This window comes from Leopardus geoffroyi, chromosome B1, assembly GCF_018350155.1.
Source record: "Leopardus geoffroyi isolate Oge1 chromosome B1, O.geoffroyi_Oge1_pat1.0, whole genome shotgun sequence".
NCBI lineage: Eukaryota > Metazoa > Chordata > Mammalia > Carnivora > Felidae > Leopardus > Leopardus geoffroyi.
The window spans coordinates 6,199,602-6,343,780 of record NC_059327.1 but is presented as its reverse complement, the minus strand read 5'-3'; the positions used below and the strand labels follow the sequence as shown (position 1 = coordinate 6,343,780).

Below are 144,179 nucleotides of genomic sequence, written 5' to 3'. Positions count from 1 at the left end.
CACATGGAGGTGGACAGGAGCCTTATAACTCCCAAAACTTGGATGCAATCAAGATACCCGTTAGTAGGTGATGGATAAATAAACAGGTCCATCCAGACAACGAAAGAGCATTAACTACTGAAAAGAAACGAGCTCCCAAAGCATGAAAACACGGAGGAAACTTAAAGACGTGTTACTAAGTGAAAGAAGCCAATGTGAAAAGGCTACGCACTGTGTCATTCCAACTATCTGACATTCTAGAAAGGGCAAAACTATGGAGACAGTAAGAAGATTTGCAGCTGGGGGAAGGGAGGCATAGACGAGCACAGAGGGCTTTTTAGGGCAGTGAAAAGACTGTGTGATATCACAATGGTGTATACGTGTCGTTAGGCACTTGTGCAAACCCACAGAATGCACAACACCCAGAATGAATGCTGAGGGCGCCTGGGTGGCGCAGTCGGTTAAGCGTCCGACTTCAGCCAGGTCACGATCTCGCGGTCCGTGAGTTCGAGCCCCGCGTCGGGCTCTGGGCTGATGGCTCAGAGCCCCGAGCCTGCTTACGATTCTGTGTTTCCCTCTCTCTCTGACCCTCCCCCGTTCATGCTCTGTCTCTCTCTGTCTCAAAAATAAATAAAAACGTTAAAAAAAAATTAAAAAAAAAAAAAGAATGAATGCTGATATGGACTACGGATTCTGGGTGATGATGACACGCCAATCAATGGAAGTTCATCAATCACAACAACTGTACCACTGTGGTTCAGGATGTGGATATTGGGGGAGGCCGAGTGAGGGGGACAGGGGCTAAGTGGGAAATCTCTCCACCTTCCATTCAATTTTGCTATGATTGAATGGAATCAAGCAATGTCTCATTGCTGTAAAAAAAAATGAACTCCATTAAAAAAAGTAAAACAAACAAAAATGTCCCGATGGCTCAGGAGCAGGGCACTTTGAAGCAGGGTTGCACCATACGAAGAAACATAAAAACAAATCAAAATGACAATGATATGGAGGTCATGTCCTACGGGGTAATAAAGAGAGCGGGTAATACAATGGAAAACAGCAGGGAGACTTCCTGGTGGAGGAGGCCCCGAGGGGCAGGAGGGTGTGTCGGACTGAGGGCCAGGCACGGAGGCAAAGGGAGTGCCCGGACCAGAGCCTCTCACTCCGCCTGTGGTCCTTGCCTTGAGGGTTTTGCCTCTAGATTCTTCTCCCTCCCCTCCCCCGGCCTCATTTTATGACAGTTGTTAACAAATTGGTTTGCTCCACCTCCGGGAAAGCCGTGTTTGGCGAAGGACCAAGGAAAACACCCACCGAATAGAAACCGGTGTCTCACCGAGGGCGCCCAGGAAAGTGCCACGGGCGACCATTTGTCTTCAGCTAGCGCCCACAGAAGCAGACTCCTCGGGCCCTCCCAGGGGTCGGAGGCCCCGGGGACATTGTGCTGCAGGTGGCCCGCAGAGGCGGGGCGGTAAGAAGGACTAACAGGTCTTGGCTGGGCCTGCTTCCCTTTCGCCGAGTTTGGGACCCGGGACGTTTTCAGCGTCACACAGGCACACCGAGGGAAGTCTTCCAGCCCCGGGAGAAACGTCAGCCCCGGGAGGAGCTCCAGGGGGCACACCCCCCAGATTAGAGGCAGTCCAGGGCGGGCGCTGCAGGGGGGCCAGCGGGCAGCGTGGTGTATCCCCGGGGCCCTGACTGCTGCCCCAGCCTCCTCCACATCCTCACCCCCAGCCGGGCAGACCGCTGCTCCGGCCGAGACCTGGACGCTCGCGTTACACCTCAGATCCAGACAGGCTCCCCACGGGGACCCTCACTGCAGAGGGCCCCCCACGGGCCCCGTTACCACGTGCACTGGGAAGGTGACCCCATTTCCACGGATTCCTGCTTTCAGCCAACTGTCCTGTTGGGGGCTGCCCTGGTGAGGGCTGCGGGCGCATTCTTTCTGCCTAGAGAGAGTTCTGGAACATTTGAAAAGGCTCTGGCTCAACAAGCGGCAAAAGGTTACAGGGGTTGAGCACTGGTCTTGCAGTGTCTTCAGCAACAGGTGCTGACTCAGCATAGGATGGCTGGTTTCTCCCACACAGCAATGACCCCACCCATCTCTGCCCTTTCCATCCAGAAGGCTGAGCTGAAGGCAGGACGCCGGTCAAAGCCACTGCACGGACCCATTCGGATCACACAGAAAGCAGCTTCCTCACTGAGCGGGGGCAGAAACACTGGCCAGAGGCCAGCCGGTGATGACACGCTCCCGACTGAAAATTAAGCGAACTTCTTAAATGCGTTTCTGCTCCGCGAGGGACGAGGGACCCCTGTTGCGCACTTCGAGGAGCGGGTTCCGGAAGCATCCACAGGGGAACCCGGGCGGCTCAGTCGGTTAGGCATCCGACTCTTGATTTTGGCTCAGGTCATGATCTCAAGGTCTGTGAGATGAGCCCTCGTCGGGCTCTGCACTGACAGCACCCGCTTCTAATCCCGAGGGCTTAGAACCATGCCCGGAATACCCTAGGTGCTCAATACGTTTCCTAAACAGATTGACTTTTTTAGCGCCTTCGACTCTGCAGTGAAATGGTGATGAGACCTAGGCTATTCCTCTTTTTCATGATGAACCCAAAATGAGGGAGGCCTCCAGACCCCGGGGAGAAAGCCCCTGACACTGACTGGAGGTCCCCGTGGCTCGAGGGAGTGGGCACCAGGCCCCTCCCTCCTCATCCGGCCATCACAGCCCGCTGACACTGACTGGGAAGTGCAGGACAGGGAATGGCAACTGTGAACCTTATCCTGGAGCCCTAGGAACCATTCTCTAGGCTCCTGGAGAAAAGCAGCAGAGCAGGCAACCAACTTCACTATAAATTCACCCTCTTGATTCCAAGTGAGGATCTTTGTGCTTTCTTGAAAATGCTGGACTCCCCGCCCCTCCGTCCCTGTGACACTGGCCACGCCATTTACCCAAACACCTTCCTCTGGAGGGAACACAGAACGTGTCCGTGTGAGGAACCCCCTTGAGTCCCAGGTCTTCCCACTATAAAGGGTTTGAATTGTCCCGCCTCCTTACAAAAACCCATCTCCCCCTCTGGTGCTTCCCCCCTTCCTGCTTCCTCCTGCCCTTCCTCCACAAGTGACCCTGCTTCTCCCTCTCTAGATGCCTCCCCTAAGATCCCAAGCGCATCTGAGTGTTCTCCACTAAGAAGGACTGCCCTACACCCTTCTCTCGCCCCACTCCCTCCTTGACTCCCCCCTTCTCCACCCTCATGCCTCACCCCCTGGGGCTCAACCCCAGCCTCTGCGTCCATTGCCAGCGCTCTCCCAGACTGTGGCGGCCGCCACCAGCACGCGGGCTGTGTCTGATCTAGACGAGATCTCAGCTCTCCTTGCTAGGCTGAAGGGTGAGTACAGGTGACACTCTCCTCCCAGAGTCACAGGAGTGAAGGCGGGCCTGGATCAGAGCCCTGAACTACTTTCCCATTCAGAGCTCCCCTCTCCCACGCCCCTCCCCACCCCAGGACCACCTAACAACGCGCTCTCTCCCTCACCCACAGCTCGGCTGGTCCCCCTCCTTCCGCTCCCACTTGGGCTGGTTTTCTGCACCGGCCCCAGGGCTGCCCTGCGAGCCCTTCTTCACTCCCCACAAGCCGCCCTGGGTCAGTGCCTCCCGCCCCTACACTTCATCCCTGGACATGACGCCCTGGCCCCTTCTCTTCCACAATGCAATGAAGGGCACAGGCTCCCTGCTTCCACTTTGGGGGCTTGCTTTTGAAATGGGGAGTCCTTCCTGCGGGAATCGTGAAAGCAGTGCACACAGACCTCCCCAGTGTGTCTCCAACAGTGCGGAACAGGGCTGAGGCAAAAGACATTTTGAAATTACTTAGCATCCAATCATTGGTTTGTTCATATTCATAGCGTTCTTTAAACAGCATACAGTTTTCCTTCGGGAGGGCCCGGTCAGTAAGCCTATCAATTCCATCGTTCTGGCTCCCTTCTAACGTTAAAGAGGCCCTATAGGTTTGTCCTGTAGAAAAGGTAACAGATGCACTAGAATCCAGTTGACAGTTAGGGTCAAGATTCCTCCAGAAGCAGGGCGCCTGGGCGGCTGGGTCGGTTAAGCGTCAGACTCTTGACTTCAGCTCAGGTCACGATCTTGCAATTTGTGAGTTCAAGCCCTGTACTGGGCTCTGCACAAGCAGTGTGGAACCTGCTTGGGATTCTCCCTCCCTCTCTTTTTTTCCCCACCCCTTTAAAATAAATAAATAAACTTTTAAAAAAGAAAAAAAAAAAAAAAAGATTCTTCCAGAAGCAATTACTCTGGTCCTTACCACCTTTTCTTTCATTCACTCATTCACTCTTCATTTTTCCTTTAGTTATTTAACCAATTCTCTTTCAGTGAGGTTGATTTCTGTCTGGATGCAGCACAGACACCCATGCAGACACCTTGGATAGCCTCTGTCTGGAGAGCTAGTCAGAGAAGTCCTTTCTTCCTTTCCTTTCCCACCCATCTCCGGGTCAGTCCTTAGGCAGTAAAAGGAAACGCCAATTCTAGGACATGTTTACAGCATCCTAATAAGAGAAACCACAACACTTTGTGCCACACCGTATAATGAGGCTGTTTGCAATACTGTCTCTGGGACACTTAGCAATTTTCAAGATACATACTTTCTTTGTGCTTTTCCCATCCCACAGAAAGATGCTATTTTTATTTGAAAATTGATGTAATGTCTACTACAAAGGTGGGGAGGAAAATAAAATACATCATTGATCGGGAGGCCTCCACGTGGGGGTGGGGAGGAGCAGACAAATGCAAAGCAAAGTTCTTAGCTCTCGACTCAAGCCATCCTGCTGATGGCTGTGGCCAGGTCACCGACCTGGGGCCTCAGTCTCCTCATCTGTCGAGTGGGTCTAACCTAAGAGCTGCTGTGCAGGGACATCATGGAAGTAAAGTGCCTACCGTGGTGTTTGGCATTTTAGACTCATAATAAATGCCAGTGACAAAAACAAAACAAAACAACGCAAAGAACAAAAGAAAGAAACTTGGTTGAACTACTGTGGCAGTGAACCTCGTGCTGCACATCAGCTTCTCCCCTTCCACGGCCCCCTGCCCCCACAGCACGGCGGGCTCCAGTTCCAAACACCACCAGCCCTCATGCCCCCCTCCTACAGGTCAAGAAAGGGCTTCCCGATCTGGGTTGGGTTGGACTCCCTCTTTCCCAGACGCCTGCTGCAAAATACCACTCACACAGCCGTGCCCGGTGACCCTCCCACCACAGCCCCGCTTTGTCACACACAAGACCGGTGTCCATGCCTCCTCTGTGCCCTCGATGGATCTGGATACTCAGTTCTCCCATCAACCGATCTCACTCTGGGCAGGTGGAGCCCCATTTTCCTCCACGCCCCAGTTTAAAAGCCCCTGTGGGGCCCGGAACCTCAGCCAGACATCCACACACATGCACCTTGGACTCCTTCTCACAAAATCCAAGGCAGACATGCCCCTGGCAGAGGCGTGGGCTTCCGCTGGAACAGGCTGGCTGGGAGGGAGCACCTCAGGAAGAACGCTATCAGCCGGGAGCCCTGGAGGAGAGGCTGTCGAGGAGCCCGCCCAAAGCAGGTGGCGGGAGCCGCCAGGAAGCAATTACTCTGAGCTCCACGGACTCAGGAGGCATCTCAAGTAAGTGTTAGTGCAGGTGTGGACCCTTTCCCCGCGCCTTTCCAACAGCCCCTCAATGTGCATCCTGCCCTGTGGCCACCAAAGCTCTTAGGTGCAGTGCTGTGTGGCCGCTCTTTTTGCAGTGTCTTGGGAGTTCTTGTCAATTCGTCTTGGCCCGGAAAATGGAAAGCTGGAGCAGTGGAACCCCATCACATGGCCCCTGGTGGGGCACGGGGCTGGTGTACAAGGAAAAACTTCGCATGGCCAAGATGGGGGTGGTTCTTGGCTTGAACTCAAGGGGAGCGTTCATGAATCTCCCTGGGGGACGGGAAGAGGAGACTGGAGCAATCAGAACTTCTCCCTCAGTTATGGGGTCTTTTGGGAGGCGGTGGGGGTGTGGCAGAGGGCTACCTTATACAGGCTACAGGGACTAGAACCACCTAGAATCAGGTCGTGGCTGTCTGTGACATTAAATCATAATCGCAGCTATAGTTTACTGACCCAAGCACTGTGCTAAGCACATACATGCCTCGTCTCAATTTACTTCAGTTCGTCATAGTGTCCTCATTTTCTAGATAATGAAACTGCTGTTTAGGGAAAACAAGGGATTCATCCAATGTCCTAAGCTGGTAGTTGTCAGAGTCACAAACAGAACCTAGCTCTGTCTGACCATTTGCCCCTCTTTCCTCACCAACCCCACGCACCTCCTCATGGCCCCCTGTCACCCATTTTCCCCAGACACACGCACGGCCCTCTGCAAAGCCTCATCACCCACTGACGATGCACACATTCACTTCCCTGCACAAGGTCCCAGATGGCCTGCACCTCCTCTTGGCTTTACTTATCATGCCGTACTGATTCTTTAAAACACTCTGAGGGATCCTGCCAGCCCCGGCTGAAGCTGCCTGGTGCCCACAAATGGACCAGCTCACCTGCAAGCATTGGCTTCCGATGATGCTGCTTACACTGGGAAAGAGCGTTAGACCCAGCCTGTCACAAGGCTATGCTTCAAACAAAGGCTGTATTAGATGTGTAAATATTTGGGAAATTGGAAAGTTGAGATTTTAGACAAAGATTCGGTTATCTGCATCCCAAAAAAATGCTCATATACAAAGTGGTTTTAATGCAATCTATTCTCCTTATGATAGTCATTAGGGCTTTGTACAAATGTTCTGGTTCTCCTCTCCTTTCGGTCACGTGGAACTATGTCCCTTTTGACGTAAAGCATGGCCATGTACATGCTCTGCCCCGTGAAATGCGAAAGCATCTGATGTGTGTCACTTCTAGGTGGGAGTTTCAAGTTGCCGTGTCTCCATCTACTTTCCCTTTCCTGGTGCAGCGATCATGGGAACACGTGTTCCAATGGGGCCCCCGTAAGTCTAGACCCCTAAGGAATTTCCAAAAGCAGGGACACCTGCCAGTCCGGCCAGACAGACAGACTGAGCAAGAAAAAACTTTTAGTCCTAAGTTCTGAGAGTTTTTGTCTTTCGTTGTTTGTCTATTACCATAATAACCTAGCCCGCCTGACTAATACCATCCTATCAGCACTTTTCATAAAAGAAGGAGCCAGGAAGTGGGATGGCAGAGAGGAGGAGGAAAGAGGGGGGACAGGAGGTAGAGAGGGCACCTTGAGAGGGAGGAGGGCACTCCTGACATCACATGTCATGTCCTCTGTTGTAAATGATTCAGTAAAACAGAAGAGTTACTTGGGGTATTAAAACAAAGGATCCAGGGGCACCTGGGTGGCTCAGTTGTTTAAGTGTCCAACTCTTGATTTCTGCTCAGTTCATGATCTCAGGGTTCGTGAGTTCAATCCCTACATTGGGCTCTGTGCTAACAACATGGAGCCTGCTTGGGATTCTCTCTCTCCCTCTCTCTGCTCCTCCCCAGCTCCCACACACCCTCTCTCTCAAAATAAATAAATAAACTTAAAAAACATAAAAAGTAAAATAACATTAAAGATCCATGTCATTTGGTCCGTAATGACACCTCAATGCAGCACTGGGCAGCAGAGCTTTGCAGAGGTTATTTCTTGATCAAATTTATGTCAGTTAAGAAACTTAAGCTGTACAGATTTTCAATTCTGGATGATGAAAAACTTCCGGAGAAGGCTATCAAGCCATGGGAAGACCTCGGGGAATCTTAAATGCATATCACCAAGGGAAAGAAGTCAATCTGGGAAGACTACATACTGAATGATTCCAACTATATAACATTCTGGAAAAAGCAAAACTATGGACAGAGTGAGAAGGTCAGAGGTTTCCAGGGGTAGAAGGAGGAATGAACAGGTGCAACACAGGGGAGTTTTAGACCAGTAAAAACACCCTGTATGATATTATAATGATGGATACATATCATTATGCCTTTGTCCAAACCCATAAAGTGTGCAACGGCCAGAGTGAACTCTAACGTAAACTGTGGACTCGCCGTGATTGGGACATGTCACTGTAGGTCCATCAGTTGTAGCCAATACCCCACTCTGGTGGGGGGTGATGGTAATGGGGGAGGCAGTGCATGTGGCAGGGCAGAGGGTACATGGGAATTTAGTGCCCTCCACTCAATTTTGCTGTGAACCTAAAACTTCTCTAAAACGTCTTTTTAAAAGGGGAAAACAAGTTCTATTTAAAAGGGGAAAATAGTGATGTTGACACAGAATGTATTTAATGCCGCTGAACTACATGGTTAGACGTGGTCTAAAGGGAACTCATACAACTCAATAGCAAAGAAAAAATCTGATTTAAACATGGGCAGGGGCACCTGGGCAGCTCAGTCGGTTAAGCGCCTGACTCTTGATTTTGGCTCAGGTCATGATCTCACAGTGTGTAAGACCAAGCCCCATGTCAGGCTCATGCTGTCAGCACAGAGACTGCTTGTGATTCTCTCTCTCCCTCTCTCTCTCTCTCTGCCCCTCCTGTGTGTGCACTGTCTCTCTTTCAAAATAAATAAACTTTAAAAAGTTAAACAAAAATGGGCAGAGATCTGAATACACATTTTTTCCAAAGAAGACATATAGATGGCCAACAAGCACGTGAAAAGACGCTCAACAGCCCTCATCATCAGGGAAACGCAAATCCAAACCATATGAGTTACCACACCACAGCAGTCAGAACGGCTAGGATCAAAAAGACAAGAAATCACAAGTATTGGTGAGGGTGTGGAGAAAAGAGAACGCGTGTGCCCTGCTGGTGGGAATGCAAACTGGTGTAGCCACCCTGGAACACAGTCTGGAGGTTCCTCAAAACATTAAAAATAGAACTACCCTATGATCCAGTAATCCACTTCTGGGTATTTATCCAAATATTAATCAGCCATACAACAAAAGAGATCCTGCCGTTTGCAACAACAAGGACATAATGCTAAATACATAAATACAAATGATCAGCCAAGAGAACCGTATCCTACACTCTACACACATAATACATGGTTAAGATTTAAAGAAAGGCGCACACCTAAGTATTCATTGACATCACCTGTCTCTGCATCAAACCTCCATCTGGTTTCCCAGTGTCATATTTATTACGCATCTCAGTGGGGACGGAGGGGAGCCATTTGAATGTACTGACAGCACGTTCAGAGGACACAACACAACAAGAAAAGAGATCTGGGCCGCCTCCAGGGCACATTTGAGGAGTATGACCAAGACCTCGAGGAGGACAGTCACCATACAATGCAGTTTCCTGCAGCCAAGTGCAAGGTGCGTTGACTCAGGACCTTGACTTTGCCAAGAGGGACAAAGCAGAGTGTGACAGGGGAGCTGGAGATGCCTGGGAGGCAGCCACGCAGTGATCCATGGTGCATCTCTGCTGGGTGGTGGGGAGGAAAGCGAGGAAAGGCACTCCAGGAAAGGACTGCAGGTCCCCAGGTCCCCAGCGTCAGGAGACGGCAGGAATGGGGGCACTGGAGGAAGCAAGCCCCAGAGCAAGAACGTGACGGCTGAAATGTGCAGTAGTGGGCGTTGAGATTCTGGAGGGATGGCTCTGAGGGTGTGACCGGCATGAATGTCTGAGCTGGAAGGCAGACACCATTGAGAAGAAAGAGGTGAGGGGCCGGGAGTTCTCCTTGAGGAGCACTCACTACAGTGGGTAACAATGTAGTCATTCATCTGTGGACTCCGACTCCTATACTCGTGTATAACTAGACTGTTAGCCCCTCCAGGGCGGAGAAAGGCTGTCTGACTGGTAGTAAACTAGGTCGGCTTCTGAGATGTAGGAGGAGTTGGCTAAGTTGTCGACTGAGCTCAGTTAAACAAAAAGCCAGATGGCGGGCAGGCACTGGCTTCTCATGGTTGTTCCAGAGCGAACTACCCCTGCGTAGTGCTTCTCCCATTGCAGAGCCATAAGAATAGTTATTTCATGCTGGGGGTGAGTTAAGACATCGGGAGGAAGGCTGCCTTTAGAAATCTGTCTGTTGGACAAGATGGCTCCCAGCTGGCTGGGCCACACCACTCTTCTCCCTGGCTTTCCGCGGCCTGGTCAGGGGCAGGTGAACAGACAGAAACACAGAGGGAAGTGCGTGTCACGGAGGGAGAGAGCAGGGAAGCGCAGACCCCTGTGGGGTGTAAGTGTGAGCTGGTGTGAGAGAGGGAGCTCGTGTGAGTGCGCATGGATGTGTTCAGGTGTGAGTGCGTGTGTTTGAGTGTTAGATGTGTGCTGGGACATGTGTGTTCAAGCGTGAACACGTGTGTTCGGGTGTGAACACGTGTTTGAGTCGTTAGGATTGTGAGCGTGCTCAGTGGTAAGCGCGTGTGTTTGAGTGCGAGTGTGTTCGGGTGCGAGCGCGCGCGTTTGCCTGTGTTGGTTGTGTGTTGGGGGTGTGAATGTGTTTGGGCGTGAGCGTGTGTTTGCTGGTTGTGTCGGTACGAGTGTGTTCGGGGGTGCGAGCGCACACGTGTGAGTGTGTGTTGTGGTGTGAGCGTGCGCCGCAGGGATGGGTCAAAGGGCAGTGGTGGTGAGGGAGGAGGGACTGATGGAGGAAGAAAGGCAGGGCCAGCCCAAGTGCGGAATGTCACTAGAGCGGACGGACAAGAGGGAAGGGAATGCCCTCACGGCCCACAAACATCCAAGAGGCATCAACAGCAGGAAAGGAACTGACTTTGCCAGCAGATGGAGAGGGAAGCGCGAGTAGGGGGTGTGATTAGGAAGAGGAAACGGCAGTGGCCTGTCGGGAAGACTTCCCGGTGGCATCACACTGTGGACTCGGGGCACCGCAGCTGATCTAGAGCTGCCCTCCTGGGGCCCCGCGAGGTGGGAAGGGCCAGAGCCTGGGGGGGGGGGGGGAAGGGACATGGTGGGCACGTCCCAGATGCCGGAGTGGGGGCAACGCCAGGCAGGTGCTCAGGGAGGTGGTCACCTGCCAGTGCGCGGACAGAGGGTGACCCTGGGGTCCCCGCCTGCGGGCTGCACCCTGAACCTGGAAGGGGAGTCCCCGTGGCCCGCCCTGCTCACCTCCCGCCTGCCAGCGAGCACTGGGTGGGTGGCTCTTGACCTCTTGAAAAAAAACAGGGTCATTTCCTGAAACAAAACCAGGTGAACTGAGCCAAGTCAGCCGGTAATTCCTACCCCTTGCAGCTGGCCTCAGCACCAATGTGGAAAACTACCAGGCGGCAGAAAACTTTCCCGTAGTGAGGCTTTCAGACTTGATATATAAAACTGGACAGGGGATGCCAGAGAGGCTGGTCACCCCACGCACCTGCACCCAGCTGCCATCTCCCGGACAGAGAACTCTGCTTATGACGGCCATGGTGATCCTGCCTGTGTTTTTTGTCCTTTTTCGGTCCCATGAGCCAAAGTAAGTTTTAGGGGAAAAGGCATGATTTATAAATGGCGACTCTAGAGTAGTAACCACACATGATGATGAATGACAAGGAGGAAGTGCCCTAGGGCACGCGGGAGTGGGGAAGAGCGAGGTCTTAGGGCAGATAAAGACAGCCAAGAGGTAGAAACCATCAAGGCGGTGCGGGGGAATGTGGTGCGGCCATACCCTATACCAGGGATGGGATCCTGACACCGCCAACAGCACAGATGAGTCCTGGGGACGTTATGCGAGGTCAAACGAGCCAGTCACTTAAGGGTAAAAGCTGCGTGACCTGACCGCACTCACGTGAGGCCCCTAGAGGAGCCAAACTGATAGAGACAGAAAATAGAGCGGAGGCTTCCAGGGCCTGGGGAGTTAGGATTTCACGGGGACAGAGTTTCAGTCTGGGAAGACGAGAAAGTTCTGGAGGCTGGATGGCTGAATAACAATGGGAATGCACTTAATGCCACTGAACTGTACCCTTAAAAATGGTTAGGATGGTAAATTTGTGTATTTTTTACCATAATTTTGACAAGTCAACAAGGAAAGAAAGAGAGGTAGGCTGTTGTTAGCAGCTTTTTGGGGAGGCCAACATTCCCAGAGCATTTACGATGGGGAGCAGGCCTGTGCCAGGCTCAACGTGGGGTCCACCGCCCAGGTTCAACATGCCCCACTCCCTGGATGGCCTCCTCCAGGGGTGTGCAGACCATATGGTCCTCGGCTCAAAACCCCCCAACCCAGGTAACGGAGCAAAGGGGAGGGCACCGGAAGCTTTATTATTATTATTAACTATATATTATATTATATATTACTTATAATTTATTAGTAGTAGTAGTCTTTTTTATTAGTAGTATTATTAGTATCAGCAAGAGGCACCTGGGTGGCTGTTAGCTAAGGGTCTGACTTCAGCTCAGGTCATGATCTCACAGTTCACAAATTTGGGCCCCACATCAGGCTCTGTGCCGACAGCTCAGTCTGGAGCCTGCTTCGGATTCTGTGTCTCCCTCTCCCTCTGCCCCTCCCCTGCTCACACTCTGTCTCTCTCTCTCTCTCCAAAATAAATAAACATTAAAAAAAAAAAGAGTATCAGCAAGATGTTGACTGGCAGTCATTTTAATAAAAGCCACTGACATTGACGGCCTACTCTGCGTCAGGTGCTTTATACACATGTTTAGTATTCAAAGCAAGCCAGTGAAGTAGGTATTCTTAGCTCCCATATTAGGTTATAGGCTGAACCGTTTCCCTGAAATACGTATGTCAAAGTGCAACATCTAGTCCCTCAGAATGTGACCTGATTTGGCGATAGAGTCTTCAAAGAGGTGATCAAGTTACAATGAGGTCATTGGAGCAGGCCCTGATTGATACGACCGGTTAAACTGCTTCCTAGGACTGCCGTACCAAAATACCACGGTGAAGCCTGGGGGCTTAAACGACGAAAACGTATTCCTCACAGTTCTGGAAGCTGCAAGTGCAAAATCAAGGTTCTGGCTGATTCAGTTTCTAGTAAGGCTGTCTTCCTGACTTGCAGAGAGCTGCCTTCTTGCTGTGTGCTCACACGGCCTTTCTCTGCGTGGGTGCGTGCGTGCATGCGTGTTTGTGTGTGGAGAGGCAGAGAGAAAGAGAAAGTGTGCTCTCTGGTGTCCCTTCTGACAAGGACACTACTCCTACTTGTTTTCTGAGACCAGGGAGCACAGTCAGACGCATGCAGAAGTGGTGCAGAGATTCCCCACAATCCGGAATACAGCCTAAGTCAAGTGCACCTGCTTCTCAGGGTTCACCCTCATGTTATAGGAATCCACAAAGAGGATTCGATGGGGTTGTTTGCTCCCATTCAACATGGCGGACCCGTATCAGGTGGAAACTCACACCAAGCCCAATGGAACTCAATTGGTCTTCTTCTAGGTTTGTGCCATGGTGTGGTTGTCACTGACCTAGTCCCTTAGTCCCTTACCCCTGGTGTCCCTGTGGGTCTTCTGTTACTCCCAACACACACAGCACAATCCGCAACAGCTTTGTAGGGGGAAACCTAGCGCCATCACCATTCTTAAAAAGCAACCGGCATGTAAGGTTTTTTGAGACTTTTCCAGAAGTCTTTAGGAAACAGACTAATTCCTCCTGTACCCACACCGATGTATTTGCCGGATCTCTCCTTCAGATAAGTGGGAGCATTTGACATATATTCACCAACATACTGAAAGTTTTTTCTCACAGTTTCCACAAACCTTTTGCAATCCTAATCTTACCAACATATCAGCCCTTCCCCTACTACATATTCATACATACATGAGTGAATATGTAAATACTATTCACTTAGTGTTTACACATCCAGCATTGTAACAAACCTTCATATTCCGGGGTTTTATTCCTCACACGCTAACCCTGTTAGCTTCTATTGCCTCATTTTACAGATGAATACCCAGAAACTGGAAAGGAAGAATATCTCAAGACCATCCAGTTGGTAAATACCCTTGAGGGCAGCCTGGTGTCCGTGCAAAGGCTAATTCCTACTCATCCTCTGAGCAGGGGCCCTGGCACGAACGAGGAACACCCACACTACCAGTGCGTTCCAACTTGAGTCGAATGGCTGTGGTCGGGGAAAATTCTAGTCATGTCAGACGGACTTTCACGTTTAAAACAGGGTCAGTGCTCCTGGTGGTCAGACTCTAGGGAAATGGACTAGGAAATGCTTCTGACGTCATGAGACGCAAAGGACTCCGGGACTCTGATCTCTCCCAGTAGATGCAGTTTTTCCATGTGGAAAGAAAGCAGTCACCTCAGATTGGTCAGTGGCCAGTGGGAACCATCCCCAGAGCACGGTAGACGTCACACATGGAAAATCGGCCTGCATCGTTTTGTCCAGTCGCGGGAAGGGCATCCTTGAATGACTCCGCGGGCCAGGGGTATGGAGCAATGGGCTTCTACCCGGTCCCAAGGGGGGGCCTTGCAATTCAATGACAACCCACAGTTGTAAATTTCCTTTAGTTCATTTGCTTGTTTACGTTTAGGAAGAATTTTTTTTGACGGAAAACCCAGCCAAAAAGGAAAATACAACTTGGGGTTTTTTTGTTTGGTTTTAGCCTAAAGACGATGGTTTTCCATTCACAGGAAAACATACTAGCTTAACATTTGCACTGATTTCTTTGGACTTCTTTCAACGAGTTATACTGTTTTCAGGGAGCAAATATTTATCAAGCACTTGTTACATGTGTCAGACATAATGCAGTGTTTCACCTGATCCCTCCAACAACCCAGCAGGGAGGGAACTGTTTACCTCTTCCCCATGCTGCTGATGAGGCCAGCAAAACTTGGAGACACTCTTGCCCAGAGCCGGAGGTCCACGCTTACGTCACCACAGGACACGGGAGCGAAACTCCACACCTCATAACTTTCCTGTCTATGCCAGCTTCATTCAACCTGGAAATAAGCACATTTTAATAGCAACCCTAAGAATTATGATCTGTTGCAGATTATATGTGGGCCCCTAACCCTGTTTTAGTTATATTCCATAATGCTTTTCTTCCCAAGACCTTCTTCAGACCTCACCGTGTGCTTTCTGGGGCATGATTCTCCACTGTTCTGTGAAAACAAAGGCATGACTGCACGGGGGATGGCTGAGGCTTGTCTCCTCCGAGTCCCCTGCCTCTGAAAACCCCATCCATCACAGGACTCAAAGGCCAGGCTCTCTGTGATTCTCCTCTTTGCAGCTGTCTGAAACTGTCCCTTTGCTTTATATTTCCAGTGAATATCTTACCCCTGGTGTCCAAAGAGAAAGCAGAAATACCTATTTCTAGGTATCTTGTACAGTCCACCACATGTCAACAGGACCCAAACCGGTTGTCCTTGCAACAACCAGTCTCCTCCTGAGAGATGAAAGCCTGTGCCACCCCAAGGCGGCCACTGTATCCTCAGAGGAAGAGCTGGCCCAGGTCACTGGTGCGCGAGATTATGAATGTGGGTGGCTGTGGCAGAAAATGTGGGGTGGCCACACACAGGCCAACTCCTGCTTACCACTGGGAGCCATTGCCCCTTGTCCACACAGCCTGGCTCAGATTCACCTGGCAGGTGTTCAAGGCAGAGAGTTTCTGGGATCCTCTCAGACCTACTGACCCCGCTTCTGGAGGATGGACCTAGGTGATTTAGTGACCAGACCATCAGGGACGCTAACCTCATCGTCTCCCCGCAGTGTGCAGGGCTCTGCGCAGAGCTAGGCCGATGGAAAACGCTGGCTCTGTTCTGGCAGCAGCTGGGAGGCAGGAGGGAACCCGGAGGGATGCGGGATGCGGGCAGACACAAATCCCCGCAGGTCAAGCCCGGGCCTTGCATCCACAGCTTCTCTGTAAAGTAGGTCCCAAGGCAGAACCGAAGACCCGGGCCCACTGGGTCTACAGTGCTGTCCCCACCCAAGTGGGGGGCTGAGGCAGGACCGGTTTGCGTTAACACAGACACCTGCCCGTAACTTCGATTTGCTCTGTGCATCTTTGGATTTGAACTCCTGGCTGAGGGACGTGGATAAACGTCTACTTTATCTAATTCCCAGCTCATATGCAGCCTCAAGCGGCCGATAGCCACAGGGACGCCTCTCTGCGCCGCACCAGCTGGGGCCCGACCCGGGGGAGTGTGTGACCGCCCCCCCCCCCGCCCCTTCCCGGGAGGGCCGCGGGAGAGAAGCCAGAAGGGCCGTCAAATCTAGAAAAGATTTGCAGAAAACGCGCCAAATACAAACGCACCGAATCTGGAGGCCGGTCTGGGAAACAATATGGCGCCGAAATAATGCGTGGGGCACCGGAAGTGGAATGTTCTCGGTGAAAATCAGCACAGCCCCACCCCACCCTGCAAAGTGCACGAGAACCCGGGCGCCCCGAGCGGGGCCCGTGAGACCCGCAGCTTTCTGTCCCAGGGCGGCATCGGAAGTCGCTACTGGGTCTTGTTTTGCACCCGGGCATTTCGGGCCGCAGCGCCCCCCGCAGGAAGCCCCGGGCTGCTTGTGCCTCTGGGGTCCCTGGAGGGCTCGGGCGCGGTGTTTACGAGGCTAGCTGTAAATCCCTCAGAGCCGGAGCCTGCCCGGGGTCGCCACCTTCCTCGTGCAAACCGTGCAAACCGTGCAGACCTTGCAGACCGTCCTTCCGGGCGCGCTGCTGTGACTTTCCACCGGGGCCGCGCTGAGCAGGCGGCGGGGCTCCAGCGGGCTGTGCCCCTAACAAGCTCCGCCCACCGGGGAAACCAGCAAGGCCTGGAGACCACGATCAAGAAAGCACGGTTCAGCTGCTCTGCACTTCACTTTGATCGCCTTTTGATAGTGGTTTTCTTATCACATAAAGGAAGAGGCTTTTCCTCGCCCCCTAAAATACCACCGGTTTGTTCTGGGCTGCCTCCGGAGTAGAACGTTCCGAAACCATCACACCCTAAGGTTGTGCTTGGGGCCTGCGGGGTGGTTGGATCCCTGATGTGGCAGCTCATTCATTCGCCTCCTCGTTGGGGGGCATCCTCCTATGCGCAGACCTGTGCCCAGATGCTTCCAGAGAGCGGCGCCAAAGCCCCGCTCCCCTCCAGGGGTCCCCACCCCACCTGGAAGCCACACAGACCGTGTCTCCGTCCGCCCGCTCTGCTGCTGTAACAAAATGCTTCAGACTGGAGGCCTGAACAGCAGACGTGTTTCTCAGCTGTGGAGGCTGCAAGTCTGAGGTCAAGGTGCCAGCGGGTCAGGTGTCTGGGGATGTCCTGCAGCCTGGTTCACAGGCAGTGTCTTCTTGCTGTGTCCTCACATTATGGAGAAAGCCAGCTCTGGTCTCTTCCTCTGTTTACCAGTTGCCAATTCCATCCCTTGACCCCATCCTCGTGACTTCTTCTAACCTAATCACCTTTCAAGGGGACCACCTCCAAATGCCATCACATTGGGGGTTAGGGTGTTAACATATTAAATTTAGGGGGGACACATTCAGTCCATAGCAAACTGGTCATGGGGTTTAACAAGGAGTGATAGTGTTAAAGAGGGGCTAGTCAGCTCAGCTTGGGGAAGACAAACCCCTGAGTTGGGTTTTGAGAGATGTGTAGGAGTTTGTCAAGGATGAAGTAAGTAGCAGACCAAGGGAAAGGGAATCCCAGCCAAGGATTTAGGCGGTAGCAATTTTTCTTAATTGTTCAAAGAGTAAAACAATGGACAAATCCATCCAATAAATCACTCCTCCACAAAGCATTTAACTCACTCAAAGGGGTGCCCCTCGTGAACAGCATTGAGAAGTGAGTCCGTATAGAATCTCCAGAGCGACCATTCCACTGTAATGGACCTTAAGAGATCTCCAGACGGATGGACAAGTATTGAGTTACTTTCAGAACGTCAACAATAAGAGGTATTTAGATCTCAGTGATTTGGGATGGCAGGGAGATATAAAAGCTTCAGTCAAGGCCATCTCAACTTGCCTCTGTCTGGTGCAGGTTCACTGTATACGGGATGTGCCTGGAGAGCTATCCTGAACTGGTAATTAAAGACAGGTGTGGAGGGGGACACCGAGAGGCAGGCCAGTCAGACGGAAAGCATGCTGCTTTTCTTTTCTCTTCTTCTTCTTTTTTTTTTTTAATGTTTTTATTTACTATTGAGAGAGAAAGAGAGAGAGAATGTGAGCAGGGGAGAGGCAGACAGAGGGGGGAGAGAGCTGACAGCACAGAGGCCGAGGTGGGGCTTGAACTCATGAACTGTGAGATCATGACCTGAGCTGAAGACAGTTGCTTAACCCACTGAGCCACCCAGGTGCCCTAATGTTCCTTTTCTGCTACAACACAAACATTGTAGGTGTGAGCGCCACCTGTAGACAGTGAGGCCTCCGAGGTGGAGAGGATCTCTCGTTGAACTCTGTATCAGTCAGCTCCGGCTGCCGTAACAAAGACCACTGACTGGGGGCTTAACCAACAGGAACTTACTTACAGTCCTGAAAGCTGGTGTGTAGATGCCATCTTCTTGCTGTGTCCTCACATGGTCCCCCCTCTGTGCACACACACATCCCTGGGCTCTCTTTCAATTCTTTTTTAAAAAAATTTTTTTAAATGTTTATTTTTGAGAGAGAAAGCCAGAGCATGAGTGGGGGAGGGGCAGAAAGAGAGGGAGACACAGAATCTGAAGCAGCTCCAGGCTCTGAGCTGTCAGCAGAGAGCCCGACTCGGGGGGCTCGAACCCACAAACCGTGAGATCATGACCTGAGCCGAAGTCGGACGCTTAACAGACTGAGCCACCCAGGCGCCCCTCTTTTTCAATTCTTATAAGGACCCCGGTCAGATTTGATTAAGGCCCAATCCGAACGACCTCATTTTACCTCCCTCATCTCTTTCAAGACCGCATCTGCAAACACAGTCACACTCTGAGGTCCTGGGGTCAAGACTTTGACGGCTTTGGGAGGACACAGTTCAGTCCATAACAGCTCCATGATTCCAGACCCACCTGGCACATTGCAGAGGGGAGTGTTGACACCTATTCATTCACTCAACCCAACGTCCTTTTGCGTCCACGGCACTGCCGTCGGCCCTAGAAAAATGGGCTAACTTGTCAACAGTGGATTTACATGGACTAAACATCAGCAGGCACTTCGGGGGCAGAAAAGGATCCATGAACTGGGCTGGGCATTTGAGCGTGTCCGAGTGCTCCGGAAGGAGGTGGTCAGGAGCTCCTCTGTGCACAGCTCCCTCCTGGGGAAATGCCTGTCTGGTGTCCCGCCTGCCGCTCATCCCCTGGGTTTCACCCTGACCGTCCGCACCGAATAACACCGCCCTGCGGACAGACGCCCCAGCCAGAGTGGATAGGGACAGACTCGCTGTCTCCCCCGGCCATCGCCACCGATCAATCTTAGCTCTGGTGCCACCGGTGGCACAGACAGACAGAGCCAACTGCTCGCTCACTGACCACGCTTGCTTTCTTCGTCGCCCATGCAACACCCCCACCGCAGGAGCCTGCCTGAAGGGACCGAAGCCATGAAAAGCAGAGAGGCACCGAAAGGCAGTGTGGACGGCACAGCCCATCCTTTCTGGTTGAGTTGGGACAGCGAGGTCGTGCCTGTCCAAGCCACAACTCCCCCGAAGGAAGATGTTGTGCAAGCAGAAGGACAAGTAGAAAGCAGGAAGAGCCGGCACCGGGAAGCATCAGCTGTTCTCTGGGGCCAAGTTCAGTCCCGCCCGGCAGGTGCATTCTGCGGGCAGGAGAAGGTGGGCCCGTGTTTCTCCGCCAGCTGCATACGAGTTATAATGCAGATCGCCTCGCCCGCGCCCGCTCTGCGGGCAGAGTACAAACCCACATGTCCAAACAGCTTCTCAGTTAGCTGTCGGTAGTTCCGTAGCTGAGAGCGAGCTTGTGGATTAACTGTACTTTTGCACAGACACGGGAAATGACCCAGCGCAGCAGATGCCTTGCCCGGCTGCATGAAGATGGGGGCAGGCCTGCCTCTCCTCACTTCCAGGCAGTGGTGTTTCTTGAGGCCTCCTCTGAGGCCCTGGGGAGTGTGGGGAAAGCCCTGGTTGTGGGGTCCGGGCCCAGCCGCTCGCTCTTCCAGTAACTTTGGATGCATTATGTAGCCTGTGGCTTCGTTCCCCTCAGCGGTGGAAGCGGGATGAACTTCTGTGTCCTAAGGGTTTTGTGAGGAGCGAGCGGGATGAGACCCCCAAATGCCAGCCCAGGGCTGGCAGGTGTGGGCGTGGTCTGGTGTGGAGTCATCTCCTTATGTTTTCTCTGTCCCGTTCTCCAGGCGGCCCTCCCCTCCCCACGCCCCTGCTGGTGTTATTGTCCCGTGCATGTTCTGTCCATCCACAGATGCCAAGCCTTTCCTCACGTATTCTGCTTGCCTGAACCCCCCCCCCCCCCACAGTTATCTGCCCTCTAAGGCTCGTGGGGTCAAGTGTAGGCAGCTCTTTGTGACAGTTCTGTGGCGAAGGGCATGTCTCCTCCCAGCTCCGAGGCCTCCTTGGCTGTGAGCTCCCACTGTGAGGAGGCAGAAAACGTGTAAACACCTACCGTGCAGGGGCGCCTGGGTGGCTCAGTTGGTAAAGCGCCTGCCTCTTGGTTTTGGCTCAGGTCACCATCTCAAAGTTTCACGAGTTCGAGCCCCGCGTCGGGCTCTGCGCTGAGAGCGGGGAGCCTCCTTGGGATTCTCTCTCCCCCCTCTCCCTGCCCCTCCTCCACCCATGCTGTCTCTCTCAAATCATAAAAATAAATAAACTTAAAAATAAAACACCTGTGCAGTGGGCCCCCGAGATACGATAACTGACATTTGGTGGTGTTACTACTCAAGTGCAGCTCAGGGTCCATCTGTTCCACGAACCCTGATTTCCCCCTGGAAATTAGAAGCCATTAGACGCACTTGGACTCTTAGCAGGTGTCCGGTCATTTCCTGGGCTCGTCACGGCCCCCCCCCCCCCGGGCTGTGCTCTAGGTGCAGAGACGGTGCCCAGCCGGTACAGGTGGCCGCACTTTGGAAACAGAGGACACTGCTCCTCTGGGTCACGGCAGGCAGGATTCATGACAGCGCTCGGTGGCTGGGCTGTCACTTGTCACGGCAGCCAGAGTGGCGCCCGATGAAGCGTCGCTACCCTTTCCAGCGGCTTACAATCTGGTGAGGACGCATCGGCGCTGTTCGTCCTGTGACTCGGGAAGATGCCAGACACTCACCTTCAAACTGGCAGGAGTCTGGCTGAGGTTGTCCCTCGGGGAGGGACAGGGACAAGGCCCAAAGCTCCAGATGTCAAAGATTAAGCATAACATGGTAATGTCCCTGTGCCCACGAGGCCTGGGGCCTGCACAGACCGGTGCCCTCTGCAGCCCGTCTTCTGGAACATTCCTGCCGGCACTCAGCTGCTGGGAGCCCTCTAGCTCCAAGCTAGAGTCCGAGCTTTGGTCGCCAAGGTCAGGGTCCCCGCTGCTCCGGGGATGGCAGACACCCTGTCATGTGGGACTAACAGTCAGGGGACCCTGGCCCCGTCCCCTCAGCGGAGGTGACTCTCCACTCTGGCCTCAGCCTCCTCATTTGAATGTCACTGCCCAGCTCTCAGATGTGGGGCTCCGGCCTCTGGAGCAGGGTCTGCCTGTCGTGTGGGCACGGCCGGGTGGCGGGCAGGGAAGAACGGGTTTTCCAGGCCCGCAGGAACGCCCAGAGGCCTGTCTGCCTTGCGTGTGTTCAACGGCCTGGGGTGGTGGCCTCAACCAAGTGGGGGACTGAGAGCCCATCTGACCAAGGCACCGATCCAGAGCCCCTCTTGCCGGTTCGCTGACCCGTCGGAGCCACTTAGCACATTGTAGATGCTGTTCCCAAGGGCTCCGAGGGTCCCCGGGCCTCGTGACCTTGAAGAGAACGCAGCCCGAGAGGGGGAGACGGGCCAGACAAGAGTGGGCGGACCCGGCGCTGGGTAGACGCTGTGGGTTTGCACTTGGCCTGCAGGACAGCACAGCCTGTCCCGTGGGCTCCTTTTCTGGCACGCGTGGCTGTGGAAGAGGCTGAGATGAGGTCCTTCAGGTTGGGAGCAGGGAGAGAAGATGCCAGCGACACTCCCTGTGGCTTCCCCTGTCTTTGGGCGGTGCAGGATGTGAGGCTGTCCACCTGGCGAGCGTGACTTCTCCCCAGAGGTCTTTGTCCCCTTCCTGAAGCACTTTGCTACCATTAAGTGGCCACCAGGGGGTGGCAGACAATTGTGGCAAAGACTTGGATACAAAGAGATTCAGCTCGGCTCAGTGCCCTGTTCCCACACCTGACTTGAGTCCCAGGTCCGTGAATGCACAGCAGCCACACCACTCCCCACGCGGCCGGTCGAGAGAGGCTTTGAAGTGTGAAAACCCACAGTGTGTTTGATCCCGTCTATTAACCAGGCGTCCTCGGTGTTTGTGTGTTCATAGCGTCAAAGGTTTATGGTTTATGGTTTCTGTGGCAGCTTTCTCTTTAAAGTTCTACGGGGGAGACCTTGTCCCGTCCCCGGCCTCAGCAGACATGTGTTGTGTTCTAGAGCAAATGTCAGGCATCTCTTAGGACTCAGCTCTGCTTTGGGATGGTATTTTTATTTACTTATTTTTTTAAGTTTGTTTATATTTATTTTTTTTGAGAGAGAGAGGGAGAGAGAAAATCCCAAGCAGGCTTCACACTGTCAGCACAGAGCCCAATGTGGGGCCTGAACTCACAAACCGTGAGCTCATGACCTGAGCCAAAACCGAGAATCAGATGCTTAACCCACTGAGCCACCCAGGTGCCCCGGGATGATAGTTTTAAAACGAAACAGGTAAGTCCCTGCAGGACACTTGGGGACCCTTCTCTATGTCACAAGGTTATCAAGGAAAAGAATATGTGAAGCGGTTTGCACCCTGCCCATTAGATGGTAAGTGATCCAGGATGGCTATTCTGTTACGATGGACCATCCGTCTGAATTTGGGTGTGGCTGATACTTTGAGAATCTGTCAACTGCAAAGCTTGACATTATTCAGTGGGGACAGATGCACATGGCACGATTATGCATATAAAGGTAATCCGTTCTAGAAAGTGAAGATTTCCACCAGGTGCTAAGAGACATGGTCATTGGGCATGTTCCTTAGTGGACACTAAGGAACACATGGATAAGTCACTTATGTCTAAGTCAGCTGTCTGCAAACTGACTGAGGCTTCCAGGCGGAGATGGGCTAAAGCCTTCCTGTGCCCTTGAACAGCAAGCTGCTTGCTCACCTACGAAGCACGGAGGGACTCTTCCAAGGTCGCCTACACCCTGAATTAAACATCAAAAATGAAAAGACAGGCGAATCAGCAGCCTGGAAAATCCTTATCATCGGTGGGAAATGTGTTCCATACATATGTGTGTGTGTGTGTATATACACACACACACATATGTATTTCGTATATTTGAAAGTAGGTTTACATATCATATATGTTCTTTTGTACGTATTATATTCCTTATCATAAAGTCACATCAAAACTTGGTGATTACGGTTCAAACAGGCGAAGGCCAGGAAGACCAGGCTCTCATTCCATCTCTACCACTCGCTCCCTCTGCCTGGGAGATCTTAATCAGGTCCCCGCATTCCCTTGTGTCCGGACGGTCGGTTCTGTATCCGGAAAGTGAGACAGTGGGCTTGATTCCTCCTCTACGTTTGCTCCCACAACTCTCAGGTTTCCCAACGCCATCACTGCATTGAGCTATTTAGAAATCGATCTTATAGGTAACCATCAGCCTTAACCTCCAGTGCCCCCATTATTTACTAGATAAAAAGAACATTCTTTCAGCAATGCAAGCGGAATCCTCTGGTTTCCTACACACCTCTCAGGGTTATTAGCTGCTGCCTTGTGAAAACTCATTCTTCTGCTGTTGCCATTTTTAATGTGTCTTCTGAGGCCACTGCAGACACTGGTTTTCAACACAATTCATGCCAACTAAGTTCCTGTGGGAAGAATAAAAGAAATAGACAGAAGTAACAAGATTTTAGTTCTTTATTATAAGCAGATGCACCAGTAAAGAAATACTTCCATTAATTACTTGGCATCGTAGTACCAGGTACCGTTAACTGATTACATTCATTTAGACACATTTAGACTCTTCACTTACTGGCAGATGATGAGAGTTTACTGATGCCCTGCACACTTGGACTAGTGATCAAGGAAAAGTGGTGACTTCTTTAACTAGTGATGACGATATGATATGCAACATCCTCACATAACACAGCTTAAACAAAATAACCTATGTGCCTCTATTTAACATTTTTAAAATTTGGTAACATTTAAAGATAGAAAAAAAACCCCACAAAGAATAGGATGATACAGTACCCACTGTAAGCCCAAGAATGACACAGTTCCGTGTTGCCATATTTCTTCAGACTTTGTTTCTTGGTTGTGCTTTATTATCCCAAACGCCGAGAATTCCTTGCTGATCCTTCCAAATCGTAACTTCTGTATCACTTATGAAGTATTTGTTGAGTGTGCCGCTTACTTTTAAAAGCAACCTGTTGGCCTCAGACTGTAGAAACATGACTGCTTTAGAAAAGCTTCAACTTCTCGTCATCTGATAACGCAATTGATCGGATCGCAAAACGTCTGGCCTCAGATTTCTATCTACTGAATAGACAAACCGTGCTCAGTGCCTAATAAAAGCTGACAATTGTGGTAGACTCTCAGGATGGAAAAGTCTAGCAAGGCATCCAATGTCAGACATACACACAATTCCTAATTTTCCAGTAGCCACATTTAAAAACAACGGGTGAAATTTCAACGGATTTTACTGAACACAATATATCCAATGTTATTACAATATGTAATCAATATCAATACTACTGAACTTCATTTTTTTTTTAACTAATTACAAGCAATCTAATTATAAGCAAGTGCATTCTACATTTACAGCACATCTCGCACACTTTGGGGCTCTGTGGCACAAGGGATGAGGGTCACCACCCGGGCAAGTGCAGGTGTGGCTCCCGCATTCTGAGAGGGAAGTTGGGAAACCGTACTGGCCAGGGGGTTTGCTGGGTAAGGGGCTGTGGAGGGTTGGGGGGTGAGGGAAGGGGAAGCCGCTGGAAGCAGAAGAAACCATCCAGTAGATTTGCCTGAGGACACAGGTGGGAGGTGCCCCGGCGTGGGGCCCGTGGGCCGGGAGGCCACTTGTGCAGGAGGGAATGACAGATGGGAAGGTCAAAGTCTCCAGCAACGAGACTCCGTCCGTGTCACAGAACACGCGGCGGCCCAGATGGACGTGACCCACCGCAGACGAACATTTCTGTGCACTGCACCACCTTGAAGCCAACCTCAGTTTGGGCCTTTGCTGCTTTATGTTTTATTGGAGCTTGGGGTCAGTAATACAATAGCGACACGATAGGGCAGGTTAGAAAGCCGGCAGACGACCAGGAATTAGAGCCTGGTGAAGACAACCAGAGCCAGGAACTACCAGAGAGCAAGGCACGTGGCGGGATGCTCTGTAGTGGATTTATTTCTCACCCCAAATGCACCTCCCCTCCTTTTTGTTTTAAATCTCAACTTCTAGAAACAGAGAGAGGGGAGGAAATACAGAGACAAAACAAAGACATTAGCACACGAGAACAGAGGATACCTTGTTTGGGCTGTTTTTAATATACTTTAGTTCACGTCACAAGGTCAAGTCTGTGTTTGTCACACGCCGAAGCGGACCAACGTATCGATAACCTAAAAGGAGAATGTTGCGAGTCTAGTATATGGCAGAACCCACTTGCAGACGGACGTAAATGTGGGCAGAGTATTTGAGGGGGTTTCAGCAAAAGGCACAAAGATAACAGAATTTGCAGTTCACTACCCAGCACTGGGACGTCGGGCAGGGGGGTTGGTGCCATCACTGGGACACAGAGCTGGCCGAGAACCAGTGCTATCCAGAGGATGCGACAGAAACGAATGCAGGTACTTACGGAGGTGACGGCATTTAGTCCTCACGCCCGCCTAGGGGGCAGGTCCCACCATCAGAGTCTCTAGCTTACAATGAAGGCATCAGAGACCGGGAAGGCGATCAAGTTCCCACAGCGAGCGAGCGAGGGGCAGGTCTGGGATTCAAGCCCCGGTGTCCTGGCCCCGGAACCCGTGCTCCCCCGCCACTCCTCCCCCAATCTCCTTCACAAAGAGACATTAAAAGATAAAATGAATTCTAAAGACCCTTATTTCCACCACGTGAACAGAAAGCCACGATTTTGAGACGCACAAATGTGTAACCGACGGCGGGGTCCAGGTTGACTCGGGGGTGCCCTCGCCCTCCGGCTCACCTGGAGCACAGCAGCACCCTCCCTGGGTTGAGGGGAGCCCCCTCCTAGGAAGGAGGACCCCCGCGGACAGCCCGCTGATGGTCACACCGCAGGGAGGGCCGAGTCCAGCGTGCGGAGCGACTGGGCCTTCCTGTCGCCCCCTGACCTGGCTCTGACTCTGCCGAACCGGCCAGTCCGCGGATTCGGCTGGAGAGCAGCGCCCCGGTTGGACCGGGGTCTGCGAACCACGACGCTGGTGCGGTGACAACACTGTGGGGACAGGAGGGGGCACAACACGTAGCCGCATGCCGCTCTGGCTTGGTGGGGGGAGGGAGGATGGGGGGAGACGAGGGCTGTGATGCTCACAGTTCTGCCCGGCTTTCTCCGCAAAGGCCAAACTTCAACTCCCACCACTTGGAATAAAATCAAACCAGCCGAAGCAAGCACGCACCCCCCTGACAGGTGTTCTCCAGGCGGACACGCTCTCCTCTCCCGCGGCCCTACGCCCCGACTCCCCATGTCCTCCTCGGTTCCAAGTCTGTTCCATGCACACTTTGTTCCAAGCGCTCTTCCTTCCAAACCACCTTCTCGCTCCACCCTTGTCTCCACTGCACGGACGAGAACTCACCTCCCACGGCGGCCGCAACAAAACCACTGGGACGGGGCGTCCACGGGGAGAACAGATCTCTGTCATCTCCCCTCCACACCCTTCCAGGGCCTTACACAAGGAGGGCACTGGGGAGGGAGAAGACCCAGGGGTCACGAGCAATGAACTGTCCGTACATTGTAAAGAGGGGCGCCTGGGTGGCTCAGTCGGTTAAGCGTCCGACTTCGGCTCAGGTCGTGATCTCACAGTTCGTGGGTTCAAGCCCCATGTCAGACTCTGTGCTGACAGCTCAGAGCCCGGAGCCAGCTTCGGATTCTGTGTCTCCCTGTCCCTCTGCCCCTCCTCTGCTTGTGCTCTGTCTCTCTCAAAAATAAACATTAAAAAAATAAAAAGAAATTATAAAGAAACTGACCTGACCCAAATAGACAATAACTCAAGTGTGCATGGACAGACCACTGATTGACTGAAAACATTTCAAAATAACAAGTGCTAACGATCATGTGTTTGAATTCCAAAATGCATCAGAGAAGAATGGACTTATTCACACACTGTAGAAAGTAAAGCCGAAATGATTTAGGAAAAATTATAGTAACGTCTCACATTTATGTTGAACTTTATATAAAAATGCATTTTTACTATTATCTCCTTTGACTCGTAGTAAACTCTAGGAGGCAAATAAGCAATCCCCTTATTTTATTGATAGAGCCCGGAGCCTGCTTGGGATTCTGGGCCTCCCTCTCTCTCTGCCCCTCCCCCATTCACACTTTGTCTCTCTCTCTCTCTCAAAAAAAAAAAAAAAAAAAAAACAAACCAAAAAAAAAACCCCCCAAAAAAACCAAGGGCTCAAACAGGGAAGGTAGTTTGTTTAAGGTATATACACGTAGTGATGCAACACAGACCATTTTGTAGTTTGGGATTTCCCATAGTGAGTGACCTTCAGGGGAACAATTGCAAATATTACTGTTCTCTGTGCCACTATCAGGAAAGATCTTTGAATCTATTTGCCATTTCATATCATCTTTTGCCATCGTGAGGGCTGTGCTACCAACACAGGGGACAGGCAACAACCCCCCCACCCCCACCCCAGCCCTCAAGCCCAACATGGAGTTGGTTTGGAGACCATGAAATTTTCTCATGAAAGATAGAGAATCTTTCCTTTTGTAATCTCTGTATTGTTTGATTTAGACTTTAAGCAAAATATCTTTAAGTGACTAAGATTACAGTTATGACCATCTACTTTTTAAATTTTATTTTTAGAGAGAGAGGGAGAGCACAAGCAGGGGAGAGAGAGACACAGAGAGAGAGAATCTTAAGCAGGCTCCGTGCTCAGCACAGACCCTGACGCGGGGCTTGATCCCATGACTCTGGAACCATGACCTGAGCCAAAATTAAGAGTTGGGACACTCAACCGACTGAGCCACCCAGGTGTCCCATGACTATCTACTTCTAAAGGCATTTAAGTGGTATGAAATACATCTTTGTTAAGCAGGAAAGAGTGGGCAGACATTTTTCTACTAGAAATATTAGTGTGACTTTGGGTATTTTATTCAAACTCCAAGTCTCTGTTTTCTCAGCTGTAAAACTGGGAGCAAGAGAAGTTGAAGGACAAGATTTAATTAGCACCTGCCACATTTCATGCCCTACCTACATCCAGACGTTTGGTAACTTACTGCATCATCAGCAACCCTTTGAGGTAAATATATTAATTATTATCACTATTTGACAGAAGAGAAAATTGGGAAACTTTCAACAGAAACATGAAGTGGAAACCGAAACATTAACCTGTCCGAGGTTGAATCCCGAGTGGTCGAAGCAGGACCCAAAACTGGTCTTCGGCCTGGGGGCCACGTGTGGAGGGAGAGAGCCTCAGAGGAGGCTAGCGCCCTGCCCGGCAGACGGCGAGCACTCAACACATCTTGGCAAGTATCAAAACAAAGTAACATCTTAAAATAATGTATTCTGTAGCTATTGTTTGCAGTAAAACATATATGTATATAAAACATACATATTATCACATATACGTGAAATGACTATCGTGAAATAGATGTATTATGTATCACCAAGTAACTTCTGAGATTTATATTTTCCTTTTTCTTTTCTGGATTAATGAAGCACCAATAAACTCGAGAACAGAAATCACAATTTATTCCGAACACATCATAAGGAGCCAAGACTGTTAGTCAAATATTCCCTCCTGCTGAACACACAGAGAGTATCAGTAGCATTTGTTGTTTTTTTTTTTTTTTTAGGACATAATGATTTATAAAAATAAAATTGCAGAACAGGTCTTTCTTACATATTCACATACAAAATCACGAGCCATTACTAATTTGGATGGAGTAACGGACCATCAAAAAACATTCACTGCGAGTTTGTATCACCTACAGGATCCTACTTTCCTTTAACAACAGAAGTAACTCAAGCTTTCCATCTGGAGTGGCTTTCTGAAAAATAACTTTGTGTTTTTTTCCTGCTCAGGATAAGGTATTTGTCTCTTCGACCTCATGCACGACCACACCAAGAATGACTCCCCGGTTGCTAAAAGTTATGGATTTACTTCATTGCCACAAATTGGAAAATGTGTCAAATGAAATCCTGGGGATAATGTTGCGCCATAACTACTCTCAACTAAGTCAGTAACTGTAGACCTACCACTTACAGATATCTGAAGGAAATTTTAAATTTGATTACACGGTTATTTTACCTATATAATGTCAAATATCTGAACGTTTCCAAATTAACAATTTGCATAATGCCAAGCATACTAACTGATAAGGCAACATTCTAAGTCAGCCAGTCTTTAATCTGAAGGTATGTGTAACACAATAAAAACTGGTCTAACCCCTCCCCCTGCCCCCCAAAACCTACTTATAAAGATACATAACTTACTACACGGTGGTATCTGGAGTGCTGGCCATCTTGTCTTTCATCTACTACGTCAAGAACAGATACTACTATGGTTAAAATCTATTTGTACTATACATTTACAATTGTGCACACGAAATAGCACCGTGACAGACATTTCTTGAGCTTCTTAAATGAGTCAGATATGTCTCTGGCAGTCCCTTTGTATCTATTCCTGATGGCACATTTTGGGAGAGGACACATTTCATATAGACTGTATTTTTATAATGGCCCATCTATTTAAAAGATCACTTTACTGACAAAGATTCATTCAGTGAATGTAAAAACAAACCACAGAGCATTACAAAAGAAAAATAAAGCTTACATAATCTGGATATAAAGGAAAGTTGGTATGACTATAAATGAAAAAAAATCCCACAGAAATGAAATAAATGGAAGAAGTCATCAGTATGTACGATGTAAGGACCAGTCAGATGGCCGTTTCCCTACCAACCTGGAAGAAGGCAGCAGTATGTGTGATGTAAGGACCAGTCAGATGGTTACTCTCCCTACCAACCCGGCTAAATTTAGGCATTGGACAAGTCTCAGTGAGATACCCTAATGATTACAGAATTCTCAAGCAATTAGTACTTGCTATATTCATTGTATAAAATATGAGTTTATATAACAAAACTAATATATTGCTTCACAATTTTGAGTACTGTATTTTTTATACTTGTTCAACATTTAAGAAAAAATATTATAATTTTATAAATTCAGAATGCAAGACCAGCCACGAAGCCTAGTCAACGTAACAGAAGACCAAGGGGGAATTTCTGGGTCGCAAAATGTTAAATAGCACAGACATTAGAGACAGTGAAAGATTTTATTTTTTCTTTTACTTTCATCCAAACACACCCTTTTCTGGAAAACATAAAAGCATGCACATTGATGGCATTCTTATAAAGAAAAACTAAGTAATAACTAAGCTGCAAATGAACAATAATAACAGACACACAGGCTTAAAAGATATGTGAAAAGATTTACAGGGAGATACAGGGCTCCTAATTTTAGAAAGTAAGAATTCAAGTCATATCAACACATGTTAAAAAGAAGCTTCTAATTTCCAAATATTTCAATACAAAATTTTTAAACTAACAAATATATCTTACAGAACTCTTGTGAGAATATAAGTATGGTCATAAGAGACATGATGTTCAAAGGGTTCTTATGCAGTTCACTGTAACTTCTTATGATCAGTTATAATCAACATAATTCCAAAGATATTTCTTCTTAAAGTTTAAATTTAGAGCATATCCATGATATTCAAAGTAAGTTACGCAACTTACATTTACTTTGAATAAATTAGAAATCGGTTCAATCTTTAGGACTGTTTAAAAAAAGTATTAACAAAGACGGTGAGACTGATTTAAATCTCACTTTACAGGTAAGAGAAAATCACAATTTGGCATGGGAACACTTTTCAGAAGTTTTACCTACACCCCCATGCATAAGGAGACCAACCATATCCTGCGGGCACATGTCCACACACACACACACACACACACACACACACCAGTTCAGACTACCCAGAGCTTCAAAGGTACTGTCTCACACGGCCTGCTCTCTGGGTCTGGAGAGTCAGTCACACAAAATTTCCCTTACTTATTATTTTCATTTTGCTCATCATGGTTCAGTTGGTGTGTTTCATCTGGGGGCACTGGCATGAGTTTACAACAAAAATCCATTAGGCAGAAATGTTACCTTAAGGGACTAGTAGGCAACAATCCAGTTTAAGTCAGCCACAGGCCATAGTTATTACTTCCTGACCGAAAACGGCTCTTGTTCTGAGGGGGCACGGATGAACTGTGTGGGGACTCCCCACTAAAACTAGTGGGGACTCCACGAGTTCATCCGGGCCTCGCGGGCTGAGCCTGTGGTTCACTGGCTTGAGGAGGGAGACAGACGAGCGTCTTAGCCGCAGCCACTGGGGCGGGCTCAAGAGAGCCTCACCGACCAAGTTCAACCTGCAGCAGGACCGAGGCCGGCTCCATGCTTCTCCCCTGCGCCCGTCCTATGCCAGGCACCGAGCAGCACGCTGCCAGGAATCCAGAGGAAAAGAATTCAAACACAGTGGAAATCGACCATGATGACAGGAAAAGAAAAGGCTTCCGCCGAACCCAAGGGTAATAATAGGCAAAAGGCACATGCTCGGAAATCCAGGCGGACGTTTGAAGGCTCCCATCACCTCAAGCATCTGTGGACTCAGGTCCCACCAAGGTTCACACTGATTGTTTTGATGTAAAAATAACAGGAAGCCTGAAGGCTTTTAAGCAATTCTGGCACAGACACTGGGACGTACTGAGGGCTCCGCTTTGCTCTTCAGAACGCTGGGCAGCGTCAAGTGCCGCGACAGCGGGCCGGGGTCACGCCTCCAACCGAAACTCAACGCTCACATTTGACACATTATCCTTTTGTGTACAATGCAGGGCGTGCAAATTAAGCTGCTTCAATAAATATTAGACATGTTAATTACTCTGCAAAGAGAAAATAAAATCAGCTAATAATACACTACAATCAAAGCATTCGCAAACCACAGCTTCTTCCCCGCAGACATTTCTTGACCTTTTCCTTGCATCCTTCTTGGTACATAAATACAATTTCCTTCATCCACTTGGAGACATTAAGCAAAAGGCAAAATAGTACACAGCTGCAAGATACCAAATACTTCGGTGATGAGAGTTGGGCCTAGTCAGGTTGTAAAAAACTAAAAATAACGAATACGGTGAAATACGCTGCAAATTAACGTTCATGAATGCAGCTATCTGAGTCACGAACCGATACCAAAGCATACAATCCTAACCATCTTCTGAAGATGACACTAGATCACGGAAACACCAAGGATGGCACAGAGGTTAGCTTTCCCCTTCCAGCAGCTTGTTCTAAAGTTGCAAAACCACGTATGTTTGCCCAAGACCATCTGCAGGTCGGCTTTAGTCAGAAATTCTATTTTATCCAATGTTCAATCAACAAGGCTTTATTTACACTTCTTATTAAATTCAGGCAACAATCTGATGTCCCGTGTGGCTGCCAACAGTAAACTGCGTAGCACATTCCACTGCCTGGACATGGCTACTTGTCTACGCTTTAATACTAACCCACAAGCAGCCGATTAAGGTTCCATAAACCCACGTTTTCACATAGAGTTTCCTTCCAGCCTCGGTCATAAGCATACCAGCAGTCAAGCCACTTAGGATCAGTAATGATGGTAAAGTCTTCTTGAGACTTAATTTAGAATTAACACTTTCCCCGGGAAACTTGTTTCTTCTTTCTGGATCCAGTGAATCATAAAATTCTATAAGCAACCTAGGGTTAGAATGGAAAAAAAGAAATGTAAAGTTTCAGGTTTAGTCATTTAAGATTTTAATTTAACAGATAGCTACTAGATGATAATTACATGCTGGAGAAGTTACAGGTCCTTGGGAACTAAAGATGAATAAGGAAAATACCCAGGGACTTGATTTAATTGGAGTTTCCAGACCTGAAAAATATATTTAATATGCTCATGATTAGTGTAGATGAATTATATGTACATTTTTTAAAAGATGGCTTTAAGTAAATTTATGGGGATGATTTTGGTCTTTTAACTTTAAGTTTTTAATAATTTTTCACACATGGTAATAACCCATCTCGCTTCCCGAATCCTTCCTCCTTCCTCCTAAGCCTCCCATTCTACCAGAAAGTCAAGGACAAGATCAGCAGTTCTGATAACATGTATGGAGTTTCCCCCCAAACACCTTATTTGCATGGAATTAGAAAAACAGCATAGTTAATTCATGTTCCTATCTTACTTAAAAAATATAAACTTACAGCAGAACAGACTCAGCCTAAAACTCTCAAACACAAATAAAAAAACGGAAAGTGCTTCTTTTACCAGAACACATTCCCTAAAGTAACCGCTGTTTCAAAATGTCCAGACTCAGTCTAAGTACACATAAGCACCGATACCACAAAATACACTGGATCCTAAACATATTGTTCAGGCTTTTTATCGGAGAACTGATTTTCATGTCAAAACACTTGTGTTTCACTTTTCGAAATTTCTTCCACAACCAAACTGTGGGTGGCACCGGTGGTTGGCTAAATCAATTCTGTCACATGCAAGTGACAGTCAACGGAACACAGGAATCCAGCTACTTGTCTATAAGCTTCACGAAGTTTCATTTTCAATGCAGCACACTTTCAGTAATTTTCACTTCTTCGAGTTAACATGGAAGGACTAATGAGGAGATAATTTTACTGTAAAACAACAAGACAGGGGGCACGAAGCAATCTGCTGAGAAGAGTGTCAGGAGAAGGAAATAGGTCAAGTTTCTCAACATAATTTTGAGAGTCTGTAAGAACTCCACACGTCTCAATGTGGTTTTAGTAAATGATGCATCCCGTAACTAGTGGACCCATTTTTTTCAAAAGGAGGATAAAAAATAGAGATGTTTAAAACAAACCTTTCAAAAAACAGGGAATGTATCAGAAAGGATAAAAACTTCCACTGACAGCAAACAGACAGTAAATAAATAATATATCCTAAAATTTTCCAAGAAAACTCAATTTTTAAGTATTAAATAAAAACCGAGATGCACTTTTTATCTTCCTAAAAACAGAAGAAAATTCTAAAATTTTTTCCTTTAGAAATCTGTATGAGGGGCGCCTGGGTGGCTCAGTCGGTTAAGAGTCCGACTTTGCTCAGGTTATGATCTCGAGCCCCGCGCCGGGCTCTGTGCTGACAGCTCGGAGCCTGGAGCCTCCTTCGGATTTGTGTCTCCCCCCCTCTCTCAAAAATAAATAAACATTAAAAAAAAAAAGAAATGTATATTGAATCAAAAGGGCTCTGATATACTCTATTCCCGGGGGCACCTGTTTCTTCCAGGCACGTCACATCCCCTCCCTCAGCCTGACGCTAAGCTGTGCCTCACCCAACAGGTATCTAAACACACCTGTACTTTACTTACAGGTAACGCTCAGCAAGGGTCAACACTGTTTGCTCCAAGTGATGTTATTAGCATGGACAAACACAAGGTCAAGCCTGAAACCATTTAGGCCCCAAATACTAACAGCAAAAAGACATTTTGGTCAGAAACATGTCACCTGCCCCTTCCTCTTCCAACCAGTACACCCACGTCATTTCCACACGTACATCAGACTAACGCCTCTATCCCACAGCCTCGCTTCCCGGGAATGTGGGCAGTCCAGCTAGCCCTCAACCACCGTATCGCCTCGTCTGACCTGGGACTGCAGGGGTGTGTGTGTGTGTGTGTGTGTGTGTGTGTGTGTGTGTGTGTTTGTGTGTGTGAGAGAGAGACAGAGAGACAGAGAGAGAGAGATCTAATCTCATATCCCCCCACAGAACAGTGTCTAGGAAATACCATGAATGGAAACAGAGGCCTCCTGTAATAAGTTCTTTCATGGGACTTTGTAACAGTGAGGCTTAAAACATGGACAGATTGGACTTGAGTTTATAAAAAAGCATTCTTGGGGCACCTGGGTGGCGCAGTCGGTTAAGTGTCCGACTTCAGCCAGGTCACGATCTCGCGGTCCGTGAGTTCAAGCCCCGCGTCGGGCTCTGTGCTGACAGCTCAGAGCCTGGAGCCTGTTTCCGATTCTGTGTCTCCCTCTCTCTCTGCCCCTCCCCCGTTCATGCTCTCTCTCTGTCCCAAAAATAAATAAACGTTGAAAAAAAAAAATTAAAAAAAAAAAAGCATTCTTAAGATAAAAAGACTGTATTATAGTGAAATTTAGCCGAACCCAAGGTTTTCAAGCGCAAGAACTGGTGTTACTCACTTATCTTTTATTTCAAAGCGCTCGTGAAGCCACCTTCTCATACGTGCTTGTTCTTCCGGAACATCTTTTCTGTCTATACGGTCAATGTGAATGTGAATTTTCGGACATTCTTTGCAGAGAAATTCTAACAAGAAACAAAAATATTTCATTTTTTATTGTTTTAGAACTCATGGTTGTAGAAAACAATTGAAAAATGAGGTAAGAAAATTTAAATGATGAAAAACCAGATTCTTTCTTTAGCAAAAAAAAAGTTAAAAGTAAGAATTACAGACTGATGGTTTTAGGTTTCAAGCTAAAGTAGAAGAACCTGTTATAATTTCTGAGTCTACCGCAATTACCTGAAGTCATTAAGTTACATCAATAGTACCAAATGTTACCTTCCAAAAAAAATTTTTTTAATGTTTCTTATCAAGAGACAGAGACAGAGCATGAGCATGGGAGGGGCAGAGAGAGGGGGAGACATAGAATCTGAAGCAGGCTCCAGGCTCTGGGCTGTCAGCACAGAGCCCGACGTAGACTCACAAACTGCAAGATCATGGCCTAAGACGAAGTCGGACTCTTAACGGACTGAGCCACCCAAGCGCCCCCCAAATGTTACTTTTCATACAATAACCTCTAGTTCTACAGATGGCCTAGGAATAGGAAGCTGGACTCAGCTAGAAGTTCGTACCCACCCTCTGAAGGGACCCCTAAATGTCAACCACCTCCAGACTCACTAATCTGCAGGAAACCACCAGTCTGCTGTTCCCAAGCTTCTCGCGCACCACACATGGTCACTGCTGCTCCCGCTAGACTGAGACCCAGAAGGACGGAAATAGGTCTGTCAGGTTCACTCTGCCAAAGCATTGGGGGCATGGAGGCACGGAAGCCTGTCCTCACCATGGCACTCCCACTACAGACATGGTAGAGAGATCTCTGTCCCTCTGTGACTTGCTATTGGTTTCTATTCACTGGTACTCACTGCTCTCCTTGCCTTTGCCGTATTTTCACATATCATATTCGGCTTAGGAACCAACATTCTTTTTGTGGAATAGCTATGAGCTCTTAACTACAATTCCTAAAACACGCTCCTTTGAACACAGCGGACAGCCTTTTTTCAGGCCTGGTTGCACAAGGGAGGAGGCCAGAATTTATTTAAAGACAAAGTAGAACTCTAAGCTGGGAAATTCCCTTTTTGGTAGGTGGCTTTTGGTGAAGAGGTGAGATGATTAACATATTTAAATTCCTTGGAGAACAAGGAAACATTCCTAAGAGATCCAAGAGAAGGCTACGTTGCCTCATTCCCTCGGTGGGTATGCAAGAAGGGGGCGGAGACCCTGTTATCTCAAGTTAAGTATGTTCAAAGACCATGTTCTAAAAGGTGATTCGTATATTCTACAGTCTGAAGAAGACTTTAAGCTTAAAGAAGTCTCTATTCTTTTGACTCCACACACATCTCTGTTTTGTTAAGTATTCTCTACAGTTGTTTTTTGTTTGTTTGTTTGTTTTGTTACCACTGCTATCCTTAATAACACGCATTTCTGCCATCAAAATTATCTCATGGTTATATACGTTAGGAGTGAACTGGCTTTGATGATAAATGTGCACAAAGCACTGCTATGGGGAAGATTTTACTGTTCAATATTTTTGTCTTCATTTTCCTCAAGTTCCATTTTCATGTATATCATCCAAGAACTGCTTAAGAGGTATTTTAGAGCAGACCTGTGCAGTGGTTAAGGGCACGACCAGGGAGGCAGGCAGCCAGGGTTTCGATCCCTGGTCAGCCCTGAACACATGTGTTAGCTCTCTGGGCCTGTTCCCCAGTCTGCAAAACAGAGACCCCGGGACAGCAGCTGCCTGACAGAATCACGGTGAGGAGAGCTGGGGCCTGGGAAGCAGTGCCTAGCGCCCGGGATGCTCGATGTGTTTGTGACAAGGACTTCTCAGCCAGCCTTCTTATTTGCATTTCTGGTACATAAAAATGCAGACCCTGACACCAATTTTCCTACCTCCATTTAATGATCCACTCCCCCCCCCCCCATATCTCCATAATTAAATAGCAGTGCAAGGGACCTGGATTTCTCCTTCACACTGCACACACTGGGGCAGAGCCACAGAGCCACAGGCCGTAAGGAAAAAGTGAGCGTACCTCCCAAGTCAGAAATGGATGCTTGTAACCACAGTGCCTGGGAAGTGATGTCTTTCATGAGACATCAGCTGAGAAGGGAAAAGGCATCGCCTCCCACATTCATACGGGTGCTTTTAGGGTCCCCCTCCCCTAAAATTTACATGGTACTTTCATGTGCCTGATTTCATCTGACGTCCACGAGGCTTCACAGGCAAGTACTATTACCCCTGTAGGGCCAAGAGAGGATAAGGCCCCGAGCGACAGCAGTGGAGCCCGATCAGTCCAGGGTCTGTCGTGAGGACCCAAACATAGACCACGAGACAATCATCAGATAAACACTAAATGACTTTCAGCAGACAAGGAAGTGGCAAAGATCTTTTCCTCAATGTCTAATAAAGCTCATGTATCTATACTTGTAATATCTATTTCAGTTGGAGCTTATTTCATATCGCATGAGCAAAAATTGCCCCATAATATTTAGGATATGTAGGGAAAAAGTATTAGGATATGTAGGGAAAAGTATTTAGGATATGTAGGGAAAACGTATTAGAACTTTCCTAGTAGAGCCTGGAGTGTATTGATCTGCTAGAGTGATACAAAAGTCTTCCAAGTATTCACACAGGTCACAGGGTCTGGTCTCGGGAGAAACTGAGTCCCTTGCGCATTGGGCCTGGGGAGCCAGGCAAGGCGGAGACAGAAGAGAAAAGCAGACCTCAGGGAGCAGGGCAGAAAATGCCCATGTGGCCCTGGACCCCAACTGGCCCCCACACCGCTGGCTCACTGGCTTATTACCTGCCCCCATTCCCTCTGGGGGAAAAAAAGGACCCAAATCCAAGAGTAGCAAACTGGGTAGATGAACTGTGGCATAGTCACATCAATGTCCACATCAATGGACATTATGTAGCATTTTTAAAAAATTACAGAAGTACATAAACTGACATGTAAAGATGTTTATGACACCCTATTAAGCAAATAAAAGCAGGATGTAAAGAAAACAATATACACAAATGATCTCATTTAAAAAAATATCCAGAGGCACAAACATACTCCAACATATGGACACCATGAAAAGGAAGATTTTGAGGAAAACATCCAAACTGTTAACTGGGGTTCCATCTGCACAGGTGAGCCTGTGGAGTTTTTTTCCTTCTTCTTCTGGGTTACCTGTAAGTTTTATTTTCATATAAGAAAATATTAATAGAAAAAAGTTACCTAGAGCCATATTAAATGGTTAAACAGAGCATCAAATGTTATCCTTAACTTCATTAATTCATTACAGTATACTACCCACTTGTAGAAACAGGATTTTAAATAAGCCCATTATACTCAGACGGCCCGGCTCACCTCTGGCCAATGACGCCGTCCAGGGAAGACTGACTCTGACTCTGACAAGACCAGATGAATCACAAGTGCAAGCCCACTCACCTTGTAATGAAACACACCACACAATGGGTATGTTTAACTAAAATATTCCACTCATTTAAAATTCTATTTTTTCTTGTCATGTCTGACAGGACACATAGACAGTAGCTAAAAGGTCTTTAAAACCTAGCACAGGTTTGAAAAACGGAGCCACATTTAACTGTTTTTCTTCTTGCCAATGATACTGAGTTTCCTAAGTATTCTATAAAAGTACATACAAAGATGAATGCTAACCATCGATGCACACCTCCGGGTGGCTAGCTTAGCATTCTCCTCCTCATTCCCCACTTTGATTTATGCAGTCTTGCATTTTTATGTGTGAAACTTTGGGTAGAAAGAGGCTGAGTTAGTGATAACGGGCCAGTCCAAAGGACTCCTATGGCAACCAGGAGATACCAAACTTAGCAGGACTCATGAAATTCAAACTGTTACGGATTAATAAAAAGTACTTGAAAAACACATCAAGTATATCCTCGGAAAATATATCGAGTAAATGTTACAAAGCACATTTACTTACCCGTTAAAAAGAATAACGACACATTCACAAACATAGGACTCCACTGAAAATGTAAACTCACCAGCCATGGACGGTGCTTCTTTCCGCTGCCCTTTATCGTCAATAGTCCCTTCGAAAGCCACTGTCACATCATAAATTGCATCTAAATAATTCTTCAAAGAATCAAAAGCAACATGAGTTGCCTTTATCCTTGGTGTCAGCACATGTTTTAATACTGCAAGGCCTAAAAAAGAAGTTGATTCAGTGTGGCCATAAGTTAGTTACAAAACACCTCAGGAGTAGAATATCCAAATTGTTTTCACATTTCCAGGAATAGACAGACCAGAATATGTTAAAGCCATATTCTCATTCATAGGTACAGGGCTTGCCGTTTTAGAAAGTACTCTCATGACTTGATCTCTTTAAATCAAACATTCATTTAATATGTATTTATGAAACATCTACATGTATGAGATACTTTGGAAAGCTGTCAGAAAACCAGAAACCCTTCAATCTGGTAAACGCTGACAAGGGTAGGTATTACCATCCTCGTTTCTGGCAATAGAATTAAAGGTGAGAACATCCATGGTTACTTAAGATTCAGGAATACAGTTCATACTTTCTAACTCCTAGTCCATGATTTAATTTTATTTCTATTCAAATAGGGATGTGGGAGTGCGGAATCACCCAAACGAGCCCTGCTGCATGATACCCAAAGTGATATATATTATGTGGAAAACCAGGCTTGATACTTGGAATGCTTTATTATTATTATTAAATTGTGGTATAATTTGCATGCCATAAAATTCATCATTTTAAATTGTGCAGTTCAGTGGTGTTCAGAATATTCGCAAAGCTGGGCAACCATCATCACTGTCAAACTCCAGACCACTTTCCTCTTTCCACAAAGACACCCTGTGCCTTTTGCAGACACTGCACATTCGGGATTTGCCCACGACGGGCATTTCGCACAAAAGGAATCACACCTTGGGGACTTTTGTGTGCCGGACTGCTTTTACCCAGCATTCTGTTTTCGAGGCTTCTCCATGTTGAGGTAAGTATCAGGGCTCCGTTACTTTTTATGGCTGAATAATACTCCACTGTATGGATATACCACATTTTATCGACAATCAGTTGATGGACACTTGGGTTGTTTTCAACCTCTGGCTGTTATAAATAATCCTGCCATGAACATTGATATAAACTGAATGCTAAGTAAGTTTCTGTATAGACACAGGATTTCAGTGCTCTCGGGTACATTCGCATTATATACGTACACACACATTTATGTATATGAAGTTTCTGTAACGGAGAAAACACTGCAGTTCCTATAGAAGAATTCATCATATCTGTGAGTGCTCTACCAGTATTACGAATTTGTTCTTTCCCCTTCCTATATCCCACTGCCCCCCTTTTTCTTAATGAGAATATGTACTGACCATTTAACAGAAAATAGTGGCTCTCTGAAGTGACACGAACCTAGACTAGACAAAATTTGATTTGGAAATTCTCCCGACTCTCCAGAGAAAACAGGCAGCATAAAGACGAACAGCTATAGTATGTTGGGATCTTCCTGCAGAAGAATTTTTAAAATGCAAAGCAGTGTGGGAAAGAAAGAGATTCCCACAACCACATATCTGACTTAAGTCCCTAGGGCAGAAGCGGCTTAATTTATTCATGAACTTATAACGAAAATCTGAATAGTATACCAGGCTGGGAAACATCTATTTGTCAATTAAATTAGTTAATACTTCCTTCTTCACTACTGGAGCTCATCCAATATTAAGTCCAAAGTTCCAGAGAATCACCCTGTGGTATTTATTCAGTGAGAACAATTACAAAACTCCAGTAAGTCAGTAAGAAGATAGGAAGACAGAAAAATAGTATTTCAAAAAAAAAAAAAAAAGTTATAGGAAGGCCTGAAAATATCAGCTTTGTGACAGATGAGTAAGAAATGCCCATTACTACTGTGTGTAAAAAAAAAAAAAAAAGAAAAAGAAAAAAAAAGACTAAGGAAAATAACCTTCTTACTGAGGAATGCACTAGACACATTTTCTAGTCCAGTCTACATCCTGAATATTTCAGCTTTTATCTTCCAGCTTAAGACAGAACAGCCCACGAGGAAGGAGAGGAAGGAGAACAAGGAGACTGAGCTGACACAGGGGCCCTGAGAAGAGAACATCTCCAGAAGGCCACTGAGACATCTGGAATGGAGAAGGGGCTGTGTGGCCAAACAAAGGCTATGTGTTATGGGGCTAGCACTTTCCATGGAGCGGCAGGAACAGAAGCTCCAAGAGCGGGTGAAGTGAGGTAAGGACACAGCAGCTGCCAATTCTCCCACACGGACTTACTAACACACAGTTGACGGACTTTCTAAGGCTTAGAATTACACGGACGCCCTTACCACGACAACAAATAGACAGCGGCCCTTCTCTGAAGACCAGAAGTCCCTTCACAATCCTAAGTCTGAGCCCATGACCCTCTCCGGTCCACGCAGGGAATGGTCTACAACCTCTAGATGATATATATCTCACCATCTGACTTGACTCCCGGAAATTAATTTAACTAAGGCTCAGAGAGGCAAAGTGACTTGCTCAAAGTCACATAGCTAGCTAACAAGACCTTATACTGTCCCGTTTAGTACTTAGCTTCTATTTCGTGTCTATTACCAAGATACTAATCTAATACTCTAAGCATGTAGGTTAAAGATTAATGAGCCAATAAAATAAACATAAGTAGCTATAACGTGGTAGAATGTCCTAGAAGAGATACAAAATATTCCCAGAATACAAAAATGTTCCTCATACTAAAGATTTTTTTCCATCAGTCATATCTGACTGGTGAAAGTTTCAGGCTAAAGAGGAGCCTGGAGAGAGGCCAAGAGGGAGGCATGGGGCATACGAAGCGGGGAGAGGCAGACCTATGAACAAGGTAAGCGGTCAGGGTCCGGAAGGCCTGGGGAGCACAGGTACCCAGCGTGTGAGCGGCAGGACTGAGGGGGGCACTGGCATCCCATGAGAAGAGCTGCACAGTGACAGGCTGGTACTGTGGGACTCCACGGATCTTAGGCCAAAGGAGAGATGTAATCTAGGTGCCAAGAGAACCATTAGGTTTCCGAAATACTTTAGGGCATAAGTCACAGGCAACAAGGTACTGAGTTAGGACCGAACCTAAACTGGACAGGGAAAATGCAGTCAAGTGATGTTACAAGAACCAAACACACATTGATCCAGCAGCTTATCAAACATGGTAAAAAAGGAAAAGGAGTAAAACATAACCAGACTTCTGCCCCTGAAGACACGAAGCTGTACCATAAACACACGGAGCGTGGCCAGGCAGGAGAGCTGGGGGTGTGTGTGTGCACACGCACGCACACGTGTGCGGACGCCCATCGTCTGAGAGCACAGGTGAGGGCGGGAGGCAGCTAAAGAAAGAAAACGTGTGTTCAACTTAGGCACTGTTGGCTGGAGCACTCCAGAAGTGGTGAGAACCAGGGTCTGTAAAGTGGCAACCAGCAGCCACAAACACTTGGGATCACCTGAACAGACAGGACGGCTGAGGTACTGGCCGTACTGGCTGCCCTGAGAAAGTCAGACGGTGGGGGATGAGGCAGCCCAGGCACTGCCAGAAGCCCCGACAGACAGGAGGACCGATAAAAGGAAGCTTCTCTGGCGAGTGGGGTCACTAACAGGTCACCAGTAAGCTGGCAGTGGGATACGCTTCTGGAGACTGGACAGAGTCAGCCGGGAGAAGGCGAGGGGCCCAAACTCCTCCGTTAGCGGGAAGAGAGCGGGAGAAGAACACAGCAAAGCCACAGGGGGGCCATATGGGGCCATATGAACACACAGATTCCTTTGTATGAGAACCAGACTGTGCTCGTAAACCGGGGGAAACCCAGCAGACAGGAGCGTGGCGGTGAGGTACGCAAAAGGAAATTATTGGAGCAATCACATAAAACGTTTGAAGTAAAGAAGGGAAGGCGTGACTGCCTGATGCAGAAGTCAGAGAAAACTTCTCCAATTCAGGCAGAGGCACTCTGAGATGCAAGGAGAAGAAGTCCGAAAACCAGAAGACATGGTCCACAAGGAAAAAGAGAAGCGCCAAACAACACTAGCGGGCTCTGAGACCAGACGGTACAGACTGGCGATCGACACACACTTTCACTTCCCCAGCCGGAAAGAAGGGAGCACACAAAGCAGGTTCCCCGTGGCTGAGAACCGCTGAGAATGGGGAAGGCCGCAACACACACACACACACACACACACACACACAGACACGCGCGCGCGCATGCGCGCTGAGTGTGAACCGCAGGGTGGGGCCACGGGGCAGGGGGCAGACCAGGACCACTCCAGGCCTGGAAAGCCTGGGGGCCAGGGAAAAAGAGGTCAGAATTAAGCTAAAAGCCAGGCTCAGGGGAAGAAAGAGCGAGGAAGAGGTCAAAGCAGAACCGTCGTGGACGTCATGTGCACAACCCAGGGCAAGCAATCTTAAGACCGTGAAAGCAGAGCACTCAACGAAGCACGGGATCCTGGGCAAGAGAACGGGTTCTCCCTACCTCCAAAAGTAGCACAGCCCTCCCCACACACGACTTCAGCCCCGTGAGACCCGTGTCAGACCTCGCGCCTCCTGAAGTGTGAAAGAACACATCTGCATTGTCTTAAGACACCACGTCTCTTAACGGGCTGCAGCCATGGGGAGCAAACGTGCCATCGTGGCTCCCGCATGAAGGAGAAGTGCGTCTGTTCCACAAAAGCTGGGCCAACACAGGACAGTAACTTCCTTTTTTAATGTTTGCCAGGTTCATGTGCGTGAGTCAGCCATACCTCTTGAATTTCCCATTCATGTGCTTTTCCCAGTTTTCTAGTTCATGTCTTTTTCTTAACCAGCAAGAGATTTTTATATGAAGTTTATTAATAAGCCATCTATTACAATTATCATTAGCTTGTCATTTGCCACCTAAATTTGTTAATATGGCATCACAGATATAACAATAATTTTAATTAAGTCTACAAAGGAGAAAAAACCTTTTGTTTTTATATTTTAAAAGGACAATTAAGCCTACATAATAGCCAGTGTTATTCACATAGTAAAAGCCAAATTCCATAAATTCTGAAGAGTTTTAAAACTACAAGGATCTTTTTACTTGCTCAATAATATGAAGATTTGAGGTATTTGGTTTGCCATTACAGATGTGCTGCTAAATTCCTCTCTTCTATTACGAGGACAATTAAGTCTAAACATATAATTTGCTAGCTGCTATAGTAAAAGAAAGCCACCATGGGGCTCATGTTAATAGGTTCAGGAAGAAGATTAAGATACATCAGCTTCCAAATCCCTCAGTAACCAATGAAAAGCAAAATATCTAAAATGACTCTAAGGAAACTTAGTTGAAATGAAAGACTTCACGTAAGTGAGAGGGGTGTAAGTTATTCCACCAGTGCCTGGATGTTTACGTGGAGCCTCCCTGCCCGCCTCCAAGTCCCCTACACTGGGTGGGTAACTGCTACCAAACTTCCCTGTCTCTGAATGAAACCTAAGTACAAAATGAAGGCTCACCAATAAATATCAGATCTGCATGTTCTGGAAAACACAAAAGTCTGACCCCACTAACCGGCGGAGCACATGACTAATCTCACTGAAACGAGCGGTTCTCAAACTTTAGGGTGCGTGAGAATCGCGCGGAAGGCAGAACTCTATCCTGGAACAGCTGATGGAGGGGGTCTGAGTGGTACGGACAAGCTGCGTGACAGGCAACCTTCAGGGCTGCGCTGCGGCCGCTGGTTCAGGCACCGCTTCCTGCACCACTGACTCAGAACTGAGACTGCGGCTTGAGCAGATCAACGGGCCGCTGAAGCAGTGGAAAGGCTGGAGGAATAAGGGGTAATATTTGTTTTGGTAAAAAATTGTAAGTCAATGGTATGGAAGTGGCCTCAAAGAGGTAAAACCGAACTCTCCAAGCCACTGGAACGTTCGCGATGTCCCAAGTCACACCTGAGAGCGTTATGGTGGTGACTTGGTCCCCCCTCAGAACACGCGGGGTTACCGGCAACGCTCCCTGCTGCTGTCACCCCTAAGGCTGTGACCTGACCCGGGCGCCAGTTGGAACCATGCTATAGAAACAGGGAAGGAGAGTAGGGCCAAAGGCTAAGAATGAAATACAGTTGCAATTCAGACCCTGAAGGAGAAGCTGTTACACAAAGTGAAATCTGTTGATGGGGAAGTTGATATGCAAAGGGAAACCTGCTGATTCATTTTGAGGATCACTATAAATTTGAAAGCTTCCTCACTCCCTTTACTCATCCCTACTCTTTTTCAAAAATGCCTAGCATCTAAGAATAAATAATTCTACACTGGGAATGCAAGTCCCAGTGTGGTCTTCTTGAGTGTGGTTTTCCAATGTGCTTCTTTTCTGTTTTTTATCTCCTGAGCCATCTATGATCCTTCATTCAATAGTAATCGAGGCCCCTGACATTCATTTTGTGGCTCTTCTGGGAGCAGGCAGCATTCTGCACCCACAAATCACCACAAAGATGAACGAATGGAGAGCCGACCACACAACACAGCGATAAGAGCTGAAACCTGCCGTGGAAATGAGCTGGCTGGGGAGGTCAGAGGAAGAGGTCACTCCGTGACCAATTTGTTGGACTTACATTCATCTAATCACTTAGCAAAACATCTTACTAACATACAGGATGATCATTTTTACCTATCATACCATTTCACTTACATTTATAATACAATTACATAATACTGTCTTATTGACATGTTGAAGCTTTTCTTACTAAATGTTTCACCACTGATTTGTTAAATGACAAGTTCCATGTTAGCCATTCTGAAAATAAAATTCTCTTTTTCCCTAACTTACTGTTACAAAATTGAGCAGCCCTCAATATATACCTCACTTACTTGACGTTTAGTAGTTGCTTGGAGACTCTACCTATATTTCAGACCTCTCCAGATCTCAATTTTTGTCTTGGAGAGACTGTAACTAAAAACAAAATCTTGGCTAATTTATTTAAAAATATGACTAAGTCTGCTTTAAAGAAATAACTAACATTCAGTTTTCAGTGAGAAATTTAGAAAGCATTATCATGACAAACCGTGAAGTAAACATGAAGAATTCATGACATTGTAACACAGACATCATCTTCAGTAACATACCCTGATATCGAATGGACAGAGTGTGTGGCAAACACATTTTTGAAGGGAAACACTTCTAGGAAATAGCAATAACCAGAACCTTCAAATATTTAGAGTTAAGACAGACAGACAAACCATACCCATCACCCATACTTTTTAGGCCAGTCAATGTAACTGCTGACAGAAAACTGAAGAGGAAAATAAGGTATAATTATTTAAACACGTTTAAAAGTCCAAATTAAAAAGGTTGGCTTTGGGTTTTCTATTTATTTTTTGTCATGTTCAAAGGAAGTTACTTTCAGAATAATAATAATGTTTTAAATATTATACACTGACAAGTGCTACTAAGATTCATCTTTCTTGAAGAAAAATTAGCTTAACAGATAAACAAGTTGTTTCATTTTCTAAAAATTAATTAGGGGCGCCTGGGTGGCTCAGTCGGTTGGGCGGCCAACTTCAGCTCAGGTCATGCTCTCACGGTCCGTGAGTTCGAGCCCCGCGTCGGGCTCTGTGCTGACAGCTCAGAGCCTGGAGCCTGTTTCAGATTCTGTGTCTCCCTCTCTCTGCCCCTCCCCTGTTCAGGCTCTGTCTCTCTCTGTCTCAAAAATAAATAAACGTTAAAAAAAAAATTAAAAAAAAATTAATTAATTTATTGAGAGCACGAACAGGGAAGGGCAGAGAGAGAGGGAAAGACAGAATCCCAAGCAGACTCTGTGCTATCAGCACGTAGTGTGGAGTGGGGCTTGAACCCGCGAACTGTGAGATCACGACCTGAGCCAAAATCAAGAGCTAGATGCTCAACCTACCGAGCCACCCAGGCGCCCGTCATTTTTATTTTTAAGTAATCTCAATTAGTTGTGACCTAAGAGGAAAGAAAACAGGAAGTGGTTTCCTCTTCTCTTTCCTTTAGATATACAGTTCACAAATCAATTTCTTTTGTATACGGTGGGAAATAATTACCTTTACAGTCACAAGAAAATATAGTTCTGATAGATACCGAGTTGTCCCAGTTGAAGAATTTAAAGTAAGAACAGTCAGCAATGAAAAATTATTACCTACAGGACAAATTATTCATTTCCCCCCTTTTGGTAACTTTGAGAAAGATCTACAACTCAGGGAAAAGTGACAGACCAACAATTGATCGATTATAGGTGAGTGGGGGTGTTATCAGATTAACGAGTGTATGTCATTATTATGCCATTTTGAGAATTACTTAAAAACACTTGATCTGGCATTACAAAATCAGTGTGGATTTTTAAGAGATAAGTAACTTCTGGGAGCTATATTAAACAGTCATCTCAGTAAGATTGTAAGACATAAGGTAAATATTCATCTTAACTTGTTTTAAAAATACTAAGAAACATTAGTATTAAATGTAATTCCACAGAGAAAGATAAGTGAAGACCCTGTGTGTGTCTCAGCCACTCCCCGCCCCCAATGTGACTGTAGTTGGACACGGGGCCGTAAGGAGGTAATTAAGGTGAAATGAGGTCCTAAGCGTGGGGCCCTGATCCGACAGGACCAGTCTCCTCACAGAAAGAGACCTCTGTGTGTGAGCGCACGGAAAGCAGGCCACGTGAAGGCACGGCCAGAAGGAGACCAAGCTATGAGGTAGGAAGGGAAGTCTCACCGAAACCAACCCTGTGGGCACCTTGATCTTGAACTTTCCGGCTTCAGGGCTGTGAGAAAATCAGTGTCTGTTTAAGCCCCCAGCGTGCTGTCTCGTCACGGCGGCCAAGGGGATTAGCACAGGCCCAAAAACCCGGACTGAGATTACAACTCTGAACGATTATTACACAGCAAATAAATCTATTTCCACATAAACATTTGTTTTGCCCAACTGAAAGCAGTATGGCAATATTCAAACAGGAACACACACACACACACACACACACACACTCAGGTAAATTTTACAGAAGAAGTCAGAAGTCCTCGAATACTAAAACACACAAGAATTCTACATTACTTTTCACACAAACACAGTAATCCCGGATTGTACCCATTCTGTCATGCAAACTTATCATACCTCAACAAATGGCGATCTGCCCAGCGACAAGATATAATAAAATGTCTGTGTTAACATATTTAAAATCAATGAAGCGGTGCATCACACACTCCAAGAGGCAAAACTGCTGGAAAACGGCACGCTGCGGTTTTCGGAAAGTGGATCACCGCTCCATCAGCTGGACTTCTCCTGCAGAGTCCGGGGCAGGACCTCCCACGTAACCAAGAATACTCCAGCTTCTCGCTCGTCTGCCCTCTCCCCGTACTCACTGCTCTTTCAAGAGGACGGCTCTCATGGTTCCCCTTCTCCGCCTCTCACCCATTCCTTCCCACGGAAACGCAGCCCTTCCTCACCTCCACCTGCTGAAATTCTTCCCAGCCCAGCCCAAGTGTTTCCCCCTCCACACAGCCCTGCTGAGCCCACATCTGCAGGTAATCTAACCTAAAGCATACTCTGCTTATCCCTACCTTATTCTAGTTTGATGTAACTGCGTAGAAATCTGATTTCAACATCACCGAGGTAGGCAGCCTCTAAACTGGTCCCCCACTACCCCCACGTCTTAGTATTCACACTCCCATGTAATCTGCCCTTGAGCGTGGCTGGACCTAGTGATGTGCTTCTAACACATAAAATATGGCGAAATGATGAGACGTCACTTCCAGAATCAGGTTACAGGAAGACCGTGACTTCTGTCTTGCTCACCCTACTCTATGCTCTCACCGTTCCACTACGTCCTCCACGGTCCCTCCCCACCCCTCTCTGCTCTGGTGATCGAGGGGAGTGAGTGGTCATGTCCTGAAGAGCTCAGTGGAGAGACCCGAGTGGCAAGAAACGGCCAGTGAGGACCTGAGGCCTGTCGACAGCCATGTGAGAGGGCGTTTACCAGATCCTCCCTGGGGGGGGGCCCTGAAATGACTGCAGCCAGTGACAGTCCCGGAGCAAGAAGCCGCCAGCTAAACCACACTGGGACTCCTGGCCCACATCAACTGGGAGATAACACATGTTTACTGTTTGAGGCCACGCAAGGGCTTGGGATAATTTGTTACACATCAACAGATGATGAATACAACTCTGTTTCATTTCTGCTATTTAATTATAACCTCCTAGAAAACATCAGAGTTAGTTTTACATATTCAAAATTTAATAAAGATTTGTTAATATTTAAAGGTAGAATACTGTACTGTTTTAAAAACAAAATCAGCAGACTCTGAGCATCTAATGCACTCCAGGAAACTTCTCTCAAGGCCAACTCTGTTCAACTCATAAAAAACACAAGTGTTTCAAGATGAAATCGATCATACAGTAACAACGAAATGTGTCAAATTTTACAATACACGTGAAAAGCAGCAAGAAAAAAAATTCCCCACATGTTTATTATTTCCCTTTCACCTTATCTAATCCAAAACTATAATTCTGGAACAGAATTAACATGGCTACACGAGACGACACATAAGAGTAGTTGAAAATTTATATAGTGTAAGGTCTATATTCAAGTTTATCAAGAATCCCCCCTCCCCACCCCACACACAAAAAGAATCCCACAACTGACTCATCTATAAGCTATTTTAAGTTTCAGAGTAAAATATACATTTTGTTGAAGTCAGAACTCAGCCATCTAGAATCTTTAGAGAAGGAATAATCTTAGAGACAGGATTTTCTGCAACTCTAAACATTTACCCCACAAAAGTTCCAAATTTTAGTTAATTTTAGATCACTGTTTCCTTTCTAAAATATGAAAATTAGAGAGCAGCTCAATAGGGACACCTGGGTGGTTCAGTCGGTTGTTTGTCCGACTTCAGCTCAGGTCATGATCTGGTGGTTCGTAGGTTCGAGCCCCGCATCAGGCTCTGTGCTGACCGCTCAGCCTGCTTTGGATTCTGGGTCTTCCTCTCTCTGCCCCTCCACCACTCATGCTCACTCACGCTCTCTTTCTCAAAAATAAACAAACATTAAAAAAACCCCAGCTCAATACACAAAATCAGACATCTTTACAATAGCACTTTTCTGAGACTAATACATAAATGTGAACTGAACCTCCCCAAGGGAAGGATAGAAAATGCAACATTCTCTAACACTTTTGGACACAAAACCCTTTTTTAAAAAAGCCATGTATCTATGACTTCTGTTGTAAGATATGCTTTTATTATTTTTTTGATTTTTAACTTTTAGTTCTCCCTTGAGATAGGTTATTTTTAGGCTTTTATTTTAATTTCAGTAGGTTAACACGCAGTGTTATATTAGTTTCAGGTGTATATTATAGTGATTCTACATTTCCACACCTCACCTGGTGCTCATTATGATAAGCGTACTCCGTTATCTCCATCATCTCTTTAACCCACCCCCCTGCCCACCCCCCTCTGCACCATCAATTTGTTCTCTATAGCTAAGAGTCTGTTTCTTGGTTTGTCTCTCTTTTTCCCCCACCATGTTCATTTGTTTTGTTTCTTAAATTCCACATATAAGTGAAACCACATGATGCAGGTCTTTCTCTGACTGACTGATTGTGCTTAGCATTATACTCTCTGGCTCTACCCATATCATTGAAAAAGGCAAGATTTCATTCTTTTTGATGGCCGAGTGTGTATTTATTTATGTATTTATATGCACACATATACCACATCTTTATCCAATCATCAGTCAATGGACATTTGGGCTCTTTCCATACTTTGGCTGTTGTTGATAGTGCTGCTATGAACATTGGGGTGCGTGTGTCCCTCTGAGTCAGTATTTTTGTATCCTTTGGGTAAATACCTAGTAGTGCAATTGCTGGACCACAGGGTAGTTCTAGTTCTATTTTTAACTCTTTGAGGAACCTCCACACCGTTCTCCAGAGCGGCTGCACCAACCTGCATTCCCACCAGCAGTGCACGAGGGTTCCCCCTTCTCCACATCCTCACCAAAGACATCCTGCTGTTTCCCGTGTTGTTGACTTTAGCCATTCTGACAGTTGTGAGGTGATGTTTCCTTGTGGTTTTGGTTTGTGTTTCCCTGACAAGTGATGCTGAGCATCACTGGCCTTTGGGCTGGTTGAGGGAGGGTGTCTGCTGGGCAACCAAACCTCTAGGTCTAAAGTCAGAGGTATGGATGGGAGAAAGGTTTTTGTGAGTCATCAGCAACCAAATCAATGGAGGCCAACGCTATGGATGTGGATGAAGCCCACAGGGAAACACGAAAATGCAATGAATGGGAGACCAGCCAACAACAGACACAACATATGAAACGGGAGAGAATGAAGCAGAAGAGGAGGCTGGAAAGGAGACTGAGCAGGAATCACCCAACAGGGAGAAGGAAATGGAGACAAGCCCTACAGAAGTCTAGGGAAAGAATTTCAATAAGGACAGGTATCAAGAATTGTTTCAGATCACAATGAATTAATTAAAATTAACAAAGTTAGTTGGAATGAGCACTGGGTGTTGTATGGAAACCAATTTGACAATAAATTTCATATTAAAAAAAATTTTAACAAAATTAAAACTTCATTTCCCCTGATACACCACCTCATGTGGGCAGGAGCTACCACGCTGGGGAGAGCAGACAGAGAAAACACTACCATTGCTGCAGCCAATCCTTCCAGACAGCACCGCACAGACCCTGGCAGAACACCGTCAACAAGACATCTGCTCAGTGAGTGTCTGGTGATCCATGTACGGAGATCGTACGCTAACTCAATCTTCAAGGACAACTTTGAAAACACGGCATGGCCACTGTTTTCTGTTGACGTCCCAGTTTGGTTAAAGTGAACAGCTTATAGGTGTATTAGTTGTCCGACATTCTAAAATAAGGACACTGGAAACATTCCTGTCTTGGGGGACATTAATAATTTCCAAGTACTATGTGTAACATGCTCCAACAGGAACTTCACATATCTTCTAGCTTCATTCTTACACCCAGTTAGGTATACCTATGAGGTATGTGTTTCTTAAGAGACGAGAAAACAAGGTCTGTAACATGAGGCAACTTGCAGCCACACAGCTAGCAGACGTCAGAATCTGGATTCCAACCCAGGTCTGTGAGCCCACAGAACACAAATCCTTTCCACCACACAGAAGCCACAACGAAGAAAAAGCCTCCATCTATCTGCACAGTCAGGTACCTAGACAGATTTTAAATAAACCCATGGCACTGAAATACGTATTTAGCAAGCACTTGAATTTAATCTTTCAGACATATATAATAACACGCATACGAATTAATTGAGAAACTTCATTTCCTAAGAGGTAATTAATATATGCACTCACCAAAGAAATGAATCAGTGAATTCATTTCCATTGTTGTAAAACATAAATAAATATCTTCTCCAGGAAGAAAAACTGCAAAGGTATCTTTAAAAATTATTTTTTCAAATACTGTCAAAGTTTTACTTACCTTCTTTAGCAGCAAATGTTTGACTAGCTGAAATAACTTTTGTTAGTTCTGGATTATACCTTGTTCCTTCTGGAAAAATCACAAGATACATCTGTGAAGCAGAAAGAAATATGGTTTGTTTCACGTGAGCTTTTTTTGTGGCTCTTGTTAACTTAATGCCAATGCGAAGGGAGTCGATTCTATGGTGGGAAAAATGTATATTCATTTTACACATGATTCATTTCCAGCAGAGCAACCGAAATGCAAAAAAAATGCAATTAAGTTTTAAAACGGATTGTATTTAAAATGCAGGCCTACATACACTGGTAGGTCAATCATTAAGAATCTAACAATGTTTCTAATTACACACTAATATTCCTTAATTAAAAATTTGCCCATGAAATGCTGACTCATAAAGAGCTTTTCTGCCCTAAGATTCTGAAAAACGACTTTTTTAAAAGTTGCAAATGTCACACATCAGTGTCCCTAAGTATCGATAAAAAACGCACATCTCATTTGAGGCAATATCTAAATTTCCACAGTATAAAATATACTTAAGTATTCACATTGTAAAAGATTCCCACAGTGTTCTTATTTTACGGAGCTCCCTTACTGCATTTTAAATAATTCAATTTATTAGCAGTTTCATAAACTGAAATAATGCATGTATACGTAAAAAAGGAAGGTGAATGTTTACTAAGTAATCAATTCATCTGAGCTTTTACTTCTATCTGCCTGGAAAAATACAGACAGAAACCATAAAAATATACAATCAGAAACTCCTAACTTGATTTTTTCTTTCTTTTCAAAATTTTAAAAAAAATTCTAATTAGTTAACATACAACATTGGGAGAAACTCCTAACTTTAGAACTGAGTTACCAAAACTACACCAACATGGTTAAGTGACAGCCACAAGACAAAAGTAAGGCATTCATATCAAATCTTTTCCAGTACAAACAGAATACAGGAGACAAAAGGATAGTGGGAGAGAAGGAAAGAAAATTCTGTTCATTTAACCCACCCTCATCAGATCGTAGGTAATGCTGTCTGTCTAGACGTCTAGTACAGAAGCATTCCCTTATCTGAATGATTTCTGATTGTAAAAGTCCTACCTAATGAACCTTTGTGACAGTTCAAATTTTTTCATTAGACAAGCTTATGATTACTCTCTTTCAATCTTCTAGGTGAAAAACTTGAATTAATGGTGGCTCTACAATTCTGCATTTTCAGCTCCCCTGAAAATAGACTAACTTTTTATTTATCTATATAAATTGTCTTTGGAGCCCACTATTTTTGCCAAAGATAGAAATGAATAGATTTCTATGTACCTTAATATTGGATAATAAAGATTAACCAGAGCTACCAAGAAAATGTAGAAAAATGGGTAAAATTAAGAAAAAAAGTTAAGAATTCCTTATTATATTCCAGTAAGTAGAAGGAAAAACAGGAAAAAAAAAATTAAAATTAGTTCCAGAAACCACAAATTCACTATCAGGAGAATACATTTTAAATAAGTGAAGTTTGTATTCAACGCCATGAAAGCAATTACTGATGGATTTTAGCTTTCAGTTCAAGCATTCAAAAATAAAATGATTCAGGGCACCTGGGTGGCTCAGTTGGTAAAGCATCTGACTTCCGCTCAGGTCATAATCTTGCGGTTTGTGAGTTCGAGCCCCGTGTTGGGGCTCAGAGCCTGGAGCCTGCTTCAGATTCTGTGTCTCCCCCTCTCTCTGCCCCTCCCATGCTCATGCTCTGTCTCTCTCTGTCTCTCAATAATAAATAAAGGTTAAAAAATTTTTTTTTAATAAAAATGATTCATGATTTGAATGATTAATAATTCAAGTGGTTATTATTTTCTCTCTCTTTACATGTTTAATTAAAAAGAGAACTGATGGTCAGCAAGAAGGCAAGAATGAACAATTCATCCAGAATTCATTCAAGAAATATTTCTTGTACACCTATTATTATGTGCCAGGTACTATAGAGGGTAATGAAATAGATATGGTTTTGGAGACAAGTGAGAAAAAAGTACATTAAACAAATAAGTTTTAAAAATATAATTACACAGGAGTGCCTGAGTGGCTCAGTTGGTTAAGTTCTGACACTTGGTTTCGGCTCAGGTCATGATCTCAGTTCGTGAGTTTGAGCCCCACGTCAGGCTCTGTGCTGGCAGCGCGGAGCCTGCTTGGCTTTCTCTTTCTCCCTCTCTGTCTGCCCCTCCCCAACTTGCACTGTCTCTGTCTCACTGGAAATAAACAAACTTAAACGAAATACAAATAAAAATGTAACACGCTTCTATGACCGTGTAGAAAAAGAGCAAGATGTTATGAAGGAGAGTAACAAGAGGGTGACTGAATGCATGGTGGGTCTAAGACCTAAGGAATGGGGAAAGAATGAGTGCTTTTGCCACAGATGCAGACCAAGGCAAGAACGCCCACTCTCACCAGTTCTGGTCAAAGCTAGACTAGAGGTTCTGGCCAGGGCACTCCAGGCAAGACAAAAAAAAAAAACAAACAAAAAAAAACAAAAAAAAACAAAAAAAAACAAAAGGCACCCAGATTAAAAGAAAGAAATAAAACTGTACTTATACACAAATGACATGACTCTCCATGTGGGAAATCCTAAGAAACGTTACTATTTTTAGATGTTACTAGATAATAAATAAGTTTAGCAAGGTTACAGAAGAAAATAGCAGTATACAAAAATCAACCGTATGTTTACATGCTATCAGCATGTAATAAAATTTTTAAAAATGCCATCTACAATAGCGTCAAAAAACAGGAAACTAAGAATTTATTTTGGCAAATGTGGTTAACTTTTGCAAAATGTGTGTAAATTTGTATGCTCTGAAACCATGAAACACTGCTGAGAGACATTGAAGAAGACCTAAATACTGCGCTTTTGGATCCAAACATTCAATATCGTCGTGATAGCACTTCTTCCCAGATGGATCTATAGATTCAACGCAATTGAAGTAAAAAAACCAGCAAGCTTTTACGCAGAAATTGACAACGGATTTCAGAATTTATATGGAAATGCAAAGGACCGAACACAGCCAAGCACCTTTGAAAAAGAACAAGTTTAGAAGACTTAACTACACCAGATTTCAAAACTTACTGTAATGCAAGGGTAATCAAGATAGTGTAGTGCGGGCATGGGGATACACGTATAGATCAGTGCCAACAGAATCAATGGTTCACAAACAGATCTGTATATATGAAATCAGTTTATTTCAAACAACGGGGAAAAGAACAACCTTGTCAATAAGTGGTGGTCGATATCCGTATTTAGACACAGGAGCCTTGGCCTTACACCAGATATAAAAGTTAACTTGAAACGGGCCAGAGACCTAAATGCATGCTGAAACGATAAACCTTCTAAAAGAAAACAAAGGAGAAAATCTTAGTATCACTGAGTTTGGCAAAGCCTTCTAAAATAGGGCAGAAAAGGCAAAAATTTTAGGAGAGAAAAATCAATAAACTGCACTTAGGCAAAAATCTGAAAACTTTTTTGAAGACTCTGTTGGGATATGAAAGGGCAAGCCACTGATGCAAATTCTTAGCAGTTACATTTTAACACCCAAACCCGCCCGTTACTCCACAAAGCGGGCGATCTTCCATAGCAAATCATATCTACAAAGACCGTAACCAAAGCACACAGAACACAACAGTCTGGATGCTCGGTTTCACATCCCAGACTCCACTCGCAGGCCCCGATCCCCAGGATGACCTCCTCATCCCCTCTGTGCCTTAAGCTGCTCTGTCTACAAGATGAAATGACAGTTTACATACTGTGATGACAAAAGGTGATAACTTGTGTAATCTACGTTAACACGGTGCTTGGCACAAAATAACAGTGCGATTTGCTGTTGTTAAAAGTAAAACACATCTGCTTTAGAAACGGGAGATGGCAGGGAGAGGACGTATGTGGTTCGAAGAAAGGCACATGACAGGGGCAGCTGGGAGCGCGACCCCAGATGCAGCTCAGCGCCTCTCTCATTCTCGAGAACAACTGCCCCTAGAGGCTGTGCGACCAAGGCAGGTCTGGCTCTCTCCAGCACCAGCGGACTGTGGCACACAGCAGACGTAGAGTCAAGACCGCCAAGTCAAACTTCCTTCCTCCTTCCGCGGTTCGCATCTGATGACCTCCTCAGCACTGCGTTCACACTGCTAACAAAAAAGGCAGCTGTCTTCTTTAGTTCCCATGGAAACGGAGAAGGTGGCAACAGAGGACAGGAAGGACTAAACATGGAGCCTCAGGGCAAGAAAAAACTACCACAAAGCAGTGTGACATTTCTGGACCCACTTCTCAGGTAAGGAAAATTCCCGCTCAAGGACAGGGAAGCCCCAGGAATGACAGAGAACTGACAGTTCCAAACAAACCAAATCATGTAGATTACTGCTATTGTGCACAGAAATCTTTTCTTCTGCTAAAGTTTCATTTGGAAGGAACCAGAGATTCTGTTTCCTTTAACAGGGACTGACTTTGCAGAGAAGATCTATATTCAAGATGCGATGAACCATTCTAAGCACAGATGCTTCAGCGTCTAATGGAAACCAGTGAGCAATTCCATATTAAAATTCCATTCAAAAAGAAAAGAGCTACTTAAGAGTTTAAAATATACTCATATTCAACCAGTTATGGAACTGATGACTTTCAATTAAAAATAGCCTTTCCTCCATGCATTGGATAAGTTAATTTACTTTTAATTGAGTTTCAGTTTCATTCCCAAATGAAGACTCAGGATAGCTGTGAGATAAAAGGAAACACGTGAGAATTTAAAAAAATTTTTTTTAATGTTTATTTATTTTTGAGAGAGACAGAGACAGAATGAGAGTGGGTTGGGGCAGAGAGAGAGGGAGGCGCAGAATCCGAAGCAGGCTGCAGGCTCCGAGCTGTCAGCACAGAGCCTGACGCGGGGCTCGAACTCACGGACCGCGAGATCGTGACCTGAGCCGAAGTCAGACACTCAACCGACTGAGCCACCCAGGCGCCCCTACACGTGAGAATATTAAGCACCACGTGGCAGGCTCTTTATATTGTTTCCTTCCCCTCTGGTTTTTAAAATTCTATCTAGTTCACTAAGTATTTTCAAAGCAGACATATTTATATGGAAATAGTATCTCAGAACTTAACAAACTTTGATTAGGTAGACATCTTTTAGTTACTTCTCTCTCTTTAAATGAAAAGCCATTTCGGATTGAGATGTGCAGAATATAAACAAGATGGTTCATCTCTGCTTTCCTCCCCCAAAATTAATGCAGTCTGGCAAACCACAACTTTTAAAAAAGGTTTTTCTAAAATAACGACCAGACACATCCAACTCATTACATTTACAGAAAAAAAAAAAACGCAAAAAAGCAGCAGGACACAAAGTAACAATCTCTCAAAGAGCTTATAACTTAAGCATGAAAGTGCTACATGTATGATTAGAAAAAAAACTACAAAGTCATGTAAATGCATACATGCATGTGGCGGGCAGAATAATGTCCCCTCCCCAAAACGTCCACATCCTCACCCTCAGAATCTGCAGACATTATGGAACGTGGCAGGGGTCTTAGAGCTGCTGACTGTGGACTGCACAACAATGAGGTTAGCCTAGAATGTCCCGGTGTGCCCCGTGTTAACAATGAGCATTCTTAAACAGGAAAGAAGGAGACCACAGAGTCAGAACCAGAATGCTGGCAAAAAAAGACCAGCCCGGCCACTGTTGGCGCTGAAGACAGAAGAAGTCATGAGGTAAGGAATGAGGGCAAACTCTAGAATCCAAAAAAGGCAAGAATATGGATTCTCCCTTAGAGTCTCCAGAGGACCTCAGCCCCAAAGACACTGCGATTCTGTCCAGTGAGACCCAGTTTGCACTGCTCATCTCTGGAATGGTGAAGATAATGTTGTCACTTTTTCTAGCTTTTTTCTGGGGTATGACTGACAATAAAAATTGTATACATTTAAGGTGCACAATGTGATGTTTTAATGCACATAGACACTGTGAAATGATTACCACAAAGTAATTAAGATATCCACCACGTGGCATAGTTACCATATTTTTTGTGTGTGCTTAAAATCTGCTCTGTTAACAAATTTCAAGTATACAATACGGCATTACTAACTATGGTCACCATGCTGTACCTTACGTGCCCAGAACTTACTCCTCTTAAAATCGAAAGTTTGTACCCTTTGACTAACATATTCCCCATTTCCCCGAACCCCAACCCCCAAGCCACCGTTCTATGAATTCAACTTTTTAAAACCCCACCTATAGTGAGACCATGCAGTATTTGTCGCTCTGTGTCCAGTTTATTTCGCTTAGTGTAATGCCCTCACGGTTCATCTCTGCTGTCGTAAGTGACAGGACCTCCTTCTTTTTAACACTGAAAGATGTTCCGTTGTGTATACATACTATATACTATTTATTCACTCATTTGTTGATACACATTTAGGTTGTTTCCATACCTTGGCTACTGTGAATAATGCTGCAGTGAACAAGAGAGCAGGAAATACGGTTTCCTCTGGATATATACCCAGAAGTTGATTGCTACATATGGTATTTCTATTTTTAAACTTCTCAGGAAACCCCATTCCGTTTTTCAGAACGGCTGTTCTAATATATAGCCCCACCAGAAACATCTAACGGTTCTCTTTTTTCTCAATCCCTTCCAACCCTGATCTTCTGACCTTAGCGGACAGTCATGCCAACAGGTGTTAGGTGTTAACGCCCGTGTGCTGGGACTGGCATTGCCCTGACAGTGAGTGAGGTGGAACACCTTTTCATACACCTGTCGGCCATTTGTAGGCCTTCTTTGGATGAACATCTATTCAAGTTCTTCGCCCATTTTTTTCATTGGGTTATTGGCTTTTTTGCTAGTGAATTACAGGTTAACTTTGGAAACTAACAACAGATACGCAGTTTGCAAGTATTTTCTCCCATTCTGTAGGTTTTTTCCTTTTGTGAATTACTTCCTTTGTTGCACAGAAACTTCTTAGTCTGGTGTGGTGTGGTCCTACTTGTGTAGTCTTGCTCCTGCTGCCACAGCCAAAATTTGTGTGACTTAAGCCAGTGAGCTTGTGGTCATTTGTTATACCTGCAATAGTAAACTAATACGATAAGCATCGTTTTCAAACATGTTACTTAATCCCAGCTACCAAATTAAGTAATTATGAATAGATGGAACATATAAGGAAAACAAGCTTAGAAAAGTTAAGTGACTTGTGCAACGTACCAAAGTTTAAATGGCAGATCTGAGAGTCAACAAATGTGATTTCGAAGCCAACACTCCTATCCCTGAGGCTGCCTCCATTTTAAGAAGGAACCTGAGTAAAAGTTGGAAAACCAGGGGCTCAGTCAGTTGAGCATCCGACTCTTGATCTCAGCTCAGGTCATGATCTCACAGTTTGTGGGTTCAAGCCCTGTGTCAGGCTCTGCGCTGACAGTGTGGAGCCTGCTTGGGATTCTCTCTCTCCCTCTGTCTCTGCCCCTCCCCCATTGCGCTGTCTCTCAAAATAAATAAATTTTAAAATTTGAAAAACAACAATAAAGTGTAAGACTCTAATATTCGTGCCATGAATTGTACTAGCTCAAATGTTGACTCTACGACTTCTAGAGATGAAGTAGTGATTTTTACAAATGTTTCATTTGCACCCACAACTGGTAAGTACCATATGAAAATATTGTCCCAGCTGTAATTACTGAGTAGATACATTTCTTAGTAATTTATGATGCAGATATATTTTTTTGGAAACAAAATTCTGCAGTCTCTCAAATAATACTAATACTGAATGATAAAAGCTGATTTAATCGGGAAATAGATTCCTATGAGGATATTTAGCCCTATGAAAGTGGACTTATTTCATACATTCTACCATGTCAGTTACTTGAATTAACTTCCAGAAACAACAGATTAAATAACAAAGAAAGTCTGTTTCATGGTGCTTAAATATGAAAAGCTGACGCAATTGTACAGATTCTAAGAATCCACACCTTAGACCACAGTGGCCTCAAAGCGACAACCACTCACGGCACTGCCAGTCTATTGTTCAACACTGTTGCATGAACATCAAAAAGCTAGTCTTTTGCCCTTGAAAAACAGACAGGTTCCCAAAGTAAAAAACTAGGTTATGTGAACAGGACTTCCCACTGAAAATTTAAAAAGCTGGATGTAACATCATTTTAAAACTATCAAAGAGCTGACAAGATAATAAGACCAAAATTAACACAAACACAGTAAAGCAGAAGTAAGCATACCACACAACTTTTGCTTTAACAGACTGAAAAGTGAGGGGAATAAAAATCAAAGCCCAAGGACCTTCTATCAAGAGGGAAAAGAAGTGAAGGGAACATCAGAGGCTACACTCTCGGGGCAAAAGTAAACCAGACATCAAAATCAGTCTCACGTGGATTTGCAATCTTGGTCCAGTTAACCTCCAGTTCACAATCTAGTTTGGATGGGCTCAGACTAGAGAAGCCTTAAGGGGGCCAGCTGAAACAAATGCAAATATTCTCTGGAGGAAGGCACTTTCTGAGCTTTGAGCTGACTTCCACAAATAATTTTCCAAATACAATCAGCAGCAAATAAAGGTAACCAAGCACACAGGGAAAGAAAGTACCATGAGCAGGAACTGGGAGAAAATAACAAGACTTCACATACTGAGATCACTAAACACATATTTACTCCATACATCTCTTAAATGATGCCTTCAACATTTAAAGAAACAAAGTTTGGGGGCGCCTGGGTGGCGCAGTCGGTTAAGCATCCGACTTCAGCCAGGTCACGATCTCGCGGTCCGTGAGTTCGAGCCCCGCGTCGGGCTCTGGGCTGATGGCTCAGAGCCTGGAGGCTGTTTACGATTCTGTGTCTCCCTCTCTCTCTGCCCCTCCCCCGTTCATGCTCTGTCTCTCTCTGTCCCAAAAATAAATAAATGTTGAAAAAAAAAAAATTAAAAAAAAAAAAAAAAAAGAAACAAAGTTTGACGATTAAAACAAAAATGGCAGATTTGATAGTAACTGCATAGTACAGCACACCATGAAAAGTACAGTCAACTTAAAGCATAGGTGTTAAACGGATCTGGGGTACAGTGGACTCATCTTGGAACAAAAGAAAGGACTAACCAGTGGAAAGAATGGAGAAACTGAATAGTTCAATTAACAGGATGACACCAACGTTTCTTAGTTTTGACAAATGTACCATGGTTAGGAAAGATTTTAATATTAAACGTTAACATTAAAACTGGGCGAAGGATAAATGGGAACTCTGTACTATCTATGCAACACTTCTGTATATCTGAGATTATTCCAAGTTTTAGAACACATTAACAAAAAAGAGGAGGCTTAGGACAAAGACTATTAAAAGGAGAACAACAAAACACTGGACAATCTGCAAAGTGAACCCTCCGGAGAGTTGACGTTGCACAGCGACCAACCCCTCTGGAGATCTAAGGGAAGAAGCAATTCGAAAGAGAGACGAGATCATGCGTTCGCTGACTTGGGCAAATGCCAACAGATGCCAATAAAAAGATTCGATTAACATTCTAACAAATTGCAAAAGGCTGAATGTGAGCTAGTTCTCCAGAAGAACCCCTGGGGGCTGTAGACACAGGAGGATTTACCACAACTCACAGGTCTACTCCACAGACCACACACACATACACACACACACACACACACACACCCCAAAAAAGAAAAGAAAGAGAAAGAAAACCTGGGTCAGGGCAACATCTGGCAACATCACCCTGAATGAAGATGATGAGGCAGGCTTGAGGGGACCCGAAGCAGCAGCCGGGGCTCAGGAAGCACACAGCCCGGCACCCAGCACGGAGCCCTCGCCTCTCTCTCTCCCGTGGGACGACATTCTTAAATTCTCAAAGTGCTGAAAATCCACTGCAGCTGGGGGAAATGAACAGAAAGGAAAAACTCTCTACAGAGGATGGGGCAGGAACCCATCCTGGGCACAGACTTAGAGCTGGGAGCAAGGCAGGATCGGAGAAGGCTCCACCCCTAAGACCCTCTCCCCCTCGCCCTCCACCCCTGCCAAACTAGGAAGATTTCTGTTGGGGCAGACGCAGAAAGGAGGCCAACTCTACGTGTAGTGCAAAAAAGCGAAGGAAAAATCTCCAGCAAAACACCTCCCACCCTAAACACGGAGTAACGAATGCTACAGTCATTGAAGTCTGTGAAAAACATTACTGCAATAGTGAAACCCAAATCCAGGAAAACTGACTAAATGGACTCCAGCCCTCCATGAAGTCCTAGCAAAAAAGAAAAGTGTACCCATTCTCGGGTACCAAAACTACTTCTATCTTGACTGTCCTACTCAAGAGGTCCCACTTTCCACAAAATCGCAGGAGGTATAAAAAAGCAAAGGCAAGGTAATGCACAGTCTGAAGAAACCGAGCAATCAAAAATTTCAGATTCAGGGAGAGTCAAGATGCTGTAATTACCAGAAGGGGGATTTAAAGTACCTACTAACGACACGACCAAGGGCCCAGTAGATGGGGTGGGCGAGCCTCATGGTCAGATGGATACTTTAGCACAGACCCAGACATGGTGACACAGCAGCAAAGGGAAACACTGGGAATGAGAAGCAGGAACAGACGTGAAGAATGCCTTGCACTGGCTCATCAGCAGACGGGGCCAAGCCAAGGGGACAGTCCATGAACATGACAACAGGTCAACAGAGATGACCTAAGCTGGAACACAACAGGGAAAAAGAGTGTGAAGAAAAACAGACCAAACAACAAACAAACACACAGCACGCAAGGACTGTGGAACAGAGGGCCCAAAGCACGTGTAACTGGAGAAGATAGAATAGGGCAGGAGTAACATTTAATGAACTAAGATAAGAACCCGTAATGTTCCAAAATTAGTGACAGTCCCCCAGCCACAAATGCCAGTTCAGAGAGGACGAACCGGGACATACGGTCGAAACAACCAGACACGTCCAAGGGCAAAAACTGTGAATGTCAGGGCCTCCGTCAGCTGACTGTGGAAACTCGTCTTTAAATACGAGCTCTGGCCTGCCACCCACAAGCCCTGCCGAGGAAGGAAGGCGGAGAGAACACGAGATCTGACGGGGGACACGTGCTAGGCTCCCAAGCGCCGGGGACTACAGGTCAAGGTGTCACCGGGCCGCAAGTAGCATTCTTCGAGGAGAATATGGAGATTCCTTTTTTAGGGAGCAAAGGTTTCCCAAATTGCACTTACACTGAATGATTCTTCACTTGCAGCTCCTCACACCCTTTGCCTTTTCAAGTAACTCATTAGGCACAAGCAATCACTGTTTACGCGCACGCACAGGAAAGCTGCTTCCTCCGCGACCACACGCAATACTGACGACAAGGAGTGAGCAGCCCAAGGGCAAGGTCCCGCGTGCGGCCCGGGCTTCCGCTCACGGCCCAGACACCCGCGTTCCCGCCGCGCCTCGGAGCCGGGACCCACGGCCTCCCGCAAGCACGGACTCGTCTGCCGCCTCTTCGCCTCGGCCCGCCAAGATCTCACCTGTATCCCGAGGCTTCCTACTGCCCAAACAAAGCTCAGTGGTTTATGACCCGCGGACTAAACAATTCTTAACTCGTAATGTAGTTCTTAAATTAAACACGGGACTTGAAAAGGAAAAGAGAAACGAGTGTAATCTTACTGGAGTCTCTGCGTTCATGTACCTCCGCAGCTTCTTTCTCATCTCCGTTTCGTTAAACTTGGCACTGCGCTTTACGTAGATCCCTCCATGCTGCCACGTGGAAAAAAACGGGGGTATTCACTATTAAAATATCCAGCGGCCAGCCATCCAAAAGGTAACTTGACTCCCCAAAAGTAAAGAATAAAATGACATCCTAGGAATTGAGCTGTTCCTAATACACTGAAATATTACCATCTAACGAACATTGAGCTGAAATTGCCCCTAGGTTTCAACATAATTGAAATAAAAACTGTGTGCTACACAGTCCCAGAAAATACAGGAACATACAGTTTTGTTGACAGTTAAAACAAAAATACTTTCTTTCTCAAAAATATATTTTTAAAATAAAAAACTCGATCAGTAACATAATTCGTAGCTTTCAATTTTTCCAATGATGCAGAATCACTCAAAGTGTCCATAAAATGTCAATTCATGATCTTTAGGGATTTTTTAATAAATGTTCATTTATCTTTGAGAGGCAGAGAGAGAGAGACAGAGGGACAGAGAGAGAGAAAGACAGAGCATGAGCAGGGGAGGGGCAGACAGAGAGGGAGACACAGAATCTGAAGCAGGCTCCAGGCTCTGAGCTGTCAGCATAGAGCCTGACGCGGGGCTCAAACTAGCAAACCACGAGATCATGCCCTGAGCCAAAGTCGACTGAGCCGCCCAGGCACCCGGATCTTTAGGGATTTTTAAAACCGACCCAGCTACAGATGTTTACGTAACACTGTTATGAACGCAAATTGTGTTCCTCCAAAACTTGTATGTTGAAGCCCTGACCCCCAAAGTGATGGTCTATGGAGATGGGGCATTGAAGAAGGTTAAATGAGGTCCTAAGGGTAGGCCCCAATCCAGTAGGGCTGTGGCTCATAGGGAGAGATTAGGACAACAACAGGTACGTGCGCAGGGAGGACACAGAGCAGCCAACTGCAAGCAAAGAAGAGACACGGAGGAAAAAGTGATCCTGATGACACATGCATCTGGAACCCCCAGCCTCTCGAACTGTGGGGCGATAAATGTCTGTCATTTGAGGCAGTCTGTGGTACTTTGTCAGGGCAGCCCTGGCTGACGGACACAGGCACTTTCATGCACATGAAGGCACCCTTATTTAAACTTGGTGAGCGTACTTCATCAAAACTTTGCATCAGGTCACCATATTATCCGTACCTGCTTGTGCCAATTCGAACTCGCCTGTAAACTAAACCAGCTGGCTGAATTTGACTTTGTCTTAAGCAAAAATAAGAGGAAACACACAAAGAAGCAAGAAGGGGGTGATCTCAAGACGGGCGGAGGTGGAGTGGCCTTCCAGCTTGCTTGGGGTTCCCTCCAGAGAGAAACTGGCTTGCCTGGGTGCACAGGAAAAACCCCAGGTGCGCTACACAACGCATGTCACTATTCACCCAGCGAGGACTGCGAAGAAGAAACTCCTTCTTCACCAACTCGTTAGAATTAAAAGCCACGGGATGCATAGACCGCGAGGAAAATTTCTCCGAGTTGGGAGAGACTTTATGTCTATTCTTTACATACTATTTCTCTCCTGTTGTTTAACTTGCTTATTACAGTCTATTTTATTTCAAAAACATCTGGGTTCTTTCCCAGGTATATGGAAGCTACAAAAGTGAAAAACAGGTATATTTCCTTAAGGAACTTAAAAAATTATTGGTGCAGTAAAATACATATGCAAGAATGATAACGGGAGAATCTGAGGAGCGTAATAATAAAGACAGCCTAAGATAAAAGCAGGGAGGAGGAAACTTCCAGGCGCAGGAAAGGTTTCGTAATAGCATCTAAACTGGGCCTTGGAGGCAGAGGAGAGCCTATTACCTTGAACTAAAGGGACAGCCTGAAGAAGGATAGGGAGGGAGAAACCAATTCAGACTCGAAAAAGGAAAGTGGGTTCCAGGGAGATAGGTCACGGTGGACCGTGAATGCCTGCATAGCAACTAGGACCTAATGCAGCTGAGAAACACACATTTTTGAGCAGACAAGTGGCTTGACCAAATGTATGGCTTGAGAAGCAAATAAAAGGCATTTTGGAAAATTTCATTTATTAAATATTAATCATGTGTCTGACACTCATGCTAAGCACTTCGCATATACAACTCCCTGTTTTTTAGTGTGTTACTGATCATGATTAATTTTTACTATTAGCTTCTTAAGGTAATCGTCCTTCAAATTCTATGCCTTTAATTTTTCCTAGTTGTTTGATTTTTGTACATTTGTATTGATGCTATGTACCCACCTAGGTGATCAGATATGTATATAGATACCCACCATTAAAAATGCCAAATGAAATGACTTCCATTTGGAGTAAGTTATTGAACCTAAAAAATAAACAAAACAACCTATACATTTAAGTGCATGTTAGCTTTCTAAATCTAAAATTTTTATAAGGTACAGATATATGAAAAAGTATGGAAAAAGTTACCTGAGAAAAATAACACCCATACAGTGGAAGCCACTTTAACCCATCTTTCAGCACATAACGTACGTGTCCAAGAGCATTCTGCCTGATGGCCAAAATATCCGCAATAATCCAGTCCACTGCAAAGACACAAATTAATGCGTGAACGATCCATATGTAAACTCCAGCGTTCCCTTCACAGAGACAGAAAAAGCCTCTTCCCAAGATTATACTAGGAATGTACTTGGAAAGTATGATTAGAATTTTAAAGTTACTTTGTAACAAATGCAGACTTTTAAAAAATTACAAATTCCATTTTTTAATTTTTTTTTTGTTGGTGTTTTTTTTCCCCCACGTTACTTAAAAGGCTTTTTATTTCACAGATAAAATGCAAAAAAGTCACAAACCACTACGAGTGACACAAAAGTGGCGTGAACAAGGAATAAAGCTCCTCTAATTCTTAGTCTAAAAAACAGGACAAAATTATCAGCAAAAAGTGGTTCAGTGAAACGGTGAGGTGCAACTAAATATTGTGTATGTACTAACATGCACGACAAAAGGCAAGGACACTGTCGTGACTGAAGAATTTCGGGACACGATCCTAGGCTGCAGTGTCAGAATGAACACCCGCTCACAGTTCACGGCTGTGCTGGGCAGGTGAGTGGTCCTTACAGAACCACAGGACACGGACCCAGGCTGCTAGTAAGTGTCATTACACAGGTAACTTACTACTAAGGGGTCACAAAAATAAAAATAAGAAGACATGAGTGTGTTAATAATAACACAACTTCTAGGAAGAGAGAAGAAATTCCCAGTAGAAGGACCAGCCCTGGCCGAAGCAAAGAATCGGAACCGGGCAAGCGTGTGCAGAAGGTGGTAAACTGAGGACACGGTGCAAAGAATCAGAGGAAATGACACGAAGGGGGCAAACAGTAGGAAGTCTTGATGCCCAGAGATTCTGCTTGGAAAGCCAAGGGCTACGAACTACCCCATCTCTTCAAGAAGAATGAAAACTGAAGCAGAGAATGGGCTATGTGGAAAAACAAATCGGTGAGAATCTCTCAAAAATATACAGTCCTACTACCACAGGCGTATCCGGGGCCTGAGAAGCCGGAACAAAAGGACTGAATTAGAGAAAAAACGTTAAAATCTGGGGCAAATAAAAGCCTGGAAATTAAAGGAGTGTTAGTTTAAACCAAAAGGACAGCAGAGTCACGGCTGTGCGAATCCTTTGGGCAACACATCATACCAGGGAGAATACCCTGAAGACTTAGCCACTGGAACTCCAAAAATTATTCTTGTGGAAAAACATTCCATCATTACAAATCTCTTTTTAATCTTTTTTCTCATTCACAAGTTCTTTCTCAAGGATCTAAGTTAAAATTACACGCATGAATTCTATTAAGGCTCTCCTTGGACAGAGAGAGTGATGCAGACGCTCCCCTCCGAGCAGGGACCCTAGGAGCCACGTCGGCTGGACGTCCCTATGCTAAAGAACCATCAACTATCACCTTACTCTCCAGCACGTAACTTCCTATGGAGGCCAACGGCTAACCCCCTTCATTCCAATTAAAATCACCTAAACAATACTGATAAACACCTCTCTTTCTGATTATGTCCCAGAAACCAAATGAACCAGCTTGTTATAATGGTACCTAATGCAAATAAATTCTGAGAACTAAATGCATGGTTCCAAGGCTGTAATACATCCTGGGATATATTTGGGATTCTAAATCAAAGGCTAAAAACAAGACAGGGTATCTTTTCCTGGAACAATTTTTTAAAGTTTGGAGGGGTTTTCGTGACACATTTTTATATTGAAATAAGCATGGTATACAGGGCCAAGAAAGCATCTCCCGAGGACTCTGAAGACGAAGCGTGAAATCCGTCATGTCGGTATTAACTCTCCTAGGCTAGGACTTTAAACTTTTGCAAATTTTAGTGGAAAAGCTTTAGTAGTCGAAACAGACACACTTTGTGCCATCAATTTTTGCTACTCGATGACCTTTACTTCTCCTGACTGTTCTCAACTAGGTTTCTGATAGGGTTTCTAGACTACAGCGGAGTTACTGAAAGCAGAGATGGTAATAGGTACCTTTACAGTAACTATTCACCATTTATTTTCCGGCAAGAATATGCTAATGAAGAGATCAAGAAATGTAGCTACATAAAAATTCCTCAACAGCAATCCAGCCAAGGCAGTGTCATCATTCCCATCAACTTGTTAAAAGAGAGGGCAGTGAGGAGGGATAGCAAGAAAAGCCAGGCTTTTCTCACCTACGTTATTATGTAACAAGAGGCCCAAAGTCAGACACACCAGGCAGGACGCACTTGCGTAGGGTGTACTCAGCACTGCACTGCTCCTCAGCCGTCACCACCACCACCACCACCACCATCATCATCACCACCATCATCATCATCATCATCACCACCCCCCGCCCGCCCGCCCGCGAAATGTCCCCAATAAGCCAGGCAGGCTGAGAATCCAGGAGCTAGCCTATGGAAATTGCCCCAAAACCCTGAGCAGTAGACATCACTCACTGCCTACAGGGAAGGCTGAGAAGCTAGATAATCTGCCCACTGTCACACAGCCTGTTGCGGAACAGCTTATGAACGAGGGTCTGACTGCAAAGCCCGTGTCTTTTTATGATCATCTACTCACCACATATGCGGTCAGTCAAGACAAATGTCACTTAAACCAAGAAAAGGATGCATTTCATGAGATTGAGGCAAACAGTGTCAAAAGCAGATCTTTAAACAGGCTGAGCGGAAGAAGAATGGCCCCTATATCCTCACTGCAGAGAAGTTACAAGAGACTAAGAAGGACACATCAAGTGAAAACAACAGAGAAGAGAAACTAATTAAAATGTCAGTTGTCTGGAAGGTCAGGCCGAGAAGAGACTCAGATTCTGGCAGGCCTTGTAGATGGTGCTCTAGAAAGTCTAAGGTGTACAGGGAAATATTCTTTCTGCTAGTTACGTTTTTAGATACTCATTTGCGGTTAATAATCTCAGAGGGGTTTTAAAAAGGGCACCCAGACACCACCGGCCAATGACCCGTGGACATGCATAAGCCTTGGGGGCCTCTGAACCGGGAACTACACACAAATTTGTATGTGCTCATTTTTCTGGGCATATTCCTTCATATTCTGACTAAAACCGGCAATTCTAACGTAATTTAAAATCACTATCTAGTTACGTTCCCAAGCTGTGGGTTTTTAAACAGGCATTCAGAAAAGCGCCTTTCTCCAATCCTGAAGGCTGACTGTTCTGAGGAAGTCTGAGGCCCTCGGGGGTCAGGTTAAGGGGACGAGGGCATGGCTCTCCAACCTGGGAAGTGAGACCTTTCTTCAGGCCAGTTGTGGGCTGACTGTGGAGCTCATACTTCCCATATTGCTTTCTAGCTCCAAACACAAGCAGGAAACAAAACAAAACCACTCTCTTCCAAAAGCCCTCCCTCTGAAGTAACGTATATAAAGGCCAGCGCGTAGGATGCACCCACATTGGCATGACAGTAGCGGTTCTTATCTTATTGTTACTATTTGTCCCACCGCCTCCAGGAATGTGTTCACGCTAGCTCCACGGTGCCATTCATCAACTATTTCCACACCGAAACCTGGAAAACGGGGGGCGGGCAGGGAACCTGAACAAGGAATCTGAAGACAGAATCCTCTTAGGCCAAAAAAAAAACTTTAATGAAATTAACCAGTGGGTCAATGCAAAGGAAATCTGGGCTAGCATGAGCCGCTCCCTACCCTGGACCCCTGAGTCCTTCACATTCAGAGATTGGAAGCCCGGGAGAAATGGGTCATCGGCAGCAGACAGCAGGAGCAGGACGCTGGTGGTAGGGAAGCCCGGCACAACCGGAGAAACACTGAAATCCCTGGCCTGCCCTACAGGCCAGCGTTAGAAGCAGACACTGTCATCTTGTGGCTCGGCTGCCTCAAAACTCCTATCAACCCTTGTCCCATAAAATCAACTCTTGTCCCATAAAGCAGAGCATAATCACCAATGAGCAAAACTGAGAAAAATGCATTTCAACCTCTGCCTCCTTCCTCTACCTTACCTAGGGCACAGGCAGTGATAAAAGCAACCAAATCATAATCGTGAAGGTACACCGTTGACAGGAGGAAGATAAACAGCCAAGGCTGAAGTGATTTTCCATTACGGTACAATCATCCATCAGGCTGGTGTGGCTTTGAACTCCTGGGTACTACACTTTTTAAAGTAATAAAAATGGACTTTGGCGAGTGCGCATCAGAAGCAGTTACGGGTTTGATAAAAAGAAGTGGGATTTCCTCTGGACTGAATTATTTGTTGAACTAAAAAGTACCTGAACCAGGACCAGTTTCTTGGGTTTCGATACTGTACAACAGCTACATAACACGCCATCCCTGGGGAAATTGATTAAGAGGTCATGGACTCTATATACTATTTTCGCAAGTTCTTGAGAATCTATAATTATTTCAAAATAAGAAGTTTTTTTTAAAGTGCCTTAAAGTATACACTGCACTATAATCGAAGACCAGAGTCTTCTGTGTTTCTTCAGACAGAATAACAAGCTATAATTAAAGCAAAACATTTGATGAGGCAAAAGGAACTGCAGATATTAGAAATTAATACAGTACTGTCTTTAGGGAAGGAGTAGTCACTTACTAGCACAACCTTTCTGCAAGTTAACAGTCAAATATGTAAGATGTGTATACCCTTTGACCCAATTTTACTTCCAGAAACATAACTTACAAAAAGAAGGCATAAATTATTTAAAGAACTATTCAAAGAAACAGAATAAATGAAAGAAAATGGCTTATTTACACCCATTCAAGGGAGAAGGGTAAGTTTAGGAAAATTCAGTTTTCATATTCCTGACTTTCCAAAAAAGTAAAATCATAAAAATGTAAGATCATGATATAATGTCTGCATTGAAAATTCATGTTTTAACAGCAACAAAAATTCATTTAAAGGAATAAAAACATCACTTTGAAAGCCCATCTACTTTCTGTAGAAAACCTACATTTCATGCAAATGAAATACAAACCTGTGCTTTGATGATTTGCTAAATATATTATGTTTTCTTTTTTTTTTGGCAAATCTCCATATAGCAATATCTGAAAGATAAAACAGAAAGAAACGTTACTTTAACATCTCAAAACATGCACCACTGTAACAAAACAGGTCAAAGAATCGGCAACGTCATAAATATCTCCATCCAGGATGAACAAAGATTAGATTTCTCTCAGAAGCATCAGAGATCATAAGTGGCACGGGTTTATCGTAGTTAGTGCAGAGCAGGTCATAGAGTGGAACAGAATGATCAACATCCTCATGAGAAAAGCAGAAGCATTTACTGACCGCTTACAATCTCCGGAACCCTTTTTGTAAGATACGCCTCCCTTCAAAAAGCCTACCGTGTACTGAGACAGCCATGGATACATACAACTGTAATGAGACGTAATGCAAACTTGATGAAAATATGGCACATTTTATATTAAAGAACTGTCAACTGTGGAGCAGAAGCAGCATCCATTAGGTGTGATTTCAGCAAATGAGACGAAGGAAGGACGTCCATGAAAAGGCGGACGAAGAAATGGAATCGGTGGTGTCTGAGACCTGTTGAGGCATCTTAGCGGTATCGCAGTCAGACCAAGCTACGTGCAGGGCTGGTGAGCTGGAGCAGGGAGACCCCACAGAGACCCGAATCAGAATAGAAAAGTCTTCTGAATATCGCACTCAAGACTAAAACGTGATTTTGTGAGTAACAGGGAAACACGGTTCATGATTAGGACTCTCGGTAGCTCTGTGAAGAACAGAGAAAGCTCGCTGGGGTGCCTGGCTGGCTCAGTCGGTGGAACATGTGACTCTTGATCTCAGAGTCACGAATTCAAGCCCCATGATGGACATGGAACTTAGTTAAGAAAATTAAAAAATAAGAAATAAAACAAAAGAACAAGAAAGTTCAGGATACAGGTGACTTCCAGCAAAGGGGGGAGGCTTCAACATGGGAGGGTACACAGTGGCTTCAACTCTGAGAAGTCATGTTTTATTTCTTAAACCGGATGGTGGGAACACAGGTGTTCGTTATAGAAGTTTTTCTGTAGTTCTGCATGTCTTAAATGTAAATGTTTCATAATAAATTATTTAAAGAAGTTAAAAGTATATTTTTAAAGACTTTAAAGGAAAGGACTGCTAACAGTGGTATTTTTTTACTCAGGGCATTTTTGTTTCTGTACCTTGTGATCATGGATTATGCAAGATTATGAATCAACCAAGGCTTTTTAGATATCCACACAGATATATTGGTGGCAACACTCTTCATTACTATCTTAACAACAGAAGAAAGAAAATGACATTAACCCAGCATCTCTGTAGAAAAATGGAAACAGAGGGCATAGAGGTCTGGACGTCAGGAACTCAGACTAAGATTTCTATTATCTCCCTCAGAAAACTATTCAGTGCTATACAAGTAATTTATAATACATAATTGTTTAGATATTTGCTTGAATTTTTATTAATAAAGTAAATCAGTGCCAACAAAACAAAACAAAACCCTAAACCAATAGTTTGACCTACGCAGGGTTAATAGGGAGTTCTTGTTTGTGAGCAATCCCCATTCTCTCACCAAAAAGCCAGAACTGCTTCGAGTCCATTGGCTACAATGCACTGGGTTTATGGTACTGCAGCGATGCGACTGTTTTTTGGCTTAAGTTCCTTGGGTGACACACTCACATTTAAAGGTTAGTACTCTTTGGAGACCTGCCTGCCCTCAAGCTGAAGTCAGCACTTGAACCATACAAGAAGAGACCGTCCTTTTCCTATCCTCCTCTGGGCTTGGGTAACAGACCGCTAGGCTGTAGCCTCTGAAGGGCAGATAACGGACAAGTTATGAAAAGGTGTTATTTTAGATTGACTGTGGTAGTCCCGGTGTGTGCTGATTAGATGGGGGCCAGTGGCGCAGGCAGTGAAAGGATTCACCCCAGGCGGAGCAAAGGAGATGGAAGTTTACTGAATACACTGCAGAAAGCAGCAGGCGGGACGGCAGAGGAGACACTCTTCCAGGAGGTGATGGTGAGGGGCCTGAGTTACAGGGTGGAGTGAGGAAGGATGGGAACGTATGGAATTTCCCCGTTTTTGGTAGCTGTGCCTGGCTGTCAGTAGCCCGTTGGTTAGTTAGTGCCTACGGCCATTCCTGGTGGGCCACTTAATGAGCCTCTCTGCGTTCAGCTTGGTGGTCGCTCTGGGCCCTGTTGCCTTGAGTTTCCATTGCTCAAGCCTGCTGCCTAAAAGTGGCCTCTACAGTACCTACAGACAGTAAGATAAGCAATGAATTTTTTAAAACTTTTTTTAATGTTTATTTATTTTTGAGAGAGAGAGTGAGACCCAGAACATGAAGCAGACTCCAAGCTTTGAGCTGTCAGCACAGAGCCCAACGCGGGGCTCGAACTCACGGGCCGTGAGATCGTGACCTGAGCCAAAGTCGGACGCTCAACCAACTGAGCCACCCCAGCGCCCCAGAGAAGCAATGAATTGGGCAAAACAGATAGAGAAAATGTAGTTCTACGGCTACACCACTCAGAAGGGGGAAAAAAACCACAACAACGAATTCATAGCCACTTAAGGGAAAATACATAATACATCAATCATACTTTTAAAGATTACTGTTTGATATGAGTATCAAACTGATATGATATGATATTAATTGATTGATATGATATCAATACTGTTTGATATGAAATAAAAGCTATTTCCAAATGAAATGCAGGATGGTACAAAAGAGGGTAAGCCTTTCGCAAAACATAATTTAATATCTTAAAGTAGGCATTTGGATGATTGCCTATTTAAGTTTTTTCATTTGCCACTGTAAATTCAACAGAAATAAGTTAGAAAAGAGTAGTCTTCCTAATTAAAACTTGAAAATATCTAAAAGCAAAGTAAATGAAATTATGAACTGCAAATCTTATTGTAATAGTTGCATATCATTCTTAAGTACTTTGAAAAAATGTTGACTACCCAAAGAAAGGAACGCAGAATTACAATGTTAGGTATCATATATATGAAGTTTTAAGGTCCTTCACTTGATTTACCAGATTTCAAAGAAAAAACTTTTCGTTCTAATTTGAAATTGTCAAATTTCTTTCATTAGGTGGAAAGTTCGTTTTTCAATTTACTAACATGGAGAGGAAGAAAAAATTTTCATTTTTTAAGAATGCAGAATCTCAAAATACTTAACAGCGATTACTACCTTACTAAGTATACAATGAGACAGACAGGTGTAGTGTTCGCTAAATGTAAAAAAAAAGTTTCTAAGAATTTACAACATACCCATACACATAAATATAAACACAAAAGGGCAGGCTGCCCCAAGATAGTCCACTTTGGCAAAAAGATTATTTCAAGTTCAAAGTAATCAAAACCCAGCAGATGCAGGAAAAGATACCTGCTTGCCTCTCTCTCTCCCCTCCTCTCAACTGCCTAAATTTGCATTGAAAAGGGGAACCTGTACGAGGAGGAGAGCAATTAACAGAGACTCCTCTTTACCTAAGAAGCTTATTTGCATAATAGAGCAGCCTTTGTTTTTCAAATCATCTCCTTTAGCTTCCTGCTAAAGGCCTTCTCCACTTTGGATCTGCAGACCCTTCCCTTGTCCTCGGCTCCCGTAAGCATCACAGGGCCTCACTATCTTCGCAATCCGCCTGTGTGGAGTCCCATACATATGCCTATTAAATTTGATTTTCTCCTGTTCATCTGTCTCATGGCAACTTGAGTCTAAGTCCAGCTGGAAGGACCACAGGGCAGAGGAAGTTCTTCCTCCCCGACAATTCTATTGACGACCTATAAGCCCACCTGCGCCCTCTCATTCTAACCCAGAGCCCAGGATTAATCACACTCCCTTTTGCACCAGGACGGACCCTGTTCACACTCCTATGGGAGCATCCACGCGCTGTGTGCGTGTGTGCGTATCCTACCCCTTAGAGCTCATAAGCTCTTCCGTGGCAGGGTCTTCTTCATTTTTCTACCCCAGGGTTTAGCACTCAGGTGGTTTTGAGCACAAGTTTACTGAATCATTAAGTTGCACTTTCATTTTTCACAAGTAGATAAAGCTGCATCTCATTTTCAGCAGCAAGAGGTTTTGGAATACACAAAGTAAAATGCTTTAAGTGCACCAGTGACTTTTTAAGGCATCCATTCTGGGAATCTTCTAGTACATGTATTTCGAATCACATTAATCAGGTTTTTTTGCAGGTAATTTGTTCCTTCAAAATCAGGCAGATGAAAAACATACGGCTTTTTTGTTCTTCCTAACTCTTTAATTTTAGATTCATCATAATTGTTCGATTTTAGGCTCACCCATTTCTTAAAAGCTCATCTAGAGTCCTTTTTCCTTTTCATTTTATTAGAGGGGACAATAAAAATGCTCCATGAATAATTATCTTCATGGCAACACTCTGGTGACTATTGTGCTTTAGTCACACAAACCTGCCCAAAGGGCTATCAGAAGAAGGCATGGACTGAGCTGGACTTCCTTCCCTCACCCTGATCTTTACATTGCTTACTCTTCTCCATGATACGTAAACAACCTGAAGACTCTCTGTATCCTGAAAAGAGGTAGTGAAATGGAATCGAAAGCAATCACGTTTAACACAGTAGACAGTAGAATACCCAACTGATGACACCACCAGGACACGGATGTACAGCATTCTTTCTTTGTGGGGGAAAGAAAAAAAAAAACAAGATTCTTCATTTATCCCAATAATATCCATTTTCTTTCAGCAAGCAAAGTGGACTTTTTAACTTTCTCACTGCCCTTAAGTATAGAGTCTGTTGAGGGGGGTCAGAGCATGCTACCCCCAAATATGCCCCTTTGGCACGGGATTACTTTGAGCTGAAGGCAAGTAAGGAACAGCAGACACCCCTTCTGCCTGCCTGAGGCATAAACTTCCGTTTTTCCAGGTGACATTAATACCCCTTCCTAAAGGTGTTCCCTTCTAAAGTGCCAGGAAGACCAGAGGCAGCCGATGAGTCTGCACAGCAAAGCTTACTAAACCACCCTTCTCTAGCACACATTCCCCAGGGACCTTCCCACAATTTACCAGCCCGAAAAAGGTCCGAAGCCCTTGTTCCATCTAGCCATGTTTCCACAAGTTACTGCCCTTTGTTAACATGACATATAAACCCCTAAGCCGAGTCTACTCAGTTCTTTTGGTCTCCACTTCTTTTCTGTGAGGCACCAATGCATGTAAAAACATTAACATCAGAAAATGTCTTTTCGCCTGTTAATCTGGCTTTTATCAGTTTGATGCTCAGACCTCAGCTATAAACCTAAGAAAGTGGAGGAAGAGCTTTTCCTCCTCTGCAGTGCAACATAACAGTCACTAAGAGCCCAGGCTAAAGTATTTGATTTGAATTAAGACTCCGATGTGAAGGGCACCCGGGTGGCTCAGTCGGCTGGGCATCGGACTCCACTCGAGCTCAGGCCACGATCTCATGGTTCCGGAGTACGAACCCCACAGCGTGCAGCCCACTGGGGATCCTCTGTCCCCTCCTCTCTCTGCACTCCTCCCTCCCCCACTAGCACTCTCAAAAATAAACATTAAGAAAAAACAAAAAAACGACTTGGATTTGAATCCTAGTCTATCACCTTACTATGTGAACTTGAGTAAAAGTACCTTACCTCTCTCATCTATTTCTTTACAAGTAAAATGATTGTAATAACAGCAACCACTCCTCATGCGGTTGTGGTGAAATTTACGACACTAGTCGTGCCATGCTTTGAATATAGTAACTATCCCTCCAAAAGCTAACTGTTGTTCTTACCACTGTCCAATAGTGAAGTTTTTTATTCAAAACTGTGTTAAGTGATGAATAAGAGAAAAAAAGTCTCTGATTACACACAAATGCGTATAAAGAATGTGTTCTAATAATCTACACTGTTTATAATCATTTAAAATGAATTTTCAACAGTATTTTTTTTTATGCCAATGGAATATACTACTGGTTAACCAGTACAAGATTTTTACTGTAATGCAAACAAAAACACTGGTCTTTTTCTGCTCAATCTGAAACAACACTTCACTGAACAGGAAGTCTGATGCCCCTCAGAACCAAGATCAAATTATACACATAGCCATTTGTCTAATAACCAGTATGTGAAAATAATGATTGAGCAACATTTAAAATGGAGCCTTACGAATCACAAAGCTTTCTTGTACATTCCTCATGTAAATCTCTTGGTATTGTCCTTACTCTCTAGGGTGTGTTTTTCTGAGCATCTACAATGCACCACTCATTGAGGGCAGTTTCACATATTATCTCATTTACTCTTGAAAATAAAATGACAGTAAGTAGTCCACTTAAGGATGAGAATATGGAGTTGAGACACTGACTTACTCAAGTCGACACACACGGTGGCAGAGAACGAGGAATCACGCTCCGGTTCCTCACACCAAGATCCAAAACTGTTTTGATGGGCACAAAACTATTCTCTGCAAAAATTCCAAATACTAGGAGCTTATGTGATTTTTTCAATCTGAATTCTAAGGAGGTAAGATACTCATGAGAAAAAAATAAGACATAAAAAATTTTCCTCAGCACCTGGGTGGCTCAGTGGGTTAAGTTAAGTGTGGGACTCCTGGTTTCTACTCTGGTCATGATACCACCGTGGTGGGACAGAGCCCTGCATCGGGCTCTGGGCTGACAGCTCAGCACCTGCTTGGGATTCTCTCTCCCTCTCTGCCCCTCCTGTGTGTGTGCTCGCTTGCTTGCTCGCTCTCTCACTCTCTCAAATAATAAGTTAAAAAAATGTTTTTCGTCCAGAAATACAAGTTAAGGATGGGAGCACAGCAATCTGTGAGCTGCTAAGCGCTGGCATCCATTCTGCAGGATCCAACTTCCGGAACCACCTGCTTATGCACGATGCTCCCTACAGCAAAGCAAGTGCTGGGATTCACACGCATGACTCCTCAATTTCCTCAGCTCTTTATTCACTTCTTTCCTTTATAAATAACTTATCTCATATGCACTTTTTTAAAGTGACTTCCTCCTACACTGCCGAATTGTGTGTCACTGGAGAGTAGAGACGACTTTCTTAATCTAAAACCTGAGAGCCTGGCATGTGGTTAGCAGTTAAGGTGATGCTCCTTTCCAGGTGTCAACCCCCTCATTTCTTTGTGCTCTTGAAATTCCCACCCGGAGACCAGGCAGAGTAAGGCTGTCTTAAGATACCACTTACAACACCCTCTAAGACACCCAAGCGCATCGCTGGTTCCCACAGAGAAAGAGGAACAAACCTTAGAGAACCGCACAGGTTCAAAAGCAGCAAAAAGTACAGGTGTTTACTGACAAGTCAGTAAAGGTTTCTCTATGTTGCTGGGTGTTCCAGAAGGCCCGCTTTTACTTATTTTTTACGTTTCTTTCTTTCTTTTGTGAGAGAGAGACAGAGGGAGGGAGGGTGGGGCAGAGAAAGAGGGAGAGAATCCCAAGCAGGCTCCGTGCTGTCAGCGACCAGGCAGACTTCCTCGATCCCGGGAACCATGAGATCATGACCTGAATCAAAACCAAGAGTCCGACACTCAACTGACTGAGCCACCTGGGCGCCCTTAGAACTCCCTCTTTTACAAAGTGTCTGACGTTATTCTTCCTCAGTGGTACCTCTGAGGGTGCTGTTCTTTTGTCTTTCCCCTTTACCTACTTAAGAATACAATCAGACTCACTAGACCTGCTGTCCCTGTTAAATCAAAACCTGTCAACCAGTAAGGTCATTCAAGAATCCATCCCCATTACCAGTGGATCCACACTTCCACAGAAACCCAACAGACCAGCATCCCAAGTACTTCCGCCCTTTGGTTAAAGGGAAAAATCAAGTCAAACTATTCTCCCCTTTATTGCCATTTCCAAAAGGCTACAATCTTGTGGAGAGGGCAAAACAGACGTTAAAATATGCTAATGTTATGTTAATATCACGTATGTGATCCTGACACCAAGAGGGGGTGAGGAAGAGCTGGGGCCTGAGTAGGAAGAAAGTAGCTACAGAAGAGTGGTCCAAAGGCACGTGGCTGAAAACACACCGGGGCTTCTGGGGCCTGGGGAGGAAGCAGTGGTTGGCCTACAGTGAAACCAGTGAGAGGAAAAACTGGCCAGGGCAGAATTTAGACGGCTTTGAAGGCCACCCTTAGGAATCTTCATTTTCGTTCCGTTATCAATCGAGGGCCTCTTTCTCCTAAGCATGCCGCGATACTTAACTCCTGTTTGAAATAGGATTCAAAGCAGTTCAGGATAAGTGTCACAGCCTTCCTGAATAATCCAGGCAGCTGTCTCACCTTCGTGTCACCAAGCTGACAAACACGAACACTCCCATCTCAGGATCAGCCTCTACTGGGATTGTTCGTGCACGCTTTTCCTGGCATGAATAAATCGAGAGCTGGATTTCGTTCCAAGCAACATAACCACACCACCTGGCAAAGCATCTTCGGAAAATGGGTCCTGAAGCCGGAGCGCCATATACGGAATCCTGCCTCAGCTACCACACATGTGAACGCTTTGGGCCTCTGTTCCCCAGGGTAAAGGGGAAGAAGGCGCCCACCTTGTAAGGGTGACAGGCCGATGGTAGTACAACACCTGGCACACAGCACTCACGAAATGCCAAGTTTGTTAGGAACCCCTTCCTCTCCTTTCTCCTTCACCTCCAGTCACAAGGCCCCAGCTACCTCGAAAAGGGATCCAGGGTTCTTTCCATTCTTTCCATGTCCACTCTGCCCATTACTCTGACCCCCATCTCTCGCCGGGATTACTACAAACCCTCCCACACCAGCCCTTTGTCAGAGCTCCGTGCAAATGTCACTTGCTTGGGCAAACTTCCCCAGCCCCCTGCCCTCCACCCACTAGTCTCAATCTCATAGAGCACGGGACGTTGTAATTCTGTTGCTACCGCTTGTGTCCCACCAGGTGAGCTCCATGAGGGGAGGGATCTTGTCTCCAGTTTCCCCACCTACCCCTTAGCACCCAGCACAGGACTGGAACAGGGTGCACACTCCAGTACTGTATGTATGAGGGAAGGAAGGAAGGAAGGAAGGAAGGATAGTTTCTGGGGACTCCTTAGAAGTTACTACTTAGGGGGCGCCTGGGTGGCGCAGTCGGTTGAGCGTCCGACTTCAGCCAGGTCACGATCTCGCGGTCTGTGAGTTCGAGCCCCGCGTCGGGCTCTGGGCTGACAGCTCAGAGCCTGGAGCCTGCTTCAGATTCTGTGTCTCTTTCTCTTTCTCTGCCCCTTCTCTACTCATGCTCTGTCTGTCTCTCTCTCAAAAATAAATTAACAATGGGGCGCCTGGGTGGCGCAGTCGGTTAAGCGTCCGACTTCAGCCAGGTCACGATCTTGCGGTCCGCGAGTTCGAGCCCCGCATCAGGCTCTGGGCTGATGGCTCAGAGCCTGGAGCCTGTTTCCGATTCTGTGTCTCCCTCTCTCTCTGCCCCTCCCCCGTTCATGCTCTGTCTCTCTCTGTCCCAAAAAAAATAAATAAACGTTGAAAAAAAAAAAAATTAAAAAAAAAAAAAAAAGAAGTTACTACTTAGTTTGGGGTTGTATTAAACCTGTGTTTAAGAAACCATAATAAAATGAGAAGATATAGGGGCGCCTGGGTGGCTCAGTTGATTAAGTGTCCGACTTCAGCTTAGGTCATGGTCCTGCGGGTCGTGGGTTCGAGTCCCGCGTGGGGGTCTATGCTGATGGCTCAGAGCCTGGAGCCTGTTTTCGGATTCCGTGTCTCCCTCTCTCTCTGCTCCTCCCCTCCTCACGCTTTTCTCTCAAAAATGAACATTAAAAATTTTTTTAATAAAAAAAAAAGAAAATATCAAAGTAAAAATAAACTTGTGATTTCATTTAGGAAGAGTCAGCTCTCAGTTCATTCAGCTCCACAAATTCAGACAAATTCACAAAAGAGGCAAAGTAAACTGGATCTTTAGATTCATACTTTTCTTCTCCTCATCGTAACAGCACAGAGGTGTCCCCAGGGGTCACAGGCATATACAGTGCTACTACAAAACCCATCCAAGGGTGCCTGGGTGGCTCAGTCATTAAGCGCCCAACTTTGGGTCTGATCATGATCTCATGGTTTGCCAGTTCGAGCTCGGTGTGGGGCTCTGTGCTGACAGTGCGGAGTCTGCTTCAGATGCTGGGTCTCCCTCTCTCTCTGCCCCTCCCCTGCCCTCTCTTTCTGTCTCTAAAATAAGTAAACACTACAAAACAAAACAAACAAAAACATCCAAAAGGTTAATCCATTGGGGGAGTCTTTCCACAACTTACATTTATTTAATGAGAAGAAATCTAAAGTTACACACCAAATTGTTGCATACTTGGGAAAGGTGTGTGGGTGGAGGGAACTTTCTCAAACTATTGCATCAGTGTTTCAGTATTTTATTGTATCTGTGATTTAAAATAGAAAAAAGACATTAAAAGAAATCTTACACCAATGCAACCTAAAATAACTTGTTTGCTCAATGGGGGGGCTTTATTTATAGGAAGTATAAAAGCACAGCTCTAATTACATTTCTCTAAGATTTTCTTAGAAGTCTATTCCCTAGCCAGACTTCAAATGTGTTAGACTAACATCATATTTGATTTGGGCAATGTTTAATTTCCTCTCTGAAAGGCCGGTGTCATTCCTGAACAAGCAAATGCCTAAGCACAAGCCCATCTGGCCAGCTCCCTTACACCCGCTACACTGAAGGAAGTAATCTAAGGTCTTTTAAGGTCTTCACGTGGATGATGAATAAATAGAGAAAAAGGAAATCAAGGATACAAAATATTTATATCCTCTTTAGGACGACTGACATTCAAGACGCCTCTGGGCAATGTTTTAGCAGAAATGCAGACAGCATCCAGATGCAATAAAAAGGAGGCCAACTCATAAAGGCCCTTCTCTTGTTCTAAATAAACATGTTTCATTCTAGTAGATTAGCTACAGAGAGAACCAGTTATAAATGGTCTTAGAGACCATACCTAGCATAGGAAAGCTTTGGTTGTTCCTGAGGAACTCAAAAGAATGTTTTCATTAAAGGTATGCATTATCAGAGATTTATTTAAGAGTATTCTAACTGAGCACATTTAAAAAAAACATCAAAATCTTACGCATAAATGCTCTATCTTCTTTCCAGTGTTTTTTGGACTATTTTGTACTTGAAGTAGGTCAGTTGAAAAACTAAATTTTTTGTATCTCAAAGTCCACATTTTGTTGTTACAATAGATCACGTTAGCATTTGAGGAAAAGCAAATTAGAAGATAGGGCTATTAATGTAAAACATTTTTTTTTTTTTTAATTTTTCTTCAACGTTTATTTTTATTTTTGGGACAGAGAGAGACAGAGCATGAACGGGGAGGGGCAGAGAGAGAGGGAGACACAGAATCGGAAACAGGCTCCGGGCTCTGAGCCATCAGCCCAGAGCCTGATGCGGGGCTCGAACTCACAGACCGCAAGATCATGACCTGAGCTGAAGTCGGACGCTTAACTGACTGCGCCACCCAGGCACCCCAGTGTAAAACATTTTAAAGTAAATTCTGAGTGGTACAAAATGATTTAAGCAGGAAAAAAATTTGACTCAACTGTTTATTAGATGTTGATTAGGAGACGTGCATTGTATCTCTAGATATTTTTGTCCTGCCAATATCAATGATCAGTGTTTAGTGCATTCCACTGGAAGGAGGGGAAAGAGTAGAATTGTTTTTGAAAATAATGACAAGAGAATTCTGACATTTAGAAAAAAAGTACATGAACTTTTAACAGCTTCCAAAACAACATGTTTGCATTTTTCATCATCTGCCATAACTATCACAATTAATGTTTATGCAGGAATCTCAACATTCAGGACAGCACCCTAGGATAGAAACTCCAGACTACAGTAATCACATCACCTTCCAACTCCTGAGTCCTCACCACTGCCTCTGCCAGTATTCCCCACTTTCTCTTTAGCTTCCCAAGTTTCTCTCGAACTCCAGCTCTAAGAATAAGCAGAAATGAGTTACTTAGCGGGCTGAATGCTGACCCCACAAAAGACTGTCCGTGTCTTATGCCTGTAACCTGTGAGCGTGACCTTACTCAGGAAAACGGTCTTTGCATTTCCGATTAAGTCAATGGATCTGAGCTGAGGGGCTCATCCTGGATTATCTGCGTGGGCCCTAAACCCATGACAAGTGTCCTTAGAAGAGAAGGCAGAGGGACATTTGAGACAGAAGAGGAGGCAGACTGTGGACTTACATGGCCACAAGTCAAGGAATGCCAACAGCCACCGAATCTGGAACAGCCAAAGAAATGACGCTGCCACAGAGCTTCAGGAGGGAGTGTAAACCAGCAAACACTCCGATTTCAGACACTTGGCCTCTAGAACTGTGAGATTAAATTTCTCTTGTTTTAAGCCACTAAATTTGAGGTCATTTGTTATGGCAGCAACAGAAAAGAAATATAATTATTTGAATCGGTGCCCCTCAAAATGATACAGAAGTGTGTACTGATTTTCAGTGAGTCTCACATTGAGAGATATATGAAACTTTTAAAATCCTTTCTTTAAATTTTTTTTAATGTTTATTTTTTTGAGAGAGAGAGAGAGAGAGAGAGAGAGAGCGAGCAGGGACACAGACAGAGACCAGAGAGACAGAATCTGAAGCAGGCTCCAGGCTCTGAGTTGTCAGCACAGACCTTGACACAGAGCTCGAACCCACGGATTGTGAGATCATGACCTGAGCTGAAGTCAAGATGTTTAACCAACTGAGTCACCCAGGTGCCCTGAAACTTTAAAAACCCTACTGCTTATTGCAAAGTAAATGGTGAAGGTACCCAGTTGAATCTCAGCACTAAAAAGATTCTAGAAGAACCTAAAAGGATAAATAGTTATAAACAGTAACTTTAGCAACAGTGATTGAAATGTTCTCCTGTGTCAAAACCGCACGGGAGGGGTGTCTGGGTGGCTCAGTCAGTTGAGCGTCCAACTCCTGATTTTGGCTCAGATATGATCCCAGGGTCATGGGATCAAGCCCCGGTGTCAGGCTCTGCACTGAGCGTAGAGCCTCCGTAAGATTCTCCTTCTCCCCCTCTGCCCCCTCCCCTGCTCATGCACTCCCTCTGTCAAAAAAGAAATTAAAAAAAAAAAAAAATGCATATGAAAAGAAAGTAGTAGAAATAGGAAGAAAAGACATTTACCTAGAATCCAATGGAATGTTCAAGTATACCTGCTGAAATAGGTTTACCTACCAAGCACAAATCATGAATTTCGTGGACTTCTGTTCCTTCAGCCTAAAACTCCTATGCATAAGAAAATATTGTTACGCTACCATGAACCATTTCTTTTTTAAATCCAGAATAAAAAGCATTAAAGTGCCACTTAAAAACATTCTAATTTATGCTCAACACCGCTAATTAACATGCAAATGCAAATCAAAACCATAATGAGATATCACATTACACCTGTCAGAATGGCTAGTATCAAAAAGACAATAAAAAGTTTTGGCGAGGATGTGGAGAAAAGGGAACCCTCACACACTGTTGGTGGGAATGCAAAGTGGTGCAGCCACCGTGGAAAACAGTATTGGGGATTCCTCCAAAAGTTAAAAACACAAATACGATCTGATCCAGTATCTGATTCCGCTACTGGATATTTACCCAAAGAAAACGAAAACACTAATCACAAAGACACGATATGCACCCTGATGTTTATTCTAGCTTTGTTTGTAACAGCCAAGATATGGAAGCATTCATAGACAAATGTGTAAAGATGTGCCACACACACATACACACACTGGAGTATTCTCAGCCATAAAAAGGAATGATCTTGGCATTTGGGACAACATGGATAGATGCAAAGGGTTTTACACAAAATGAAATAAATCACATAAAGAAAAACAAATGCCAAATGGCTTCACTTTACATGTGTCATCTAAAAAACAAACCACAAAAGAAACAGACCCATAAATACAGAGATCAAACTGCTGATTGCCAGGGGTGCCTGGGTGGCTCAGTCGGTTAAATATTTGAATCTTGGTTTCAGCTCAGGTCATGATCTCACGGTGGTTGGTGAGTTTGAGCCCGAGTCAGGCTCTGTGCTGACAGCGTGGAGCCCACTCGGGATTCTCTCCCTCCTTCCCGACTCGTCATCTCTCTTTCTGTCTCTCTCTAAATAAATAAACATTAAAAAAAAAAAAAAAAAAAAAAAACCCTTAAACTGGAAGCCCACACTGAACAAGGTATGAGGTGAGCCACACAATTTAGGAACTCTGAAATTTTGCAACCATTTTTAAAAAGGGAAACTTGCTAAGCACGCAGTATGTCACTGGTATATTACACATTGCACTGCATGCTCTATTCTCTGAACAAAAACACAATAATCCACCACAGGAAGCACCATTTTTCTAAAAGGTAAGGCACTTTGTCCTAGGTTCTGTCTTCATCCTAGCCCAGGCCGGCTGTCAAGTGATGTGAAATTAAAGATTTAATCATGATGAAGCCACCCGTTTAAACCAATGTGGCGAAGTAAGAGCACAGGGGGTTAATGCTTGGCCCGAACTCCTGAAAATGTTAAATGAAGCCCACTTTAAAAGTCAACGAAGAGGAAGCCATGATCTGCCAAGAGCGATCTTTCTCTCCTAGGAAGCACTTACAGACACTGGTTTAAATGTAGGCCCTGGCTTCTCCTATTTCCCTTCCCCCAAACAACCTCCAACTGGGGCAAACTCCCAGTCATCAGGGATCCACAGCAGTGCAACTGCAAACTGAAAATAGGAGCTGGTCGACAACGGGGTGAAAACAGCTGCTCTGGGGGGGAGAGTGGGGAAACGGCATAAAAGACAAAACCACACCAGGGCATTCCCTCCACCCCAAGCCTGACCACGGGAGGGAGGGGTGGAGAGGAAGAACTGGATGGACATAAGGCATAACCAAGAATCAAGCTCTTTTGTCCCAACTGGGAAATAAAAGGAAAACTCGCAGATGTTATTTTTGTAAAAGAGGCTTGAAATAAAACCAAAGAGGGTCTTATCCATTTCCCCCCCACAAATTTTAATCTAAAGATCCAATCTCCACCAAGTAACAGAAGCGAAGTCATCAGAGAAAAAAATGAGCCGCACATTTAAACCTAGTGTAAGTTGGCTAGAATTTTAAGTACCGTAGGGCTTCTACAGTAACAAATTATTAATTTCCTCGTCCAGTTTTCATTCACACTGGGAAAGAACGCAAAAAAAGAAAAAAAAAAAAAGTTGTACTTGCTGTCCAGATAGTAACACCAACCCGTTTCAACACAAGGTCTCCGGCTTTTCACAGCGCACTTTTGACCGCAAACATTACCAACCTTCTTAGACCAAACGCCAAAAACTGTCAACTGCTTGCCCTACTTAAAACGTCCATCTGCACCGACTCCGCGAAGCCCCCGAGAAAGACAGTTACAAAACCTGGGGGTGCCACTTGTAGCCTGCGAACAACAGAACTACAATCACTCCAAGATCCTAGTGATCTTGGGGTATCTGCAAAGAAGCATGGGGCCAAAGCCTACATAAAACCGTGAGACTCCCCTCGCGGTGGGAGGACGAGGTGACGGCACGTGTTCCTGGCGCCGGCTCTGCCGGGCAGACCCGAACGATCCTAAGTCCCCTGGGTGGGGGGCGGGGCGCCGGTTGGAAGGTTCCAAGCCGAGAACCCAGGTGGAGAGGCGGGAGGAGGCAGGTGCGGCCGACGGGCGCCGAGCGCGGGCAGAGCCTCACCTGCACGCCGGTGTAGTTCTCGAAGAAGAAGAGCACCATGCTCTGATAGACGCAGTAGAGCCGATCGTCCACCGCCTGGTAGAAGTGGGAGGGCAGGAAGGCGGAGAGCAGCCGCCAGGCCCCCCAGGCCAGCACGTAGGTGGGGGCCGTGCCCAGGAGCACCGCGGCCGGCAGCACGCAGCGCATCGAGTACATGTGGAGCACCAGGGACAGCAGCATCTTCCCGGCTCCGCGCGCCGAAGGCTTTGCCGGCCGCTCCCCGCCCGGGGCGCCTCCAGGCCGCCCAGCTGCCCTCGGCCAGCGGCCAATCACCGGGCCGGGGCGGGCCCCGCCGCCGCCCCCTCACCTCTCCCGGCCGCCGGCCGCACCTGAGACGCCCAGCCCGCGCCCGCGCCGGCCTCCGCCCCCAGCCGCATGGGCCGCGCCGCCGCGGGACGGTGGGTGAGCGGCCGAGTGCGGGGGCCGCGCGCGCTGATGGCCGCCGCGGGGCAAGGGGATGCGGCGGCCCTCCGAGGTTCAGCAGCTCAGAAGCGTTTACACCCCATGACCCTCGCCCGTCACCCAGTACCCCTATTGGGGGCGGGGCTCCGCGGCAACAACACGCCGCCTGACTGGCCTCCGGTTGCCATAGTCCCCCCCAGGGGGCGGGATTCCGTGAAATTAACACATGCTGTGATTGGTCGAGCGCGCTGACGGTTGAAGCGCTTCTGCCGACCGGACGCGTGGACCGTCAGGCTGTGCCGCCGCGCATGCCTCAAAGCTCGGCCTCGCTGCAGAAGCGGGAAGGAAGGTGGCGGTTGCCAGGCCCGTGGGGTGAAGGTGGGTGCGGCCAGGAGAGGGGACCCGGGCGGTCGTGTGCGCCCTCCGTTGGATTCTGGACCCGGGTTGCTTTGAGGGCATGCCCCACCTGCAGCTCGCATGCTCTGAGGGCCCCTAGGTCCCCGGGATGCGCCCGTTAAGCCGAGACGTCCGTCCCCTTACTCGGGGTGCACAGATGACGCGCTGTGTATCTCATGCGTTGCAGACTCTGCGGTCTCCAGTCAAGAGGACTCATGCCTTCAGCAAATATTTGTCAAGCTTGGTTTGGGAAGGCCAAAAAGACGGAACTGGAGCGGTTAGCGCCATCAAAGCTCCGCCCCGGGTTATCTGTCCCCGGCTAGGCTTAGCGAGATGGCTTCAGTCTCAGGGCGGCTCCCACACCCTCCGCCTTCTCTGCTGCTTCCCCTTCTCCCCAGCAAGTGCACAGGACTCCCTTCCTTCCGCTGGGGTGGTGGGGAGTCAGGCCTCCTCCTTCCATCACAATAATGATGATAATTACACGTTAACGCACCGCTGGCCGGCCTCTTCGGGAGGTTCCTACCACACTTGGATCAGACCTTTCCAGTTCACGCTTGCTTCACCCCCCGCCCCCCAACCCAGGGCCAGTGTGTGTGTGTGTGTGTGTGTGTGTGTGTGTGTGTGTATGGAGCCTCATTTTGTGTAGTACTTAAAAAGTACCAGGACTGTGCACAAAGAGTATGTAAAGTACTGACCTACTTGGGTGACCTTCACAAAAGCCTGCGGAGGCAGGGCATTTTTATTCATGTAAAAACAGATCCGGAGAACTTCTGGATCCTTCTACTGCCTTTGGCTTCACTACAAAAGGTTTAAAATGTAACTCTTTCCGGGGAGAGTTGCACTTCAAAAGAATGCCAAGGGCTTTCAATGATAAAATTTTGTTTTGTTTTTCTCTTCTTGGAAGCCAGTGAGGTACCTTTATGCAGGGAGGCATTTTAATGGAAAATTGGAATCCGGGCCAGGACAGTGGCTCCTTTCTCTGACTATCTGTACATGATTGACAATCATCTGTACGATGATTGGTAGATGGTTATGTTAGGAGAGGAAGCCAGGTGGGCAGAGAGTTCTCAAGGCATCAAGTATTTGGACAAGTATACCGCCAACAGGAAGCGTTCCACAAAAGGAAGACTTTGCAGGGTTTCCCCTCTCTTTCTATGGAAAGTAATGGCTTGTACTGTGAGAGGAACTAGATTTCTTTTTGGAGGGAAAGAGTCATGGGCATGGATAATGTGCAAACCCAGTGCCTCTCCTGCTTCCTTTGATGGAGACCAGACATCCCTACAATTAGAAAAATGTATGAAGAGATAAAACAGTCTCGGCGTTCACATTACAATCTGTGTGTATGGAGTCAGTAATTACGTGGGACGTATGTAAATGCGTTATTTCTGTGAATTACGCCCCAGTTACTGTTGGTCACCGGTCATAAAGCTCTGTGCAGTGTTTTGGCATGGAGACTTTTGAGAGCTGAGCCTCTCCTTCCCCGTTGGTGTCGAAACCCAGCCCCTCCCTACCTGGTGACGGCCGGTGTGCTCTTCTCTCTTCTAACAGTGGCAGATTCACTTTCCCTTTTGGCTACTAGCAACCCCTCCTCCCCCAAGCTGTAATCAACCCACATCCTCTGCTTCTGCTTCTCACTTTGTACATTTCTTTTTATTTGGGGGAGGGGCAGAGAGAGAAGGCGACACAGAATCCAAAGCAGGCTCCAGGCTCCGAGCTGTCAGCACAGAACCCTTCGCCGGCCCGGAACTCACAAACCGGGGAGATTGTGACCTGAGTGAAGCCGGACGCTCAACTCACGCAGCCACCTAGGTGCCCCTGTACATTTTTTTTTTTAATTCCTTGCAATCTGACTTCCTCTTGTACCACTCTGGAAAAACGGTTTTTTTAGAGAAGCATAGCTACCCTAGCCTGCAGACATTGCCCCTGGGATACAAACAACAGTGAAAAGACCGGTTCTGTGTAGGCCTTCCTGGAGCCGAGGTTGAGTGAGGGCTTACATGTGGGACCAGGTGTTTGCAAACAGGATATTCGGATAGGGCAAGATACTAAGGAGATTTTATTTAGTCTGGGGACAAAGAAGCCTTCGCGAACAGTGACACTTATGATGAAGCTGAACAGTGGAGTTAGCTAGGCTGCAGCTGGAGAGGAGGAGCCTCCCGAGTGAGAACGCTGTACCTGAAGGACTGAAATAAGAGCGTGCAGTGTCTGGGGCCCTTGGGCCCCACTTGAGCCCCAAGTGGCTCACTTGGCTAAGCGTCCGACTTCAGCTCAGGTCACGATCCCATGGTTGGTGGGTTCAAGGCTCCCATGAGGCTCTCTGCAGTCAGCACGGAGCCCGCTTGGGATCCTCTGTCCCCCCACTCTGTACACATGTGTGCTCTCTCTCAAAAATAAATAAACTTAAAAAAAAAGAAGATTCTCTCCTTCTGCCCCTTCCTGCCCCCCCCAAAAGAGTGTGCAGTGCCCTCAAGCTCTGAAAAGCCCCGTGTGGAGCAATGGAATGGGCCACACTTTTAAAAAATTGTCTGGATGCCCCCTAAAAGAAATGTATTTCCCTCACACATTTTACAGTTAATAGCTAAAGTTGTTTTTGTCATAGGTTTAATTAGTTACAAAATAAGTTCCGATGAGTTACACTTTATTTCTTTTAACATTTATTTTGAGGGAGTGCACCTTCATGTGGGGGAGGGGCACAGGGAGAGGAAGGATGAGAATCCCAAGCAGGCTCCATGCAGCCACCACACCGCCTGACTTGGGACTTGTCCTCACGGACCGAGAGATCATGACCTGAACCCAAACCAGGAGGCCAACCTTTAACTGACAGGGCCACCCAGGAGCCCCCAACATTTTAAAGTGATTACAGAAATCTTTTAACGTTTATTTATTTTTGAGACAGAGAGAGACAGAGCATGAGTAGGGGAGGGGCAGAGAGAGAGGGAGACACAGAATCCGAAGCAGGCTCCAGGCTCCCAGCTGTCAGCACAGAGCCTGACGCGGGGCTTGAACTCAGGAACCGCGAGGTCATGACCTGAGCCGAAGTCGGACGCTTAACCGACTGAACCACCCAGGCACCCCAAATCTTTTAAATGGTCTGAGTGGATTATGAATACCATGGGGATTTATTATCCATCATCATTTATTTAAAAACTTGAGATTTTTACTCATTAGGATTTTATATTGATCCTTTCTTTTTCTCCTTGAAAACATATTTCATTCCACTTCTATCACAGAATTTGACTTTATGGAATATCTTCTTAAGACCCAAAGTCTTTTGCCAGTCTTATCTCAGGTATCTAAGAGTAAAAATTCCTTCTGGATTGAGCTCTTACTTTTGTTAACATCATACAGTGTAATCAGTGTGTGTCACAAAATCTGGTAATTATTGTCAATAAAAGTAAAGTTTTATTGGCAATGTGTGCCTTAATGATGCCTTCATTAAAAGAAAGTTTAAATTGTCTTTTGCCATCCTCAAGTTACACCTTTCCACCTCCCTGTAGTACCATATAGTAATATTGGAGGTGGGCCAGGTGGGTGGAGCCATCATGACACGCAAGGTGGGTCTGGCCTTCCAGGAGTCTTCATAGACCAGCTTTAGGAAAATTAAGCATCCGAAAGTCACATTCCTTTAAAACTACTCATGAACACATCTTTACAGACTCAGGGTCATCCCGTGGAATAGTTTGAGAACTGTTGGTGGAGAAAGTGGGCGAGGGAAGGAGACATGATAGCGGTTGAGTCTGGAAAGGACAGATAGGCAAGAACCACATGACAGCAGAACTTAGGAGATGTAAAGGATTCTAGACGTTATCCTAAAGGATCTGGAAAGCTATTAAAAGGTTTTAAAGAGGGAAGTGACATTAGACTTGATTAAAAAAAAAAAAAGTTATTCTAGGCAGTGTGGAAAGTAGATTGGAAGCAGTTGGGAGATGTGCTAGACTCCTAGCTAGAAATAGTGTGGTCTTAGACTTTGTTAGTGACCATGTATGGAGAACAAGAAGCTAATTCCTCAGGTACAGCATTGTTGGAAATTTGACAGTATCTAGTAAACCTGGACAGATACCCTTTGAGTCAACACATCTAATTAAATGAATGTCCATAGTAGAATGATTATATGAATTCACAGAGATGACCAAGTAGAATACTATGCTGTAGATAAAAAGGAACAAAGAGATCCAAATGAACTGTCCTAGATCTCCAAGACATTAGGTGGGAAAAGTAGTTGCTGAATAACATGTGCAGTTATTATCCCATTTCAGTAAAAACTGAAACCATCTATTTCTACATGCAAATGTCTAGAAACTACTGATAGCCGTGATTATCTCTGGGGCATGGAAGCAAGCACAGATGAAGTTCAACTGGACTTGATTGTTGCAAGTTTTTACAAAGAAATACTGATTCCACAAATACGTAGCCACTGCTAATTGTATATCCCACCCACTCTGCTGGGTTTCAGAGGTAAAGATGGAGAACAGGTAAAGGCCCTGAGGTTGTGACCCTTGTGAGGTGTGTGTTGGGGCAGGGGAGGAGCTGGGATTTCCTTATTACGTGGGCAAATAAAAAGCCAAGAGGTGACCTTTTGTAAGAGGTAGCTAAGAGGTGTGATCCACAGGAGTTAATTGACTGGTGGTGATAAATGAGAAAGGGAGGAGTGAACGATGCCTTCCAAGTTTCAGGCTTGTGTAGCCAGGTGGAATTTCATTTCGCCTACAGATGGAAACAGTCCCGTGGGGCGTGGAACTTAGCTGGTGGTGTGGGAGCCTTTTAAAAAAACACAGGTTACAAAAACAAAATTAGATTTGAACATGGATATTTGTTTAGAGTGAAAAAAAACCCCACAAAAGTAGCCAGCGGATCACAAAAATAAAATATCCAGAAAAGTAACATTATGTAACTGTATCATGTATCTGCAAATAGGGTATACCTTTCGATTATAAAAACCAAACCGTATTTTTTACATACAGCAAGAGAAGTAATAGTCGCTCCTCTGACATAAATGGAAGTGGGGTTTTTATCATCGTTATGATGAATAAAATGCTCAACCTCACACCTTGACTTTAATATATGTTCACTAAAACTCTAGATTTTTTGTTGTTGTTTTGAGAGGAGGTGTGAAGGAGCAAAACAGTATAGTGGGACCTTGGCAAATCCATTCGAAAACTTATGAAGGAAAACAACTCGAGAAATTTTTTTAAAGGAGGAATACTGAATGTCAGACAGAATGATGGCCATCCAAAGATCCCAACTTGAACTTGTGAGTAAGTTAATTCACATGGCAAAAGAGAATTTGGGACTCTGTTGGAGTTAGGATTTCCAATCAGCTAACCTTGAGAGAGTCCTGGGCTACCTATCCCGGTGGGTTCCGCGTAATCACCAGGGCCCTTACAAAGGGAAAGAGGGAGGCAGACAAGGAGCTCAGGCTGATTCAGCCTGTTGGCTGGCTTTGAAGATGGAGGAAGGCTGCAGAACAGATCCCTTCCCAGAAACCAGAAGGAACCAGGCCTGCTGACACCTTGACTTTAATCCAGTGAGGCCCAATTTTGGACTTCTGATCGCCAAGACAAGACATTACTTCAGCTACTGTGGTAATTTGCTATAGCAGCAATAGAAACATGCTACGGTGGATTTCTCCAGTAGGTACCAAAACACGCTCTAAAATACAGTCATAGTATTTTACTAGTGAAGAAATAGAAGGTTCAGGTGAGCAAAATGAAGAGTTGAGAAACCCATGTACTGTGTATTTTGAATTTTTTGAAAGTGGGTTTTGAAACAAAGAATTAATCAAAAAATGTTGATACTAGTGTTCGTGTTTTGGAAAAATGTAAACAAACATGACAGCTAACACCAAAAGAAAAACCAGACGGGATTTAAACAGAAAAACGTTAACAAAAAAATTAAAAACAGAAGCATACTAGAAAAAATAGAAGACAATACGTTTATAATATTCAGATAGAGGAGATTTTATCTGGGATGATCCTAAGACAATCCTCCTTAAGTATAGATTCTCAAGAGATCTTAGAATCTCCACAAAGTAATCTGACAGCAGAGTTAAGTAAGCAATTATATTTATGCTACAAACTACAGAATATTCACCCTGAATGCCGTGAGATGTTGGAGTGTCACTGAGGGCCTTGAGGAACACCCAAATTGAATCCACATGAGCTCAGGTGTGGAGTGTCATGAAAGCCGTAACCGAATCGGCTATACTGTAAATAGACCCTCCTAGGTGGTAACAGAGGGTGCTGATCTGGGTGTAGTGCCCTTAGAAAGGGATAGAAGATCTCCAACGAGAATACCTTCTATTCACGAACAACCTAAACTTGTTAGCCCAACACTTGGTCTCTATTAGTCCGCTGCCATGCAATCCTGTGTTTTTACTTGTAAAACTAAAACAAGGCAACCTTGTTCCAAAAGACTTACACAGTACTTTTTCTTCTTTTAATGTTAGATGAAATCTGGAAATCTCTTTCGCCGCTGTCCCAAGTCCTGACTTCTCACCTAGAAGTTAGAGCTATAAAAACTTTCTAGTTGTTTACCTTTGTCTCTTAGTGGATGTTTGTCCGTCCATGGCCCTGTGCCCCTCTTCACATGAAGATTTTTGAGCAGATCCAATCCCCAGCGAAGGTGCCATTTGGGGGGAAGTTGACCCCACCTGTGCCCTGGGGATGGGCCAAAATTAGCAGGTGTCAGGAAGTGGTGTCTGAAGTGTGGACCTTGAACCCCTGAAGCTCCCCCAGGACACCTCCAGGTGTCCCCAGGTGAAATGTTTCATGATGGTACTGTATCCTGATTTGCCTTTGTCACTGTGTTGACTTTTCAGGGACGACTTCAGGTGAACCTGGGAGAGCACCTTAGCATGCATCCAAGCCAAGGTACCAAAGCACGCGAGTGCCTAGGTGCCCATCACCACGGACTCGCAGCAGAAACACACTCATTTCACTTAATGTCCTTGATGAAGCAAAAAAAAAAAAAAAATCCCAAGCTTATTGGGGTGCCTGGGTGGCTCAGTCATTTGAGCGTCTGACTTTGGCTCAGGTCGTGATCTCACGGTTCGTGGGTTCGAGCCCTGCGTTGGGCTCTGTGCTGACAGCTCAGAGCCCTGGAACCTGCTTCAGATTCCATGTCCCCCCTTTCTCTATGCCCCTCCCCCACTCATGCTCTGTCTCTGTCTCTCAAAAGTGAACAAAGATTTAAAAAAAATACCAAGCTTATTAAATCCTTACACTTTAACACTGTTTGTGAGTAAATGGAGAGTTATTTATGAAGCACGTGTGACTTCGCCAAAGTACAATAGTTCTCTGGATGGGAAAAAAACACCTTTTCGAACTGAACTAGCCACTTTGTTTTTTTTAATGGAACATCTTTTTTTTTTTTTTTTTTTTTTTTTTTTTACTCGGAAGAATAACATAAGCTATGATTATTCTGGAAGATACTTTCCCAAAAATGAACCAAGTGTCACTTCAAGGAAAACTGATGATATGGCTGATAATAAAACTTGAGCTTTCAAATGAAATTAGAATTTTGGGAAGCTCAAGTTTGCTCCCATGAGTTTGTCGTGTTCCCAATACTTCAGACTTTTAAAAATTCTGCGATAATCACCAGTGACTTTTTCAGTATTTTATGTCCCTATCTGGAAGATATGCAAGCATCAGTGAACCAATAATTTGTAAGCCAGTGTTTGGTGTCCAAGCCATTGCATGGGTAAAGGGTTCTTTCAGAGCGCAAGAGAGAGCAAAGGATTTTAATATTATAGGGTACAAAAACGTCCTATAGTGACCTCCACGTGGCTAGTAACCTCTAAGAAACTACCAGTTGCTGGGTTTTCCTGTAATAATGTGGCTATTCTTATCTGGAAAGGCCAATACAAACCGTCCTTTTTCCTATCGCATATCTGGTGGAGGCTGGATATTTTTCATTTGCCTCCACCAAAAAAACCATGGCAACAGAGCGAATGGAGACAAGCCGGGTGTATGCAACTAAGCCAGACATCAAAGAGACTTGAAAGACCATGTAAAACTGTGGCCACTGTTCTTACTAAATCTCCTTTTCAAAGTCTATCTTTTTTCATGAAAATATCGTTAAAATGTAACAGGTTTAAAAGTGTTTTTAAAGGAACTAGATATTTTTAAGTTTCTTGTTTTAAATTTCCAATACGGTAAATATCGATAGGTATAACTGATCTATTTATTTTTATTTTTTAATGGTTTATTTTTTGAGAGAAAGAGAACGTGCAAGCAGGAGATGGGGGGTCCAAAAGCCAACTCTGTGGGCAGAGGATCCAAAGCCAACTCTGTGCTGATAGCAGTGAGCTGCATGTGGGGCTCCAACTCACGAACCCCGAGTCATGACCTGAGCTGAAGTCAAGACGCTCAACCGACTGAGCCACCCACGTGCCCGAACTGATTTTTTTTAAGTGTTGTCTACAGGTTTCATGAACCATTGGTCTATTACAAAGTAGCCCCACTTGTGTGGCCACAAAAATTGGTTTAGGAATGAACCCGTGAGGGCTTCTGAGACCCAAAGACAACTGGGGGAATGTGGAAAACAATCCTGTCCGCTCTGCTAAAGGAGCTGCCAGAAGAGATGCCCCTCTTTCTCTTCCAGTTAGTGATTTGACTGGGGGGACACCTGCAGCTACATAGTCCCTTTGCCACGTTAAGGAAAGTCAGTTTGGGGATGTTGCTGACGCCCAGCAGAGAAATAGACAAGTCTTTGATGAAAACCTCCAGCTACTGAATCAAACGAAACCCACTCTCAACCCCGTGGTTACAGGAGCAAGCAAATCTCTGTGAAAGCCAGGTTGATGTGGGTTCTCCTCTTTTCTGCTGTCTGCCCAGTCCTCCACTCTAGAAACGTACGGGTTACTCCACATTTATCCGTTGCTCACCTGTTGGCACTAGGTCCTTATCCATTCGCCGATTGAATCTGTTAGTGAAGGCTTGTTTGCAAGGCTCCGATGTAGGAACTGCTAACACAGCCTTGACCAAAGCAGGTAAGATCCCTGTCTAGGTGTTACTTCCAGGTCCGTGGTGAGAGATGAAGAATAGTGTATCAATGAATTCTAAGGGCAAGCAGTGAGCTAAGACAACGTGATGTGATCACTGTACATGATAAGGTCCAGAAATGCCTCTCCAAGGAGGAGACATTTAAATTAAAATTGGAATGATGAGAAGATCTAAGATGAGAGTATTTCAGGCTGAGGGAACAGTAAGTGCAAAGATCCTGGGGCAGCAAGGAGCTGAGTATGTTGCAGTTTTAATTTATCACTGGCTAACTCTTCATAGTCCTTCTTGATTCTTCTTCCCCATCCTGCATGCAATCCATCAGTAAACTCTTGGCTTCAGCATCAAAATATACCCAGAACCCATTCCCTTTCTACCTCTCAGTGACCACCTTCCTCCCAGGTGCCACTTTCTTAGCTACGCAACTGTAATAGCCTCCATTTTATCTCTCTACCAACACTTTCATCCCTCACAATCCTATTTATCGTATTTGAATTGTGTCCTTGAAATTCATATGATGCAGTCCTAACCCTCAGAATCTCAGAATATGACATTTGGAGAGGTACAGAGGTAATCAAGTTTATTTTTTTTTAATTTTTTTTTTCAACGTTTATTTATTTTTGGGACAGAGAGAGATAGAGCATGAACGGGGGAGGGGCAGAGAGAGAGGGAGACACAGAATCGGAAACAGGCTCCAGGCTCTGAGCCATCAGCCCAGAGCCCGACGCGGGGCTCGAACTCACGGACCGCGAGATCGTGACCTGGCTGAAGTCGGACGCTTAACCGACTGCGCCACCCAGGCGCCCCTGAGGTAATCAAGTTTAAATGAGGTGCTTTGGGGGCCTTAATTCATTAGGACTGGTGTCCATATGAGAAGGGGAAAATGAGGGGCAGCTGGTGGCTCAGTCAGTTAAGCATCCGACTTTGGCTCACGTCATGCTCTCATGGCTCGTGGACTCAAGCCCCGTGTCGGGCTCTGTGCTGACAGCTCAGAGTTCGGAGTCTGCTTCAAATGCTATGTTTCCGACTCTCTCTGTCCCTCCCCCTCTTGCACTCTCTGTGTCTCTCTTTCTCAAAAATAAACATTAACAAAAACTTTAAAAAGGGGGGGGGGGTTGGGATTGAGATCCATGTACAGAGGGAATGTGACGCGAAGAAACACCTGGGATAAAGACGCCCTCTGTGCAGAGGAGAGCGGCCTGGGTCGGATCCCCCCTTACAGCCCCGTGTAGGAACCAATGCCACTACCAACTTGCCCACACGCCTCAGCCTCCAGAAGTGTGACCTAACAAATTTCTGTAGAAGCTACCTAGCCTGTGAGGCTTTGTTAGGACGGCCCTAATAATGAATACAGGAGGCAGGTGATCCTTTTCTCCTTCTCTGCTCGAGACACTCCCATCTTGGAGTAAAATCCAAATTAAGTCCTGCCTGGGGCCCACCAGCCCACACGAGCCGCCTCCTGAGGGCACATAGAAAACTCGGAGCTCTGCGGCAACCTAACTAGCCCTCCCTCAACACGACCTTAGTCTTTGCTCCAGGAAATTCTCGGCCAGAAACCAGTAAGTACCGTGGTGGTTGTTTTCTTCGGGAATCTGCACTCCTTCGATGCAGACCATGGGCCGCTTACCACACTGTTCTCAGGACAGCCGGTAGCTCGGGGTAGCTCATCTGGGCAAACTGCCTTCTCTGGACACACCGCTCCCCGGGGTGCTCAGCAAAGAACTGTTTGCATGTCAGACGGGTTCCGAAGCCCTCGCCTAGCTGTGTCTACCTGTCGTGAGCTGTCACATCACACACTTCGTCCAAACCCAGTTAGGGCCCCACATTGAAAGAGCCTCGTAAATCTACTCAGGCCCAGACCCTAAAACCCCATAAATGCACTCTCTTCTCCCTTCTGGGACCCTAAGACTCTCGGTGGTGATCCTGCTTACTGCGGGAAGTGAGCAACCCGTGTCACTTGATCTGTAAGTTACTCTGGTCTTTTTGCCGAGTCCACCATCCTGACCTTTTGCTGTCCTTCCCGTGCATGGAGCACGAGGGCCTTCCCCGAATCTGTCCTGTTCTCCCTTCATCTGCGAGCGTGTTTGGCTGTTTGTTCCCCAGCCTCTGTCGACCGTTGCCTGACAGACCCTCCCGTAACCATCCTGCGTGACCCCTGCACCCCCTTTGTGCTTTTCCTGACCTGTAACAGATGCTAGTTTCCTCCAATATTCACGCTCCCCTTTTTTCATAATAGTTACATCCCTAATGTTTACCTAGGCGCATGTAAAAGCTTCCCGGCTTTTCCTGCAGCTCGATTTAGCGGTGAGGTGTAAAAGGAAGTGGCATATGGGTGGGATGGGATGAGTTTAGGTAGCCTTCTCCTTTTAGGTGAAGTGATAGGTCATGGCTGGTGCTCCAGCAGCCAAAATGATGGGCACACAAGGCAGAGCAATCCAGAAAGGAACATGAATTCCCGACCCTTCATACCAGCCTGGGACTTAACTTCCTCCAGGTGTTATGAAAGCAAAAAAGGAACTTTAACTCCATGTAAGCTGGTTTTAGTGGGGTTTGTTTTGTTATTTAATTTTAATTTTTTTTAAGTTGATTTATTTTGAGAGCGACAGAGACAGCATGCATGGGGGACGGGCAGAGAGAGAGGGAAAGAGAGCATCCCAAAAAGGCTCAGCACTGTCCCCGCACAGCCCGATGCGGGACTTGAACTTCTGAAGCATGAGACCACGACCTGGGCCAAGACCAAGAGTCGGACACTTAACCGACTGAGCCACCCAGGTGTCCGTTTTCTTGTCGTTTGAAGCCAAACCTAATCCTGATAGAATCCCTCACATGCTGCTGTACGTCACATTTATTTCTATGTGACCTGTATTTTCTGTCTTGCCCTAACTAGATTGTAGGCTCCTTGAGAGGTGAGACTTTGTTTGGTCTTTGCTGTATTTTTAAAAAAATTTTTTTTTCAACGTTTATTTATTTTTGGGACAGAGAGAGACAGAGCATGAACGGGGGAGGGGCAGAGAGAGAGGGAGACACAGAATCGGAAACAGGCTCCAGGCTCTGAGCCATCAGCCCAGAGCCCGACGCGGGGCTCGAACTCATGGACCGCGAGATCATGACCTGGCTGAAGTCGGACGCTTAACCGACTGCGCCACCCAGGCGCCCCTGGTCTTTGCTGTATTTTGACAGCCTGCACCAATGCCTAGCAAACAAGAAATTGGTAAAAAGCTTCCTGAATTAGAGACATTTGCACTCCAGCGAGGTGTACCATGTTTTCTTGCTACGGCATATTGAATCCCCCTGTCGTGCTGTCACCATGGTGATATGTAAAGGGTGCTTTCCTAATCCATGGGCCCTTCTTTGGCTGCGCTCCCCAGAGTCCCTGCTAAGTGAGAGCTGTAGAATGAGGCGTGTAAAAGGGAATCTCTCTCTTCAGCCCCTGGTGTGGGGCCCGTGGTACCTGTGTCCCAGACCATCAGAGACGGAGACTGTGAGCCAAACAGAACTGAGCAGCAGAGCATGGAAGTCATGGCGAATCGCAGACCTAATTGGTGTCTCAGAAAACCCAAATGGCACACATGTTGATGCTTTGGGAGAACTAGATAAAAAAAAAAACAAAAAACCCTGCAGGGATGATAATGCTGCAGGCCCACAGCCCACGTGCACCCCAAGAAAGGGAGTGAAAAGGGAAGAACCCTTGATGCTTAGTAATAGACTCCCATTTACCTAATGTGCTTTAAGTACGTTTGTCTTCCGTGTATCGGAACAATCCTGGCTAAGACACCCTTAGGTCTCTTTGGGGTACATGCGCTTTGGGACAAGGCTGAAGCTCTTTCCAGTCTGGTCCCGGCCTGCGTTTCGGACACCTCCTAACCTAAGCTTGTTCAGCTCGCTCTCCGTTCAGCACAACACAGCTGTGCTCTGTCTCCTTTAGTATTTTAGAAGTGTTCTCACGTCTGCTGGAATGTTCTCCCCGCTAACTCATCCATTGGGGACTTGCTCCAGTTTTCTCCCTGCCTAAAGTGTCCCCCAGCCCTTGTCCTCTCCTCCTCCTTCCCCAGACAGCTTATCCATCAACAGTCCCTTGAGCACACATCGCTTACAGGATTTATTGCAAGTTGGTTGAAATGCTTGTTGGTGTTTGTCTTAGAGAACGTGCTCTGAAGCCATCTCTCCTCTGAGGATGTTCCGTCCTTCACGGAACATTTTTGAAAGCTGGCTATGATCAGCCTTTGCCTCTCCTACATGCCTTGGCCAGTCTAGATGTCCTTGAGTGACTCCATTTCCTCTCTGTGTTTGGCTAATGGCCCTCAAATCTACAGATTACTTCTGAGCTGCAGACTTTTTTTTTTTTTTTATCTGCCTTGTTGACATCTGAGCTTGGGAATGCCACAAGAATTTTAAGTGTTCTCAGCAGAACATGCCTGCCCATTACCACCCTGCTCTCCCCTGACTCAGTTTGATGCTAAAGGACTCGAAATAGCCCTCCACTTCCCCCACCCCCGCAACTTCATCCAGGCACACCCCACCCTGTATCTTCTACAACCGGCCAGTTTCTTCATTGGGCTTCCATTATTCGAATTCCTTCTTTTACCAGATCCCTTTTGACTTACCCTGTCTTTGCCACTGGCCCCTGGATGTTATTTCTGCTGGAATACAGTGCTGGTACTCTCGCTCACCAGCACCACCTTTCTGAAACAAACCTGACCTTGCCCTTCCCTCTCTGAAAACTCTCCACTGACCTCTCTTTTCTAAGGACGAAGTCACACCTCTTTATGACTTCCAGGGGCTTTTATGACCTGGCCCAGCCTGCTCTGCAGCTGTGGCTGGCCCCACTCAAGCAGAGCAATGAAGGCTCAGTACCGAACTGCTGTCCTGACCTACATCCACTTTTCATCCTGTCTTACAAGTGGCAACTTGTAACATCCAGCCACCTGTTTCTCCTGGCCTCCTGCGTTAGATATGACTCATCGTTGGCTTGATGCTTCAGATGAGACTCTTCCTTTCTAATTTTGTCTCTCTCCAAAATACTCAAGCTTGACACGTGGTACTGTGTGTGGATTTCACTTTGCTACCAATAAACCCTGCGGCAACTTTCAGTGATGCATGCAGAATAAAACAAATAATAAAATGAGTAAAGAAAATTGAGGGTAGGTGGTTACTCTCTGGTAAGGCCGTAGCTTTTTTTTTCTTTTTAAAAATTTTTTAATTTATTTTTTAATTTACATCCAAGTTAGTTAGCATATAGTACAAAAATGATTTCAGGAGTAGAATCCAGTGGTTCATCCTCTATGTATAACACCCAGTGCTCATCCCAACAAGTGCCTTCCTTAATGTCCCTTAGTCATTTGGCCCATCCCCCACCTACCACCTCTCCAGCAACCCTCAGTTCTCTATATTTAAGAGTCTCATGTTTTGTCCCCCTCCCTGTTTTTATATTATTTTTGCTCCCCTTCCCTTAGGTTCGTCTGTTTTGTATCTTAAATTCCACATGTGAGTGAAGTCATATTTGTCGTTCTCTGACCAATTTCACTTAGCATAATACCCTCTAGTTCCATCCGTGTTGTTGTAAATGGCAAGATTTCATTCTTTCTAATTACTAAGTAATACTCTCTCTATATACTACATCTTCTTTATCCATTCATCCGTCGATGGACATTTGGGCTCTTTCCATACTTTGACTATAGTCGATAGTGCTGCTATAAACATTGGGGTGTACGTGCCCCTTCGAAACAGCATACCTGTATCCCTTGGATAAATACCTAGTAGTGCAATTGCTGGGTTGTAGGATAGTTCTATTTTTAACTTTTAGAGGAAACTCCACACTGTTTTGCCAGAGTGACCGACCGGTTTGCATTCCCACCAGCAGTGCAAAAAGATCCTCTTTCTCTGCATCCTTGTCAACGTCTGTTGTTGCCTGAGTTGTTAATATTAGCCATTCTGACTGGTGTGAGGTGGTATCTCATTGTGGTTTTGATTTGTATTGCCCTGATGATGAGTGATGTGGAGCATTTTTTCATGTGTCAGTTGGCCATCTGGGTGTCTTCCTTGGAGAAGTGTCTATTCATGTCTTTCACCCATTTCTTCACTGGGTTATTTGGTTTTTGGGTGTGGGGTTTGATAAGTTCTTTGTAGATTTTGGATACTAACCCTTTATCTGATACATCATTTGCAAATATCTTCTCCCATTCTGTCGGTTGCCTTTTAGTTTTGCTGATTGTTTCCTTTGCTGTGCAGAAGCTTTTTATTTTGATGAGGTCCCAGTAGTTCATTTTTGCTTTTGTTTCCCTTGTCTCCAGAGATGTGTTGAGTAAGAAGTTGCTGTGGGCAAGATCAAAGAGGTTTTCTCCAGCTTTCTCCTTGAGGATTTTGATGGCTTCCTGTCTGACATTGAGGTCTTTCATCCATTTTGAGTTTATTTTTGTGTGTGGTGGAAGAAAGTGGTCCAGGTTCATTCTTCTGCATGTCGCTGTCCAGTTTTCCCAGCACCACTTGCTGAAGAGACTGTCTTTATTCCATTGGCTATTCTTTTCCTGCTTTGTCAAAGATGAATTGGCCATACGTTTGTGGGTCCATTTCTGGGTTCTCTATTCTGTTCCATTGATCTGAGTGTCTTTTCTCGTGCCAGTACCATACTGTCTTGATGATTACAGCTTTGTAGTATAGCTTGAAGTCTGGAATTTAGCAGTACTTTAAAAGGATTATGTACCATGATCAACTGGGATTTCTATGTAGTATGCAAGGATAGTTCAACATACATACAAAAATCAATCAATGTGATACATTATATTGAAGGATATATATAGATATAGATATATATAATCTCAATAGATGTAGAAAAAGCATTTGACAAAATTCAGCATCTGTTAATGATGAAAACTCTTTAAAAATTAGGTATAGAAAAAAATGTGCATCAAAAAACATAGGGCATATATGCTAAGTCCACAGCTAATAACATACTATGTGGTGAAGGGCTGAAAGATTTTCCTCCAAGAACAGGAACAAAAGTACCCACTCTCACCATTCAGCATACTACTGTAAGTCCTTGCCAGAACAGACAGGAAAGAAAAAGGAAATAAAAGGCATAAAGATAGGAAAGGAAGAAGTAAAATTGTCTCTATTTCAGATGGCGTGATTTTACATATAGAAAAATCCCCAAAATTCCACCCGAAACTATTACATCGAATAAAAAAATCAGTAAAATTGCAGGACACAAAATTAACATATAAAACTCAGCCATGCTTTTATATACTAAGAAAAAAAATTATCTGAAAAAAGAGATAACATTCCATTTATAACAGCAAGAAAACTATAAAATATTTAGAAATAATCTTAACAAGGAATGATTTGTGTTTCCCTGATAAGTGATGTTGAGCATTTTTTTCATGTGTCTGTTAGCCATCTGGATGTCTCCTTTGGAAAAGTGTCCATTCATGTCTTTTGCCCATTTCTTCACTGGATTACTTGTTTTTTGGGTGTTGAGTTTGATAAGTTCTTTATAGATTTGGATGCTAGCCCTTCATCTGATGTGGGAGATGCAGGAGAGAAGCACCAAAGGAAAAGACTTCAAAAGGGAAGGGCTGGAGAAGGTGCAAGGCCTTAGGACATGTTTCCACAGCTGAAATGTGATTCGCTTGTAAGGAACGCCTAGAGCCATTAACATTGTCCAGGGTCAGTTCCTCCTTCACACCTGCCCCTTCCTAGTGTTATAGAAGCCAATTAACTCAAAATTCAACTTTGAAAAGGTAAACCATTAGATTGATTAGATTGACACTTGCTTAGCTGATTTTGTGCACGTGGTCTTTAACAACTATCCTAATAAAAAGAGGCTTCATTCTGGAGTCAGGGCCTCATTCCGACTGGAGTATGAGGACCTTCACTTAACTGCACTTTGTTTTTGGACACATCTTTTGCGACTCCGGCCATACTCCCTGCAACAATCTGATATGTTGTTTGCAAATACCTTCTCCCATTCTTTTGGTTGCCTTTTAGTTTTGCTGAAAATTTCCTTCACTGTGCAGAAGATTTTTATCTTGATGAGCTCCCTGGTGAGGCCATAGCTTTATCCTGAAAGAGACTTTCCACTTTTTTTTTTTTTTTTAGAGAGTAAGAGAACATAAGTTGCAGAGGAGGAGGAGAGAGAAAGAGACAGAGAGAGAGAGAGAAGAGAAGAGAGAATCTTAAGCAGGCTCCACAGAGCCCGATGTGGGGCTCAATTCCACTACCCTGGGATCATGACCTGAGCTAAAATTAAGAGTCACACCCTTAACCAACTAAGCCACCCTGGCGTTCTGGAGACCTTCCACTTTTGGAGCCAAGTGCCCAAAAATATTGCTGAAGAGAAGTACAAGAAATATTTGTATTCAATATCAGAGAATAATAAAATCATCAACAATTGCCTTTAATATACACGGCTCAAGGTTACCATGCACAGCATGGGATGCTGGCTGAGTAGAGGCTCTGTATTGGTCTTGCCAGATCCAGGTCTAACTGGGCATCTGAGCCAGCTGAACTGTGACTTACACTCTGATAAAGTAGACAACTGGTTTTCTTCTTGCACACCCTGGAAGAGGAAAACACAGAGCTGCAAAAACAATTGCGGGCATCTACTGATGAGCGTGGAAGCTTATTTTTTGGAATGGAGGTGGTAGCAGAAATTCCTAGTATCCATTCTGTTCTTTGTGGTAAGAACCCAGAATTGAAGGTGGGAAGACTGCCTTATAAGTAAAGGCTTTCCCTAACTTCCTCTATAGCAAAGTGTGGCCATGTGACCACATTGACTACAGTTAATGGGATGTGAGCAGGGGTTTTGTCCGAGACCTCTGGGAAACCTCTTAAAAAGAAGGGGTACTTCCTTTGTTCCTACTTAAATCTTCTGGGTGGTGAGATACAAAAGTGACAGCTAAAGCTTGATGAGCTGTTTTGAGCCATGTGTCAGGGGAGGAAGCCGGAAGAAGCTGGTACTTTGGAGTGTCTGGGGCCGTTGCCAGGGGGATGTGATTGTGTATGAAAATTTTAGGTAAAGTTAATCCTGAGAGAAAAGGACAGTGTTTGGAAGTAAGCGTCCATGGTCTTTCAGTGGGTAAGTGTGAGAAGATCAAGGATGATGGAGGAAGTGTTTAACATCTGTGTGCCATCTGGCATCTTGGAGTAAGTTGAGTCCTTGGCATCTTTCAGAAGCTAAAAGAACCATTTTAATAAGCAAATGTATGGAAGTTTAGGCAAAATCAGAGGTTGTTTGTTTCTTGAGAGATGGTGCTAAAGATTTAGGAGAGAACCCTCCTTTGCACACTTTCTCCAAACGATCGGATTGGCAGTGGCCAGAGCAAGTAGCCCTTATATGGATATGATTGCTTTCCTGTTCGAAACATTCTCATCCTACAAATCGGTAATTCTTCTTTATTGTGTAGCATGGTTTTTCTTGTATAGTAATGTTGTGTGGAATGGACTACAATTTACCTATTCTGTTGATGGACATTTGGACTCAGTCCAGATTTGGGCTATGATGAATATAGTTGAATTTTCTTCTGCTTCTTCTATGGTGGGCATATATACCCACTTCATCAACTCTGATAAATTGACTTAAAGCCATATATTTCTTTCTAAGTACTCCATTAACTAAATCCCACAAAATTTGATATATTTTTATCATTCAGTTAAAAGTTTCTCCTACATCCATTGTGATCTGTTCTTTCAACAAGGTTAATTTATTTCTGACGAATAAAAGTTGTATATATTAAGGACTTTGTTCAAATTCTCATTTTCTGCATGGATTTTTCTCCTGACCTCAATGACCATCTTTATGACAATAATTTTGACCTTTTCATCAGGTAAATCACTTACCTCTGTTTCATTAAGGTTTTATGTCTGGAGATTTATCTTATTTTGTTTGGAACATATGCCTATGTTTGTTTCATTTTCCTTGCCTATGTGCTTTGGGTTCTCTGCGTTAGATGAGATGGCCACCTCCTCCCATCTTGAAAGTGGGGTCTCATGTAAAAGTTGAAACTTCCCTTTCAGCCTGACCCTAGCTCTTGGTTGTCTTTCAAACGCTTTGATTGACCAAGTGTCCTCCTTTGTTTTTATTGGCCCCCAGTTGTTGAGGGTGTATGAAAATCTGTAAGTGTCCCAACGGGGAGGATGTCAGCGGCTAGGTATAGGGTAATTAAAATCAGACCCGAAGACAGTACCTTTTTAAAGTAGGCAAATAGAACTTTTTTAGGGAAAGACCAGGAGGTGGGCATTTCTGTCTGCTCCCCTTGTACTGAACCCCGGGGGAATAGCCAGTTAAGAATTCTTTTATTTGCTACAGTCCTATGGGACTGGTAAATGTAAGCTCTGTTGGTCACCACAACCAGGCGATTAAGGGGTGTGTGCCCTCCGTGGCAGCTGCAGAAGCCCAGTTGTCAGACCTGTACAAGTTCCTTTCAGGGAGACACTGGTGACCTAGCACATCGCAGAAAAAGAGCACGATGGCACCCACTACCTTGCTGATCTCCAGGGAGGATTCTAGTCAGCGCCTAGATGTATGTTAAATTAGAAGCCTGACCATTATGGGGCGCCTGGGTGGCTCAGTCGGTAAACGTCCGACTTTGACTCAGGCCATGATCTCGTGGTCGGTGAGTTCCAGTCCCGCATCGGGCTCTGCGCTGAGAGCTCGCAGCCTGGAGCCTGTTTCCGATTCTGTGTCTCCCTCTCTCTCTGACCCTCCCCCGTTCATGCTCTGTCTCTCTCTGTCTCAAAAATAAATATTAAAAAAAAAAAGAAGCCTGACCATTAGGCTGCAGCTTTTAAAGTATAGAAATAAGCCTGTTTCAAAGGCTGCAAGATGACCATCTCAGTCTGCTATGCTGAGCCCTGGAGTGGGGGGCACTACCCAGATTCCCATGAGCTCACGTGTTTCCTAGAGCCTCATGGGTCTCATGGATGCAAGCCCTATTGACTTTCAAAGCTAGTAGCTTTGGGGGCCTCTCAGGTCTTAAAAGTAGGTGTGGCGTTCACACCTTCCACTCCTTAGGGAGAAGGTGAGAGTTCTGAGTTACCTCCTAAATGTGTGTGGCTGTGCCAAGGGTGAGATTTATGTCCAGAATGTTCTCAGACTCTTCTACCCATTTTGATGTGTTTTTCTCATTTCCCCACGTATAGGAGATCTGGGTTTCTTTCAGAAGGAATTTTTTTCCATCTGTAGCTGTAGATTCTGCATGCGAATGGGAGGAGGGGAGTCCAGGAACCTCCTATGTGTCACCTTGAGGCAGAACCCACCTAGTTTTAATTTCTTAAGTATCCTGGAGTGGCTGTGCCAACTTAAATTCCCATGAATGGTGCACAAGCCTGCATGTCTCCACATCCTCATCAGTGTTCATCTGTTGTACGTTGAAGATCATCCTTCAACAGGTCTGAGGTGATCTCTTATTCTGGTTTTATTTCAATTTCAATAATTAGTGGTATCGAGTACCTTTCATGTACCTCCTGGCCGCTTAAATATTTTCTTTGGAAAAATGTTCAGGTTCTTTGCCAAGTTTTTAATTGGATTTTATTTTCTATTGAGTTGTCAGAGTCCTTACGTATTTTCGATACTAAAATCAGTTGGGTGGTTTGCAAATATTTCATCCCATTCTATAGGAAACCTGTTTTTTCTTTTTTCTTCTTGTGCAGAAGCTTTTTCGGTTGATGTATTTTCACTTGTTTTTTATCTTGTTGCTGTGCTTTAGTTGTCCTATCCAAAAAATCATTGCCAAGACCCACCTTAAGACGTTTTCCTCTATGTATTCCTCTATGAGTTTTATGGTTTCAGGTCATATATTTATGTTTTTAATCCAATTGGACTTAATTTTTTGAGTAGCATAAGAGTTTTAGTTTCACTGTGTTGCATTTGAGCATCTAGTTTTCCCAGCACCAGGTATTGAAGAGACCATTGGGTATTCTTGGCCCCCTTGTGAAATATTTAACCATACATACAAAGGTTTACTTTGGGCTCTCAATTCAGTTCCATTGGTGTATCTGTTTTTATGCCATTTCCATACTGTTTTGATAACTTAACGTTTAATATTGTTTGAAGTCAGGAAGTGTGATGCCCCTAGCTGTGTTGTGCTTTCCTAACATTGCTTTGGTTATTTGGGGTCTTAGGTGGCTCTATATGAATTTTAGGATTGTTCTATTTCTGTAAAAAAAAAAAGCCATTGGAATCCTGACAGAGATGGCATTAAATCTATACATGTGTTAAGTAGTATGGACATTTCAATAATATGTCTAATCCATGAGCACAGATGCCTTTCCATTTATTTGTGTCATCTCTGATTTCTTTCATCAGCATCTTCTACTATTCAGCATAGAGCCCTTTCACCAACTTGGTTAAATTTATTCCTAAGTATTTTGTTTTTTATGCTATTATAAATAGGATTGTTTGATTTCTTTTTAAGATAGTTTATTGCTTGTGTATAGAAGTACTACTGATTTTTGTATCCTGCAAATTCCTGAATTTGTTGAGTAGATAAACTTGGTTTTTTTGTGGGCTCTGTAGGGTTTTCTATATAAAATCATATCATCAAATAGAGAAAATTTTATTTCTTTTCAATTCTGATGACTTTTATTCCTTACCTCATCACTCTGGTTAGGATTTCTAGTACTATAGTGAATAGGAGGTATGAAAGTGGGCATCCTTGTCTTGTTCCAGATCTTAGAGGAAAACCATGCAATCTTTTACCATCAAGAATGGTGTTAGCTATGTGTGTATCATATATAGCCTTTGTTATATTGGAATACGTTCCTTCTATATATAATTTGTTGGGTTTTTATCATGAGTGGATGTCAAACTTTGTCAAATCACTTTTTTGAATAAGGTGTTCATGTAATTTATTAATGATATATCATGCTTACTTTTTTGTGTATACGGAGCTATTCTTGTACCCCAGGGACACAAATTCCCTGTTCATGGTATATGATCCTTTTAATATGCTGCTGAGTTTCATTTGCTAGTATTTTACTGAGATATTTTGCATCTGTATTCAGCAAGGATATTGGATTGTAGTTGGATTTTCTTGTGGTGCCCTTATCTGGCTTTGGTATCAGAGTAATGTTGACTTAGTAAGGTAAATTTGAAAGTGTTACCTCTTTTTATTTTTTTTGAAAAGATTGGTACTAATTCTTCTTTGAATGTTTTGCAGAATTCATGAGTAAAGCCATCTGGTCTAGCACATTTTGTGTTGAGTGATTTTTGATTACTATGTCAATGACCTTGTCATTCATTCAGATTGTAATTTTTTTTTCCTGATTCATGCTTGGCAGTTTGTATATTTCTAGGAATTTTTCTATGTCTTCTAGGTTGTCCATTTTGTTGGTGGAAAGTTGTTCATAGTAGTCTCTCATACTCCTTTGTATTTCTGTGTTATCAGTTGAAATGACTTTCATTTACAATCGTATTTGATTTCTCCCGTAATTTTTTATTAAAATATATTTGAGCTAGAAAATATGTAAATTAAAGGTATATAACATGGTAAGTAGATATTATATATTGCAATATGATTACCATTGTAATGATAGTACTTACATAGTTCATAGTTCTTTATTTTGATTCCAATGTTCTGGTTGGAATAATTAAGTTCTAGGCTTTGAGCAAGTTTGATTATAATACAGTATTTTCTTTTTCTTTTTTTTTCAATGTTTATTTATTTCTGAGACAGAGAGAGACACAGCATGAGTGGGGGAGGGGCAGAGAGAGAGAGGAAGACACAGAATCCGAAGCAGGCTCCGGGCTCCAAGCCATCAGCACAGAGCCTGATGCGGGGCTCGCACTCACAAACCGTGAGATCATGACCTGAGCCAAAGTCGGTCACTCAACTGACTGAGCCACCCAGGCGCCCCCATAATACAGTATTTTCTATGTTTATTACTATGCTTTATATCTCTAGAGCATTTTTACTACTTATTATAAATTTGGTCCCAGGGTGCCTGGGTAGCTCAGTAGGATAAGCATCCAACTCTTGGTTTCTGCTCAGGTCATATCTCAAGGTTCGTGAGTTCCAGCCCTGTGTCGGGTTCCACACTGACAGTGCGGAGCATGCTTGGGATTCTCTTTCCCCTCTCTCTCTGTCCCTCCTCCACTCACTCTCTTTCAAAAATAAATAAATAAACTTAAAAATAAATTGTTCCCTTAAGCAACATCTGTCCTGTTCCCTAAGCCCCGATCTCTTGGTAACCACCATTTTTCTATTTTTATAAGTTTGTCTTAGTTTCCACATATAAATGACATCATAGAGTACTTGTCTTTCTGTCTTTTCTCCTTTATCATAATGTGCTTGAGGTCCATCCATGCTGTCACAAATGGCAGGTTGTCATCCTCTCTCATGTCTGAATGATAATTGTTTTATACACACACACACACACACACACACACACACACACACACACACACTTCCTCTTGTTTAGCCTTTAATCCCTTGATGGGAACTTAAGTTGTTTCCCCTCTTGGCTATTGTAAATAATACTGCAAAAAACATGGGAGTGTACATATCTCATTGAAATCCTGTATTCATTTCCCTTGGCATATACCCAGAAGTGGAATTGCTGGGTCACACGATATTTCTCTTTAGTATTTTGGGGAACTTCCATATTGTTATCCACAGTAGTTGAACCAATTTACATTTCCACAACAGACCACCAACTTTTATTGTCCCTTGTCTTCTTGATTACAGCCATTCTAAAAGGGGTGAGGTGATATCTCAATGTGGTTTTGATTTACATTTTTCTGATTAGTAATATTGAGCATTGTTTCACATAACTGTTGGCCAGCCATATATATTCTTGGGAAAAAATGTGTATTTAGGTTAAAAATTTTATTTAAATCAAAGTACACTAACATACAGTGTAGTATTGCTTTCAGGAATAGAACCCAGTGATTCATCACATATATATAACACCCAGGGCTCATCCCAACCAGTGTCCTCCCTAATTCCCATCACCCATTTAGCCTATCCACCCAACACCCCTCCAACAACTCTCGTTTTTTTCTCTGTACTTGAGAGTCTCTTATGCTTTGCCTCACTCTCTGTTTTTATCTTATTTTTCCTTCCCTTCCCCTATATTCATCTGGTGTTTCTTAAATTACACATATGAGTGAAATCATATGATAATTGTCTTTCTCTGCCTGACTTATTTTGCATAGCATAATACACTCGAGTTCCATCTACATTGTTGCAAATGGCAAGATTTCATTCTTTTTGATTGCCAAGTAATATTCCAGTGTGTGTGTGTGTGTGTGTGTGTGTGTGTGTGTATGTGTGTATAGTTGTTTATATATATATATATATATATATATACACACACACACACACACATATAATATATATTATAATTATAATTATGGGCAAAATAATTATATATAAATATGGGCATAATTATAATTATAAATATATATATATAGTTGTATATATATTTATATACACACCACATCTTCTTTATCCATTCATCAAGTCAATGGACATTTGGGATCCTTCAATATTTTGGCTATTGTTGATTTTGCTGCTGCAAACATTGGGGTGCGTGTGCCCCTTTGAATCAGCATTTTTGTATCCTTTGGATAAATACCTAGTAACGCAATTTCTAGGTCATAGGGTAGTTCTATTTTTAATTTTTTGAGGAACCTCCATACTGTTTTCCAGAGTGGCTGCACCAGTTTGCATTTCCACCAGCAGTGTAAAAGTACTCCCCTTTCTCTGCATCCTCGCTGACATTTTTTGTTCCCTGAGTTGTTAATTTTAACCATTTTGACAGGTGTGAGGTGGTATCTCATTGTAGTTTTGATTTGTATTTCCCTGATGATGAATGATGTTGAGCATTTTTTCATGTGCCTATTAGACACCTGGATGTCTTTGGAAAGTGTCTGTTCATGTCATTTGCCCATTTGCCCATTATTTGTTTTTTGAGTGTGAGTTTGATCACTTCTTTATAGATTTTGGATACTAACCCTTTATCTGATATGTCATTTGCAAATATCTTCTCCCATTCTATCAGTGGCCTTTTAGTTTGTTGATTGTTTCCTTTGCTGTGCAGAAGCTTTTTATCTTGATGAGGTCCCAATAGTTTGTTTTTGCTTTGCCTCTAGAGACATGTCTAGTAAGCAAGTTGCTGCAGCTGAGGTTAAAGAGGCTGTTGGTTGTTTTGTCCTCTGGGATTTTGATGGTTTCCTATCTTATGTTTAGGTCTTTCATCCATTTTGAGTTTATTTTTGTGTATGGAGTAATAAAGTGGTCCAGGTTCATTCTTCTGCATGTTGCTGTCCAGTTTTCCCAACACCGTTTGCTGAAGAAATTGCCATTTTTCCATTGGATATTCTTTCTTGCTTTGTTGAAGATTAGTTGGCCATACATTTGTGGGTCCATTTCTTGGCTCTTTATTCTGTTTCATTGATCTGAGTGTCTGTTTTTGTGCCAGTACCAGACTGTCTTCACGATTACAGCTTTGTAATACAGCTTGAAGTCCAGAATTGTGATGCCTCCAGTTTTGGTTTTTCTTTTTCAGGATTGCTTTGGCTATTTTGGTGTCTTTTCTGGTTCCATACAAATTTTAGAATTGTTTGTTCCAGCTCTGTGAAGAGTGCATGTTATTTTGATAGGGACTGCATTGAATATGTGGATTGCTTTGGGTAGTATCGACATTTAAACAATATTTGTTCTTCTAATCCATGACCATGGAATGCTTTTCCATTTCTTTATGTCTTCTTCAATTTCTTTCATAAGCTTTCTATAGTTTCCAGCATACAGATCTTTTACCTCTTTGGTTAGGTTTATTCCTAGGTATTTTATGGTTTTTGGTGCAATTGTAAATGGGATCAATTCCTTCATTTCTCTTACTGCTGCTTCATTATTGGTGTATAGAAACGCAACCAAATTCTGTATGTTGATTTTATATCCTGTGATTTTGCTGAATTCACGTATCAACTCTAGCAGTTTTTTGGTGGTCTTTCAGGTCTTCCATGTAGAGTATCATGTCATCTGCAAAGAGTGAAAGTTTGACTTCCTCCTGGCTGACTTGGATGCCTTTTATTTCTTTTTGTTGTCTCATTGCCGAGGCTAGGACTTCCAATGCTGTGTTCAACAACAGTGGTAAGAGTGGACATCCTTGTCGTGTTCCTGACATTAAGGGGGAAGGCTGTCAGTTTTTCCCCCATTGAGGATGATATTAGCAGTGGGTCTTTCATATATGGCCTTAATGATCTTGAGGCATGTTCCTTCTATCCCTACTTTCTTGAGGGTTTTTATCAATATTTGTTCTTCCAATCCATGATTAAAAGGATGCTTTATTTTGTCAAATGGTTTTTTCTGCATCTATTGAGAGGGTCATGTGGTTCTTGTCCTTTTATTCATGTGATGTATCACGTTGATAGATTTGCGGATATGGAACCAGTCTTGCATCCCAGGAATAAATCCGACTTCATCGTGGTGAATAATTCTTTTAATGTATTGTTGGATTTGGTTTGCTAGTATCTTTTTGAGAATTTTTGCATTCATGTTTACCAGGAAGATAGGTCTGTAACTCTCCTCTTTAATGGGGTCTTTATTTGGTTTTGGAATCAAGTAATGCTGGCCTCATTGAATGCATTTGAAGTTTTCCTTCCATTTCTATTTTATGGAACAGCTTCAGAAGAATAGGTATTAACTCTTCTTTAAATGTCTGGTAGAATTCCCCCTGGAAAACCATCTGGCCCTGGACTCTTGCTTGTTGGGAGATTTTTGATTACTGATTCAATTTCTTTACTGGAGATGGGTCTGTTAAAATTTTCTACTTCTTCCTGTTTCAGTTTTGGTGGTTTATGTTTCTAGGAATTTGTCTATTTCTTCCAGATTGCTCAAATTGTTGGTATATAATTGCTAATACTATTCTCTTATTGTTGAATTTCTGTGGTGTTGTTTTCTTTTTGTGTGTTTCTTTGATCTCTCCTCTTTCATTGGTGATTTTATTTGTGTCATTTCCTTTTTTTTTTTTTTTTTGATAAATTTGGCTGGGGGTTTATCAGTTTTGCTTATTCTTTCAAAGAACAAGCTCATGGTTTTGTTGATCTGTTTTGTTTTTAAATTTTGATATCATTGATTTCTGCTCTAACCTTTATTATTTCCCTTCTTCTGCTTGTTTTGGACTTTATCTGCTATTCTTTTTTCCAGTTCCTTTAGGTGTAAGGTTATGTTGTGTATTTGAGACATTTCTTTCTTCTTTAGGAAGGCCTGGATTGCTATTTATTTCTCTCTTATGACCATCTTTACTGCATCCCAGACTGTTGTGGACTGTTGCGGACTGTTATGTTTTCATTTTCACTGGCTTCCATGTACTTTTTAATTTCCCCTTTAGTTTCTTGATTAACCCACTTATTCTTTAGTAGGATGTTCTTTAATCTCCAAGTATTTGTGGTCTTTCCAGTTTTTTTCTTGTTGTTGTTTTCAAGTTTCATAATGTTGTGGTCTAAAAATAGGCATGGTATGATCTCGATCTTTTTGTACTTGTTCAGGGCTGATTTGTGACCTTTATGTGACTTATTCTGGAGAATGTCCCATGTGCACATGAGAAGAATGTGTATTCTGGTACTTTAGGATGAAATGTTCTGAATATATCTGTTAAGTCCATTTGGTCCAGTGTGTCATTCAAAGCCATTGTTTCCTTGTTGATTTTCTGTTTAGGTGATCTGTCCATTGCTAAGTGGGGTGTTAAAGACTCCTATTATGGCATTATTATCAATGCATTTCTTTATGTTTGTGATTGATATATTTGGGTTCCTTCAAGTCGGGGACATAAATATTTACATTTGTTAGATCTGCTTGGTGGATAGACCCCTTAATTATGATATAATGCCCTTCTTTATCTCTTATTACAGTCTTTGTTTTAAAATCTAGTTTGACATGAATATGGCTATTCTGGCTTTCTTTTGATGTCCATCAGCATGAGAGATGGTTCTCTATCCCCTCACTTTCAATCTTCAGGTGTCTTTAGCTCTAAAATGAGTGTCTTAGAGGCATCATATGAATGGGTTTTTTTAAAAATACATTCTGATACACTCCAATATCTTTTGATTGGAGTGTTTAGTCCATTTACATTTAGAGTGGTTATTGAAAGGTATGAATTTAGTGCCATTGTGTTGCATGTAGAGTTGGTGTTTCTGGTGATGTTCTCTGGTCATTTCTAATCTTTGTTGGTTTTGGTCTTTTTAAGTTTGTTTTGTTTTTTCTCCACTCAAAGGAATCCTCCTTAAAATTTCTTGCAGACCTCATTTAGCAGTCTCAAACTCCTTTAGTTTTTGTTTGTATGGGAAACTGTTTATCTCTCCTTCTATTTGGAATGCCAGCATTGCTGGATAAAGAATTGTTGGCTGCATATTTTTTGTAATTCAGCCTGTTGAATATAACATGCCATCCCTTTCTAGCCTATCAAATTTCTGTGGACAAGTCTGCTATGAACCTGATCTGTCTTCTTTTTAGGCAAGGACTTTATCTCCTTTGCTGCTTTTATAATTCTTTCCTTGTCTGTGTATTTTGTGAATTTGACTAGGATATGCCTTGGTGATGGTTGTTTTTTGTTGAATGTAATGGGAGTTCTCTGTGCTTCTGGGATTTTGATGTCTGTGTCCTTCCCCACATTGGGAAAGTTTTCAGCTATAGTTTGCTCATATGAACCTCTGCCCCTTTTTCTCTCTCTTCTTCTTCTGGGACTCCTACGATTCAAATGTTAATCCTTTTTTAAAAAGTATTTTTTAAGTTTATTTATTTGCTTTGAGAGAGAGATTCAGAGTGCACAAGTGGGGGAGGGGCAGAAAGGATACAAAAATCCCAAGCAGACTCCACACTGTCAATGCAGAGCTCGATGCGGGGCTTGAACCCATGAACCGTGAGATGATGACCTGAGCTGAAATTAGGAGTCATCTGCTTAACAGACTGAGCCCAATATTAGTCCTTTTTAATAGAGGTCTTTAAGTCTTGTATTGTGATCTTTTGCCTTTGTTTCCCTCTTTTTTTCTGCTTCATTACTATCTAACTTCTTCACTACTCTGCTTCCTCCATCCTTCCTGTCACAGCATCCTTTGAGATTGCATCTTGTTTAAAGCATTTTTAATTTTGGCCTGACTAGATTTTAGTTCTTTTATCTCCACAGTAAGGAATTCTCAGGTGTCTTCTATGCTTTTTCAACCCTAGCTTGTATTCTTATAATCTTGGTTTTAATTCTAGATCAGACATCTTATATCTGTGTTGATAAATCCCTGGCTGTAATTTCCTCCTGTGTTTTTGGGGTGAATTGATCCGTTTTGTCATTTTTGGAGGAAGAAAAATATTAGTACAATAAAAAATTATAATTAAAAAACTAAAAACAGAACAAACCAAATAAAGGAAGCTAGATCCTAGGTGTTTTTGTCTGTTTGTTGAGAGAAGCTTGATAGAATAGAGAAAAAAGAGAAAGGGAAAAAAAAGTTAAAAAAAATTTAAATAATAGAATAAAATAAATATAAAATAGAATTAAAAAAATAAAAAACAAAAAAGAATGTGCTCTTTTTGTATCCAAGAAAGAGAAAGAGAAGAAAGAAAAAAGAAAACAACTTCAGCAAAAACAGAAGCAAAGAAAACAAACAAATAAATGAACCAGCAACCAGAATGAAACTTGAATGAAGTTACATCCTGTTTCCCCTAGAACTGAAACTTTGCAGTGCACTATAGTCTGTAGACTATTAAGCAGGTGGAAGGGATTTGTGCTGTTCTTCTGGGAGATGTGCCTGGAGGGTGCAGTTGGGCAGGACTTGGTGTAATGCCGCTGTTCTCCACTTGGTAGCGCTGCTTACCTTATTGGGGTCGATCCATATGGTGCACGCATGTGTGCACATGGGCTAGAAGTGGAAATGGCTTCACCCAGCTCCCTAGTCTCTGCCTCAGGAGTGATACATCCTTACCAACCCATGATCAAGCAGCCTTCTTTTGTCTCAGGCCCCTGTCAGCTCCCTACCTCCAACTTGTCTGTGTCTAAGCTGTCCACCTGCCAGGTGGCACCTCCCTTCAGAGTTTTATCTCAGCTGGGGTTGTGTTTCAAACCCCACACTTCAGAGACCCCCATGGCTCAGACTCCCACCAATTCTCTGGTGGAGGGTCTGGCTGAGCAACAGCCAGTTCCAGGTTTTGCTGCCCTTGGCATCTTTGTTCCAGTATCAGTAAATGTGGCTATTCTCTGTCTCTACTGGGACCTGTGCCTGCAGAGAGGCTTATGATCTCTACCAAATGCACTCCAACCAGGGGAACCACTTCTCCCAGCATGGCACATTGACCCCTTGGACCCTGCTGTCTGCTCCTGGGATTTGACCTGCTTCCTCACCAGAGCACCGCCAGTCACTGAGCTCCAAAACTTCAGACTCTGTGCTTCACTGTTTATAGAATGCTGGTGGTATTGAAACCCTCTCCTTTCCCCCTATCGTTGTTCTTGGAGAACAGATTTCTTGTTCAGTCCCTTGCAAGTGTTTTCACTCTTTTTATCTCCAGCTACTTTCAGGGGAGTGCTTTTCTTGCAGGATCCCAATGTGCCACACTCTCCCCCTTTCTCCTCTCCTTCTCCTTTCTCTGTGAGAATCACTTCCTCCCCTCTGCAGTTCCACAGCTTTTCTTTCCCCCAGTTCACCTCTCTGCACCACATACTTGCCAAGTTCTCCAGCTCCAATTATGTAGATCGTTGCATTAATCCTCGAATCAATTTTCTAGGTGTTCAAAATGGTTTGGTGCTGATCTAGCTGTGTTTCAGAGATGCGACAAGCTCAGGGTCCCCTTAATACTCTGCCATCTTAACTCCTCTCTCTCCTCCATTTCTGACAACCACCAGTCTTTTCTCTGAGTTGAATGTTTTTTTGTTGGTAGATACCACATATAAGTGAACCCATAAGAATTTGTCTCTGTCTGACTTATTTCATTTAGCATAATGCCCTTAAGTTCATTCATGTTTTCACATAAGGCAAGATTTTATTCTTTTCTATGGCTGAATAATATCCATTACACACACCCCACATTTTATTTGTCCATTCATCTGTCAGGGGATACAGTCTTTGCCCCCATATCATGGCTATTATATAAATGCTGCAATGAACATGAGAGTCTATGTATCTTTTTGTTAGTCTATTTTTTTTTTTTTTTTTTTTTTTTTTTTTTTTAGTAAATACCCACAGTTGGAGTGGCTGGACCATATTGTAGTTCAATTTGTAATTTTTTCAGAAATTCCTAAGCTGTTTTTCATAGTGGCTACACCAATTTACATTTCTGCCAACAGCATGAAATATTCTCTTTACTCAACATCCTTGCCTATGCTTGTTATCTCTTGTTTATTTGTTTTTAGTAATATCCTTACAGGCGTGAGACCATAGCTCATCATGGTTTGGGTTTGCATTTCCCTGATGGTTAGTGATGTTGAGCATCTTTTTATGTGTTTGTTGGCCATCTGTATATCTTTAGGAAATAACTATTTAGGTCCTCTGCACATTTTCTTAATCATATTGTTTGATTTTTTTCCCTATTGAATTGTATAACTTCTTTATCTTAAATACTAACCCCTTATGAGATATGACTTGCAAATATTTTGCTCATTCTGTAGAGTGCTTTTATGCTTTGTTGATGGTTTCCTGTGCAGAAGGTTTTTAGTTTGCTATAGTCCTTCTTGTTTGTTCTTGCTTTTGTTGCCGCTTTTGGTGTCAACTCCAAAAAAATCATTACTAAGAATGATATCAAGGAGCTCCCCCTGCCATGTTTTGTTCTAGGAGTTTTATAGTTGGAAGTCTTGCATTCAAGCTATTAATCCATTTTTACTTTTTTGTGTATAAAGCACTATAGTGGTCCAGTTTCATTCTTTTGCATGTGGCTGTCAAGTTTTTCCAGAACCATTTATTGAAGAGATTGTTTTCCCATTTATATTTTTGGCTCTGTTTTATAAGCTAAACGGCTGCACATGTGTGAGTTTATTTCTGGGATCTCAATTCTGTTTCATTGATCTTTGTGTCTCTTCTTTTGCCAACACCATACTGTTTTGATTACCGTGGCTTTATAATAGTGTTTGAAATCAGGGCATGTAATTCCCCCAGCTTTGTTCTTTCTCAAGGTTGTTTTCACTGTTTGGGGTTGTTTGTGATTTCATACAAATTTTAGGATTTTTTTTCTACTTTGTAAAAATTGCCTTTAGAATTTTGATAGTGGGGGGCAACCTGGGTTGCTCAGTCAGTTGAGTGTCTGACTTCAGCTCAGGTCATGAACTTGTGGTTCATGGGTGTGAGCCCCACGTCAGGTTCTGTGCTGACAGTTGGGAGCCTGGAGACTGCTTCCGATTCTGTGGCTCCTTCTCTCTCTAACCCTCCCCCACTTGTGATCTGTCTCTTTCTCTCTTAAAAATAAATAAAGATTAAAAAAATTAAATAGGATTTTGATAGGAATTATATAGGCATATGTCTGTTGATTGTTAATTCGTTAAGAATTCGTTACATTTATTTATGTCTTTAATTTCTTTCATTAATATTTTATAGTTATATCATTGTATAGTGCATGATTAATATTGCATAGTTATCAAGGTACAGGTCTTTTGCTTCCTTGATTAAATTTATTAGTAGATATTTGATTCTTCTTTATGCAATTAGAAATAGGTTTTCTTAGTTTCTTTCTGATAGTTTGTTATTAGTGCATATAAATACACAGGATTTTTATTTATTGATTAGTATCCTGCAACTGTCCTGAGTTTTATTCATTCGAACAGTTATTTGGTGGAGTACTTAGGGTTTGCTATATATATCATCTGAAAATGGTGACAGTTTTGCTTCCATTCTAATTTCAGTGTGTTTAATTTATTATTATTTTGACTAATTCCTCTGGTTATGACTTCTAGTACTGTGATGAATAAAAATAGCAAGAGGTGGGCATCCTTATCTTATAACTGATTTTGGAGGAAAGCTTTCAGCTTTTCACCATTCAGTGTAATGTTAGCTAAGTGCTTGTCATATGTGACCTTTCTGTCATGTTGAGTTATGTCCCCTCGATACCTACTCTGTTGAGAGCTTTATTGTGAATGGGTGTGGAATTGTCAAAATTCTCTTTCTGCAGATACTGAGATGATAATATGATAGTTTACTGAAGTATATTTGAGATGCGATATATTAGTTTCAGGTGTACCACACAGCGATTTGACATTTATATACCTTACGAAATGAACACAATACGTCTGGTTACCATGTGTCTACCATACGTAGCTATTAGAATCCTATTGACTATGTTGTCTATGCTGTAGTTACATCTCTGTGGCTTATTTTAAAACTAAAAGTTTGTACCTCTCAATCCCCTTGAAATATCTTGACCAAGCTCCTGCCCCCATCCCTTTGGCAACCACAAGTTTTTTTTCTCTGTACTTATGAGTCTTTTTCTGCCTTTGTTTTATTCATTTGTTTTGTTTTTTGGATTCCACATATAAGTGAAATCACAAGGTATTTGACTTATTTCCCTTGCATAATATATTCTAGGTCCATCCACGTTGCTGCAAATAACAAGATTACATTCTTTTTATGGCTGAGTAAAATTCTTTAAAAAAAATTTTTTTTAATGTTTATTTTTGAGAGAGAGAGAGAGAGAGAAAGAGTATGAGTGGGGGAGGAGCAGAGAGAGAGGGAGACACAGAATCGGAAGCAGGCTCCAGGCTCTGAGCTGTCAGCACAGAGCCCTATGCAGGGCTGGAGCTCGCAAGCTGTGAAATCATGACCTGAGCCGAAGCCGGACGCTCAACCGACTGAGCCACCCAGGTGCCCCATGGCTGAGTAAAATTCTGTTGTATGTATATGCCACATCTTTATACATTCATCTATCGATGGATACTTAGGTTGCTTTCATATTTTGGTTATTGTAAAATATGAGCAATGAACATAGGGGCATATGTATCTCTTATAGTTCGTGTTTTTCATTTTCTTCAAATATGTATCTGGAAGTAGAATTTCTGGGTGGGGTGGTATTTCTATTTTTAATTTTTTGAGGAACAGTGATACTGTTTTCCATACTGTATGTCTGCACCAATTTACAATCCCATCAACAGTGCATGATGTTTTTCTTTTTTCCACATCCTGGCCAACATTTGTTAATTCTTATCATTTTGATACTAGTCATTGTGAAAGTGTGAGGTGACACCTTATTGTGGTTTTGATTTGCATTTCCTTGGTGATGAGTGATGTTGGGCATCTTTTCACATGCCTGTTTGCCCTCTGTCTGTCATCTTTAGAGAAATGTCTATTCAAGATTTCTGTCCAGGGGCGCCTGGGTGGCTCAGTCGGTTGAGCGTCCGACTTCGGCTCAGGTTATGATCTCACAGTCTGTGAGTTCGAGCCCCGCATCGGGCTCTGTGCTGATGGCTCAGAGCCTGGAGCCTGCTTCCGATTCTGTGTCTCCCTCTCTCTCTGCCCCATTCCCTGCTCATGCTCTGTCTCTCTCTCTCTCAAAAATAAATAAAAACATTAAGAAAAAAAATTTAAAAAAAAGATTTCTGTCCATTTTTTAAATTGGATTGCTAGCTCTTTTGGTGTTGACTTGTATGAGTCCTTTGTGTCGTTTTCATATTAATCTCTTACTGGATATATCATTTGCAAATACATTCTTTTATTCAGTAGCTTGCCTTTTCATTCGGTTAATGGTTTCCTCTCTGCAAAAGCTTTTCCATCTTTTGTAGTACAAATCACTTATTTTTGTCTTTGTTGTCTTTGCCTCAGGAGACATCCAAAAAATTGCTAAGACAGAAGTCCATGAGTTTACTGCCTGTGTTTTCTTTGGGGAGTTCTATGGACTCGGGTCTTATGTTTAGGTCTTCAATCCATTATGATTTCATTTTTGTGTGTGGTATAAGAAAGTGGTCCAGCTTCATTCTTTCACATGTAGCTGTCCAGGCGTCCCTGTACCATTTATTGAGGAGTCTGTCTTTTCCCATTATATATTATTACCTTCTTCATTGTAGATTGGCTATACAAGTGTGAGTTACTTCCTGACTGTCCATTCTGTTCCATTAATTGATGTTCCTGTTTTTGTGCCAATATATCTGTTTTGATCACTATGTTTTGGTAGTATAGTTTGAAATCTGGACCATGATGCCTCCAGCTTTGTTATTCTTAAGATTGCTTTGGCTATATTCAGGGTCTTTTGTAGGTTCACACAAATTTTTAAATTGTTAGTTCCACTTTTGTAAAAAATGCTATTGGTATTTTATAGAGATTGCATTGAATCTGTAGATTGCTTTGGGTAACATGGACTTTTTAACAACATTAATTCTTGCGATCAATAAACATGACACATTTTCCATTTATTTGTATTATCTTTACTTCATCCATGTGTTGTAATTTTTGGTATACAGGTCTTTAACCTCCCTGGTGAAATTTATTTCTAGGTATTTTATTCTTTTTAATGCAGTTGTAAATAGGATTGTTTATTTAATTTCTCTTTTTGATAGCTTATTATTAGTGTACAGAAACATAATGGGTTTTTGTATATTAATTTCGAATCCTGAAAATTTACTTATTTATTTTGAGAGGTTTTTTTTTGTGTGTGTGGAATCTTTAGGATTTTTTATGTATAGTTTCATGTCATCTGCAAACAGTGACGAATTGACTTCTTCCTCACCAGTTTGGATGCATTTATGTATTATTCTGGCCTGATTGCTGCTGGTAAGACTTCTAGTACTACACTGAATAAAAGTGGCAAGAGTGGGCATTCTTGTTTTGTACCAGATATTAGAGGAAAAGCTTTCAACTCTTCATTATGAAAGTATTATATTAGCGGTGGGTTTGTTACATATTGCCTTCTGTTGAAGTATGTTCCCTCTATATACACTTTGTTGAGAGTTTTATCATGTATGGATGCTGCATTTTGTCAAATGATTTTTCTGCATCTGTTGAAATAATCATAGGATTTTATCCTTCGTTTTGTTAATCCAGTGCATGATGGTGATTCGTGGATATTGAACCATGGACTAAATATCCCTGGACTTGTCCTGGACTAAATATCACTTGTTTGTGGTGTGTGATCTTTTTAATGTATTGTTGAATTCAGTTTGCTAATATTTTGTAAGAATTTTTGCATCAATGTTTATCATGAATATTGGGCTGTAACTTTTTTGTGGTTTATTTATTTATTTGTAAATTTTTTTAAATGTTTATTTATTTTTGAGACAGAGACAGATCATGAACGGGGGAGGGGCAGAGAGAGAGAGAGGGAGACACAGAATCTGAAGCAGGCTCCAGGCTGTGAGCTGTCAGCACAGAGCCTGACGTGGGGCTTGAACTCAGGAACTGCGAGATCATGACCTGAGCTGAAGTCAGACGCTCAACCGACTGAGCCACCCAGGCACCCCTTTTGTAGTTTTTTTTTTAATGTTTATTTTTTGAGAGAGAGACAGACAGACAGGGTGTGAGTGGGGGAGGCAAAGAGAGAGGACACCCAGAATCCCAAGTAGGCTCCAGGCTCTGAGCTGTTAGCACAGAGCCCGATGCAAGGCTTGAACCCATGAGCCATGTGATCATGACCTGAGCTGAAGTCCGCCGCTTAACTGAGGCACCCAGGAGCCCCTTTTTGTAGTTTTTATGGCTGGTTTTGTTATCAGAATAATGCTGGCCTTACAGAAATTGGAAAGTGTTCTTTTTCAAACTTTTATGTAATAATTTGAGAATAGGTATTAATTCATCTTAAAATGTTTAGTATAATTTATCTATTAAGATGGCTGGTCCTAGACTTTGGTTTGTTGGGAGCTTTTTGATTCCTGATTCAACTTTATTATAAGTAATCAGTCTGTTTAGATTTTTTTTCCCCCAATTCAATCTTGGAAGATTATAAGTTTGTAGAAATGTATCCAATTATTTTTTTGTGGAATGATTTATTATTTAATCATTTGTTGTAGTGTCTTACAATCCTTTGTATTTTCTTGGTGTTGGTTATAACTTCTTTTATTTCTGATTCAGATTTTTTTTTTAAAATGAGTCGAGGTAAAGTTTTATCAGTTTTGTTTATCTTTCAAAGAACTAGCTTAGTTTCTGTAATCTTTTATGTTGTCTTTTTATACACTGTTACTTATTCCCACTCTGGTCTTTATTATTTATTTCCTTCTACTAACTTTGGGCTTTGTTGGGTTTTTCTAGTTCCTTTAGTATAAGGTTAGATTGTTGGAGATTTTTTTTTTCTTCTTCTTACGTAGGGCTGTATTGCTTGTATAATTCATTCTTATAACTGCTTTACTGTGTTCCATAGATTTTATTTTCTTTATTTTTATTTTTATTTTTTAACGTTTAATTTTTGAGACACAGAGAGACAGAGCATGAATGGGGGAGGGGTAGAGACAGAGGGAGACACAGAATCGGAAGCAGGCTCCAGGCTCTGAGCCATCAGCCCAGAGCCCAACGAGGGGCTCGACAAGGGGCTCGAACTCATGGACCGGGGGATCGTGACCTGAGCTGAAGTCGGTCGCTTAACCGACTGAGCCACCCACGTGCCCCTGTGTTCCATAGATTTTAGAATAATGTTTCCGTTTTATTTGTCTGAAGGTATTTTTCGATTTTTCTTTGATTTTTTTTTTTAATTGACATAATGGTTGTTTAGTAGCATGCTGTTAAGTAGTCTGTTAATATTTTTCCAGTTTCTTCCCCCAGTAAGTAATTTCTAGTTTCATACTATTGTGGTCAGAAAAGACGGTTGGTATCATTTCAATTTCTTTAATTTACTGAGACCTGTTTGGTGGCCTAATATGTGGTCTATCCTGGAGAACGTTCTATATATACTTGAAACGTATATATGTTCTGCATTGTTTGGATGGAATGTTCTGTGTGTATCTGTTAACTCCATCTGGTCTAATGTGTTGTGTAAGGCCAATGCTTTCTTACTGATTTTTTTTGGTGGATCAACTATCCGTTGAAGTAAGTGGAATGTTTAAGTTCCCTAGTATTTTGAAATTACTGTGAATTTCTTTGTTAATATTTGCTTTACATATTTAGGTGTTTCTATGTTGGGCATATAGATATTTATAATTGATATATATTGTGGAATTGATCCCTTTATTATGTAATGCTTTTTTTTTTTGTCTCTTGCTATAGTCTGTTTTAAAGTCTTTTCCCCACCTGATGTAAGTGTTGCTGCCCCAGCTTTTAAACATTTCATTTGCATGGACTCTTGTCCTGTTTTTCACTTCAAAGCTACATGTGTTTTTAGCTCTTATGTGAGTTTCTTGTAGATGGTATATAAATTGGACTTATTTTTTTTTACTCATTCAGTGATCTTATATCTTTCTTTTGATTGGAGCATTTAGATGATTTACCTTTAAAGTAATTATTTATTTGTAGTTCTTCTCTGTTCCTTTTTTGCCTTGCTCTCTTATTTTGTGATTTGAGAAATTTAGTGTTAGTATTCTTTTTTCTTTCTTTCTTTCTTTCTTTTTTTTTTTTTTCCAACGTTTATTTATTTTTGGGACAGAGAGAGACAGAGCATGAACGGGGGAGGGGCAGAGAGAGAGGGAGACACAGAATCGGAACCAGGCTCCAGGCTCTGAGCCATCAGCCCAGAGCCCGATGCGGGGCTCGAACTCCCGGACCGCGAGATTGTGACCCGGCTGAAGTCGGACGCTTAACCGACTGCGCCACCCAGGTGCCCCTTTATTTTTGAATATCTATTACAAGCTTTTGGTTTATAGTTAACATGAGGGTTATATATAACACCCTGTGTATATAGCAGTCGATTTTAAGCTGAAAAGTGCTTAATGTCAAACACATTCTAAAAGAACTGTCTTTATCTAACTTCCCATATATTTTGTGATTTGTTATCTGTTTTACATACCAACAAAAGATTTTTTTTCTTTAATAATTTGCTTCTACTTAGGGCGTTTCTAGTACAGAAGACTCTTGAGTATTTCTTGTAAGATCACTTTAGTGATGATAAACTCATTTAACTTTTGTTTGCTTGAAAAATCTTTCTCTTTCCTTCACTTCTCAATGACAACCTTGCCAAGTAGAGTATTCTTGGTTCTAAGCATTTTCTTTTCAGCTCTTTGAATATATTTTGCCACTCCCTTCTGGCGTGAAGTCTTATGGGTGTTACCTTGTATGTACCTAATTGTTTTTCTTCTGCTGCTTTTAAAATTCTCTAATTTTTGAAATACTAGTTACTATATGTCTTAGTGTGGACTTCTTTGGGTTTATTTTGTTTGGGGATCTCTCGCCTTTCTGGAGCTGGATGTCTGTGTCCTTTCCCAAGTTAGCCAAGTTTTCAGAAATTATTCCCTTAAGTTTTTCTCCCTTGTCCTTCTGAGATTCCTATAATGTAAGTATTAGTGTGCTTGATATTATCCCAGGGGGTCCTTAAATTGTTACCATTTAATTTTTTTTCTTTTTGCTGTTCAGCTTGGATGTTTCTACTACCATGTCTTTGAGATTGCTGCAATCAGCAGATTTTCTTAGCCTCAGAAATCTGTTGATTTCTTCTAGTGTGTTTTTCAGTTATTCTTCAGCACCGAAACATATATTTATATTTTATCTCTTTGTTGAAGTTCTTACTGCGTTGATCCATTCTCTCGGTTCAGTGAGCATCTTTGTGACTTTTACCTTGAACTCTTTATCAGGTCCATTGTTTATCTCCATTTCATTTAGTTCTTTATCTGAGGTTTTGTCTTATTCTTTCCTTTGGGATATATTTCTCCGTCTCCTCATGTGGTTTATCTGTATTGTTTTCTGTGTATTATTTAGATCAGCTGTATTCCCATTCTTGAAAGAGTGCTCTTATGTTAAATGCATCCTGTGGCTCTCAGAAGCACAATCCTCCCTGGTTACCAGAACCGAGCCCTCCACCAGTATCCCCTGCAGGCAGCCTTCTCTTGTGGCTGCAGTGTGACAGCTCCAGCAAGATGGTGGGTGGAGCTGGCCCCTGGATTGGCTGGCTGAGAGGACTGGCAACATCTGCTGGGGGTGCCCTGGTGGGCAGGGCTGGCCCCAGGTTTGGCTGGCTGTTAGGCCCAGTTATGAATATCGCAGGTGTGCTGGTAGGTGAGGTTTGCCCTGCCTAATGCAGGGGCCCCTTTTACGCGACCCAGTTTACAGCTGAGACCGCCTACTGGCTGTGGCAGAACAGTAGCCACTCTGTGGGGTGCTGGTCCCATCTGAGTCCATGCATCAGGTTTGGCAGTGAGGCTCCACAGGAGGGGAAAGGGGACAACAGTGCTGGCTGAGGCCACCGTCAGGTTTGGTGGGTTGGGAGCTGCTTTGGGAGAGCTCCAGAGTGGGCAGATGGGGAGGAGTGTGTCTGCAGGGGAAGACAGTGGAAGGGTAGGGGTTGCTAGCAACGTATACGAAGGTGTCAGAGCTGGCACTCACCAGCATCAGGCCTGCTAGGCAGAAGGAGCTCAAGAAAAATGGCACCTGCCTGCGCTTTGATCCCTGGATAAAGTTCCTACAGAATTCTGTTCCTCCAGCACACAACCTGAAATTAGTCGGTAATCTTCACGTAATGTCCCAGGTGCTTTTCAGACTGCTGCCTCTGTGCTAAGTCTGGGAGCAAGTGAGTACGTGCACTTGCACTTTAACAGCAGAGCCTCCGCTTTCTAGAGCCCTCTGGCTCTCCTGGTGGTGATTCTGGTTGGTTTTTGAAGATCCTTGAGGTGAGTACAACTGATTTTTAAAGCCAGATTTTATGGGAGTTGATCTTACCAGTGGTACCTATGGTAGGAGGGGTATTGTCTGGGGTGGGACTTGAAGCCTTTGCTCCTGAGGAAGGACCTCCAAGTCTGTGATCCTTCTCTTTGTGGGTCACCATGCCAGGGATGTGGGTCCTGAACTGAATGTGTTTCTGCCTCATCTCCCCATGTTGATGTGGCTTTTTCCTTATATCTTTAGCTGTGGAACAGCTGTTATGCTAGTCGTTAGGTCTTCTCAGACCTTGGTATGTCCACGGGAAGGGGTGAGCACAGGATCTTGGCGTGTATGCCATGTTGAGTGAGAGCCTCTAATGATATAGTTTTTATTCTTCATTTTATTTTGTGGTATCACATGGATGGATCTGCAGATATTGAACCTTCTTGTGTTCCGGAATAAATCTCATTTGACCATCATTTATGTCTTTTAATGTGTTGTTGAATTTGTTTTGTTAATATTCCATGGGCGATTTTTCAACCTATATTCATCGTGGATATTGCCTGTCATTTTTTCTTTATTTTTTGATCGTGTCCTCTGGTTTTGCTATTGGGGTAACACAGGCCTTACAAAACAGTTTGGAAAAATCCCCTTTTCTTTAACTTTTAAAAAGTATTTGAAAAAGATTGGTATTTCTTTAAAAGTTGCATTGGGGTGCTTGGGTGGCTCAATTGGTTAAGTGTCTGACTTCGGATCAGGTCATGATCTCACAGATTGTGAGTTTGTGTCCTGTGTCGGGCTCTGTGCTGACAGCTCGGAGCCTGGAGCCTGCTTCAGATTCTGTGTCTCCCTCTCTCTCTGCCCCTCCCCTGCTCGTACTCTGTCTCTCTCTCCTTGAAAAATAAACATTAAAAAAAACCATTTTTTTAAGTTGCGTAAAATTCACCAGTAAAACTGTGTGATCCTTAAGTTTTTTGTTGTTGTTGTTGGAAGGGTTTTCATTACTGATTGAATCTCTTCATTAGTAGTTGGTCTGTTCAGATTTTATATTTCTTCCTGATTCAGTCTAGGTAGATTTTATATTTTTAGGAATTTACCCATTTCTTCTAGATTGTCAAATGCATTGGTTTATAATAGTTCATATTAGTCCTTTTTGATCCTTCATATTTCTGTGGTATCAGTTGTAATGTCTCTTTTTTCATGTCTGAATTTGAGTTTTTTTTTTTCCTGGAGAATCTAGTTAGAGGTTTGTCAATTTTGTTTATTTTTTCAAAGAATCAGCTCTTAGTTTATTGACTTTTTTTCCCCCCACTGTCTTTTTAATCTCTATTTATTTCTACTCTAGTAGTTTTTCCTTCTTTCTACTATTTTATTTTTCTAGTTCCCTGAGTTGTAAGATTAGGTTGTTAATTGAGATACTTCTTATTTCCTGATGTAGGCCTTTCTTGCTATGAACTTTCCTCTTAGAACTGCTTTTGCTATATCCTTTAGGTTTTGGTATAATTTATTCCCACTTTTATTTGTTCAAGCTGTGTTTTCATTTCTATTTTGTTTCTTCATTGACCCATTTGTTCACAGTATATTGTATAATCTCCACATGTTAGTGAACTTTCTAGTTTTCTTATTGACATCAATTTCTAGTTTCATAATGCTGTGGTGAGAAAAGGTCCTGGTTATGATTTCAATCTTCTTAAATTTATTAAGACTTGCTTTGTGGCCTGACATGGATGTACCCTGAAGAATGTTCCATGTGCCCTTAAGTGAAGGTTTATGTTGTTGCTTTTGGATAGAATGTTCTCTATATATCTAAGAAGTCTGGTCTAATGTGTTAAGGCCAGTGTATCCTTATTTATTTTCTATCTTTATGATCTATCCATTGATGTATATCGGATATGCACGTTCTTGACTATTGTTATGCAGCATTCTGTTTCTTCCTTTACATTTTTTTAAATGTTTGTTTATTTTTGAGAGAGAGAGTGAGAGAGAGAGATTGAGAGCACGAGCAGGGGAGGGGCAGAAAGAGGAGACACAGAATCCGAAGCAGGCTCCAGGCTCTGAGCTGTCAGCACAGAGCCTGACGTGGGGCTGGAACCCATGGACTGTGAGATCATGACCTGAGTTGAAGTCGGACGCTAACCCCACTGAGCCACCCAGACACCCCTCTCTGTCTCTCCCTTTTAAATTTAATATTTCCTTTACATATTTAGGTGCTACCGTGTTGGTTGCATAAATATTTACAAATTTTATATGTACATGTTGGATTGACCCATTCATCATTGTATAATGACCTTCTTTGTCTGCTATTGCAGTCTTTGATTTAAAGTCCATTTTGTTTGGGGGCACCTGGGTGGCTCAGTCGGTTAAGCATCTGACTTCAGCTTGGGTTATGATCTCACAAGCCCCGCGTCGGGCTCTGTGCTGACAGCTTGGAGCCTGGAGCCTGCTTCAGATTCTGTGCCTCCTTCTCTCTCTCCACCCCTCCCCCACTCACAGTCTGTCTGTCTCTCTCAAAAAGAAATAAACATTTAAAAAATTAAAAAAAAATAAATAAAAAATAAAGTCCTTTTTGTCTGATATAAGTGTAGCTACCCCAACGTTCTTTTCATTTCCATTTCCATGAAATATCATTTTCCATCCCTTTGATTTGTGTGTGTGCTTAAAGCTGAAATATGTCTTCGAAGGTTGCATATACTTAGGTTTTTTTTTTAAAACCATTTAAGCACAGTGTCTTATGAATGGAAAATGTACTCCATTTACAATTTGAATTACTTATTACAATTTGAATTATTTCCCGGCTGTTTTGTAATTCTTCTCTATTTCTTATTGTCTTAGTCCCTTAATTTGTGGTTTGCTGACTTTGTCCAGCAGTATGAATACACACTTTAATCTTTTGTTTACTATAAGCTTGTTATGTGCTTACCAGGAGACTTACATATAACAACTTAGGTTTGTAACAGTCATTTTGATAACAACTTAAGTTTAAATGTATTCTAAAGTTCTATATTTATACTCCCTTCACCAGAGTTTGTGTTTGATATCACATTTTCTCTCTTTTTATATTGTACATCTATTGTTTTTACTTTTTAAAAAAAATTTTTTAATGTTAATTTATTTTTGAGAGAGAGGGAGACAGAGTGCAAGTGGGGGAGGGGCAGAGAGAGAGGGAGAGACAGAATCGGAAGCAGGCTCCAGGCTCTGAGCTGTCAGCACAGAGCCCTAAGCAGGGCTCGAACTCACAAACCATGAGACCATGACCTGAGCCGAAGTCGGACGTCCAACTGACTGAGCCACCCAGGCACCCCTTACTTCCTTTTTTAAAGTTTTTATTTAGGGGCGCCTGGGTGGCGCAGTCGGTTAAGCGTCCGACTTCAGCCAGGTCACGATCTCGTGGTCCGGGAGTTCGAGCCCCGCGTCGGGCTCTGGGCTGATGGCTCAGAGCCTGGAGCCTGTTTCCGATTCTGTGTCTCCCTCTCTCTCTGCCCCTCCCCCGTTCATGCTCTGTCTCTCTCTGTCCCAAAAATAAATAAACGTTGAAAAAAAAAATTAAAAAAAAAGTTTTTATTTAAATTTCAGTTGCCATACAGTGTAATATTAGTTTCAGGTGTATAGTATAGTGATTCGACCCTTCCATACCTCGCTCGGGTGCTCATCACAAGTGTGCTCCTTAATCCCCATCACCTATTTTCCCCACCCCCCCCCCCACCTCCCCTTTGGTAACCATCAGTTTGTTCCCTATTGTTAAGAGTCTGTTTCTTGGTTTTCTTCTCTCCCTCTTTTTCCCTTCGCTCATTTGTTTCTCAAATTCCCCATATGAGTTAAATCATATGGTATTTGTCTTTCTCTGGCTGACTTACTTCACTTAGCACAATACTCCCTAGCTCCATCCATGTTGTTGCAAATGGCAAGATTTCATTCTTTTTTATGGCTGAGTAATATTCCATTGTATGTGTAGATGCCACAAAGTAGGTGGTAATGCCTTAACTGTATGCGTGCGTGTGTGTGTGTGTGTGTGTGTGTGTGTGTGTGTGTGTGTGTGTGTGTACCACCTTTTCTTTATCCATTTATCAGTCCGTGGACGTTTGGACTATTGCCATACTATGGCTATTGTTGATAATGCTGCTATAAACATTGAGGTACATGTATCCCCTTGAATTCGTATTTTTGTATTCTTTGGGTAAATACCTTGTAGTGCAATTGTTGGTCATAAGGTAGTTCCATTTTTAACTTTTTGAGGAACCTCCACACTGTTTTCCACAGTATCTGCTGCAGTTTTCATTCCCACCAGCAGTGTAAGAGGGTTCCCCTTTCTCCACATCTTTGCCAGCACCTGTTGTTTTTTTCTGGTTGATTTTAGCCACTCTGACAGGTGTGAGGTGATGACTCTTTGTGGTTTTGATTTGTATTTCTTTGATTAAGAGTGCTATTGAGGGGCGCCTGGGTGGCGCAGTCGGTTAAGCGTCCGACTTCAGCCAGGTCACGATCTCGCGGTCCGTGAGTTCGAGCCTCGCGTCGGGCTCTGGGCTGATGGCTCAGAGCCTGGAGCCTGTTTCCGATTCTGTGTCTCCCTCTCTCTCTGCCCCTCCCCCGTTCATGCTCTGTCTCTCTCTGTCCCAAAAATAAATAAACGTTGAAAAAAAAAAAAAAGAGTGCTATTGAGCATCTTTTCATGTATCTATTGGCCATCTCTTTGTCTTCTTTGGAGAAATTTCTATTCACGTCTGCTGCCCTTTTTTAAATTGGATTGTTCACTTTTGTGTGTTGAGTTTTATAAATGGTCTCTATATTTATAAATGTTCTATATATTTTAAAGCGATACTAACCCTTTATCAGATATGTTATTTGCAAATATCTTCTTCCATTCTGTAGGTTACTTTTAGTTTTGTGGATGGTTTCTTTTGCTGTACAGATGCTTTTCATTTTGATATAGTCCCAAGAGTGTTTTGTTTTGTTTCCCTTGCCTTAGGAGATATATCTAGAATGAACTCAATATGGCCAATGTCAAAGACACTACTGCCTGTGTTCTCCTCTAGGATTTTTATGGTTTCAGGGCTCACATTTAGGTCTTTTAACCACGTTCAGTTTATTTTTGTTTATCACATAAGAAAGTGGTCCAGTTTCATTCTTTTGCATGTAGCTGGCCAGTTTTCTCAACACCATTAAAGAGATTCTTTTTCCCACTGGCTATTCATTCTTACTTTGTTGGAGATTAGTTGACTGTACAGTTTTGGGTTCATTTCTGGATTTTCTATTTTGCTCTATTGATCTATGTGTCTATTTGTGTGCCAGTATCACAATGTTTTGGTCACTACGACTTTGTAATTTAAGTCCAGAATTGTGATGCCTTCAGCTTTGCTTTTCTTTAAGATTGATTTGGCTCTCCAGGGTCTTTTGTGGTTCCATACAAATTTTAGGATTCTTTGCCTAGCTCTATAAAAATTGTTGTTGGTGTTTTGATAGGGACCGCATTAAATTTGTAGATTATTTTGCACAGTGTAAGTATTTGAACAATATTCTTGCAATCCGTGGTCATGGAATATCTTTCCATTTCTTTGTGTCATCTTCAGTTTCTGTCATCAGGGTTTCATAGTTTTCAGAGTACAGATCTTTCGCCTCTTTGGTTAGGTTTATTCCAAGGTATCTTACTGTTTTTGGTGCAGTTGTAAACGGGATTGATTCCTGTTTCTGTTTCTGCTGCTCCATTATTGGTGTATAGAAATACAACAGATTTTTGTACATTGATTTTGTCTCCTACAACTTGACTGAACTTGTTTATCAGTCCTGCAGTTTTTGGTGGAGTCTTTTTCAGTTTCGCATAAAGAGTATCATGTCATCTGCAAATAGTCAAAGTTTGACTTCCTCCTTGCCAATTTGGATGCCTTTTATTGCTTTTGGTTGTCTGATATGAAAAACTATGTCAACAAATTGTACCACATTGAAGAAATGGATAAATTCTTAGAAACACATAAATGACCAAAACTCAAACAGGAAGAAATAGAAAACTTGAACAGACTGATAACCAGCAAAGACATTGAATCAGTTATCAAAAAACCCCCGACAAACAAAAGTCCAAGACCAGGTGGCTTCACAGGTGAATTCTACCAGACGTTTAAAGAAGAGTTAATACATACTCTTCTCAAACTATTCCATAAAATAGAAATGAAGGAAAACTTCCAAATTCATTCTATGAGGCCAGCATTTCCTGATACCAAAGCCAAATAAAAACGTCACTAAAAAAAAAGAACTATGGGTTAATATCCCCGATGAACAGGATGCAAAAATTCTCAATAAATACTAGCAAACCGAATCCAACAATACGTTTAAAAAAATCATTTGCCACAATCAAGTGGGGGTTTTACTCCTGGGTTGCCAGGCTTTTTCAGTATTTGGAAATCAATCAATGTGCTACACCACATTAGTAAAAGAAAGGTTAGGGACCATAAGATTATTTCAATAGATGCAGAAAAAGCATTTAACAAAGTACAACATCCATTTATGATAAAAAACTCGATAAGGTAGGTTTAGAGGGAGCACACCTAACATAATTAAAGACCATATATGAAAAACCCGCAGCTAATATTCTCACTGGGGAAAAACGGAGGGTTTTTCCTCTATAGTCAGGAACAAGACACAGTAATCCACTCTTATCACTGTTATTTAACATAGTACAGGCAACAGGTTTTAAAATAGGCAAATATATACAGTTCTTTGGACTACAACTGAAAAAACCTTCTGGCCTAGGAGACAGATGATTTAGATGTATCCACTGGTAAATGTTGCAAAAATTGGGGCTCTGGTCGAGAGTATAAGCTTCCTTCAGGGAGATAGCAGAAAAATGCAGTGAGGTAGCGAGAGGGCACAAAGATGGTATCCCCTCTCTCTGCCCCCATAGACATGGTATCCCCATAGCTTATGCCTGCTGATAAGAACTGTAGATTCTAGATATACGGCAAACCTGAAGTTTGCCCCTTTAGCTCAAGTTCCAGGATAAGCAAAGAGGTCTCCTTCATAGAAAGTCTGGACGGGGGTAGGGGGGTGTTCTAGCCACTCTCTGTGCGGTACTCTCCGGGGGTGAGACATCCAAGAACTGTCTCTTCGTTTGCTGCAGTCATCAGGGACCCAGGAATACCAGCTACCCTGGCTCCAGACCCAGGCAGTCAAAGAGCATCCCCTGAGTCACAGATGCACCAGCAGGGCACCAGGCATAAAAACTAGGGGAACAGACATGTAGAAGAGTTCTCCTTGAATTGATACTGGTGTGGCCTAGAGTGAGAAAATAATGCCCACCTTCTGAGTTCTCTGGAAAGGTTTACGGTGAGAACTAAATGGGAGTTTAATTAGCAACCTGCCCCTTGTCTTCTGTTTGATAAGCTGATAGGCCTCTTTTGGAGAAAGATTGAGTTCCTGGTGTTTTTTGTTTTTAAGTTGGGTTTTTTTTTTTTTTTTGTTTTGTTTTTTTTTGTTGCCTCTTGACACACTCTTGAGTGTGGTTGATATTTAATGCTTCTTTCTGTATTGGTTCTGGTCCTATGGGACCTGTGAGCATAATGCCACCGGAGCCTGGTGATTTGCAGCAGCTGCGAAAGTTAGGATATCAACTCCTTTCTGGGAGATATTTTCAAGTTGGAGGAAGGCAGAGAGAGGTCACAAAGAGAGTGTCTACCAGCCTCCGTTTCTTGAGAGCGACTCTGTGGGCCCTGAGATGTGCTTCAGACTGGAGGCCTTCCCTTCAGGCCAAATCTCCTGGACAAGCAACTCTTCCTAAGAAAGACGGGGCTGTGTTTCCATCTGTCATCTCTGTAGGGTCCTTGGTGTGAACTGCCAAGAACTGTCTCTGATTATTAGAGTTCCACGTGTCTCGGGAGCACAACCCCCCTCTTGGGCTCCAGAGCCAGGTAATCCGTGAGTGTCTCCTGGATGGCAGCTGCCATAATAATGGCAACAGAAGTAGAAGATGTCACCTGGTAAAATCACGCCTGCCAGCATTAGCAAGACAGAGGGAGAGCGTAAATATGGTGCCCTTCGGTGGGGAAGTAGAAATGGTACCTGCCAGGGAAAAACAAACAAAGGGGTGCCCATGGCTGTAGCAAGGGAGAGAGCAAAAATAGTGCCGGCCAACACCTTCATCTCTGGAGAGTGTCCTAACAGGCCCCTGATCCTCTGGCTGATGCTTTAAGTTTAGCAAAATAATTTCTTCCACATGTTTTCTGAGGGCTTTTCCAATGTCTTCTTTTGTGCTGAGGCCAGGAAAGGAGTGAGTCTGAGAACAAGCCCCTGAAAAGCAGTTTCTTAATTTGTTAGAGCCCTTTGAGTTTTGTGGATGGAAGTCCCATTGGTTTTCCAAGGCCGATGTGATAGGGACTCTGCTGTCAGGGGCAAGGCTTATAAGCTGAGATATCTGATGTATGGTACAACATTTGTCTCCTTAGGGAGAAGCTCTGGGTTTGTGAGTTCCCTCCCGATCATGGATCACAATACCAGAGTGGGGTTTACGGTGGGGTTTAAAGTCTCGGCCTCCTCTACTGCCATGATGTGGACCTTTTGGTGATTGCCAGTGTGAAGGAGCTGCTCAGCTAGTTTTCAAGTGTTTTTCGGGTGAAATTGTTCCCTATGTAGCTGTAGATTTGATGTGCTCATGGGAGAAGGAGTTTCAGGATATTCTTACGTCGTCAGCATGTTGGACTGCCTCCAAGATGGACTTTTTTGTAAATTTTCTTTGAAGAAAGCCTCTTTAAAAATAAATGCTTTCATTTTGGTATAACTTTAGACTTTTCAAATTGTAAACATAATACAAATGACCTTTGTATACACTTGACCAACTTTCACCTTTTATAGTCATGGTACAGTCGTCAAAACTAAGAAATTAACGAGTGCATTACTATGAACTAAAATCTAGACTTTATTTGGATTTCACCCATTTTCCCACTAATGTCCTTTTTCTGCTTCAGGATCGGATCCAGAGTACCACATTACATTTTGCCTGCCATATTTGGGTTTTGTCATTAACCGATTTTTTCCATTTCTTCTCTCCTCTTAGCTTTTAGTTATATGGTCTAATTATCTCTGAATGTTCAGCTTTGAACAAAGAAACTTCTCATGCTTTCTGGAATAAGCCGGTTCTTTATACTTGGTTAACATACTAAACTGAGTCACTTTCTGTGATTGTTACCTAAAATCTGTTAGAAGGTGGGAGGTACCTATTAACAATGACAACTTTTGTTTTAGGATAATGGATCTGTAGCTCTTTGTTTATTTATTTTGAGAGAAAGCAGGAGCGTGAGTTGGGAAGGGATAGAGAGGGAAAGAGAGAATCCCAACTTGGGGAGGGACAGAGAAAGAGGGAGAGACAGAATCTTAAGCAGGCTTCTCACTGTCAGTGCAGAGCCCAATGTGGGGCTCGATTTCACGAGATCATGACTTGAGCCAAAATCAAGAGTCAGACGCTTAACCGACTGAGCCAGCCAGGTGCCCCAGATCTCTGGCTCTTTCGATTGGCGGTTAGGTTACAGGGCCAGTTATCTGTCTGGAATCTCCTAGTGTGTGATGAAATCTGTGTCATCTGCATAGGTGAGAAAATGCATCCTCTATTTTTTATGGTAGAAGGAAAAATGCCCCACTTTAGACAAGTTGCCGTAAGAGGAGCCAAGAAGGACTGTCGGAATGTTGAGCTAGCCTGTTATCTTAAAGATGAGGAAATTGGGCCCCCAAATCCTGAGTCTGCCCAGGTGATACAGCTAGGAGATGGTAATGCTGGCATCGAGCTACACAACCTGTCGTCCAGTCTGCTGTCACTGTCCCTTGCACACTTTTTTTTTAAGTTTATTTATTTCTTTATTTTGAGAGAGGGAGCGCATGTGAGCAAGCATGCACAAGTGGGGCGAGGGGCAAAGAGAGAGGGAGACAGAGAATCCCAAGTAGGCTCCACACCGTCTGCACAGAGCCCAACGTGGGGCTTGAACTCACGAACCATGAGATCGTGACCTGAGCTGAAATCAAGAGTCCGACGCGTAATCAACTGAGCCACCCGGGAGCCCCTGTTACTTCCACTCTTAAACTCCATCTACACTTGGCCTTATGTGTTTATGTGTGTGATAAATCAATAATATTTTACATGCTGATTTAAATTTGGCTTCATATCCTTCTGTTCATCTTGACGGATGAAACAGACGTTAAAGCGAGCATTCTGATTTCTTTCTCTGCCTCTTAACTTCAATTTTACTATCGCACACCCAGTAGGACAAAAATCACATTTAAAGACTTGATTACAAGCTATTAATTTGCAAACAAAAAGTATAGGCTTTAAGATTTTTTCAGTAGGTCAGCTAGGTCACTAGACTGCGGGAAGTTTTTTTCCCAGCTTTCTTTAGGCGTAACAGGTAATCTTTCACAGTTGATTACTGCGGTCACCAGTGTCACCTTTTCCTCTTCGCCTCACCCACTCAGGACCTATTGTCCTTTATGTCTACAGCCCAGTGACACTCAAATTTGCCAGAATTGGAGGCAGTATTGTTACATTCAGTGTTTGAGGACTTTCATTCTTGAAAACAAATGCTAAAAATAGTTTTCAGAAGTCTTTCCTTGTAAGTCACTTTAAAAGTTCTGAAATAAGACTGTTCATATTCAACCATACCATTCTCTAATCTGTACTCCAGTACTTTCTGTCATTTAAACACATTGTTCTTTTTCCGTCAAATGATAGGCATTTTGGAAGTGTTCGTTTCTTTCCTGTAATGAAGACACTGTCATTGGAGACCGATCATTTGGATGGGCTGTGGCTCTTTGTGACAGAACATCAATCACTCTTCTGTTCTAGAGAGTCACCATTATAATTCCCCTTGTTATCTGCCAAGAGATGTCAACAGCCATTCTATATAATGCTATTCCTTCTGTCCTGATGACCCTAGATAAGTGTCACTTGCTTTGACCCGTGACCATTTTATTATCTGGCTTCTGAGTGTCTGATAGCTTCATTTGGCCAAATACTGATCCCTTCTGGAACGGTTAGAAAGGATAGTTCCCATTGTCTCTGGCTTTCAAGCCTTTCATTGTGTATTGTTCAGAGAGAACAATAAGCTTCCTCTCTTCCGTCATGTTCTATACCACAGAGCATTACTATTTTTCTTATCAAAACACAAAGCCTAGATTGTTAAATGATTGTTTTTTTCTATTTTTGAAATCCATGCCAATTTCTATTGTTTTCTGAATAGTATATTACTTTCTGGCTTGTTCTCTCTGCCAAGAGCTTTATTGCTTTATTTATTATTTGATGTTACAACTGCAAAGTCCTTCCCCTCACATCTTCCAAAATCTGGTGTTTCTACAGAGTTTTGTCATTAATCTCATCTTTGAGGCAGAAGACACATCGTTCTCAGAACATCTCACATTTAAATTTCCTATAAATATCCCAGGTTAAATTCTCTTTCTTCTTAATATTTCGATATTCTTTTGTTCACTCTTTGCCCACTATCGTTGCATTCAATAATTATTTTGACCTTCTCATGTACCACACCAGACCAGATACCAGTAACATCACATGGGAGAAGACAGACCCAACCCATGTCTTCATGGGGCTAACAGCCCAATGAGAGTGAGATTTAATTTGTCATTCAGTAAAATTTCATTTGTTAGTACTAACTCTCTCATTGGTAACATCTCTGAATCGAAAACAAATAGCAACTAACCGACGACTGAAAAGTAAACAACAGTGGGCAAGTGGGGAGAGAAACAAAACTTCAGACACGACCAGGACAAGTGACCAACATCCTGGAATTTTTTTAAATCTCCTGATTTTCACCCGAGGGTACCCTGGAAACCTGTGTTGCAGAACCACGTAGGGGATGCAAAAAAGCAAACCCTCCCTGAGAGACGCTTCTTTTCTGGCCAGAGAACCAGGAACAGATGCCACTGTGAGCAAAAGAGTTCAGGGGAGTGCCTGTCGGTTATCTTCTTAGATTTTTTTTCTCTCCTGGCCCACGCGTGTAGGAAAGTCACCTTGCAGATCTACCGTCCTTTGGTGGTGACATACACACCTGAAATCCAAGAGGAATCCTCCTTGTTGTCTGCAGAAGTGGGGGAGAAAAACCCCTGGGGAGTCTGAAAACCTCCGAAAAATCCAAGAGACAAGAGACTGGAAAGAGGCTTCTCTTAAATCTGTGTAGGAATCTGCACAAGTACCAAGTTCATCCAGATCCGTGAATGCACAAAACAGGCCCTAAGAAGAACAGAAAAGGCTTGGAAAACTGAACTCTGTGGTGGTTAGGAAACGGCCCCTACAGAAGGCAAAAAGCAACTTGAAGTCTCATCCGAATCAGTATGATTGCCTGCTGAAACCCACAACAAGAATTCAGCATCCTAAAAGACCTAACCAGTACCCAGAGCTTCACAACACAATTCTTAATATGTCCAGAGTATAATAAAGAATTACTTGATACTAAAAGAACCGGGAAAATATGACCATTTCTCAAGGGAAGGTCAATCAACAAAAGGCAACAATGAGATGACTCATATATTGGCATTAGGAGGCAAGATCTTTAAGGAGCTTTTAGAACTATGCTTGAGATACACAAAAGGAAATAAGTCTCCACAGAGAAATTGTTTCTGTTTTAAAACTGAACAAAATACTTTAGGACTGAAAAATACAACGTAATACAAAAAAAAAAAATTTTTTTTTTCAAGAATGAATTGGATGAGCTCAATACCAGAATGGAGAGAGCAAGAAAAGACTACAGAAAATGATCCATGTGAGTTATCCAATCTGAATTTGAGAAAGAATAAAGATTTCAAACAAAAGTAACAGAGCCTCAGGGACCTATGGGATGATGTCAAATGTTCTAACCGTTATGTCATTTGAGTTCCAGAAGAAGAGAATGATTAGTGCAGAAAAACTATTTGAAAAGAAAAGAAAAGAAAAGAAAAAAAGCATGCTTAAAACTTGCCAACTGGGGGAAAACATAAACCTCAGCAAAACTGAATCTGGATCAATTCAAAGAAAACCATGCCAAGGTGCAAAATCAAACTGCAAAGGGAAGAAGGGTTTGGGGAGAGGCAAAGTGGGGAGGGGAAAAAGGAAAAGAGAAAGATAAAAAACAGACTGAGGAAGAAAATAAAAACCATGAAAGAAGTAAATAAAAGTAACACATTATACAAGAAGAAAAATTTGAATTTTTGAGGATTTCCCAGCTGAAACCATAATTGGCCAGAAGACAGTGGAACATCTTTAAAGTACTGAAAGAAAAACATATCAACACAGAATTATATATGCATCAAAAATGTCCTTCAGAAATAAAGACAAAATATATTTTAAAATGAAAGAAACAAAATTGGACACCAACATGTGTTCTCTCGAAGATATGCTAAGAGAGCTTGTCCAGGCCAAGAGAAACTTGGAAATTTAGAAATGAAGAGCAGGAGAAATTATAAATATCTGGATAAATATAAACTACTTTTCTCCTTTTAGCTGCTGAAAATCCATATGGTTGAAAGCAAACAATTTATATTGTATAGTGAGGTTATCAATATGTATGTGGTTGTAATAGATAGGATAATATAACAATAAACAGGGAGGGTAAAGAAACGGAATGATTGTAAGGTTTTCACGTTTTGCTTAAAAGGAGAAATTAACTGTGACTAGACTGTAAAGGAATACATATTCTAATACCTAGAGCTACCGGTAAAAAAAAAAATGCAATGAAAGATAGTTAAAAAAAAAAAAAGAATTTAAATAGAATAGTAATGGGGGCGCCTGGGTGGCTCAGTCCTTGTAGCATCCGATTTCAGCTCAGGTCATAATCTCGCAGTTCGTGAGTTCGAGCCCTGTGTCGAGCCCTGTGTCTGTGCTGACGGCTCAGAACCTGGAGCCTGCTTCGGATTCTGTGTCTCCCTCTGTGTCTGCCCCTCTTCTGCTCACGCTCTCTCTCAAAAATAAACATTAAAAAAATTAGAATAGTAATGAATATTCAAGTAAATCAATTTTAAAAGGCAGGAAAAACAAGATTGAAAATAATGGGGCAGATAGAAAACAAAATGTGGTAGACCTAAAACCAACATATCAATAGCATTAAATGTGAATAGTCAGAGCATACCCAGCAAAAGGCAAATATTCAGACTTGATTTGAAAATAAGACTTTATTATTATTTGCTGTCTACAAGAAACTCACTTTAAATGTAGTGGTAGTGTTAGGTTAAAAGTATGGGAAATGTAATATGCAAACACCAAAGCTTGAGGGGCCTTATTCTTCTATACAACATACATTCCAGAAGGGGAAAACTTACTGCAAAGGAAGATGAATTACATAATGATAAATGGTTAATTCAAGACCTAACAGAAGATCAAAGTGGAGCAAAATCTGATAGAATTACACTCAAGAGGCAACAAAAAATTCTGGGAGCTAATAAATTCAGCAAAGTAGCAGGATACATCAACAACATGTAAAAAAAAAAACAACCTGTTGCATTTCTATACACTAAAAATGAAAAAAATTAAGAAACCAATTCCATTTACGATAGAATAAAAATACTGAATAAATTTAAGCAGTAAAGCAAAGGACTTGTACACTGAAACTAAAAAGGAAATTAAAGACACAAGTGAGCACATGTTTATGAATTAGAAGACTGAATATTGCTTCTAAATATTCTGAATATTGCTGAGATAACAGTACTTCCCGAAGTGATCTGTATATTCACTGCAACATTTCTCAAAATCCAATGACCTCTAAAAACAAAACCCCAGAAAAGCCCATCATAAACTTTATGGGGAATCTCAAGGACCCCGAATAGCCAAGACAGTTTCAAAAACGAACAAAGTTGGAAGAGTTAACACTTACGGATTTCAAAGCTCCAGTAACTAGAACAGTGTGGTACTGGCATGAGGACAGACATTTAAATAAATGGAAACAACGGAAATCCCCAAAATAAGCTGTTGTGTATATGGAGAGTTGACTTTTGACAAGGGTGTCCAAATTATTTAACAGGCAAAGGACAGTCTTTTCATTAACAGTGCTAGTAAAACTGGATATCCTTATGCAAAAAAAATGAAGTTGGA

The 144,179-nt window shown here is 43.6% G+C and overlaps 1 protein-coding gene and 2 long non-coding RNA genes across 4 annotated transcripts in view; 1 reads left to right on the top strand and 2 right to left on the bottom strand.

Moving 5' to 3' along the window:
* Positions 1-14,816, bottom strand: part of LOC123584252 — a 17,731-nt gene extending 2,915 nt beyond the window's left edge. Inside the window, exon 1 of the long non-coding RNA XR_006705282.1 lies at positions 14,679-14,816. This is a non-coding gene — a long non-coding RNA (uncharacterized LOC123584252). The remainder of the gene's footprint in view (positions 1-14,678) is intronic.
* A 15,612-nt stretch (positions 14,817-30,428) lies between these two features.
* AGPAT5 (1-acylglycerol-3-phosphate O-acyltransferase 5) lies at positions 30,429-88,256 on the bottom strand. Of its 2 annotated transcripts, XR_006705276.1 has the most exons (9): positions 87,710-88,256; positions 72,020-72,089; positions 67,007-67,122; positions 64,540-64,629; positions 52,930-53,020; positions 39,502-39,663; positions 35,395-35,518; positions 33,014-33,097; positions 32,882-32,922 (listed from the first exon to the last, which is right to left on the bottom strand). XR_006705276.1 is itself a non-coding variant. In XM_045451931.1 (8 exons), the coding sequence occupies exons 1-8, from the start codon at positions 87,926-87,928 to the stop codon at positions 32,697-32,699; spliced, it is 1,098 nt and encodes a 365-aa protein (XP_045307887.1). In that variant the 5' UTR covers positions 87,929-88,253; the 3' UTR covers positions 30,429-32,696. The 2 variants fall into 2 exon arrangements, 1 of the variants encoding a protein (XP_045307887.1); XM_045451931.1 differs by lacking the exon at positions 33,014-33,097 and having other exon boundaries at positions 30,429-32,922; positions 87,710-88,253.
* Positions 88,257-88,387: 131 nt separating this feature from the next.
* On the top strand, positions 88,388-95,597 carry LOC123584247. Its single transcript, XR_006705281.1, has 3 exons — positions 88,388-88,528; positions 92,843-93,018; positions 95,364-95,597. It is a non-coding gene; the product is annotated as an uncharacterized LOC123584247 (long non-coding RNA).
* Positions 95,598-144,179: the final 48,582 nt, after the last annotated feature.

Bases quoted from the DNA above. Each gene is read 5' to 3' on its own strand.
- AGPAT5 (XM_045451931.1), bottom strand. From the start codon at position 87,928: ATGCTGCTGTCCCTGGTGCTCCACATGTACTCGATGCGCTGCGTGCTG. The intron at 35,519-39,501 runs GTGAGTTTACAT...GTTTCTTGTTAG, and splicing joins AGAAGCACCGTCCATGGCTG to AATTTCTCTGCAAAGAATGT. The intron at 32,923-35,394 runs GTGAGTAACACC...TTCTAACCCTAG, and splicing joins CGCTTTGAAATAAAAGATAA to GTTGCTTATAGAATTTTATG.